Here is a 144,179-nt window from a genome sequence, read left to right on the forward strand (position 1 = left end):
TGAGTCATTCCTTAGTTTAATTCTCTGTCATATGTAGAATTGTCTTTAAAGTTGGGATTACACACAGGCTTTTGTCAATGATGTCCTTGACCCCTATCTGTGCACCCTGGATGTGCACATATTATATTTAGCTGCCTATGTTCCGCCCACAATGACTGCCAATCTCATACATTGTTGTTCTGCATCTGTAAATGCACTATCCTATTACGATAATGTGGATAGTTTTTATATGCCTCATCCATTGCTGGCAGCATAGTTTCTTGCACTGCACAAGGCAAAATATGCTCCAATCTACAACTGAATGAACTTATGTCCATGCCAGTCTCTATCAACTTTTCCTTTGCCCACGAAAGTTCACAGAAAACATTTAATGAGCCGTACCCTGACTGCTAAGGCTCTCCATTGAAGAAATCTCTTAAGTGAATCTTCCTGGAATTATCTAGACCTGTAATATGGCAAAAACTACTTCTGAAATGGCTCCACAGTTTTAGAGTTTGTGAAATTATTCACTCATGTAATGGCATCTTTTTGGAAGTATGCAACAATAAAAAATATTTGCTCTTTTATCTTTCAGGGTGTAGGTAAAACACTGTCAAATTTTGAATGAATAATTTTGGATGTACTTCTCCCTTAGCAATAAAGTAATCAAATTTTCTACACCTAATTAAGGCCATATCTTCTGATCAAGAAGCTGAACTATGCAAAATTATATGAGTCAACTTACTGGTCAAGATCTGAGATTTGTGGGTCTGCTATTTTATTAGGAGCAACCTGTGTGGCCTGAAACCATTTCTGTATGCCAAGCTCATGATTAGTTTATCTACATTGCTTCATTAATGATTTCTGCATCTTCTGTCAACACTTCGTTACTGAAAGTTACTAATTTATCCTCAACAGCTTGCTCATGGGCAACTTTTTCAGTTACAGTCATTTGCTGAAAGTCATCACATTCCTTTTTATGAGTTTTAAAATCTTTCAGCACTACTGATGTGGAATCTCTAAACAACTGTTTGCATTCATCAGAAACCAATTTTCTCTCCCCCCTTAATTCTTTACGCATTTGCAACAATTATGACTCACATTCTCTTTCAATTTGTTTAGAGTGCTCAACAAAACATTTAACTAATTTGACTCTTAATTTAGTCAATTCACCAGAAAGCTTACTCTTTACTTTTTCATATTGCTTCTTTAAGATTCTACTAGTCACTCTACATTTGAACTTACAGGTTCTACATTTAAATTAAATGTAAAGATTTTATTTTTGATTATACATTTGCATTACTACTATTTACAGCAATTAATTGAGCACTCAGTGTACTCAAAAATGACATATGCTGGTTATTTCCATCGCCAGCAAGTACTTGTTCAGAATGCTTATATTGTTCTTACTCTACCATGATCCTACTACTTTCAGTATAATAATTGCCTGAATCACCTATTCTCCACTCCTCAATTACTCCCTCCCTAGTCTATATACTGGGTCAACTACATACACACTCTCCATTCCATTGCTTGGAGTGCCCGCTGCACTATTACCAAGTACTGTCTCATCAGGAGGTGGAAACCTATCCTTGTATGCTTGCTCAACCATTTTTCTACTCATTGCTAAGACACTTCCTAGCAAACAAAACAGTTTACAATGACTTTAACTTTCTCTTGCAGCACCTCACAGTGATGCACTGATACAGCATGCTGATCAACATAGCTGCTGCATGTAACTCACCTCATTTGATGAATTTCACGACTCTGCTTGCTAGCTGCTCGACCTTACCTCCTCTCTGTTGATGATGGGTAAGTGATGAGTTACATTACATGTTGTTCTGTGCGGACTACTGTAACTCTCTGTTCTGTCTTCTGCTGGCTGCTAATGCACTCCACTCACAACATGCAATCAGTGCTTTTCTGGTGATGTCTGCTGCTCAGTGACTGATGCACTGTGGGATAATGATTTTGCACAGCAGATTACACTGAGGAAATGTGATATTTGTCTTTTCTAATACTCAGTAATTAATAATCACACTTTTTTGGCTAATGCAAAATTACCTTTTTTTGTATTTGCTTTTCGCCTACCAAGGGACTCTAAAGTAACACTTCTAATTCCAGGTATCACATTGAATATGTCACTACTGAAATTCTCCCACATGTATGCATCATGATTGTACTTTACTGGATGACTGCACCATGTAAGAACTGAGCAAGCACAGAAATATATTTATTGTGTATTAATTAATACTACAGAGTGACCAACCACCTTTGTAACTATAGTGGGTCATTTGCTACTACAAACTAGACACGTTTCTTGTTTTTTATAGAATTAAATCGTTAGTTAAAAAAGAGAGATGAAACATAAAAGAACACAAGATACATAAAACACAATTTGGGAAAGGAAGGAAAAAAACACAAATTTTACCATATTCTTAACAAGAAAATAATACATGACAGTAAGGATATGGGTAGCAAAAGAGGTACCTTTACCTAGCTATTTCAAGTAGGAGGCCTTTGGTAAACACTTCAAGCCTGTTTCACCAGCACTAGCGTATTCTGTTCTATGAGGTTCATTCAAATGAAACCTGGTCAGGGCATCTACCTTTGCCTTACACAGAAGGTGACACCACGTAACTGTGGGTATCGTGGCACCACGTATTGGTAGAGACACTGATGCTTGCACAGTGTTTGATGTTGCATAGCGCCAGTGTGGTTTCACGTCAAAGAGAATGTGGTCATGCAAGTTATCGTCCACTACCGAGTATGCAGGCAAGTGAGCAGGAACAACGAGGAATGATTTGATTTTTGGTGGTGGAGGGAGTTGGAGGCTGTGAAATGTATCAATGGGTGGATGCTGTGTATGGTGAGTAGAGTCTGAGGCACTGAAGTGTTGCAGAATGGCACAAATGATTCCTTGAGCAGAACAAGTCACTGGAAGATGATGCTCATCCTGAACTGGCTCATCGTGTCATCACACTGGAATGGTTGTGGAAGTGAATGCTTTAGTCTTGGAAAACTTCAGAATCACAGTGGGCAAGATCCATTGGTTACTGTGTATTAGTGTTGGCACTGCCCACATCATAATGCATCAACACTTGAACTTTTGAAAACTCTGTGTGCAGTGGTTTCCACCCCAACTGACTGCTGAACAGCACAATACTCGAATGGTGCTGTCTTTGAGTCATCTGCAATGTTATCATGAGGAGGAATATGGCTTTCTGTCATGTATTGTCACAGGTGATGGAACATGGTGTCACCATTTTGAACCAGAGCAAGCAGTGGGAACATTCAACTTCACCACCTCCAAAGAAATCAAAGGTCATGAACACCAGTTCCGGTAAGGTCATAATGTCCTCCTTTTTTGACCACAAGGTCCCACTGCTTGTTGAATTCCTGGAACAGCCAAAACGCCAAGGCATGTTGTCCAATGGTATCATCATCCTGCATGATAATGCGTGCCCACACATGGCCAATGCAGTGAACACAACACTGCAGCAGTTTTGGTGGGAAATGCTGGAATATCCTCCATACAGTTGTGATTTTTCACCATGTGACTTTCATGTGTTTGGACCTCTAAAACAAGCTATTCGCAGACATCAATTCACAATAGATGACATAGTGTGTGACTGACAAAGTGTGTGACTGGGTGTGACAGCAGTGTACTAGCCTCTTCATGGATGGAATCAAATGACTAGTGTCACAATGCGATAAATGAGCCAACAGCTTTAGCAACTATTTTTGAGTATGTGTACTATGTATAAATTTTTGAGTTAACAAAATCATTACCATTGCTTTACACTAGAGACTGGTATTCATTTGAATGCCCCTTGTACTACTGCTACTACTATATGTATGTAGATTAGATTAGATTAGTTTTTCGTTCCATAGATCCATGCTGAGGAGATCCTCGTGGATGTGGAACATGTCAACTTTTTTTTTTTTTTCTTAGCTGAAATAACAATACTAATAGTATGAACATATACAATACATCATTTGTTTCTATTAAAAAATTCGTCAATGGAGTAGAAGGAGTTGGCCACTAGTAAGTCTTTCCGGCTCCTTTTAAATTGATCTTTATTTGTAACTAAATTTTTTATGTTTGCTGGCAAATTATTGAAGACGAGTGTTCCTGAGTAGTGGACCCCTTTTTGAACTAAAGTAAGTGCTTTTAAGTCTTTGTGCAGATCATTTTTGTTGTGGTACGAACTTTTCGTTATCCTTGTATAAGGTGTGACAGTACTATTTGTTAATACAGTTGCTTCCCTACTTGGAGGTGACTTTGAGTCTCATCTCCCTGAATGGGGCTTGTCACCTGTGTTGCGTGCTTATGTTTGTGCATTTATGTCTTATTATACTGCATATGTACATTATGCATAATTTTATAAAGTTCACATGTTTTTTCAGTCTGCTTCTTATACATTTCATGAATTATACAATTACATGTTTGAAAATAATGATTCAAAGAACTAAATAATTCTTGTTTTACTTGTACAAACAGGAAAATTCATTATTTTATTTCTATTACTAGCTTACTTCTAAATTCAATGTACACTCCTGGAAATGGAAAAAAGAACACATTGACACCGGTGTGTCAGACCCACCATACTTGCTCCGGACACTGCGAGAGGGCTGTACAAGCAATGATCACACGCATGGCACAGCGGACACACCAGGAACCGCGGTGTTAGCTGTCGAATGGCGCTAGCTGCGCAGCATTTGTGCACCGCCGCCGTCAGTGTCAGCCAGTTTGCCGTGGCATACGGAGCTCCATCGCAGTCTTTAACACTGGTAGCATGCCGCGACAGCGTGGACGTGAACTGTATGTGCAGTTGACGGACTTTAAGCGAGGGCATATAGCGGGCATGCGGGAGGCCAGGTGGGCGTACCGCCGAATTGCTCAACACGTGGGGTGTGAGGTCTCCACAGTACATCGATGTTGTCGCCAGTGGTCGGCGGAAGGTGCACGTGCCCGTCGACCTGGGACCGGACCGCAGCGATGCACGGATGCACGCCAAGACCGTAGGATCCTACGCAGTGCCATAGGGGACCGCACCGCCACTTCCCAGCAAATTAGGGACACTGTTGCTCCTGAGGTATCGGCGAGGACCATTCGCAACCGTCTCCATGAAGCTGGGCTACGGTCCCGCACACCGTTAGGCCGTCTTCCGCTCACGCCCCAACATCGTGCAGCCCGCCTCCAGTGGTGTCGCGACAGTTGTGAATGGAGGGACGAATGGAGACGTGTCGTCTTCAGCGATGAGAGTCGCTTCTGCCTTGGTGCCAATGATGGTCGTATGCGTGTTTGGCGCCGTGCAGGTGAGCACCACAATCAGGACTGCATACGACCGAGGCACACAGGGCCAACACCCGGCATCATGGTGTGGGGAGCGATCTCCTACACTGGCCGTACACCACTGGTGATCGTCGAGGGGACACTGAATAGTGCACGGTACATCCAAACCGTCATCGAACCCATCGTTCTACCATTCCTAGACCGGCAAGGGAACTTGCTGTTCCAACAGGACAATGCACGTCCGCATGTATCCCGTGCCACCCAACGTGCTCTAGAAGGTGTAAGTCAACTACCCTGGCCAGCAAGATCTCCGGATCTGTCCCCCATTGAGCATGTTTGGGACTGGATGAAGCGTCGTCTCACGCAGTCTGCACGTCCAGCACGAACGCTGGTCCATCTGAGGCGCCAGGTGGAAATGGCATGGCAAGCCGTTCCACAGGACTACATCCAGCATCTCTACGATCGTCTCCATGGGAGAATAGCAGCCTGCATTGCTGCGAAAGGTGGATGTACACTGTACTAGTGCCGACATTGTGCATGCTCTGTTGCCTGTGTCTATGTGCCTGTGGTTCTGTCAGTGTGATCATGTGATGTATCTGACCCCAGGAATGTGTCAATAAAGTTTCCCCTTCCTGGGACAATGAATTCACGGTGTTCTTATTTCAATTTCCAGGAGTGTATATATTACTTGTAGTATTGATGCAATTGTGTGATCTGCTACTACGCTGTATGTGTATCTGATGGTATTGTACTATTTGTCTCATCGTCTATGGCTATATTTTCATCTGTGTATGAATCTCTTTTCCCCATGCATCATGTTAGGGTGCAGGGTATGTTTTGGGTCATGATCTTGCATTTGGTCATTGTTGCTTATAAGTCTTGTGTAGTGCACTTGACATTTCATCAGTGATGCAATTAAGGATGCTCCCGTTACCTGGGCCTCTTAAAGCTCTTTGATTTCTGATGTTAGCCTTACATGTTTGTGTGTGTGTGTGTGCACCACATTTTAGTGTTATGTGTTCAGGGGATCCATGCTGCCCACATTCACATACATCACACTGTGCAGGTATTTAGGGTAAGGGCCATGGCCTGTCAGGAAATGTACCATAGTGTGACTTCGATAAATATGTCTGAGCATCGACCATTCGCAAAGGAGAAAACCTGACTGCCCTTGTCAGATGTTTCCTGTTCTTTTTGCTATGTTTCAACCTTCCAAAGATTTAATTGACATTTTTCTGTAATATGCTCCCCTGTTATCTTACATATCTTATCCAGTCTTCCCCTTTTTAGCCATTATGCTGCTGCCCTGTGTCTGATGGTTATGTCAATAAGGTATGTTGCAAGTACAATGCATAGGGCTTCAATGGGCAGGGTGCCAAATGACCCTGACATTCTGAGCAATAGATCTCTTATTCCATGCCTCAGAATGGTTTTTCAATCAATGTGGCCATGCACTTGTTACGAAATACATTATATACTCAAAGAGGTCTGTATGATACATCCACAGTGTCTGCATAGGTAGTTTGTAGTGAGATGAGTTTAACTTGGCGAGTTTGTGCATTAATCTAGTTGCTTTTTCAGTTGTAATTCTTATGTGCTCATTTAATGTTGGTCATTCATTGAGGTGTATGCCTAGGTATTTTGTTGTTAGATTCCTCTTTTGCTTTTGTTGTTCAGCTTAATGGTGGGATTTTTTCTGCAAGACCCCTTCAATTAGAAAATATACCATATTGTTTGCCATAATTTTGAGCTTGTTATGGCTGCACTAGTTATTATTTTTGTAGGGAGTTGTGTAGCTGTGCTTCCGAGTTGTGGTCCCAAGTTTGCAGTTATTGCTGCCAGCAAGTTGTCAGAATTTGGTTACTATACCCTCCAACGTATCATCTTTGTCTAGATTGTTTAGGAGCTGCTCTATGCAATACCACGGAAAATTGGTCCATAGATTGAGCCCTGTGATTGAGCCATTTTGTTATTTTCTTGATAATATTTTGTGTTCCTGCCATATTTGCAATAGAGAGTAAAGCTGTTGTACAAGACAGGTGATGTCTGCATCTTGTAGTCTTGCAAACAAGGCAGGCCACCAGAGATTGTCAAAGGCACCTGATATACCTATTGCTATTGCTATTGCTACTGCATATTTTTCTTGTGTGTCCTGTATTATTTCCAGTATGCAGTTATTTGCATCATATATTGAGCTTTTTGATCTAAAACCATATTGATGTGGACTGTGTGGCTGTTGTTGATTACATAGGAGCCTCTCCTGGAATTAGCCAAACTGTTGAAAAGGCAGATGGGCCTGCAAGTCTTTGGGTCTTTTGGGTCCTGATCCTCTGATTTTTTAATGATTACTACATTTCTGTTTTCCACATGGCAGGGACCTTACCTTGCAGCTGTGCTTTATTCAGTAAATCTGCTAGAAAGGGGGTGATACTGTAAAAGTATTTTTTAGTGTTTCTGAATGTATTTCATCTGGACTGGGAGTTTTCTTATTCTTTAACTGTTTTATTGCCAGCACTACCTCTTCATGGGCAAATGCGACAGTAAATGGGGCCATTTGTGTAGGTGTCATCCATTTGTCTTTGTAAGTCTGTGCAATGTTGCTGGTCATTCACCTTTTCATCATCAGGGAGAAGCTTGTTTGGCAGGTACTCTGCTGAACATCTCCAGCTCCTTGTAGTAGTGCCATCTGCGCCCCAAAGAATTGACTGTACTGTTGGCGTCTTTGCCTTACTTTTTAGAAGTTCCAGTGGTCCCCCCCCCCCCCCCCCCCCCCATCCAGGTATTGTTTTGTAGCTCAATTTTGACAAAATTGTTTCAGTGATCCTGTCTGGTCTTATTTAATTTATTTTTATATTTTTGCTTTGTATCATGGTATATTTCCAATATTATCTCCCTCTATTGTGCTGTTTTTGCTTTTTTTGGTAATGGTTTATTTTCTCTCTAGCATCTGTTTTTAGCTTTTTTAACTCAGTGGATCAGGAGAATTTCTATTTTGGTGCATGGTCAGTCTTTGAGATAGTTAATAGTTGTGCTTTTTGAAGCAGGTCCATCAGAATGTGCGTCATATAGTCTATGCTACCATCAACTGTATGGAGGGAAAATTTTTCAACTACATCCCTTAATTTTTGCCAGTCAGCCTTGTTTAGAAGAAGTTGTCATTTTTGTTGATGTGAAGTTCATGTATTTGTGTTTGTGTATGTATTTGTGTGGATGAGTGTGGCATTGTGGTCACTGTGTGTGGAATTTTCTAGTGTTTTTCATTTGTTGACATATATTACGGACTTCACATTTACCAGTGAGATGTCAATACTGTTGGTTCCTCCTATGTTGTTCCAGCATGTAGGTGTTTGTCCTGCTTTGTTTAGAACAAAGAGGCTGCATTCATATACTGTGTCAACTACAATTTGTCCCCCATTGTCTGTTTTGTCTGCGTGCCATAGAGTCAACTGTGCACTGGTGTCACTAAGTATGAGTAGTCTTTTGTCCCTTGAAAACTATGCTGTATCTCTTATTTGGTCAGCAAAAGGCTCTATGTCATATGAATACTGTGCATACATGGATGCCGTAATCCAAGAGTCTTGTCTTTGTTCTGAACATGTAGCCACAGCTGAAATTATGCAAAGTTGTGTTATTTTTGTGATTTTGTAACTTTTTTTTTCCTATTACAATTGCAGCCTTGGCATTTTGGGTAATTGTTAAGAGATGTTTTTGAAGGCCTGAAAGTCTCCTGCCATGCATGTATAGCTCTTGGAGACAGATTATATCTGCCTGTACTTTGTGCAGAAATCTATCCAGTTCCAGTCCAACCAGAGTGCTACAATTGTAATTTAGTTGTAAGACCTTCACAGCACAGGGTATTTAGCAATGGTGTAGCACTTAGGTGCTGACTTTTTAAGGTCATAATATACACACCCATGTGCTCTGATGAAGTCCTCATAAACTTTACATATGTTTAAACCTTCACCTCTTCATGCGCATGCTTGTCTAAGAATCTGCAGAGCTCATGAAGGTCAGTTGGCAAGTACTCTATCCTAAGTATCTTCCTGTCAGTCTGCTCTGTTGTAGGGAAAGATAGTTTTTCCCCTTCTACATGACAAGTGTGAAACCAGATGTAGAGCAGTCTGGAAAATTTCGCTAATTTCTGACCTACTTACATGTAAGCTACACTCAAGATTATCATAACCAATTACATTATTATTGTGTTGTTTAGGTTTCCTGTGTGTGTGTGTGTGTGTGTGTGTGTGTCCTGTGAAAGATCCTGACATTTGTCTTCCTCTATTGATTTTGTGTACACTAGGAATTGCTTGTGGATGAAGTATTTTTAACTTACAGTAACATATTGGAAAATGTATTAATTAATCCCACCTTACTATCACTAACTGGAAGAAAGCTGTTATATCAACAAAATCTGAACCTGAATGGGCCAGAATTGTATCGATTGGATGTCAGTGGCCAGTTACTTGAGTGCATAGGTACTACGTTATTAATTAATCAGATGGATGATCTGCCAAGGAGCATCTCACATTTGTAAGAAACCGCAAGTGCCACAAACGCTGACATTTTACCATCTCATTGACCTGGCACCCTAGGCGAGTCATGATTTTCTGGTCTCATAAGTTCTCACTGTAGTTAATAAAGAGTTATCTTAATAAATTGAGGTGGCTTGGGAAATGGGAGTGCCTAGTGACAAATAAAGAGATAAGAACTGCAGTGAACCATCGAATATAACTAAGAAGCACTTTGTCCTCTTATAATCTGCGGTTTACATCACCACTGATAATTTTAATTGAATTTTGCACCTATAGTCTAAGATGTGAAGCATACAAAAGACAGCAGTATCAGGCTAATGTCTTCCCTTATGCACCATTAATGATATTTCCATCAGTCAAGTTAATAGTAATATTTAGCATGACTCAGAAACACACTACAGAGAGAGACTCTATATATGTTAGTCACTTAATAGGAAACCAAGAAGGTTACTTTGACCAGGTTACTTTTAGAACAGGTATGACTCTGAAAAACAGTATGTATTTAAATTTGCAGTGCTATGTTGTTCTTTCAGCAGTTGTTCTGAAATAAACAATAGCTTGTTGGGGCATAAAACTGAACAACAGATTGGGATGTAACACTGCAGACATGTGACCAGTCAACCATCTGTGTGATTAAACTTCACTTGAGAACGCAGTCCTGCTGCCATTCTAAAGATCTTCACAGCTATAAATAATACTTGGACAAACAGTTAAAGTAACTTCCTGTTTGTACACAGTACTCGCATGTAATAATTACAGAATAACCTGTCACTACTCAGAGCTGTTTCAGACACTTTGGAGCAGTGCCTACAAAACATTAGTACTCTGAAAGTACTAAATTGAGTAAAAAATAAATATTTTTGTAGAGTGTTCATATATGTGTCCTGCCCCTAAGTGGTCCACTAGCAGCTCACCATTTCAAATGTGGCAACACCTTAGCTGGCATCCCATCCACTGAACAATCCTTCTGCATCTGTGAGTCTCATTAGGTGTATTAATTTTACAAATGAATGTTAGATTATGAAATGTAATAGAGGACACTAACTCATTAGGAACTGTTGCCTATTACATTCTTCCTAATACTATTAAAAAATAGCTCTTAACCTGTATGTTTAAAAACTTATGGAACTATTTTATATCTTTTGCAACATCTCAAGATATGACATAGCAGACCAGTGTGGGAATTCCTATCTGACGTAGTTGTTCCATAAGCTTTTAAGCTGACAGAAAGGGCCTATCTATGTGAAGACTGTTCCAGAAGTTTTGAGATACTCTCTGCTTTACTATGCAAAAATGCCAAACCCAAATACTTCTAGCTGTGCTACTATCATACTTTGCAACTTGCAGTGACACACCATCTTCTACATGTAACATTTCGGCATTAACCAGCTTAATGTAATTTCAAGTGCTCCCTCTAATGTTTATTTGATTATAAAGTAAATAGGTTACATGCATTGCCTTGTGGGTGGCACAAATTCTCTTTGAATTTAGGTGAAGCCTTTAAGTTGTTGTTGTTATTATTATCAACCCAAAAATTACTTGAGACAAAGAAAGAAAAATGGATGAGGAGACATTTATTGTAGTTACTATGATACAAGCTCTTTAATACCCTTTAAAAATGAATTTATTTATTTGTGCATTCTGTGATTTCACTGTATAAACTGCAATGATGACCTCTAAGGTGAAGGAAAAGACTGCATGTGCCAACTGATAGCATGCCTATCATTGAATAAAGTATTGATTAGTCTGAATTTCTATTTCAAAAGGATCTTTCTACAGAACATGCCATCTGTCAATTCACAAATCAAAATTTAAATGGCAAAATATTACTAACTGGTATTTCCAGTGCCTTATCAAAAGCACTTGACTGTACAGTTTATAGCATTCTTCTACAGAAACTCAAATATTATGTTATCAGAGATCTTGTGGGTAACACATTTTCAACCTATTTGGCTAAAAATATTCAGCAAGTCATATTACGAAACCCAGAGAGTGTACAAAATAAAACATCATGTTCAGAATGGGCAATTATCACTGCAAGTGTACCATCAGCATTAGGTTTACACTTGTTCTTCTTATATATAAATGATCTGCCATTATGTATCCAAAAAGCAGAAATAATTCTCTTTGTTGATGCTGTGAATCAAATTTAATAGATAAGAGTCAACATTTGATAATGTAAATAAAATATGAAAATTTATAATTGATTCTCTGCAGATAAAGTGTAATTGAAGTCAGATAAAACACAATACGCACAGTTTAATACTGCACAATATCTGTTCATGCCTTTAGAAACAATGCATGAGGAAGAAACAACAAATTTTCATTGAAAATAATCTCAGCCAGAAGTCACATATTATAGATCTTGACATCGAAGCTCTCAAATTTTGCATTGTGAGTAATATAATGTAACTGAATAGATAAAAAAAACTACTCACCAAGTGGCAACAGGAGAAAACATATACAAAAATGTTTTTCGTGTGCAAGCTTTTGAATCAAGTGGCTCTTTCTTCTGACAGAAGGTTTGAAGGGAAAGGAAGAGGGGTGAAGCAAAGGGACTGGAGAGGTATAGGAAAAGTGGTATAGTTTGAGAAAGTCACCCAGAACCCTGGGTCAGGGGATACTTACTGGATGGGATAAGAAGAGGTACTGTAATTGTAAATTGACTTGTTCCTCTTCATAGCAAGAGATGGCAGTTATAACTTATGGAACATGCAAACAGCTAATTAATAACAATACCTTTTTTGATATCTAAAATTTACAGTCTTTAATATTTAACTGCTACTGTTTTTAATACTGTCTCTCTAGCCAAATGGTTAATTCAATTCAGTGCTCAGAAAACATAATTTTACGTGCATGTGCATTTTCAACTAAGTATACATTTTACATGTTTTTAGTTTACATTATTTCTTATTACATTTTAGTTCATGACAAATTCAAGTTATAAGGACATTTCTGGATAAGCCATAAGCCACTGCTTGACTTACTTTTTAAATGTATTCCCTGTCAAAATCTTAACTTTGTTTGATAACAGCTCCTTTGACATAGGGGATTTCTGCTGTTAAATTTAATCTCCTGTTAACTATATGACAATATTTTCTATGAAATGTTTCATAGTTGTAAATACCCATGTTTCTTTTTGTGATCTTAATGTCTTCTTTCACTAGCATTACAGTTTCTAGTATATACATGGCATAAACTCTGAAAATATTTTGTGTAATGAATAGGGTTTAAAAGAAGTTCCTGGTTTTACTTTTGCTATGATCTTCAAGGCTTGCTTCTGCAGTATGAAAACCCTTTTCATATCAGTTTGGCATGTCCCACCCCACAATACAATTCTATAATACAAGAAACAGTACACCAATCCATAATATACAGTCATTAGGATTCCAGAATTAATATATGGTGATAATCTTCTAAATACATATAGACTGAGTGTTTTTTTTTCAGAAATAATCAGCTTGCTGCTTCCATCTATGCATAAACCCAAGAATTTACAGTCTGTACAGGTTTTTGGTAGAATTTCATCAATCACGGAATTTTGTCTGTTTGGACTACTTAGAAAAAACTAATATTATTTATTTTAAGCTATGTTTACTTTTAAGTTCTCTCTTTCAAAGTGAGCTTTTGCCTTTTCAGTAAAGTTATGTACCTCTTGAACTAGGCTGGGCTCACTGTCTGCATAGCAGACACCAGATGTATTGTCTGCATACACAGTGATCAACTGCTTAGTGCCAAGAGAACTTGGGAATTCATTTACATAGCATATGAGTAGGACAGGGCCTAAAACGGAGCCCTGAGAAACACCAAAATGTATGTACTTGACCTTCTCTTCTCCAGTATTTCTTCATAGAGTACATAATCTCCGTGCACTGTTGTCTACCCTTTAAATATGTTCCTAGAAATTGCATGAGTTTTCCAGTGACACCACTCTTTGCAATTTTTGATAAGAGCATGTCATGATATTCTCTATCAAAAGCCCTTGTGAGGTCAAGGAATACTCCTGCTGCTTGGTATTTTTCATTAATTTTTTCGACAACATGAAGGCCAAATTACACTGCTGCTGACATGGTACTTTGACCTCTTCTGAAACCATGCTGGAAATTTCTTAATATGTCAGCATTGTTGTACTGTTCCAGGATTTTTTTAAATATTATTTTCTCCATCAGTTTGCTGAAAGTTGAGTTTAAGGCAGTGAGTCTGTGGTTCTGTACATGCTTTATTTCCCCCTTGTTGTGTATTGGTTTCACTACAGACAGTTTCAACTTGTCAGGGAACACACCGTCTTTGACAACACAGATTATTATATGAACTAGTGGTTTCATTAGTTCATGTTTGTATTTCTTCAATAGATATGGAGAAATTTCATCTAATCCTGTTGATTTTTTGATTCTGAAGTTATCAATAACCTGCAGAACGTCGTATGTGCTTACTGCTGGTAGTGTACTGCAGTTCTGTTTGTTACTGGACTCAAATGAGTACTGTATATCCTGTTTCATAAACACATCATTTTCAACAGTATCTGTGAAGTAATTAATAAAAATATTGCTGACTTGAAGAGGATCAGTGATAAATTCATTATTCACAGTTAATTGTAGATTATTAATTTTAGTGTCTGTTTCATTGTTTCTGATTTTATTTACAACTAACCAGCAAGTCTTTACAAGCAGTACAAATATAAGTACCACAAAGAAGTCAGGAGATTGAAACATTATCTGAACCTCATATCTGTTGGCCGATTCTTTCTGATTTTAGAGTTCTTTGTGTAACTCTGAGTTAGTCACTCTGTGTGAGCTATACATGTTTTCCATTTTTTCTTTCAGATCTTTTGGTTTAAAATCTAATGGCACAGGTTTCGATTTTGAAGGTTGATTTTTCTGGATACTCACATTTTTTTAATGGCTTGGCTCTACTTAAGTGCTCAGTCATAATTTCTGTGAACATGTTCCATTTATTGTTGACTCTAATGGGAGTCATAACTGATTCCCATGATTCCTGGCTTAAGCTATGTCTTAGTGTAGCAATATTGTTTGCAAATAATATTCACCCGTCCTTGTACATTTTTCTTGGTTTGAATTTGGTATCACATTTTAGCACTAATGTTTGGCCCAAATGATCTGAGAGGTATTTCCCTGCCTTCAGTGCAGAAAGATGCGATAACTTCTCAGATTCTTCTGAGGTAGGGAGATCTGGAACAGGGCTCGATCAACCACTTAAGCCCAGTTGAGGAGCTACTTGAATAAAGAAGCAGTGGGAACATCAGGACTCATCTACTAGCAATAATGAATGGAGGAATTAGCAATATGCTGATCACATGTCTGACAATCATAGCTTGCTTGTCATACTGCCTTGAAAGCAGCAGTTCATCAGAACAGATTTAAGGTGTTTGCAATTTTTATTAATGTAATAATGTAAAACACAACCTCTCCATGCACTACAGTATATGCAAATTTAAAAAGGAATTACTGTCACACACTGGCATTACTGATAAATATCAGTCCAAAGGCCAACTTAGCAGCCATATGGAGTATATGTATGGCAGATCTCCACCTTTCTGAACAAATCTAGAAAACAATGTTGGTCATGTTTATAACTAAGTTTCTCATAAGGAACATCCACAATATTTTAGTATTTAATGGCTAACTTTTTTAATATGAAAGATTGAATGTCTGTGTACTATTCAAATTTATCAATGAATGCACAGTCACATGGCAACAATATTTCTCAGTATCAAACTGCAAATCCAAAGGTTCATGGCTAAGTTAACAATTTGTATCAAGTTTTTTCTCTCTGCCGCATGTTTAATCATGATACATACAGATTTTTTACGAAACTGCATATCCCCTTGTAACTTGTGTACATGAGTTCACAATTCTGGGTGGTAGCACATTATAAATGATTGCATCTATTGTATAAGTGGTGTCACAAAAGATCCATTTCTTGCTTGCTTCATCAATCCTTCATCATGATATATACCAGCATTGCTATTATTGTTTTATCTTTAATTACAAGTGGTTTAACACAAGTTACAGATACATACATCCTTGTTTTTCATTGTCATAACTCCTGTTGTTTGTTATATGTGCTATAACAGTGTATATTTTATATTTTACAGAACGTAAATAAAGAGTTGTTAATTCTGTTCATTTTCACTGGTATTGTTTTCATTTCTTGGTAATTTACATAACAGTGCAATACTGAGTGGCACTGAGTGCACTTAGCTCTCTTTTGTAACTTCTATATTTATTTCCAATTCTGTTTTTTCATATCACCGATTACTGTTTGATTCAGCATGCTACTGCAAACTTGTTTTGCATATGCCATGTTAATGTAGAATGTTAATGAAAGACCTTTATTCTCTTCTACTCAAAATTCAAACAATCACAAATGACCATATCAACTTCTTAATGAACAGAAAAAAATTTCATTAGTCTGGTAAGAAAAATTGCTCATTGTCTAGCATAAAATCCACAGTTAAAACATCTTGGATGTACACTACTTCTAAATTTACTTTTATTCTTATGCTACAGTCTGATAATGTAACTGAAACTTTGCATTTGGTTTTGGAGATAAAGACACCACATATGCTATCTGAAGATGTGTTGCATTCCTTATGTTTGCCTTTAACATCTTCTAACTACACTATTCTTGAGACATATTTTAGTCACTTAATGACAAGAGCAGACATGGTTGTTTTATCTTGAATGATGTTGCATTTAATGTATCCCCATTTTGATTTTACATTAGTCTATTATAGTGAAACAGTTAGTATGTTCATCTGTTTCTTCCATACAGTTAATAATCCAGAAATGTACTTAGGAGTGCAATTACCACCAAAGTAGATTCATTTCCCAAATATGATTTTATGATCCACACAGTGCTAGATCTCGACTATTTGATAGAAAATTCAGTGGAATAATTTCTCTTATTTAGCTGCACCAAAACTCCATTAGTTAGGATAATGTAGTTTCTCTGAGAATTAATTTGACTTTAGTATGTGTAGCCACTTACTGTTAAATTACTTTATGGAACTGTGCACATGAGGGCATTTAGAGATATTTCCTTTATCAGTTTTTTTTCAACAGTAAACTATATTATTAAGGTAGAGTAGCATGATGTGACTTACAGAAGAACCTAGTTTCAGGACCAGCTGACATAAGTATACCAGTAGTGCTAGGTGACCATAAAAGGAAAAAGGTTATACAACTGAAATACAAACAAATACTTGAAACAATCAGTGGGCAGAATTTCTTTATAACAATATAGGACAATGTTCATCCAGAAGGTTCTCTCAGAAATCTTGTTTCATCTTATGTTTATGTTTAATATGCCTTCAGTTCAAAGTGCACTAGGAAGGTTGAAGATAATTGAAAATTTTGACCTCATAAAGTAGGAAATTCAGTAAGTGGTTATCTCCATTTTAATCAGAAAAATAAAACAACTGTAATGTAACTATGAACAATACTGTAAAATTCTGAACACTAGTCAGAAAAGAAAATTGCATTAAAGCAAAAATTTCCAAGTATAGAATAAAATTCATCTGAGCATTGATATTAAATCATAAATTAGTATAAATGTTGAAAGAAGTGAAAATGAAAAGAAGCAGATGCCTTATGGATACAAATTTCTCAGCAGCTGTTCAGCACCCATTACACATTTGTAGCATACTGAAACAAATACCAGTTACAAATTTTTTATTACTGTGACATCAAAAGGTGAGGATAAAATCCTGATAAAGATGATCAAAACCAAGTTAAGTAACTTGAATGTTAAATGCTCACAAATTAATTTATTACAAAAAATTATTTTGAATAAATATATTTTTTTTTACAAAGACACATTCTACATTATTCTACATTATCAATAATTTGCTCTGTTGTTGATTAAATATGTACCATATGTGAAGATGTGTAAGTATGTACCAATTGAGAAGATGTATAGGTTTTGGTCACATCAGCTTTTTCCTATTCATGGATATGAATACATTTATTCATGTGTTTTGCTTAACTTCTCAAATACCTGAGAGAGATAATTTCACACAGATGTATTTGTTAAAATTACATTATTAAAAAAGCTTTTCTGAAAAGTTCCTGTTAACTGATTTTAAATAAAAACCTAGCACACAAAATTTAAATGTTATTATCCAACAGGTATAAAAGGTTATCAGTGGATTCAGAAAGTTCTGAAAAATGGGAAGGCATTACAAATTTAAATTCATGTGTGAACTGCATATGTAAGTACCACATTCTGTTCTGCATGGGTGATGTATGCATAGTGGCAGAGTTCGTGGGAATCCTAAGTGATTACATTGGCTCAGGTCATTAAAATGCAGTCAAGGAGCTCATATTGCCACACACAAGCCACGTGATAGCTTATCAGCCAACTGTTGCATTAGTCTCCTTCCATTTGAGTGTCCTACAGAGATAGACTCCCTGAGCAAAGCTCAGATCAATACCTGACTGCCTGAAGCTGGAGTGGAGGTGGGGGGAGAATGCATGTGTGTGTCTGTGTGATGGCTCAGCAGAAGCTCCTATAAAACTCCTGATTAAGCTGAATAGGAGTCTGACTTGTGGAATTTGCTTATCAAGTATGCTGTTCAAGGAGAAGAGAAGGAACTGTATATGAGATAAAGCACAACTGGATGAATGTTGCCTAGTGTTTACTTTGTACAGAATTCTTTTCTGGGGTTAAACTTTGTGGTACAGCAGAGTAATTATTAAATAGTTTGAATATTTTTCAATAAAATTTTACAGTGGGGAACAGAATTAGTGTTTTGTGCAGAAATTTTTAAAACAACTCAGACTGTGAATAAACTGTTGCAAAATTTTATGTGTGAATAGAAACAACATTTTGTGAACACAGATTGTGAAAATCATGTTTCTCATATGGAACATTTTATCTTTCTTCTTCAACAAATACACTTTTGGTGTGGCCCTTTTGCTGCTTGTGCTAAAGCTGTACCTCAAATTTACAACTGGATATTGCAGAAGTGATGCTACTATCCATGGAAAGACAGTTCTTATCACAGGAGCTAATACAGGCAAGATTTGAAATACATATTTTGGCACATAGCTTGGCAACATTATTATGAATTTTTTCATTTTCCTTAAACTTTCAGTGCATTTATGCAAGTAATTGTAGTTCCAAAATGGTTTCATGATAAAAATGTGTTTTGCATGTAAAATTATGTAAACATTCTCTCTGACTGGAAGTATTTTCCTATTGTGAGGTGAATTTTGGCACTTGATTCTGAGTCAATGATTTAAAATACTGTGCTGAAGATTGTGATGTTCTGCATTGTTTCAACCTGGGTTTTAACTCTGCGTCTCACTTACAGTGGGATATTATAAGCCAATTCTGTTACTCAACAAAAGACAATCCTCATTGCAGGAAATAATTTATTACTTCAAAATTAAGATATAATAACTAGAGCACAGCAAAGGGAAAATATTCTCATTTCGAAATAAAAATAGTGAAGTGTAAACACACATAAGGAAAAAAGTAACCATTTAATATCTTAATGAACACACATTTTCTTAGTAAGTACACTATTACATTTAGGAAAGTGCATTTTTTCTTTTACTGAAATTTATAATTGGTATAAAAGCCATATTAAAGCTGTGATAGGACTGAAACACTACTATTTGAATGAAGCCACATGACATGGAAACTAAACACAACACTTAGGGCCTAACACACAATATTCACTTTGTGTTGTGTGAGTTCTTCATGGGCTCACTCTGTACAGTTGTAGATGTTGTAGAAATGAAGTTAAAATTCATGACAAATGTATTTCTTAACACAGAAGTCAACACAGCTAAGAAATGAAATACTCAGTTTAATAATTTACTCAGTTTTAATGCTCTGTGTGTATCATGTTTCGGTGTGTTGCTGTTTGTTACAAATACACCACAAATTTCTGTTAAATATTGGTAAATATTCCCTCTGTCTAAATTTTTTACATTATGTTGAGATAAATTTTAATGTTAGAATCTGATTTGGTGCCACTTTAAAAAAAAGAGTTATATTCTTATAATTGGTAATAGTTAACTAGCACTCACTGTTTAATACTTTCTTAGTAAAAACAATGCCTTTTTTTAAGGCAGTCCATTTTTACTCTTAACGTAATTTTGGGATTAGTATAAAAGTCTTGTTCAATCACTTATATATGGTACAGTTGCTAGGAGAACTGTATCACGTGCCATAGAAAAATAAATGGCTCACTTAGCAAACAGTGGAAAATCCAGGATGGAATGTAACAATATTATGAAAAGGATAGTTGCTGAGTCACAGATAGGTACAACAAGAAGACTATCACAAAATGAGCTTTCGGTATACAAGGTCTTTGTCAAAAATAGACAACAGACACATACACGCACACATATATATATACACGCACATTTTTGACAAAGGCCTTGTTGTCTAAAAACTCAGTTTGTGACAGTCTTTTTGTTGTGCTGTCTGTCTGTGATATGGTGAGTAGCAACTATCCTTCTCATAATATTGCCACTTAGCAAACAAGTATTACTGTAAAACATTAATTATTTTATTTTTGTCAGTTCATTTAACAAAAGTTAAAACTGGCATATAAAGCATATACACTGCTAGATATTGAGAAAACCTACTGGTTCCCCAAATAAAAAAAACTTAAAACAATAATTATTAGTTAAAGAATATGACTAAAATTAACAAAATGAAATATGCATTGTAATATTCCACAAGTCATATAAATGCCTCAAGCACCAGTACAGAAACTAAAAAACTGTGCAAAGATGTTAATGATGTTAGGATGACATATTCCATGAGAGTATCTGACAACTGCTATCTAAAAATTCAGCTCAAAAGACCAATGTAAATATTCAATGTGCTAAGCAGTCTGCTGTTGATTGTATTTACATATGAGATGAGTCCAAAGCTCTGAATATATTCCCATTAAGTTTCCAAATATTAGCAAAGTTATTCTTTCAAAAATACACAGCAGAAATTAATAAAATTAAAAAAATGAAAAGTCCAGGAATTTCAAATGTAGGAAAATATACAGGCAAAATTAATCAAATTATCAAGGTGATTAATCTTCAAACTCAGAGCAGACATTACTGAAATTGACAAAGCTATCAACTTTAGGAAACTGCTGATCAAAATTAATAAATAAAAAAACGTTATTGACCTTCAGAACACAGATCAGCCCTTAATCAAATCCAATATAAAAGGCCATTGTTGTAGCCAGTAACAAAGAAAAAAGGTATTGCCTCACAATTTTATAACACTATTAGAAACAATATTTAAATTAAATTGCACTGCCCTATCATCACAGAAGCTGGTGATAACTTAGCAACCAAATGAGTTTAGCCAAGGTTAGTTGCATTGGAACACCAGTCACTGTTTGAAGAACACCAAAACACTGGAAGCAAATGACTGAAATACTTCTCACTAATTCAGTTGTTGGTCAGTGATTACTGTCAGTGCATGGGGATGATGTCACCAATAGTAAGTTCCTTATCCCAGCTGATCTCAGTTTGACACTATCCTGAGCTCTAGGGCTACAACATGTCTCTCCAGAATGCAGTCCAGCCCACATGTTGTCTTTAACTCACTAGTCTGTACAGCGCACGGTCTACAGTACTTGACAGGTGGGCCCTCTCACATCTAAACTGACTCAGGGAAACTTCAATACAGAATGAGAATGAGCCAGTGTGGTGAGCCCTTTATAAGCTGGCCGGCAGACAGGACACATCGTCTGGTGGGTCACCAGCACACCACTTGCACATTTGCTGTCCCATTAGAAACTGACTGGTGTCCAATGGATGACAGACTCAGGCTTCTTGCCAAAGCAACAACAGTATCTACTGTTACTTTGCAAACTGGACCAGGATTTACCCATGAATAAAATGGTCCCACAATTGTAGCATGTGGAAACAATGGTGTGAAAACTGCAGACAGTTTCTTCTGTGACCAGCAGTGGGTAGTACACAGATGGCTGACTGCATGACATGCACTCCACATTCATGAAATCTTCTGCATATGCATTCAATTATATCATCTCTCTGGTATTCTGGTGGCAACAAATAACAGAGTTCAAAAACCTACTCTTTTGGGTGCATAACAGTAAATATCAATCCATACAACTCTTGGAATCTGACCACACTTGAACAAACCTTTTACATACCAGCCCTGTATTTAGAAACTTTTGCTATAGTTCACATACATTTGATCACTTATGTCCTACATCCTATCTATCAGTTCATGGTTCATCTGGTAAACATTACCTCAATAGCATTTGACTCAGTTAACAGTACTGTATACCAGCATTCCTCTGCCACACTGAAAGAATTAATTAATGTCTATCAGGTGTTATTGCTATTTTGTTTATGATTTCATAATTTTCTAGAGTGGTTTGTAATTTGAAATGTTCGATTGTACTATTTGTCATAAACACACAATTAAAAAGAGTGTTTAACAATTATGTATGCTAGGAACACCTACAAAATATTTGCAATGTCTACAATGAGGAAAGACTACAGAGTTGCACTATGAATTAATACACAATACATTTGCAATAAAAATATTTACATAGATGAACCACTAATCAAATTCCTTCCAATTTATTTATAATACATATAAAAATTGAAATGCACATAGATTTTATTCTGTCTTGACACCATCATATTTCTTTGAAACAATGTCATTGTGAGCTGTAGACTCTAAACTGTAGTTTATACGGTTCTCAATGTATTATACGGTTCTCAATGTAGACCAAGCGTCCTTTCCACACACTACGGTGTGACAATACTTTGAGAAAAAATTATTCTTTGTTATGTAGAATAAATAAACACCTTCTTCAGCAGTGAAAAAACGTAGATATTCACATATGTTTGTTCACTATCTCTGGGCACTAAGGCTTGATTTATACTGGCCTTAGTGCCTAGAGACAGTGGACTGGATTGTGAGTGTGTTATAGTGTCGATGACATCGGAAGTTCACTGAGGCTTTTTGCAGATGTTGCTGTGGTATATTGAGAGGTTGTAACAATGGAAAATTGTACTGAAATTCAGGAGGATCTGCAGTGAATTCACGCATGGTGCAAGGAATGGCAATTGAATCTCAATGTAGACAAGTGTAATGTGCTACAAATACATAGAGAGAAAGATCCCTTATCATTTAGCTACAATATAGCAGGTCAGCAACTGGAAGCAGTTAATTCCATAAATTTTCTGGGAGTACACACTAGGAGTGATTTAAAATAGAATGATCATATAAAGTTGATCGTCAGTAAAGCAGATACCAGACTGAGATTCATTGGTAGAATCCTAAGGAAATGCAATCTGAAAACAAAGGAAGTAGGTTACAGTACGCTTGTTTGCCCACTGCTTGAATACTGCTCAGCAGTGTGGGATCCATACCAGATAGGATTGATAGAAGAGATAGAGAAGATCCAATGGAGAGCAGTGCGCTTCGTTACAGGATCATTTAGTAATCACAAAAGTGTTACAGAGATGATAGATAAACTCCAGTGGAAGACTCTGCAGGAGAGATGCTCAGTAGCTTGGTACGGGCTTTTGTTGAAGTTTCGAGAACATACCGTCACCGAGGAGTCAAGCAGTATATTGCTCCTTCCTATGTATATCTCGCGAAGAGACCATGAGGATAAAATTGGAGAGATTAGAGCCCACACAGAGGCATACCAACAATCCTTCTTTCCACGAACAATATGAGACTGGAATAGAAGGGAGAACCGATAGAGGTACTCAATGTACCCTCTGCCACACACCGTCTGGCAGCTTGTGGAGTATGAATGTAGATGTAGAAATCATTTCTTAGTGACAGCCTTTCTTCCAGGATTCAGCAAAAGCAGAAGAGCTCCTGGGAAGTATGGAAAATAGGGTTCAAATACTGGTTCAACAAAAAATTCAAATTTGTCAGGAAGTTTCAGCTCTAAAGCATCTCTTATGATTTATTTTGATACCATATACACTCTAATGGCATATGATGCTGACAGTAATAACCACCTTATGGAGGTGGTGTTGAGTTGCAGACATGCACAATGAAAGAGAGTGTCTGAAAGCTGAAACATTTCTAGCAAACACCTTCTTCAGCAGTGAAAAAATGTAGATATTCACATATGTTTGTCCACTATCTCTGGGCACTAAGGCTTGATTTATACTGGCCTTAGCGCCTAGAGACAGTGGACTGGATTATGAGTGTGTTATAGTGTGAATGTGTGTGAATTTTCTACTTCTGAAGAAGGATTTTATCCAAAAGCTGAAATATTTCTAGTATTCCCCTTCATTGTTCCTGTCTGCAACTCTGTGCATCCTCTATGTAACAGTAATAATCAGTTGTAACATTAACAATCTGTTTCATCTAAAACCATAGTAGAAGATACGAAAACTGTTTCAACACAGATTTGGCAGACATATCTAATGGATAAAGGGTTGAGGTTTCATATTCCAATGTATAAGCTATTAACAAGCTACCACTATTAATAACCCGTGCAATTTGGACTATGCAAGTATTAAAAAATTCAAAACTTACTTTATTTACTGCTTCAGTAATTTTGCTGTGTATCATGACCCTAAAGTTACAAATCCTTGCACGTACAGTAGGTAATGATGGTCATGGTGACAAAGTGCCCAGTGTTATACAGATAGAGATCTTAAAAACTCAAGAAAAGAACAACTATCCTATGATGAGTGGATGCTACACACCAGTACTGGAGAAAGGCGTACAGTGCTGTCATTCCCACAAAATTAAAAAAAAAAAAAAAAATAGTGGTAAAATTGTGAACTTCCAGAGTTTTTTTAAAACACTAGTATCTTCATCATTATTGCACTTAATCTTTAACTAAGAGGCACATGTTATACAAAGTGATTAAGAAAATACATTGGAGTAACAATCCAAATGATGATAAAATGAAATGATTGGTCATTTAATCTCATGTGTCATCTTTATGATGGAAGAAAGCATAGGTCCTAAAACTGAGGAGTCAGATACAGAGGCAATGGGTCTACTTAGGTAGATACTGTAGTCACACTACACAGATGCCACTTATGAGGACACAATTAGAAAGTGACAAAAAAAGTCATTGAATCATTGAAAAATGGTAGTTCTTTTGGTTGAGAACTGAAATCTTAGACTTGCATGAGAAGTTGTAAATTGAGTGTCTTCACAAATCAATCAAAATCCTGAAGTGTAAGTACTGAAAATGTTAAATATACTACAACATCTATTTACAAAAATGAAGATGAGCAAGTAAACTTTACTTACAGCCCTATCTCATTTCTTCTAGGTTTTCAATAGCCTATGACAAAGTAGCTTATGATACAATTCAAACCCACTTCTGTGGCAGTAAATTGTTAATACTCTATCAGTCTGGCTTCTGCAAAGGAAGGTCTGTAAACAAATATTACAAATAAAGATTTGACAGATTTACACAAGATAAACTAATACTTGCTTATTTGGTAAACCAAATATCAGTTGAACCTGTATTCTTATGAAATTTTCATTCACCAAAATGACACTAAATTTTGTGTAATTCATTTAAAAAAGTGTTTTGCATAAATTGTTAAAAATGGCAGTAATACACACTTTGGTGTTTTCTCCACAGTGACCCTATGAAGAAACATGTGTTAAGTGAACAAAATTTTCAGATCTGCAGAAAAACTTATTAACTTTTAACTGACCAATAATTATTAAAATTATTAACTTATGTACTGAATGTAAAAACTGTAGGAAAAAAGGAGGCAACTTAGTGAATAGCAGAAGCATTGAGTCCTCAACAGGCACACAAGAGAGAATGAAAACTTTGCTCTCCTTTGAAAGAAATTCTTAACAAGCTAGAGTATAAATACATACATACACATATGCATGCACACTCACACACATGCATGCACACTCACACACATACACGCATGCATGCAAACACGCACGCATGCATGCAAAAATGCTTGCGCACTCGCACGCATGCATGCACACATGTGCACATATGCCGCCCGCTGCCCTCCCTGCCACACACACTTACATTGTATTAGCTGGACACACATCCAGCCAGTGCAGAGAGAGAGAGAGAGAGAGAGAGAGAGAGAGAGAGAGAGAGAGAGAGAGAGAGTGTGTGTGTGTGTGTGTGTGTGTGTGTGTGTGTTTGAACTCTAGTTCATTATAGGATTTCTTCCAAAAGCTAGCAAGGTTTTAATTCTGTTTTGTGTAGATGTTAATAACTCAAGGCTTCTGCTACTTGGTGAGTGCTCTCTTTTACTCCTAAAGTGTTTACTTTATGCATTGTTCATTTTTGTATGATGTATCAAGCAATATCACACTTCGACATATTTTCAAAAATGTCCCGAGCTATTTATGTATGTATGTGGCTAAATAGCATATGCTTATGACAAGATATACTTTTCTTAATAAAAATAAAAGGAGACTGGTTCCTTTCACAAGAAACATGGTGAAGTACAAAATTCTGGAATTCAGTAATTCATGTTTTACGAACCCTGCTAACAACAAAACTGAGAGCTGAGCGAGCTCTTGAATCCAAGACTTTACCTTCCTCAGGCAGTCTCAGCTTTCCAAGCATTCTTGACAGAGAAGGTATCAGTCTGCCAGTGCCTGTCAGCTGTCATTTGCTTCAGAGAAGAGGGTAAGAAGTGGAACCCTTTTCTCTCCGTCATTCTGTAGAAAATGATTGATTCATGGGGTGATCCACATATGTGGAACCACCTTTCTAAAACAAAAAACAGTTGGATAAACAGAAATTTAAAATCAAGTTGTATGAGATGGAAGGGGAGGCCTGGGAAGGAACCTTTGAGGCTATTTTACCATTATTGTGGCCATTTTAGAAGCCACCATCTTGAATACTACTAGTAATTTTCAAAAGGAAAGAGAGGGAGGGGGTTCATGTGAAATACCAAACAGATAGATAATTACACTAGAAAAACAACAGTTCTTTCATTTGAGCATAGTTAAACTGATTCTAAACTTTTGTTGCACTTTGTACAGAAAAGGCAAATGCTGGTGATAGCATATAAAGGCCAAAAGATGTGCTTGATGAGTTGTCCAGCATGTTGTTATGTTATTGTTAACTCTTCCACATGTTTGTCACGGACTTCAACCAGCATATGCACCAGAATATGAGCACAAGTATCAACCATCCATTCTCCGAAGTGTGCAAGGTTTCTGGTCTTGACTGTACACAATATTGTTTTCACGTCTTCACAGATAACAGTGTAAAGGACATAAATCTGGGGAATGTGGTGACCACTGCATCAGACCTTTACAGCTTATCCATCTCTGGGGAAACTAGATGTCCAGGGATGTCTGGACAGCTAGCCCATGCTGAGGTGGAGCATGATCATACTGAAAGAATGTTGGAAATGTCCTACCTTCAGCCAGCAGTTACGGCAGCACACATTCATCTAACAACAGATAACAGGTTGTTTTTGGCATACCCTGAATGAAGAAGACACACCAATAAGAAAACCATACCAAACTATGACTTTTACTGCAACAGTTACTATCAGAGGATCTGTCCAGTGAGGGTATCTAACTACCTCTGATTCTCCATTCATATATAATTAGCTTGATACATAAACAGTATGTCACATGGGTGATGACAATTTTTATCCAGTTTGTGTCTTACCTGTTCTGCTTACTGAAACCAAAAATCTGGATTATCTTTGGTGAGATGTTGTAGCAGTTGCATTTTGTAAGGGTGCCACTTACGTGTGGCCAAATTTATCATTATTGATGTGTGGTGGACCCCAGTCTCCTGTGAGAAGCAGTGACTACTGCACTCTGTCTCTTATTGAACAGTGCCAGAAAACTGGTTGATTTGCTTCATCCACAGTTGTTTTCAATTAGTCAGTTCTTGGTTAGTCTGTAGGAGAGCTAGTTTCATAGAATTTCACAAGAAGTTTTCCCAGTGGGTAAAGAGTGATCTGTATGAGTGGTGCTAGTTGAAATCTTTGCAATAACACGGGTTCTCCTCTCCTGATGTCAAGATGACCTCAATGTGTTCAACTTGTGTTAATGCTATCAGCTTTCATGTCACCTGTCAGGAAAAAATAATCAGTCATAATGCTAGGATGAGTAAAATTATATTCAAATGAAAGACACCATTGCTTTTCTTATGTAATTCTTTAACTGTTTCTCCTATCACATGATCCCCTTTTCATTTGAAAATTACCAGTTGCCTCCAGGATGGCAGCTTCCAAAATGGTTGCCAAATTGGTAACATAATAATAATAATGTCATGTGATGAGGGCCTTCCGTCGGGTAGACCGCTCGCCTGGTGCAAGTCTTTGGATTTGATGCCACTTCGGCGACTTGCGTGTCGATGGGGATGAAAATGATTATGATTAGGACAACACAACACCCAGCCCCTGAGCAGAGAAAATCTCCAACCCAGCCGGGAATCAAACCCATGCCCTTAGGATTGACAGTCCGTCACACTGACCACTCAGCTACCAGGCGCAGGGGGAGGGGGGGACCAAATTGGTAACATAGGCTCACAGGTTTTTGCTCTTTCCCATTTCATACTATGTGACTTTAAATTTCTGTGGATCCATGTTTTTTGTGATTCTGATTCAGTACACTATAGAAAGAAGGATCAAATGTGAACATTCATACATTTTTCCATATTAGAAATAAAGAGTTTTGCATTTTTCAACATATTTTATGTTCTCTTTTGGTACATTTTCCAGTGGGTATGATATTTCAGATGTAACAGCATCATAATTTCTGCTCTTAAAACACTTCCTGAAGTAGCCTGAATATTGGGGAAAGCACATTGCAGGCGATCTGGACTAATGAAAGGGTATTCAAGAGTAGCCCAATTCTGTTTCCTCTCCATTAAAATGCGTAACCTTGCATAGTTGTGCAGGAGTACCTTCAGTCAGATTTTGGAGTTTGTCTAGGGCAATTAGGGTGCCTGATCACTGTATGATAATGTGTAATATTAACTGGCCTTTATTTTTTTTTAGAAAGTTAAGATACTAAATATCTTTATAGTATTAAAAAGTCGTGCAGGAGTGGGACAAGAATTGTCAACCAAACATCAAGATTAGCAGAAATATCAAATTCAATTGCTTGGCCTTTGCTGATGATCTAGCACTGCTTGCAAATAGCATGGATGAGGCTAAACACCAAATTGAAGAACTAGAAAAAATAGCAGCAAAATGTTGGACTACGGATCTTGTTTGAAAAGACAGAAATGATGCCATCATTCAAGGCTGAAACACCAACCATTACACTGAATGATAACAAACAAATTAAAATTGTAAATAAATTCAAATATCTTGGGGAGGTTATAAGTTGGAATTAAAATGAGAAAATGTCAGTAGATAACAGAACAACTAAACTGAAACAAGCGCAAGACATCGCCTGCCCAACATACAAGAAGAAATGTCTTTCGATAAATGCAAAACTCAGACACTACCACTCTGCTGAACCTGAAGCTAGTCAAACACTGTTCAATATGAACTCCAAATCAACCAAAGGCAAACTAGAGAAAGCAAACAGAAGAATCCTTAGAACAATTATAAAGAAAAAATACCAAATTGAGGGACAGTGGCAACTATTACCTAACGAAGCTGTATACCAAGAAACTAAGTCAATAATTGACACAATGTGGAAAAGGAGGGTTGCTTTTTTCTGTCACATTTCCAGACTATCAGAAACCAGGCTACTGAAACAACTGTTCACCTACTTTTGGAAAAGTTCATGATGATTTAGATGAGTTAGGCTTGACAATGCAACAAATTGAAGGCAGAGAATAGAAGAATAACCTGAAACACAGTGACCCCAGATTTAAACTAAAGACATTAACAAACAAAAAATAAAACATTTCTGATGAAGAGAGGGTAGCCAGTTCAGAAAGGATGAAGAACTTTTGGTTAGAAGAAGAGGAAAGCCAAATCTACAACTAGTACTAAGACTTAAAAGTATATGGATTGAATAAAGTGCTCCAATGTGGACATAAATTATGTAAATAAATAAATAAAAAGCTTTAGCCAGGAATTCACATTATCTTTTATGCCAATATTTGACATAAGACTTCAATAGTGTTTATTTTTTGTATTGTCTGAACAGTCTCTGCCAGCAGTTTTTGATGTTGCTGAGTGACAGTCATACAATATTTTATAAAGGAACACACTGCACTTTGACTGTTTTATTGCTTATTTAATTACAACACTAGTTTTGGCCCTTTATGGCATTTTCAAGTATTTGGTATGTAAGCCCGTGTAAAATTTCAGAAGATGTAAAATGTCTTTACAATGATTGTAAACTGGTGTATAATTATGAAATATGTTCTTACACTTTATGTCTTTAACATATATTGCAGGACACTTAACATGTTGTCAAGATCCAAGTTGGTCATAAATTAAGAAAATATTGGCTCCCCATGAAATTACAGATGTAAAATCACCATGTTTTTACAGATCGGTAAATAATTGTGGGAGCACATCATATTCAGTAAAAACAGGATTACATTGGTAAATAAATATGAGTACGTGTTCCTAAACTGTAATGGTAGTGAAATCAAAGAATATGAGTAATCCACCTTGAATCCGGACCCCTTCCACACCCCTATCCCCTTCCAAATCACCCCCTCCTCCACGTCTTTTGGTCTCTCTGACATTCTCTCATCTCCTGCTCTCTGCCCTACCAGCATTACTATATCAACCTAATCTAATGGATCTAAAAACAAAGATGATGTGACTTACCAAACGAAAGTGCTGGCACGTCGATAGACACACAAACAAACACAAATATACACACAAAATTCTAGCTTTCGCTTTTGTTTGTGTGTCTATCGATGTGCCAGTGCTTTTGTTTGGTAAGTCACATCATCTTAGTTTTTAGATATATTTTTCCCACGTGGAATGTTTCCCTCTGTTATATTCATATCATTAATCTAATGGATCATTATCCTTCTCTGCCCAACCACTCCCCCATCCCCCCATTCCTTAATGATTTGTATTTAAGTTTCTTGCCCCCCTCCATCCACCACCATAACTTTCTCCCACCTCTACTTATACTAAATATGATGTGTTCCAATGATTAATTAATGATCTATGATTTTGCATCTGGCATTCTGTGGGACACCAATATTTTTCTTAATTTACAGCCAACTTTGAGTTTGACAACATGTTAGGTGTCTTGCAATATATGTTAAAGATATAAAATGTAAGTACCTATTTTATAATTATACACCACATTACATTCATTGATTAAGACATTTTACATCTTTTGAAATTTTATGTGGTCTTACTGTATGAAATTTTTCCTTTCAGCAAAAACTGAGAAAGGGCATACAAGGCCCAAACCTCAGTTGTACTTAAATAAACAATAAAAGAGTCAAATGGTGGTGTGTTCCTTTAAAAAAAGTATCTGTAAAATTTGATCAACTCACTATTTTCATTCACAAAATGTTTTGTCAATCCACACCACAAAATACTTCATTTGCATTTAAGCTGGAAGCTATTACCTAACTGTAGCTATGCATGCAATGGAACTATAGTGGCAGGTCTTACACTTATGTCATATTTGACTGCTCCCCTCACATGTAACTATGCATCTATGCGATCCATCCTGGTATGTAGCATTAGCTTTCATATTTTCTGGCATTTGAAGCTACTTTTATGTACTGAATGGAAATATTTATGCAGGTATTGGAAAAGAAACTGCTAAGGACCTGGCAAGAAGGGGTGGAAGGATTATTCTGGCATGCCGTGACCTCGAAAAGGCCAAAAAGGCAAGAGGTAATTTTGTATGAATTTTATGATTATTATGATACATTTTATACTGATATGACTTATCAATTTGTATAAATTATGTGATTCATGAAAAGTTTCATCTTTTCAGATGAGATAATTGCAAGTACAAAGAATGAAAATATCATAATCAAGAAACTGGATTTACTATCTTTGTCATCTGTAAGGGAGTTTGCAGCTGATATTAAAGCCAGTGAAGAGAGGCTAGATATCCTGATAAACAATGCAGGAGTTGGTGCCATGCCACAGAGGCACACAGAAGATAACTTGCTTCCAACAATGCAAGTTAATTATTTCTCTACATTCCTTCTCACACTTCTTTTGATTGGTAAGTGTTGTCTACAACATCAAAATAATTCTGTGTTGCCGTACCCATGATTAGATCCTTTGCACACCATGTGAAGGGAACTTCTTAATAGTGAAACCATTTATTTGTTCTTAAAACACTCATTCACATGCGCAATGAAAAAATACTGCTAAAATATCAAAGCTTTCGACAAAATCCTCCTTCTACTGTAGAAAATGCACATACATTCACACAAGCGCAACTCACACACACAGGGCCACTTCTCAGTGCACTGGAGCAGTCAGTAGACAGTAGCTTGTGTGTGTGTTTTCTATTGCATAAGAAGGACTTTGAAAGTTTTAATGTTGTGGTTGATTGGTTGGTTGGTTGGTTCATTGGGGTTGAAGGGACCAACAGCAAGGTCATCAGTCCCTTGTTTCAAAGGTGGTCCATTCAGACAGATTTACATCTCAGAAGAGTCATAATGATAAAAGGTAAAAGGCTAAAAACCTTAAAAGTGCAGTTGTGTTGTCAATGGTGAAAACAAAAGGAGGGAAGTCCACAAGTGGGCACCCGAAGACTATGCTAGAGGCAGGAAATATCCCACCTCTGACGCAGTACAGGCAAGACTACCTACTATTCAAAAGCATCCAACTGCTAAAAATGCAAAAGTGCGTATAGTAAAAGGAAACTAAACAAATCTAAAAAATGATAAAAACAGAGTAAAAGAGAGAGAAAAGAGGATCTTGGCCAGGAAGAGGAGTCAGAAATTCCAAACACAGGTTACAGTGGGAGACACCCCAACCCTCACTGTCCTGCCCTATGCCAGAGGGAGATTAAAAACCTTAGAACTGAAAATAAAAACCACTCTCATGGAGGAAACTGAGAACCGGTTCAACCATCCGGGAATCATCCACCAATATTAAAGGTAAAGTACGGGGAAGTCTTTACTTAGTACGCAGAGCCAAAAGAAGGGGGCATTCCACCAAAATATGGGCTACTGACCGGAAGGCTCCACAACCACAAAGTTACACAAAAGAAAACCATGGGTCAGCCTGGTATGGCCGATGTGGAGACAACACAGGGTGGTCGAGTCCTTTCAGGAGAGGTGGGAGGAAGAACGCCACGGGACAGGTGTCACCTTAGTTACACGAAGTTTATTAGAGAGGGAGGCAGCCTCCCAAGAGTTGGCCCACGATTGTACGAAGTGGGATTTGATATGAAGCCTTAAATCCGCTGCAGGAGGGGTTACAGAGAAGTGGGGGTAAGTGACTGCTCCCCTAGCCAAACGTTCAGCAAGCTAATTACCTGGGATACCAACATGACCAGGGACCCAGAGGAAGTCAAGCAGCATGGTGAAGATCAGTGAGAGGGACATCAATGGCCAAGACCAAGGGATGGCAGGAAAAACAATGATCAATAGCCTGAAGGCCACACATTGACTCCATACATAACAAAACACAATTGACTTGGGCGTGTTTAATAAAGGTAAGGGCCTGGGAAATTGCCATCAATTCCGCAGTAAACACCCCACATACAGTTGGCAGGAGATGATTTTCCATGCCAACAGAGGATGTGAAGGCATATCCCACACAATCAGCAGACTTAGAGCCATCAGTGTAAATAACAACAGCATCCTGAAACTCCCATAAAATTCGGCAGAAGAAACAACAGAACACCATCAGGGGAATGGAACCTTTTGGACCTTGGTGGGAGCCATCCGAATCTGGGGCCAAGGAACTAACGAAGGGAAGGGGGGTGTTGGGGAGGGAACATGGGAGACAGGACAAAGAAGGAAGCTGAAAATCACGGCGAAGAGACACAAAGGCGGAGCCCAACCAGTAAACCCGCCCAAGGGCGGGAATCAGGTGGGCGACGTCCTTGGACTGGGAACAGGATAGAATAGAAAGGATGAGTGGGAGAGGAATGGACAGTGATTGCATAAGAAACCAGAAGTTGGGACCACTGAACAGAAAGGTGGGGGGGGGATCCCAGCTTCAACCAGGAGACTATCAACAGGGCTAGTAGGGAAGGCACCAGTGGCCAAATGGATACCATGATGGTGGACTGAATCCAGGAGATGCAGTGTGGAAGGAGCAACCAAACCATAAACTTGACAACCATAGGCCAAGCAAGACAACACTAAAGCCCAATAAAGATGGAGAAGAGTGGAACGATCTGCACCCTAAGAGGTGTAGGCAAGGAAGCAAAGGACATTGAGTTTAAGGAAACATCCTATCTTCAGAAGTCTGATATGAGGCAGCCAAGTGAGCTTGTTGTTGAAAAGAAGACTGAGGAAACAAACCTGTGGGGCCACAGGTAATCATTGTGCATTGAGGTAGAGCTCCAGATCAGGGTGGACAATAGTATGGTGACAGAATTGGACCACCCGCAATTTTAAAAGAGAGAATTGAAACTTGCATGACAGGGTCCATGCAGAGGCATGCCATATAGCTCCCTGGAGCTGCTGCTCTGCAGAGGTCATCAAAGAGGAACTAACCCAAATGCAGAAATCATCCACATACAGAGCAGGGGTGACCAAAGGACCGACAGAGGCCGTAAGTCCATCTATAGGAATGAGGAAAAAAAGTACATTCAGTACAGAACCCTGTGGGATGCCGTTCTCCTGGGTCCATGGGGAACTAAAAACAGTGCCTACTCGAACCCTGAACAGCCAATGGAACAGGAACTGGTGGATAAAAATTTGAAGTTGGCCCCAAAGACCCCACTCATGAAGTGTAAGTAAGATATAATGGCACCAAGCCATGTCATAGGCCTCATGAAGGTCAAAAAATACTGCAACCAAATGGTGGTGCTGGGAAAAAGCCTGCTGAACTGCGGATTCCAAGCAAAGTAAATGATTGATCAGAGACCATCCCTCTTGGAAGCCACACTGGTAGGGGGACAATAAATCCCAAGATTCGAGGACCCAATTGAGCCAACGGGCTACCATCCATTCAAGTTACTTGCAACCAACGTTTGTCAGACTAATTGGTCGATAGCTTTTGGCAAACTGGGGGTTCCTACCAGGCGTAAGGATGGGAACCACGATGCTATCCCTCCATTGAGAAGGGAAGTCACCCTTTAGCCAAATACAGTTAAGCACCCAGAGAAGATGATGTCATTGTAGAGCACTGAGATGTTGAAGCCATTGGTTATGAATGGAGTCTGGGTCAGGAGCCGTATCATGAGAAGAAGAAAGTGTGGAAAGAAGTTTCCATTCAGTAATAGGTTTGTTTTAAGATTCCGACTCACAAGGGGTAAAACATAAGGTGGAAACTTTGGCCCACTATTTCTGGTGAAGGAAAACAGCAGGATAGGAGGTTGATGCTGTTGCAAAATGGGTTGCAAAATGTTCCGTGACAATCAGTGGGTCCATGCAAAGGCCATCTGGGAGGGCAAGGCCTGGGAGGGTAGACAGCCGATGGCAACCTTGGAGAGAGTGAAGTGTAGCCCACACCCATGACAGAGGGACAGTAGAACCAAGGGAAGAACCAAAGCATTCCCAACCCATCTGTTTCCTCCATTTCATTAAGTAATGGGCTTTGGCATGAAGGCGTTCAAAGGTAATAAGATTGACAGTGGATGGGTGCCTCTTAAGTTGTTGCAAAGCTCGGTGGTGATCACGGGTGGCAATGGCAATGGCTGTACTACATCAAGTGACTTGCCAGTGGTGAAATGGTGCATATGAGCATGGGATAGCAAGGCTAGCAGCACAAACAATCACATCAGACATGTCACGTAGGACGTCATCAATACAACCTGACAATAAGGGAGGAAAAATGACCTGTGCAGTATAGAGAGGCCAATTGGCATGTTGGAAAGACCACTGAGGTTACCTGTCCATTGGGGAGTGGGGAGGTAGTGAGAGAATCACTGGGAAATGGTCACTATCGCAAAGGTCATCGTGTGGTGACCAGCGTAATGAAGGGAGGAGGAGGGAGAAGAAAGAGAAAGGTCAATGGCAGAAAAGGTACCATGACTGGCACTGAAATGGGTAGGGGAGTCATCATTAAGATGGCACAAGTCGCACTCTGCAAGAAATTGGTCTATGAGAAGACCCTGACTGGATGGAAATGCACTAACCCACAAGGGATGATGAGCATTAAAATCCCCGAGAAGGAGGAAGGGAGGAGGAAGTTGCTGAAGAAGGGCAGTTTAGGCAGCCGGTGTAAGACTCCTGTCAGGAGGGAGATAAAGATTACGAACTGCGACCCCAGAGTCCAGGTAGACCCTAACAACAACCACTTCCAACGTAGTAGGAAGAAGAATCCATTTGTTAGCAACCTTCTTATGGACCAATGTACAAACACCACCAGAGGCCCACAGGGGGCCAGCCAGATTTTGGCAGAAAGCACGGAACCCACAGAGGGTTGGTGAGTGATCATCAGTAAAACGAAATTCCTGTAGAACCATACAAGCTGCAGAGTAAAAAGAAATAAGGGATTTCAACTCTGGAAGGTGACAGTAATATCCATTAAAATTCAATTGTATAACCACAGAACGATGATTCAAATGGGGCGTGAACAGGCTAAAGCCAGTCATGCCACTGGTTCACCATCCATACCAACAAGGAGGAGGTGACATCCATGAACAGCAGGTCAGAATCAGGTTGCGACACCAGAGGCTCATTGTCTCCTGGGACTTATGTTTCTTCTTCTTTTGTATTTGAGATCGAGGAGGGCTGCACTACAAAAGGGAGCCAGCTGCAGCAAGATCTGGATCAGAAAGTGAGCCAGTGACCTGGGGCCCACAGACTGTGGTTCTCGTGGTCATCGTGTGGCAGCAGACCTTTGAAGTGGGACACTTCTCCAGCTGGGGAGGGGGAACAGCACCCAGAGGGGAGGGTGTGGTAACCACAAGGGAGGGGGGGAGGAGAGGGGTGTGGGACTGGGGTAAGGAAGGGGGAGGAAGGGGGTGAAGATGTAACTAAAGCATAGCTAGACATCATTGACACAGGATGAAGATGTGCATACTTCTTATGGGCCTCAGTGTAGTTTAGATGATCAAGGGGTGTATTATACTCCTTTATCTTCTTTTTCTTCTTATAAGCCGGGCAATCCAGTGAACATGGAGAATGATTGCCATGACAATTACCACACACAGGAGGGGGGACAGGAACTCACCTCATGGACTGGACATCCAGACTCACCACAGAGAGGGGTCTGTGAATAGTGGAAAGACATGTGTCCAAAATGCAAACACTTAAAAGATCTCACAGGTGGTGGGATTTATGGCTTCACATCACATCGATAAACCATAATCTTAATCTTCTCAGGGAGGGTATCCCCTTCAAAGGCCAGGATAAATGCATTAGTAGCAATGCAATTGTCCTTCGGGCCCTTCTGAACATGCCAAAAAAGTGAACACCCTGCTGTCTTAGATTGTCCCTAAGTTCCTCATCAGTTTGAAGGATGAGATCCCTGTGAAAAATTACACCTTAAACCATATTCAAAGATTGGTGGGGGGTAATGGACACAGGAATTGTGCCAAGATGTTTACAGGCACGAAGGGACACAGACTGGGCAGCTGAAGCAGTTTCGATCAACAATGTACCCAACCGAATTTTGCTCAGAGAGTCCACTTCACCAAACTTGTCTTCAATGTGTTCCACAAAAAATAAAGTCCTGATGCAAACCAGATAGCAGGGGAAAGGTTTCGCCCCCAGCTGACGAGCCTGACCCTCCTCCCAGAGGGTAGCCATGGAAGGGAAGGCTGAAGGGGCAGAAGAAGCAGCACTAAAAAAAAAAATCAGTTCCATTCAAAGAGACAGCCATAGAAGAATGGTCATAGAACAGCCAGAATGCTGGACCCGTATGTGTTTCATTTGTATAGTGTCCACCCTGATACCACCCACTCCAATCATGGGCACCACCCAGCTACAGCAAGGGCCGTTTGGCTCCAGGATGACAAGCAACCACTCCTAGGCTTACATGAGGTGGTCACAGCTCAGGTATCAGAAGTTTGATCCCTGTGTTTTCAGGGGGCTCAACCAAAAGGGTACATACTGATCCCACCACATGGGCTGGCTATGTACCCTAGCATCAGATGATGACATGAAGGAAAAGATGGAAGAAATTAGGAGGGCACATGCTGGAGACACTAGGTAAGGTGCTCTTCCCCAAATGGCTCACACTAGGGAATAGAAATTTAGTAATGGATGTCAAACCCCAGAGGGGGACCAGAGGATGCCAAAAGGATTAGGTAATTGCTCAACAAAACCAAATCGCAAAGCCAACATTACCAGGAGGATAGTGGGGCCAACATAAACAAGGACACCAAGAGAGGTTGAGGAGAAGGTGGAGGGGAAGGAGCAAGACCAGGAAAGGAGGGGACGGGAAACGAAATGCAACCCAGGAAAGAAGGAAGGCTGCAATAGCCTGGGCCCCATGCTTGCCATGCACGTACTCACGAAAGGACTGTGAGCCCCCTGGGGGATTTAATGTTTTGGCAGTCTTTTTCATTGTGGCTGTCTGCAACTCAGTACCTCTGTGTGGTGAGTAACAATCTATGCTTTCCATATTGTTGTTACTCCAGCCCGGACTTTCCATTGTTGATTCATTTGCATCTCTTAGATATGCATTTATAATTATTATTTCTTTCCTTTCTCAGACGTTATGTCTGGTTAAAAATGGAAAGTGACACAGACCTTGATCAAGCATGACTTCCTTTTAACTGTACGGTATATGTTACATTGCATTTAGGAACTTTCGGGTAATTGAACATGTATCAATAATTACAGATTTCTGTAGTTGTAAATGTACGTTTGGATATAGCTGTATTGCATTGATGTACTGGTGGATACTGTGTGGTATGACTCCTGCAGTTGATAGTACAATTGGTATAATGTCAACTTTATCCTGATGCCACATGTCCTTGACTTCCTCAGCCAGTTGGATGTATTTTTTAATTTTTTCTCCTGTTTTCTTCTGTATATTTGTTGTACTCGGTATGGATATTTCGATTAATTGTGTTAATTTCTTCTTTTTATTGGTGAGTATGATGTCAGGTTTGTTATGTGGTGATGTTTTATCTGTTATATTGGTTCTGTTCCTGTATAATTTGTATACATCATTCTCCGGTACATTTTGTGGTGCATACTTGTATGTGGGAACGTGTTGTTTTATTAGTTTATGTTGTATGGCAAGTTGTTGATGTATTATTTTTGCTACATTATCATGTCTTCTGGGGTATTCTGTATTTGCTAGTATTGTACATCCGCTTGTGATGTGATCTACTGTTTCTATTTGTTGTTTGCAAAGTCTGCATTTATCTGTTGTGGTATTGGGATCTTTGATAATATGCTTGCTGTAATATCTGGTGTTTATTGTTTGATCCTGTTTTGCAATCATGAATCCTTCCATCTCACTGTATATATTGCCTTTTCTTAGCCCTGTGTTGGATGCGTCTTGATCAATGTGTGGCTGTGTTAGATGATACGGGTGCCTGCCATGTAGTGTTTTCTTTTTCCAATTTACTTTCTTCATATCTGTTGATGTTATGTGATCTAAATTGTTGCACAAGCAGTTATGAAATTGCAGTGGTGTAGCCGATGTACTTATATGAGTGATTGCTTTGTGTATTTTGCTACTTTCTGCTCATTCTATAAAGAATTTTCTTAAATTGTCTACCTGTCTGTAATGTAGGTTTTTTATGTTGATAAATCCCCTTGCTCCTTCCTTTCTGCTTAATGTGAATCTTTGTTGCTGAATGTGTGTGATGTATTTGATATTTGTGGCATTGTGATCGTGTAAGTGTATTGAGTGCTTGTAGGTCTGTGTTACTCCATTTCACTACTCCAAATGAGTAGGTCAATATTGATATAGCATTAGTATTTATAGCTTTTGCCTTGTTTCTTGCTGTCAATTCTGTTTTCAGTGTTTTTGTCAGTCTTTGTCTATATTTTTCTTTTAGTCCTTCTTTAATATTTGTATTATCTATTCCTATTTTTTGTCTGTATCCCACATATTTATAAGCATCTGTTTTTTCCATCACTCCTATGCAGTTGCTGTGGTTATCCAATATGCAATCTTCTTGTTTAATGTGTTTTCCCTTGACTATGCTATTGTTCTTACATTTGTCTGTTCCAAAAGCCATATTTATATCATTGCTGAATACTTCTGTTATCTTTAGTAATTAGTTGAGTTGTTGATTTGTTGCTGCCAGTAGTTTTAGATCATCCATGTATAGCAAATGTGTGATTTTGTGTTGGTATGTTCCAGTATTATTGTATCCATAATTTGTATTATTTAGCATGTTGGATAGTGGGTTCAGAGCAAGGCAGAACCAGAAAGGACTTAATGATTCTCCTTGGTATATTCCATGCTTAATCTGTATTGGCTGTGATGTGACATTATTTGAATTTGTTTGGATATTAAGAGTGGTTTTCCAATTTTTCATTACTATGTTTAGGAACTGTATCAATTTAGGATCTACTTTGTATACTTCCAATATTTGTAGTAACCATGAGTGGGGTACACTATCAAAAGCTTTTCGGTAATCAATGTATGCGTAGTGTAGCGACCTTTGTTTAGTTTTAGCTTAATATGTCACCTCTGCATCTATTATCAGTTGCTCTTTACATCCTCGTGCTCCTTTGCAGCAGCCTTTTTGTTCTTCATTTGTAATTTTGTTCTGTGTTGTATATGTCATTAATTTCTGTGTAATGACTGAAGTTAATATTTTGTATATTGTTGGTAGGCATGTTATGGGGCAATATTTCGCTGGGTTTGCTGTGTCTGCTTGATCTTTAGGTTTCAGATAAGCTATTCCTTGTGTAAGTGTATCAGGGACTGTGTATGGGTCTGCAATTTAACTGTTAAATAATTTAGTTAGATGTGAATGTGTTGAGGTGATCTTCTTTAGCCAGAAATTTGCTATTTTATCTTTTCCAGGGGCTTTCCAATTGTGAGTAGAATTAATTGCTCAGGTGACTTCATGTTGCAAAATTATCACTTCAGGCATTTGTGGTATCATCTTGTATGTGTCTGTTTCTGCTTGTATCCACCATGCATGCCTGTTATGTTGTACCAGGTTTGACCATATGTTGCTCCAGAAGTGTTCCATGTCTGTTATGTTTGGTGGGTTGTCTATTTTAATTTGTGTGTTATCTATTGTGTGGTAAAATTTCTTTTGGTTTGTGTTGAATGTTTGGTTTTGTTTCCTTCTATTTTCACTTTTTTTTGTATCTTCTAAGTCATTTGGCCAATGCTTGTAATTTCTGCTTCTTTTCATCTAATTGCTCTATCGCTTCTTGTTGTGAGATTTTACCTAACCTTTTTCGTTTTTTGTCTGATATTTCATTTCTTATAAATTGTGTTAGTTGTCTGATGTCTTTTCTCAGTTTTTTTATTCTGATCTGTGGCCTGTGTTGCCATGCTGGTTTAGTGAGTTTCTTCTGTGTGTTGGTTGGTTCTGATCTCTGCCTAGTGTGTATATTTAGTGTAGTGAGTGCTCATATATAAACAAGTAGTTGTAACTCTTCCATAGTTGTTTTTTCATTTATTTTGTTGTGTATGATTGTGTTGATAGTTGTTATTGTTGTTTCAACAAGTGGGGTATTTGGTGGTCTATGCAAGAATGGTCTAATGTCTGTATTTGTGTCTTTATATTCTATATATGTCAGCTGAAATTTTTCTTCTATATCTAACATGTGTGTCACTTCGTGTTCTATTTGTGCTTGTTCTGGTGGCTGTCTTAAGATTTTGTTTTCCTCTGATTGTTTAATTGATGCATGGTGTTCTTTGTTTGTTTGTGCTGGGATGTTTGAGTCCATTACTGTATTTTCTTCTTCTTCTGATTGCACATTATTTTGTTCCAGCATTTGTTGTACTTGTTCTTTGATGTTTTATAATTCTGACTGGGGTATCCTGTTATTTTTGATTATTACATAGATCTGATCAGCTAGTCGTTGTTCTGTTAAAAATTTTAATTCTGGGTATCTGGTAATAAATGTTGTGTATACTTGTGATCTGTATCCAGTTGTGTTGGTTCCTAAGTTTGTTGCTTGGTAATAACAGAACATGAGGTGTCGGTTAACTTCATCTGACCATCTCATCCTCTGTCTTTGTTTTCCTTCTAGAGTGGTTGCAGGAAGCATATCCTGCAAAACACCTCTATTTGGATTTAAATCATTTTCCGTGTGGCTAGCAGTGTCGTTACCATTGTGGACGGGCATAGGGTTCAAGCGTCATCCCCGACCATGACAGCGCTTGTCCGAGGGTTCATTAGTTCTGTCCTGAACCAACTAATCACACTAAAAGGGGGGTTAGCCCTATTAGTGGTTTGTTCCTTTCATCGCCTTGTATGACTGGCAGAACATACCGGAGGCCTATTCTTTTCCCAGGCCTTCACGGGATTTATTATTATTATTATTATTATTATTACCATTACACATTTTTACCCTTATACAGTGTTCAAACTTGAATGTTGCCTTATATTCAAATTTTCCTTGCTTCCTTATTGTTTTCCTCTTCCCAAATTTCTTCATTCTTTGACTATGTTCCTGTTTCCTATGTTCTGTCCATTTTTTCCCTGTTTATTTCTTTCTTTTTACTTCAAATTTTGCATTCATAATTTTGTTTCTGAATTTGTCTCTTTCCTGTATCATTTACCTATTGATCCCTGATTGTGTTAGGTCTTCTTCTATTTCTCAAAGACAGTTGTTGTTTTGATTGAGCTGTTTATTGCGCTAAAATCCTCTTTGTGAGTCTGTTGTTGTTCATTCTATGTATACGTCCATAGATGTTAGTCAGCATTTTCTGATCATGTCTGTGAGTCTCTCTGTGTTTGTATAATTCTTTGGATAGTCAGTTCACCACTATATCATCACTGTGTGTTGCTAAGGAAAATTTTCTGAGGATTTTATATTCTGTTTACTCTGTCTCACCAAGCTGGAAGCAAAATGGTATAGTTATATGTGTGTCTTCAGTCTTTCTAAAATGGCTGTAAGAAGATGAAAATGGACTAAAATTGTTACAAAAGCCAGCAGTGGACTGAATAAGTACATCTTGACTGGGAGAAAAAGTGGAGATGGGAGTAGTTATCACCCAGGGCAGCATTGTGCACTTGACACCATTTTTGAGAAAGTCAAGTTGGAAGCAATATGTATTACGGGCAACTGATGTGGATTTACATCTCAGTAGATCAGTGGGAAAAATAAATTGTTTTAACTCACAAAACAATCACTCTCCTTCACACTGCCATGTTATCAATGTACATGTCACCTACTGACACTATTTTGTCATATTAATATTTCTGATGTCAAGTGAATCATAGTTGCATATAAGTCAATCCAATGACATATGTTTCTGATGTGACATGTGCCTTCATTAGTTTTGTGTTGGAATTATTAGGGCCAAACAGGCAACTTCTGGTTTAGCATATATTAACTGGTGGCTCTGTCACTATGTACATTAACTGTGACCCATAATTTTAATTGACTACAATGAATGCATTTGGTTCTTTTCTTAGTCCTACATATGCATTTACAATGACATTACATTCAAAGCTTATCCCTCCAACCCACTTCATCCTCATCCTTGAGGAAGCTTTATTCACCATACATAACATTTATCATGATGAAACATAACTGTACATGTATAAAAACTCTTATAATAATGAAACACTGTTTCCTTGAATGCAATGCAGAACCAGGCAGGTGTCTAGATGCTGCTATCAGTAACTAGATGATAGATATCCTCCCTACCACTGAATTTGAGAATATTTCAAATAGAAAATAGTTTTCTGGTACAGCTTGGCTCAAATTCCCTCCCCCTCCCCCTTACTATTTCCCGCTCCTGCGTGACCCCACTCACATAATCATCTCTCTCACTCCTCTCTTTTATGTTGCAAACAAAAACTTTTCTTTCTGAACCAACTACCTTCATTGTCTATCACTATTCACACAGTACTTGCATTTCCTCACCACCTCTGAACCCAATGTTGCTAATGTAAGACTATGTCATGGTGCTTGCCTCAGATCTAAGCCAGTTTGAATTTTGGCGGTGGATTAAATTTTTGCTGCCAATATATGACCAGTAAGGGGAGGAAAGATGGTGGCATCAAGTTCATGATAATCAGTCTTTGCATCAGTGTCCAGGATTATATTCCAAATAGCTCCACAATGTCTCATGCAGTGAGGGCATGTGACACTGTTGATGGTTAACCATTTGTCGGATGTGGATGCTGATCTTGACGCACACTGGTGCTATTCAAGAGGGGCAGGTTATGTGCCAGCAGCAGTTTTCCCTCTCCCCCTTCTATCATCATCATCATCATCATCATCACCACCACCACCACCACCACCACCGTCAATATCATCACCATCAATATCATCACCATCAATATCATCACCACCACCATCATCATCATCATCATCATCATCATCATAAGTATCATCACCATCATCATAAATATCATCATCAACATCATCACCACACGTATCCATTACACTCACCTATGCTGCACAAACATGCAACATATCTTCAAAGGAACCATTTCTGACTAGGCAGCTGAACGCACCTCACGGTATATCTCAGGCAACAAGGCCATTTGACATTTAATTTGTAGTGCTCCTGTCACTACCTCACAACACTGACTCTCTCTCTCTCTCTCTCTCTCTCTCTCTCTCTCTCTCTCTCTCTGTGTGTGTGTGTGTGTGTGGTTTTTTTTTTCTCACTTGGATGGTTGTTAGTTGGACTGCAGTAACGTGCTTGCTGAGCTGGCTACATGAAAATTACTTCACAATTCCCTCCAGTATTCATGATTCATGATAACACCACAAACATGTCACATATTTGAAAAAAGCATCTACACAAACAGGGCAAAAGTGAGGCTGCATTTATCTGTACCCTGATCAGGTTAGTAACTAGATCTGTGAATTTCTGTCATTACTTATGAAATTGTTCCTGCTTCCCTAGAACATGGCTCTAGATACTCCACCCTCAGAAGGTGGTAATCAGTTCTGCCACACCCCTATTTTGACACTGCCTGACTAGTCTCAATTAGACCAGCTCTAGCTAGATCCGTACAATTTCTGAGTACTGAAGGAGAAATATGATACCAAACATGAAAACACTCCAAAGACAACACAGATATTGATGAAGTTACTCATTAAGAGAGAAAATTGAAAATAAAAAGTCAGAGAAAGTTAGAAAAGAGGGGCCTTTGTATGAGGAGGAAGGAAGGAAGGCAAAATGTTTGCACAGGATAATGGATATAAGAATTTTTCGTCTTCTTAAATAATTCTTTGAAACAATTCTCAGCCATGATTTGTATTTCAGGTTAAAAAATACTAGAAATAACATGGAAAAGCAACGTAATTAAATGTATGACTAAGTTACTCATTCTTGATGTTGTTGGCCACTAAAACTGTGGTGTGAATAGTGTATGATTTTGACAGATGCAGAAATTGGTCATGATTCATTTTCTTTGTATGGTTTTCTATTCATACTGTTAATTGAACATAACCTACTTGTAGGCAGTGTGTAATATATTTCCCAGTTATTTTTAATAACTTTACTCTGAGTCAGTGAACTTGTCTTCCTTTCTGAATATTGTCCTGAGCCTCACTTGTTAGTGCATCATTCTTATTTTACTTTTTTAATCTGTTAGTAGCATTTACAGCTAATATATCAGTCAATAACTGACAGCATTTTTGGTTTGCTTCTAATTATCAAAGAACATTGGGGATGCACAATCTTTTCTAGAGGAATGATGAGTTATCACTCAGGATTATCAAACTCACATCCTAATACAGTAAAAGGTGTGAATAATGTTGCTATACCTAACAAAAATGAAAACAATGGCCAAAAAAGTGGTGAATGATGCTTACTTGCATTATTTAGATCCAAGAGGAACATCTACTTACTTCCCATTGAAAATAAGTGGCTAAAGTGATGATAGACATCTGCAAGGGAGAGGTAAGAAGGGGCACTGGCCCCTCTGGAATCTAGAATACAGAGCTTTCATTCATTACAGAAATCTCTTACACTTCTAGAAATGAATGGATAATCATAATTTCTCTGGGAAATTACAAATTTTTTGAGCTTCTTATAATATTTTGTTCTTGTAGTTTGATATGTCTCAAAACTGACCAACTCAGTAATATAAAAAAGTGCTGTTTCATGATCTGACCTGTGCAGATGCCTATGGAAGTGATACATAAAGGAATGTATGATACTCTTTTCATGTATCTTGCATTGCAATTGATTGTCAGATCATATCCCCGGTGAGTTTTACTTCTCCACCTTCTTTATCACTTTCCTCCTATACTTTCTTCTTCACTGTTTTGATAGATATGGATTGTTATGGACTGATACATATGGATTGATATGGGTTGATAGATATGGAATGTTCCAAAACAGCACATACGAAAATGCAATTTCTTTAGGGGGTCATACCTCAGGTTCTGTTTGTCACAGAGGTAAGTTGTTAAATGTTTTTGATAGCCCTTGGCCTAGCAACCATTTATATACCTATGTGGGCATACTGTATCTTCCCTGCACTACAGGGACAAATTATAAACATTATATCCTGTTCCAACCCACGTAAATTGTGGAAATTGTTGGTTCTTTGCATTAGGTGTGGTCTAGGGTGGAGATTAGAAAGCTATGATTTTTTGGCAGGTAAAGCACCATCTGTGCCACTTTTGTAATTTCTGTTCATGCAGATTGTTGAAATTTTTACCATGCGTTCTTAAGGTGAAGCTCTCAGGGAACATCAAAACCTTTTCTAATATGATTAACCATTATCAAAAGACAGAGATTCAGAGGTACCCTAATTATGCGGAAAACCACAAAAACCATTTCTTAGCCATTTTTACACCCTGGGCAGCAATTATCATAATAATTAAGCATAGTAAATGGCTCAAATACTAACTTAAATTATTTACATATTCATCTAGAAATATCATTTTCTCATTTTTGAAAATCAGTATCCATTATCAAGATATTTATACACACTCAAAGCATGGTTTTTGGTTACCAAAAGTATCAGTTGTGGAGATGGTCACTTCTATAATTTTTATTCTTGGCAAATCATCAAAATTTTTCTATATGTTCTTAAGATGGTATTTTGGAGGAGCCTTGAAACTTTATTTGGTATCGTTATCTGTTACCGAGACCCAGAGGTTAGAAGTTACCATACATATGCATGTAAAACTGGTCTAAGGCATAAATGTAGTTTTAAATGACATTGTGACCACATGGCAAAGGGTTCTAGGGTCATTGCAAAGGTTTTGAGGTTGCCATACTGTCTCTAGTCAGCATTTTTTCACCAATGGAACATTAGAATGCACTGTCTCTGTATAATGAGCACTTCATGCATATTCAGCTATCCCCAAAATGGTACTGTAGTGAAAAAAAATTGATTAAGAAGTGCCTTAACATGCCTAGAAAGAACTTAAAATGACTTCCAAATTCAGTTTAATATTTCCAACACCATGTTTACTTGCTTCAAATACAAATCATAAATGCATGTATGCAGACTGATGTGATGAATGAGAATTTGTACCAAGGCCAGGATTCAAACCTGTATGTCCTCACTAGGCAGATGAGCTCACTACAACACACCCTGGCTGACACAATGGCTTTGCACAACTGCATAGTCTACCCTAGTACATCTCTGTCCTCAATGCAAATTCCTATGCACACTTCAGCTCGCTTGGTATTCCCCCTAAACTTGAACAGCATTGCAGAGGCTCTCCAGCTGTATTGGAATAGCACCATAGCATCAGATGAAATAGGGGATCCTGCCTGAAACCCAGGCATTGGTGCTTTAATCAAACAAAACTATGTAGTTCCAGACACTATCTGAAATCTCAAACATCTATGACGTATGCATGCAAACTGAAGGGACGAATGAAAGTTTGTGCCAAGGCCAAGCAGATCTGCTCACTTGGAACATGTGCAATCCACTATGCCACCCTGCCACAATGGCATTGTATAACTACTCTGACTACCCTAGTATACCTCCCTCCTCAAAGCAAATTCCTATTTACACCTCAGCTCACTTGATATTGCCCATACTTTTGAACAGCACTGCAGAGGCTCTTCAAGTGTACTGGAATAGCTCACAGTTTCGAATGAAGTGAGGGATCCTCTGTAAAAGCCAGGCATACGCGCTTTAATCAAATGAAACCATATGGTTCATTTGATGCTGAGGTGCTACTCCAATACAGTTGGCGAGCCTCTGCAATACTGTTCAAGTTCAGTAGGAGTACCAAGTATGCTGTGACAAGAATTGGAATTGGGATTGAGGAGTGAGGCATGCTAGGGCTGTTTGTGCAGTTGTGCAAAGCCACTGTGCCAGGGAGGTGTAGTGGTTAGTACATCTGTCTAGTGAGCAGGAGACCCCCCCCCCCCCCCCCCTCCCCCCTGGCACACATTTTCACTTGTCACTTCATTCATCACAGATGTCTGTGATCCTCTCTGGAACCACATAGTTTGATTTGACAACTCATAAACAGGGTATTTTTCATGAATTGAACTTGATGAGCAAAGTACCCAGAAAAAATGTAAAGCAAACAATTTTGTGTTAACCTTATTTCATGTGTACTTATTTGTTGTTTATAAGTTTCAAAATATATAAATGTGCTGAAGTATATAATAAACTGTCAAAGCTTTACTGACCTATAGAATTCATTTTATATAAGCAGCACACCATGCTGGAACCAGTGGAAAAATGCTCCTGTCAGAGCACAAAAAAGACAAATATGTTCCTCTTTAAAAGATTCTAACAGAAAGAGGAGAACTAGCTCCCTCAATCTTCATTCCACATTACTCACCAAAACATTTATCCACGCAAAACATATTTATGCTTTTATGAGCTGAAAGAGAGCAGCAGAGAGACAGAGAGAGGAGACTGTGCCAATGGGCCAAAGAGAAAGGAGATATTGAGATCAGTGAGAGACAGTGACAGTGAAAGAGGAAGAGATGTGGGTAGAGATAGATTCACTGCATACAAAATAGAGAGGGGACAGTGTAAATAAAAAATAGAGATAAGTAAAGGCCATACAAAGGCTTGGGGTGGTCTGGACCTCCACACAGATGAACTTTAACATGGCAGTATAGGAGCAGTCACATTTTAGACCAAAATTTTATACACATGGTTAAAGTGTAAAAAGTAAGTTGAACCCCCCCCCCAAAAGGAGTTTTGACTTTCTGAGGTATGGTGGAGACAGCGCCACTGGGAAGGAAAGATGAAAGGAAGTAGTGGGAGAGAGACATATATACAAACAGTGGCAGTGAGATGGAGATGCTGAGTATAAAGGCTCAACTACAAAGAGAGACTGGGTAAAAGGATTTAGAAAGTTCTTTGTTAAGAGAGTGCAGATATGTTTACATGCCAAAATTTTTGATGCTACGCTGAACTACTCTTTGCATCTCTAATGTGACGTTCTGTTGATATAGTGTGATAAATTTATATGAAATTGAAGTAATGTTTCCCAATGATTTCAGATTTACTGAAAAAGTCAGCACCCAGCAGAATAATAATGGTCTCTTCAGTAGCTCACAAATATGCAAAACTAGATTTGAGCACCATCAATGTACGTAAGGCATGTGGTCCTCAGAGGCTGTACAACAACAGTAAACTGTGCCTCATGTTGTTTTCCAATGAGTTGGCTCGAAAACTTTCAAAAACAGGTATGTTCTGCAACAGTTTTAATAGAGTCTCTTCTACTTATAATAATAATAATAATAATAATAATAATAATAATAATGCTGCCTGATCTGACCATGAAGATAATATACACTATGTGATCGAAAGTATCCAGACATCTGATTGAAGATCACTTACAAGTTTGTGGCACCCTCCATCGGTAATACTGGAATTCAATATGGTGTTGGCCCAACCTTAGCCTTGATGGCAGCTTCCACTCTCACAGGCTTATGTTCAGTCAGGTTCTGGAAGATTTCTTGGGGTATAGCAATCCATTATTTATGGATTGCTGCACTGAGGAGAGGTATCGATGTTGGTCAGTGAGGCCTCGCATTAAGTTGGTGTTCCAAAATATCCCAAAGGTGTTCTATAGGATTCTGGTTAGGACTCTGTGCTGGCCAGCCCATTACAGGGATGTTATTGTCATGTAACCACTCTGCCACAGGTGGTGCAGTCTGAACAGGTGTTTGATTGCGTTGAAAGATGGAATAGCCATCCCCGAATTGCTCTTCAACAGTGGGAAGCAAGAAGGTGCTTGAAACATCAGTGTAGGCCTGTGCTGTAATAGTGCCATGCATAACAACAAGGGGTGCAAGCCCCCTCCATGAAAAACACGACCACACCATAACACCACTGCCTCCAAATTTTACTGTTGGCACTACACACACTGGCAGATGACTTTCACTGGGCATTTGCCATAACCACACCCTGACATCGGATTGCCACATTCTGTACTGTGATTTATCACTCCACACAACATTTTTCCACTGTTCAATCATCCAATGTTTACGCTCCTTACACCAAGCAGACCGTCGTTTGGCGTTTACTGGCATGATGTGTGGCTTATGAGCAGCCGCTTGACCATGAAATCAAAGTTTTCTCACCTCCCACCTAACTGTCATAGTACTTGCAGTGGATCATGATACAGTTTTGAATTCCTGTGTGATGGTCTGGATAGATGTCTACCTATTACATATTATGACCCTCTTCAACTGTCGGCAGTCTCTGTCAGTCAACAGGCGAGGTCAGCCTGTATGCTTTTGTGCTGTCATGTCCCTTCACATTTCCACTTCACTATCACATCGGAAACAGTGGACCTAGGGATGTTTAGGAGTGTGGAAATCTCACATGCAAATATACGACACAAGTGACACTTAGTCACCTGACCATGAGGAAGTCCGTGAGTTCCACAGTTTTCCCCATTCTGCTCTCTCATGATGTCTAATGATGGAGGTCGCTGATATGGAGTATGTGGTAGTAGGTGGCAGCACAATGCACCTAATATGAAAAATGTATGTTTTTGGTGGTTTCCAGATACTTTTGATCACATAGTGTAAATATCTGAGAAAATTAATAAGACACTGAGCTAAAAATCAGCAGAGATGCTGAATTCATTTCACTTGTAGAATTTAGTTTATTCTGATAGCAGACATAATTTATGCTAGTTGTGAATTCAGACAGACAATATGCTTACATTTCAAGGAAACATTCAGCCTCTGTCCTCATAATGGGGTCCATTTTATTGCATCAAAAGATTCGTCTGTGATTTGCTAGGTTTTCCAGATAACTGCAGGTATTCGCTTTTCCATTCAACATAAAAGTGATTGACTATATGGGCACTCTAAGCTGTTGTAAATAAAATCATCATCTGTGAAATACCATCACTTTCTTATGTAACTGTTTCTAATTTTTTTGTTGTCTTCAAAATTATCTGTATTTCACTTGCAGCAGGCTGGGGTTGCAAGGATGGCTACTGGGGGTTGGGAGATGTCTTTTCATTTGTCAGGAGACATTCAGCTCCCATATAGAGTGTCCTAGGTTCATAGGAGTGATACGGTGAACCTAATACGAATATTGAAAGAAATCAGAGACACAAGAGTGTGAAGGTTATTCAAGAGTGTTTACTCTGAACTTGTGTAGGAAAATATAAAATGTAAAAAAGAAAAAAAAAAGAACCTGTAATGTATTAGTGCTTTTGTTGCAGCTAGTTATTCAAACAGTAATACAGTCAAATAATTGGTAAACAGAACAGTTCTTTATCATTCCATTAAACTTGCACCATAACACATATTTGACCTCATCCCAGGCACACAAGCACAGCTTGACATTGTCCTGGTGCCAGTGGAGCAGCTGTGATCCTCGTCCTTGCAGGATACTTACATGTTTAATGATGACACACCACACATTTAAGGTGTAATGGAAGATTCAGCACTCGGTTTGATTTAGCAGCCAGCTGGAGCCAAGTGAAGACTTCTAAGTTGTGGCCTGGTGTCTCAGTGATGTGACAGTTGATGAAGTTGCCCAAGAGATGAACCTGGGATCTTTAACTGCAGCACTGCAAAAGGTAATTTGGACTCCAGCAGCTGGGAGCTTGGCAGACCTCTGTTCATGCCTCAGACCATGAGCTGGCTGCAAATGGAGGTGGCTTGATGGAGAGGCAGTCAGGCAATGGTCATAGGTTTGCATGCTAGCTGAGATGAGGGGGAGGTGGTGTGCATGGTCCTGCTGGGCTGACCATCATATCTACTGGGTAGGGGTTGTATATATGGCCAAAGTGGGCTTTTCAATGATGCAGACAAGCACTGACACATTTTTCAGGGATTTTGACACTGCCTGAAGACTGGTAAGTGCATAAAGAACTGCATTTAAAATAAGGAAGTGCCCATTATGTTGATATTCTGCATTGGCTGGATGCAGCTAACATCCTGGATATGACACTGCCTCCTTGCTTTCACCTGTGTTGCTACATTTCCTCCCTCACAGGAAAAATCCAGCTCACTGCATTCCTGTATGAACAAGTAGCTGCAACAGAAGCTCTAATATATTACAGGTTTCTTTTTTTATTTTTTTCTCCTGCACAAGTCCAGAGTGACTAACTTAAATAACCTTTACACTCTAGTGTGTCTGATTTCTTTCAATATTCACACTAAGTTCACTGTATCACACCTATGAAAGACAAACATGGAGTCTGTACATTCTATTTGCAATATTTTACAACTCTTTCTTTTAAGTCTGGTGAGCAAGTGTCATTCCACCTCATGAGTGGAAGTGGGTATCAGGGTGGTTTCCTAGCAATACAAACTTATTTGTGTTTGTCTACTCCTTCTGGTATCATTGGTTCGTAGTTCATTTTAACAATTTACATTCTGTCTCTTCCAGTTATCATGCAGAATACACATACTGTGGGCTATGCCCTTGGGGAACAAAATTAACTACGTGAATTGAATGACGCATGTGCTGCCCTGTTGTTTGGTGATACTGGCTTATTGTTGCACACTATCCTATTGTACAATATTTTATATCATAGCTTTTAGGAAAAATTTATCAATAACATTAAGAAATTGCTTTAGTCATGTTCTCAAGACACTGGGAATGGGGAATCTATCCAAACTTCCATGCACTAACTTAATTCTCTTTCTACTCTTTATTAATTCCTCTTATTCCAAGAGATTTATCCAAATTCTCTGCTACAAGAGCTGTATGATACCACTGACCCAACTGCAGGTGCTACATCAGCTGCACCTATGCTGTCCAAATGCCAGAATTCTCCTTAATTCTTCCCTGGCCACAGGCACCTTACCTGTCCCATGTGTTTCGTATATAAAAATCCCTTTACTTCCACATATCTTCCTAATATTTGATTTATTTTCCTGCAGAGTGGCATCTTTCGCTAGATTGGCTCTTGTAGCTGTATCTACTGCTCTCATGAAACTTGCTTCTCGAGGAATCTGGAGCAGTTCAGTTGATGATCATCTCACTTCTATGTGGTATCTCAGTGCTTTTACTGTTTTTAGACAATGCTGTAAGATGTAACTTATATTACTGAACTAAGTGGTACCTATTACCTACTTCTGTAAGCTAATATTTTCAAGATTATATGTTCCAACATCCCTGATTTATGCTCAATAGCTATGACCTTAAATCCTGTGCGATTCCTATCCTCAGTTACTGATATTGGTATGGTGCTCATATCATTCATAATCATCCTAAAATATTCACTCTATTCTTTAAAATTCCTACTAAAAGGAAAACACTATGGCTGTTCTGACCTATGCCTAAGCTTTTTGGGAACCCAAGATTCCCCACGCTTGAGTCAGGTGTACTCATGGCAATGGTTGGCACACAGCTCGTTTCATTGCAATATCCAACGTACTACTGCATATGACTTGATGCATAAAGTGGAGTATCCAGGTAAATTGCACAGGGTGCATGTTACAAGACTTAATGGATCTAGTTCTGGCTCTTTACCTAATACCCTGACACTATCTAATCCTCATATCAAGGGGAAAATAGTGAGAGGTACTGCCCAAGGATGTAGGGAAACTCATGAGTGAAGATTAAAATCCAAGCTGTTTTTACAGATGTGGCTGCTGTCCATACTGATTCTTCAGCACTATTGTCTCCATCTATTCCATCCAATTTCTGTCACCAGAATGTACCAGATCGCTAGTGGAAGGCTCGCTACTGGGCACTGGGAGCCATCATGCATTGGTCAGGAGGTGTTCTTTCAACTCCCACCTGGGGCATCTTGGGTTTGTATCCTGATGCTGCAGACAAGAGTATGTAGTGGACGACTGTAGCAAAACAATGAAAATAACAATTCTTTAATATTCCATTAATCTCAACAATAACATGTATGTGCCCTCATCCCAGACTGGCCTGGTGTTGTCCCCATGTCAGCACAGCAGACACTGTGGTCATCCTCATGGGATGCTTACACAGTGATTTCTGACATGCCGGATGAAGATTCAGTAGCAGTGATCACAACACTTAGCTCTATTTTGCAGCTTGAAGGAGCCAAGTGCAGACTTCTAACATGATGGTGCAGGGTCTCAGCAATGCAACCGTCAATAGTTGAACAGGGAATGAAGGTGGGACAATTGACAGAAGTGCTGCAGCAGATCCCAGTGGCAGAAAGCTGAGGGGACACCCATTCATGCCTTGGAGCATGAGCCTGCTGCAGAATGAAGGCAGCCTCATGACAGAGCTGTCAGGCTGCAGTATTAGGGTTGCAGCCTAAAGGCCCCATTGTGCTTGTCACCTGCTCTGCTAGCAAGGTCAGAGTAGCCTTGCCAGTGTGGCAGACAAACACTGAAACAAATTTCAGGCATATTGACTCTTCCTGAAGTCTGTTCAGAGCCTGGAGATCTGTGACACAAACAAGGAAGTGGCTGGTATGTTGGAATGCTGGCTTTAATAGCTGCAGCTAACTGCCAGAGATGGAACTGGACCTTTGCTTTGCTTTGCTTCACCATTTACAAGTTTGCTTCTCTAACATACTCATATCATATCCTTTATCTATGGCTTATTATGAGCAGGTCTTAAAGATTGAAAATTCAATTTCATATTGTTTGGGATCTTTGGATTTGGTTAGGTTGCTTCTGGTTCATTTTTTATGTTTACTAAAATTTTGATGTTTTTGCCTCAAAACTTTTTGCTTTGAGTAGTACTTTCATCCTCTTAGATGTCTCATGTTGCAGTTGCCTGTTTTTGATGATGATGGTCCGCTACTGGAATATATGGAGAATGTGTATTATTGTACTGAGCAGCAGAGATTTACTTACGGCTACATTTTCTATTTCATCTTCTGTATGACTGCATCATAGACTGTATGTGACAACTCATTCCCCTTTCGTATTCCAAGATGTGTTCATCCACATAAATGTCCCATTTTATATTTGCATTTTCAAAGAAGGATTAGGAATATTTTTAACTATTAAAATGCATTTTGCAAACTTTTCAACCAGAATAGCTTTTGAGATCCAACTAATTTGTTTTTTCGTGCAGTTTGTGTTATCAATGTATCCATTACTTGTGGACATGCTATATTTTCAAGGAAATTACCCATTACTGCATTAGCTACCACAGCCATTTCCATTACACAAGTATTAAATAAGATTAGATAAATTACATATATTATTATATGTTTGTCTCATAGATCCACAGTGAGGAGATCCTGCCCCAACACCATTAACCAAAAATACACAATACATACTGAGAGAGTTCTAGGTGGCAAGTTCAGCATAAAATTAGTTACCAACATGTTTACTCATTTATAGATGGTGATAATACAGAAAACTTCAGATTTCTGATGCTTTATGGGAAAATTCCCAGTTTTAAACAATCAAAAATTCTGTACCCCCACAAAAGCTGCTATATATAAATGAATAAGTGTGTTACAATTTTCTACATAATCTAATATGAGCATTATATATTACAGCAAGAATAATTTTTCATTTTTATACAATAAATATTGGACATAATTCTTGTTTTTCTTTCTTTTTCATTAATTAATTATTCTTCTACTAAAGCATTTATACCATTCTTGGTTTTTACCTTAGAAAGCATCAGAAAAATGCAGACAATTTGGTGGTATTGTTATTCATCATTATTATTTTTATTTTCTTTAAAAGTCAAATAACCATATGGATTTTAATAAAAGCAGTTCTATTAATTATCAATTTTGTTAATGACATAATATTTATGTACTTATTCAATATTATCCTTTTTGTGAGCTGCATTTTACTTATTGTAATCTTTTATACTTATTACAGTATTCTACTTATTGTAACAGTAGAGTCTATTGCAACCCCCCCCCCCCCCCCTGCCCCCCTCCATTTTGCTCTAAAATGCCTACCTTAAGAGCTATGAGCATGTGCTCATTTTTGCTAATTGGAAACACGACTCTTCTAATGAACAATTGCTCATAACTTTTAAGGTATGCATTTTAGAGCAAATGCTTACTGGACATTTTTTCTTGTTTTGGTCTATGCTACTACTTCCCAAAATGTGAAAAGCAAAGAGCTTGCAGTAGAAGAGTTTGCTTCACAGTATTTAAGATGAAAAATTGTTCGTAGCTCTTAAGCTATGCATTTTTGACCCTACATTTACTGAGACTTTCTAGTATTGTGTACTTTCAACTGTATGCATTTACGCCATTAATTATGATACACCCAGATTAATCTATGACCATTCACCATAGCAAGTGCCACCACCTAAGTAGGGCACTAAAGGATCTCAGATCACAACACATTATACTCATAAATATTGTTGTAACTATGTAGTACACAAGAATGGTCCAAAGTAACCAAAATATGACTTTATTCACAACACACAACTACAATGGAGAACAGACTCCTGTGAATCCACATGTAACACAACACCGTACACTGAAGTGATGCCTTCCACAGGTGACCTCATCCAAAATAGTCACCCAGGCACTGGAGTAGATGCCGTGAGCCTGAAGAGAGATGCATGCAACAGGTCCAGAGTGGTGGTAGCCAGTGCTGGCGGAGGGGGTGGAATGATATGACAGCTGGCCACTGGAGCAAAGGGCGAGAATGTGAAGGGGTACAGGTTCTCCCAAGGGCGGTGGTTCCATGAGGTGCCTGATGACTGCACAAGAGGGGAGGGTGCTGGAATCACCATCTTGATGTAATCTCTGCAGGCAGATCCCAGTGTGGGGGCAGCAGGGCTGGACCCACTATCAAGGATTGCTGATGTGATGATGGAGGAGGAGCCAGCAAAGGTGGCCTGACTGTAGAAGCAGGCTGCAGCAACAGAACTAAGCCAGACACCAACTGGCACCTGGCACCAGGAAGCTAGAACCCCAGGGTGCCACACATGGAGGAGACACCCAATGGGACAGGGGTGCATCCACAGCAGGCGATGACAGGCTCAAGACAGAAGGCAGCAGCATGGATTGTGGTGATGTGGGCTGCACCCATGAACCATAAGCTTCTGGCAGCAAGCAAGGGCCCAGTTGATCAATATGGCATGCTACCAGCTCGTTGACCAAATGGATGTCACACAGACAGCACCACTGGCTGCGGACAACAGTTGCCAGAATCCACTTGGGCCGGTAACCAAATATTTGCTCCCACACTGGTGATCCCAGCACAAAGCAGCAGCACCAACCTGACCACGGCAGGTGTGATGCTGGCTGCAGAAGGTGGAGGAGCATGTGTGGGTGCCAACTGTGAAGCAACTCACACTTAAAATATACAAACTTTGAGCTCAGTCAACATTGATGGACACCGGAGAATGTAATGAAACTGGGAAAATGCATCCACAACCAAGAGCCAATAGGAATTCAAGAAGGGATATGCAAAGTCTACATAATGCACTCCCATGGCTGGTGTGGTGTGGGACAGGGGGAGATGCCCTGGGAGCTGCATATTGTTGCGCACATTGCTCACAACCCATGGCAAAACGGACAATGTTGCATTAATCCCTGCCCAAGAAACATCTCTCCTTGCTAATAATTTAGTGTGTGAAACTCCCCAATGACCCTATTGGAGGGGGCTGCTTATTGTTGGGCACACTGCTTACAAGCCGTGACAAAATGGACGATGTTGCATCAATCCCTGGCCAAAAACATGTCTCCTAGCTAATAATTTAGTGTGTAAAACTCCCCAGTGGCTCTCATGGAGATGGTGTACAATATTGCAACATAATATAGTGGGAACGACTACTCTTGGAGAGAGGTCTTCCATTGATAACTGCAAAACACTGTCAAAAACAGAGAGGTGATGACATAAGGAAAAATAGTTTGCACAAAGGGTCCCAGCATCTGATATGGCCAGCCCTCTTGAACAAACCAAACCATCTCGCAAAGAACTGGATCAGTGGCAATTGCATCTGCCATGTGCAAGCTCGTTATTGGGAAACCCTCAACCACAGCCTGTGTTTCAGTGCCAAGATGGAAAAAAGCAATTCTTCACTCCAAAGTCAGGATCAGGATCCAGAGGAAGGTTGGACGTTGGCATGTTTAGATGTGGGTCGAAAATGGATTTCATAATTGTATCAAGACAAGAACAGTGCCCAGTTTTGGAGATGGTGTGTTGCCTTGTCAGACAAGGAAGTTGGAGGGTTAAACAAGGAAACCAAGGGTTCATGGTCAGTAATAAGGTGAAACTTGGAGCCATATAAAAAATAAAAATAAAAATAAAGAAGAAGAAATGTGAAATATCTTGAGAGCATAAATGATGGAAAGAGCCTCTTTTTCCACCTGAGAGTAATGCTGCTGGGCTGTAGTGAGAGATTAATAGGCAAAAGCAATAGGCACTGAAAGAGCCATTGGCATACCAATGAGTGGGGACTGTGCCATGGCCACACTGTGAGGTGTCAGTCACCAAAACTGTGTGTTTGTCTGGAGAGGACGCAGCTAAACAAGGAGCTGAGATTAGTTTGGATTTCAACATTCGAAAAGTGCATTTGAAATCTGGGCTCCAGCTAAAAGGTATATTGTTGCACAACAAGACATGCAACAGGTGGGTCAAGGTGGCCACTTTTGGCAGGAATTTATGGTAGTAGGCTATCTGTCCTACGAAGGCCTGTAGCTCCTGATGGATAAGGGGCAAGGCATATAGATGACAACAGAGATGTAGTCTGATAGAGGGTGGACCCCATCGTTTGATCCCTCAAACCCAAAATAAACAATGGAAGGTTGAAAAGAACTGAGATTTTGCAAGGTTACACCATACGCCCATGGACTGTAAGGCAGAAAACAAAGTGTGCAAATTTTGCAATTGAACAGCTGTGAAGGAGTCCATGTCAATAACATCACCCAGATAATTAATGCAACTTGTTGGAAAATAGCAGGGGCGCTAGCCACATGAAAAGGAAGGTGCAAGTATTGACAGAGAACAAAAGGAGTATTCAAAACCTGTAGATACACTTTAGACAGATCAGTTTTATAAAAAATATTGGAAAACAGATAATATCAACAACAGGTCCTCCTGGCATGGGAAAGGATAAATATCCACAACTGAATGCATGTTGACAGTAGTACCGAAGTTGCCACAGAGGCATAGCTTCCCCAACAGTTTCCGAACGACAACTGGCGGAGATTACCATTCAGTAGCCATTAAAAGATTGCACCACCCTTAGAGATTGGAGTCTAGCCAATTCTCCTCAAACAGTGTTTCCAGCAGAGAATTCGGCACCTGATGCAACACAACGAGGTGAACTGCATCAGTGATAGAAAATCCAAATGTCTGAAATGAATCCATGCCAAACAAGTTCTTACCACCGGCATCAGCAACCACCAAAAATATAATAGGGTGAACCACCGACTTGTAAGAGGCAGATGCCACAAATTGTCCCAACAATACAGTGTTTTGTTCATTATAACGGACTACTTCTGCATGATCAGTATCAATGGCAGTGAGCCTGAATTCACATAGGTTTGAGACTTCAATAATGTCACTGCAGCACCTGTATCAACCCATAGCTGTTCACTTGGCAAAAAACACTTAACTCGATAAACAACTTGGGAGAAGTCACAAGGATTGAAGTTACGCAGTTTATTTCATTTCCATATCCTGAACAACCATCAGTGAATAACACATGGAGGCAATGTGGCCTTTCTTCTGGCAAGCATTTACAAGCAGCCAAGTGCTCAGGGCATGCTGAACATACATGCTGCACAAAACAGAAAGGACAAGACGGAAACAGAGAACGCTAACACTGGTGCTGTGGAGGTTGTGATTGTGGCTGCTTTGCCCAGCCTTGGTTTGCTTGGCACTGGGCATGCATGTTTCCTGCCAACACTGTCATATCCTCCTGCAAGCTATCTGTGCTCTAGTGGGCACACGGTCTGACACTACCGCCACATCACCTCATGTTTCAGTTTCAACACTCACTGCCTGAGAAACTTCATAAGATTGTGAAAAACCTCTGTTGGATGGAGTTTTGCAAATACCACAGAGTAATGCCTTCTGGCACAGTGCCTTGTCCAGAGCTAAGCATATAATTGCATTGTGCACCATATAGTCTGAAAGAGTCATTATGGGCATTAGTAACACATGGGGCTAAGGCTAAGGTCGGCCGCCCAGGCCCTGTATGAGGGGTTTGGTTTCCTGTGTGATCAGTAGAGTTCAATTTGTGCTGCTATGACATGTGGTCATTTGAAATAGTAATTGGACAATAAACTGCACATGTAATCAAAAGTAAGAGCTGCCAGTTCTTGTAAAGGGCAAGTTGCCAAGTAATTGATACACTGTATGTGAAATCCATGAGAGGAAGAATGCTTTGTACAAATTCAAGTCTTTCACACCAAAAGCCAACAAATGCTATTTGAGTTTTTTTTTGGTAAGATTCCTAATCCTCAGCTGAATCATTATATGGAGGGAACATGGCTGGATGGACTGGTACCTTGTTTAATAATGGAAGCTGATAAGGTGGCCACAGCCAAAGTAACTGTTCAATCAGTGCCAGTAGCACAGCATCCATAATGAATAAACCTGATGAAACTGCACATGAAGACTGCACTTGTGGAAACCATCCCAACCTTGCTGCCAATTGTTTTGCAATTTTGTAGGACATGAGACCTGTCCAAAGTATCCCAAATATTTGTTAAGGCCTCAACTACATCAGAAAACAGTGTCCTGTAAATCCACATGTAATGTGACAGTTCACTAAGTGAATGGCACATTGGAAAGACACAGAAGAGGGCCATTAGTGCTGCTCTGTATATATATATATATATATATATATATATATATATATATATATATATATATATATATATATATATATATATATATATATAAAAAAGTGAGTTGCTGGTAGACAGCACAGTGGACACAGTGGAGACCTGGTTGGTTGTACACCTCCAACAGATGGCCTCCAGCATCAGCCTGTACTGATACAGTTGACGGCCAATTCAAATGTGCACATGTGGTGACACCACACACTGTGCATATGCACTAGTTGCAAGATATAACATGTCAATACATTTACATAAAACAAATTTGAAACCAAGTGCATTGGTCACTTGGTAAACATTTCTTAATAATTGTTGCATTCTGAAATTACGTATGATCAGCAATTCTCTGTCATATTCAGTTATAGTTCTTGTCACTCAGTGTGAGTCAGTTACACACTGTATGAATCCCATTTCTCCGCAGCCATGAGGCAGTAGACCAACTTGGTATTATTAAGTATAAAATACAATATACACTTGTAATAACTACACTCACTTTCTAACATGCACTATTAGTTCTCACTAAATTATTTACAATATTAAACTTAATTTTAAAATAATACTATTTTGTCATGTGAAGCATGCACTTCTTGTGTCCAAAATATAAATTATCTAACTCTATACTCAGCTCATGTTTGACATAGTCAATTTGAAGTCTGTTTTAATATTTAAATCAGATATATTAGATCTGTTGTCATTAAAGCTATATAATAAAATTCCAACCTCGACTTTTACAGCAGTGGCTTAAGATATTATTGATAGCAGAAGGTAGAAAATTTTCAGTAGTAACTTTTCAGTACCAACTGTAGTCAGTATTTTGCTGTTACTATTTATAAATCATAATTGTTTTTTTACTAACAGAAAATGGTAAATTTCAATTACTAAACGAAGCAACTTTTTTTGTAGTACCAACAAGTAGTAAGATCTTAATAGTAAATGATGATTACAAAATCTCAATAGTGACAGGAGCTAGTATATTCTTAATAGTAACAAAAGGTATTACATCCTCAGTAGTAACAGCTGATAGTACTCTGATAGTAGTAACTAGAATTATTAACTTGTTAGTAATAACATAAGATAGTGACTTATCTTCTATCAAATCTGTATTACCGCCATTTCCTACACTATCAAAAGATACCACACTACCATGTAATTCCTCAAATTGTAGTTCCATTTTATTTCTAATTAATGTACAAGTTTGACTTACCAAATGAAAATGCTGGCAGGTCGACAGACACACAAACAAACACACAAAATTCAAGCTTTCGCAACAAACTGTTGCCTCATCAGGAAAGAGGGAAGGAGGGGGAAAGACGAAAGGAAGTGGGTTTTAAGGGAGAGGGTAAGGAGTCATTCCAATCCCGGGAGCGGAAAGACTTGCCTTAGGGGGAAAAAAGGACGGGTATACAAAGATGATGTGACTTACCAAATGAAAGAAATACGTCTGCTTGTGTCTGTATATGTGTGGATGGATATGTGTGTGTGTGTGTGTGTGTGTGCGAGTGTATACCCGTCCTTTTTTCCTTTTTTTCCCCCCTAAGGTAAGTCTTTCCGCTCCCGGGATTGGAATGACTCTTTACCCTGTCCCTTAAAACCCACTTCCTTTCGTCTTTCCCTCTCCTTCCCTCTTTGCTGAAGAGGCAACAGTTTGTTGCGAAAGCTTGAATTTTGTGTGTATGTTTGTGTTTGTTTGTGTGTCTGTCGACCTGCCAGCACTTTCATTTGGTAAGTCTCATCATCTTTGTTTTTGGATATATTTTTCCTACGTGGAATGTTTCCCTTTATTATAACCACACATATATATATATATATATATATATATATATATATATATATATATATATATATATAAAAAAAACAAAGATGAGGTGACTTACCGAACAAAAGCGCTGGCAGGTCGATAGACACACAAACAAACACAAACACACACACAAAATTCAAGCTTTCGCAACAAACTGTTGCCTCATCAGGAAAGAGGTAAGGAGAGGGGAAGACGAAAGGAAGTGGGTTTTAAAGGAGAGGGTAAGGAGTCATTCCAATCCCGGGAGCGGAAAGACTTACCTTAGGGGGAAAAAAGGACAGGTATACACTCGCACACACGCACATATCCATCCACACATACAGACACAAGCAGACATATTTAAAGACAAAGAGTTTGGGCAGAGATGTCAGTCGAGGCAGAAGTGTAGAGGCAAAGAAGTTGTTGAAAGACAGGTGAGGTATGAGTGGCGGCAACTTGAAATTAGCGGAGATTGAGGCCTGGCGGATGACGAGAAGAGAGGATATACTGAAGGGCAAGTTCCCATCTCCGGAGTTCGGATAGGTTGGTGTTGGTGGGAAGTATCCAGATAACCCGGACGGTGTAACACTGTGCCAAGATGTGCTGGCTGTGCACCAAGGCATGTTTAGCCACAGGGTGATCCTCATTACCAACAAACACTGTCTGCCTGTGTCTGAATGGACACAGGCAGACAGTGTTTGTTGGTAATGAGGATCACCCTGTGGCTAAACATGCCTTGGTGCACAGCCAGCACATCTTGGCACAGTGTTACACCGTCCGGGTTATCTGGATACTTCCCACCAACACCAACCTATCCGAACTCCGGAGATGGGAACTTGCCCTTCAGTATATCCTCTCTTCTCGTCATCCGCCAGGCCTCAATCTCCGCTAATTTCAAGTTGCCGCCACTCATACCTCACCTGTCTTTCAACAACCTCTTTGCCTCTACACTTCTGCCTCGACTGACATCTCTGCCCAAACTCTTTGTCTTTAAATATGTCTGCTTGTGTCTGTATGTGTGGATGGATATGTGCGTGTGTGCGAGTGTATACCTGTCCTTTTTTCCCCCTAAGGTAAGTCTTTCCGCTCCCGGGATTGGAATGACTCCTTACCCTCTCCTTTAAAACCCACTTCCTTTCGTCTTCCCCTCTCCTTACCTCTTTCCTGATGAGGCAACAGTTTGTTGCGAAAGCTTGAATTTTGTGTGTGTGTTTGTGTTTGTTTGTGTGTCTATCGGCCTGCCAGCGCTTTTGTTCGGTAAGTCACCTCATCTTTGTTTTTATATATAATTTTTCCCACGTGTAATGTTTCCTTCCATTATATATATATATATATATATATATATATATATATATATATATATATATATATATATATATATATATATATATATATAGAGGGAAACATTCCACATGGGAAAAATATGTCTAAAAACAGGGATGATGTGACGTACCGGGAGAGGGCGCTGGCACGTCGATGGACACACGGACGGGCACGGCCATGCACACAAAGTTCAGGCTTTCGCGGCGGGCTGTTGTCTCGTCGGGAGGGAGGGGGGGAGGGGGGGGGGGGGGACGGGGGGAGGTGGGTTTTGGGGGGGAGGGTGGGGGGTCGTTCCAGTCCCGGGAGCGGGGGAACTTGCCTTGGGGGGGGGGGGGGGGGGGGAAGGGACGGGTGTACGCTCGCACACACACACATATCCATCCACACATGTGCAGACGCAGGCAGACGTATTTAGGGACAAAGAGTTTGGGCCCAAAGTCATGCAAAGCTTTAGAAATTTGTTCATGTTGGCCCAAACTCTTTGTCTTTAAATGTGTCTGCTTGTGTCTGTATATGTGTCGATGGATGTGTGTGTGTGTGTGTGTGCGAGTGTATACCCGTCCTTTTTTCCCCCTAAGGCAAGTCTTTCCGCTCCCAGGATTGGAATGACTCCTTACCCTCTCCCTTAAAACCCACTTCCTTTCGTCTTTCCCTCTCCTTCCCTCTTTCCTGATGAGGCAACAGTTTGTTGCGAAAGCTTGAATTTTGTGTTTGTTTGTGTGTCTGTCGACCTGCCAGCATTTTCATTTGGTAAGTCACATCATCTTTGTTTTTAGATATAATGTACAAGTTTTTCATTCTTGATTATAACTTGTTCCAAAGTACCTGATGTAATTCTTTTTATAACATTTGCTCTTCATGTACTGGAACAGCCTCTTTTGAAATAACATAAAAATAATCTTCAACATTGCAAACTAGTGTTTCTTCCTGATAGTGTAACAATCATCTAAATTGTGTATCTCTTTAAGATCTACATTAGCTAGTCCTCCCTTCACGTCAGAAAACATAATATCCATTTGAGAAAATCTTTTGTCCTGCTGAGTAAGGGACTGCATAATTGATGTGAATGCTTCATTTCCTCAATGAGAGGCACTTTTGTCAGTCTCTTAACAATTATGAATGTACTAGGGTAAGTCAATTATTATCTGCAAAGTAGTTATAAAATTTTATTGTAATCGACTAGGAATCTTACAAGAACATCATTTTTCAACATAGTCTCCATGCGTTTCAATGCACTTGGTCCATCATTGTACAAGCTTCCTGATGCCCTCATAAAAGAAGGTTCTCGGTTGAGCTGCGAGCCAGGAATGCACCACTTCTTTCACTGTTTCGTCTGAGGCAAATTGACAGCCCCTCAATGCCTGTTTGAGTGGACCAAACAAGTTGTAGTCAGAAGGGGCAAGATTGGGACTATATGGACGATGATCCAGTACTTCAAATTTGAGTTTCTGGAATGTTTCAGCAGTGTTGGCAGCAGTATGCAGACAGTCACTGTCGGGCAACAACACACATTTTGACAGCAATCCTTGGTGTTTGCTTCGAATTGCATGCTTTAGCCTGGCAATAAGCATCTCACTGTAATGTACACTGTTTATTGGTGTGCTCCTTTCCCCATAATGTTCCAGTACTGAACCTTGTGCGTCCCAATAAACCATAAGCATCAGTTTTCCTGTGGATGGTTGGGTATTGAACTTTTTCTTGCATGGTGAGTTTGGATATTTCCAATCCATAATCTGCCATTTACTCTCCAGCTTGTAATGATGGATCCATGTCACCAGTAATGATTCTAAGAAGTTGTCCCCTTCGTTACCATAGTGATCTAAGTGTTTTTTGCAGATGCCCAAGCGTGTTTGTTTATGCAACTGTGTGAGTTGTTTTGGAACCCCTCTTGCAAAAACTTTATGAAACCCAAGTCTGTTGTGGATGATTTCATGGGCAGAGCCATGACTAATTTGCAGATAATGTGCCACTTTGTCAATAATTAATCATCTGTCTAAGAGAATCATTTCACGTGAATGCTCAGTGGTTTCTTTGTTTGTGACTGTAAACCATCATCTGGGACCTTCATTGGGCATAACACTTGTGCGACCATTTCAGAATTTTTCAATCCACTCGTAGACACTCCATTGTGGAAAAACACTGTTCCCATACTGTACTGAAAGTCTGCTATGAATTTTGTCCCCTTATATAACTTATGACCACAAAAAACAGATCACTGAAGATTGCTCTTCTTTGGTGCAAATAGACAGTGGAGCAGCCATGATTAACAGCATGGCAGTGATTACAAAACTAACCTAGCAGCTTGAAAATTGCAAAGATAACAATGAATAAACAAAGCATGCGTCATCAGTGTAAAATGACATTCCTACCAAAATAAACAAAAATATAACTAAACTGCAGATAATAATTGACATACCTTGTACATAGTTAATTTCAGTTCCAGTCCTGTGACTAAGACGGTACTAATAGTAAAGAATATTTTTTATTATATCCCTACCATTTACTAACTAATGAAATGTCCCTAACAAGTTTTCTGTTATAACTGGATACTGTCTAACAAATAGACTTTGTAATTTGGTATTCACCTAAAAAAATTAACTTATTATCAGTGTCAGTACATAAGTTGCAATTTAGAACACACTCCACAATAAATTTTATCTTAAAGAAACAGAACCCACTGGACTTTGATGGACTGAAGCTATCTGAAGGTTCATATTTAAAGTGTCAACTGCAACTCATTGTCTGCTGTTGTTACACTCATTTGGATGCTCATGTTGGATGATGCCTGCATCTGCTAGCCACACCATGTAGAAACTATTGACTGTGAACTGCAGGCTGTGTTTGAGTTGACCAAGGCACCACTTAGAATGACAGAGCTGGTCCTATTAGCATATATTAAGGTCACTAACTTGTGGTTGGAAAATGGAAACACTGTTACATCACATTGATCTTGGGCACATTTAAAATTAACAAAGATTTTGTCAATGCATGCTAGTTCCCTAGTAGGTTTATTGTTAACTCACTGTATATTGAACTGTTGTAATAAGGTTTTCAGATCACTAACACTGTGCTAATCAGTTGACATGTCAAAATCAGAATTAAGATCAACACCTCTTACAATATCATAGTTGATAAATCTGTTCTCAGTGACATCTGATTTTCCTAAGAATACACTAATAATACTACTGGGAGACTTGTACTCTGAAAGAGGAAACTGCCTGGCAGAATTCTGGATAGAGCATAATTTAATCAACACTAACACTTGATTTAAGAATCATCAAAGGAAGTTGTATAAGTAGAAGAGACCTAGAGTTGCTGGAATGTTTCAGATTGATTATACGGGGTGGGGAATAATTTGGGATAGAGCTGAGATACAGCAGGATGTTTTAGATAAAACTTGTAGGTGGCAAAGAAGGTCATGCATTGCTACTAATGGCCCCGACCTTGAACGTGATTTTCAATGGGATTTGGAGGTTAAAGTGATTTTTTAAAATTTCGAACCTAGTATTTGATTTAAGATTTAAATAAAAAGCAAATTTTACATAAAAATGATACATTATTCAACAGTGCAGCAAGATTCAGCAAAGGTCAAATAAGCAAAATGCTAATAAGATTATAATATTCCTGTACATAGCCATGAAGAGAAATGTATACACACTTTGTCAAGTATCAGAGATATGTGAGAATAAGATTAACATACCAAGACCAAAGGAACTTCAGATTGTCAATTGTAAATAGCATCCAGAACCAAGTTAAGTTATTTTTATGCTTGTTATTATTTTAATAAATGTGTGTAAAAATTAATCAAGTTCTGTTTAAAGTTGGTCACCATCAATCTGCTACTCTAATCGTGCAAGTGGCATTTCTATCGTCTGACCTAACGGCAGAAGACAAACGTGCCACAATAAGACCACGAGACATATTGCTGACACTCGCCTACTTCGCTAGAGTGATAAGTCAAATAATCAGATGGTGTGTGTACCAAAGGTCTTACAGTACGCACACCACACAGAACAAACATAAATTTTATTTATTTATGTTTTTTCTGTCTTGCAAATGTCAAAATAACATTTATTTGTTGTGATGTATTTATTTTTGCCCATAAATGCATTAATTAAAACTTAACATTCAAATCTCTCTTCACTCTTTCCAAACCAGACATCACAAATAGAGGTTTCCAGAAACAAAACTCAACCTTATATTGACCTTTGATAATTACCTTTAGATAATGGTTATTGGTAATGAGAAGTGATTCATTATCCCCCTTCCAACTTGTATCCAATATTTACTAGAACCAACAACATATTTCCTTATTTGACCTTGACTGAATCTTGCCATGACCTTGCATAGTGTATTACTGTATATGTACAATTTGCTGCTCTTTTCAAATCTTAAAATCAAATATTAGGGTTCCAATTTTAAAAAATCACTTTAACCTTCCAATCACCTAGAAAATCAGGTTCAATGTCACAGCCATTAGTAGCAATGTGTGTCCCTCTTTGCCACCTACACTTTTATCTGAAATATTTTCCTGTATCTCATCTCTCTCTGGAGTTATTCCCCATTATGAATTAAAATGGTCCACCCTTTATAATGGTAAGGCAGAAATTTCAAAACTAGATTTTAAACTGTCAGACATTTCCATGGGCAGATAGATGTGGACTCCCATCACAATTTGTTGCTTATAAACTGAAGATTAAAACTAAAGAAGCTGAAAAGGAAAATTAAGGAGATGGGAGTTGGATAAGTTGTTGGAAGTAGTGGTTGTTAAGAGTTTCAGAAAGAACATTGAACAACTACTGACTAACACAGAGGAAAGGAATACAGTAGAAAGCAAACAGTTTGCTTTGAGAGATATAGTGAAGACACCAGGGGATCAAACAGGTAAAAAGGCAAGGTCTTGTAGTAATCCTTGGCTATAACAGGAGAAACTGAATTTGATTGAAGAAAGGAGGATATACCAGCCATGACTAAACTATTCCACCTTGTGTCCATAGTGTATGAGACAGGTAAAAATACCCCCAGACTTCAAAAAAAAAATATTGCAGTTAAATTCCAAAGAAATGAGGTGCTGAAATATGTGAATATTACCGAACTATCAGTTCAATAGGTCATGGTTGCAAAATACTGACACAAATTATTTACAGAAGAATGGTGAAACTGATAGAAGCCAAACTCAGGGAAGAACAGTTTGTGTTATAGAAAAATGTAGAAATATTTGAGGCAGAACTGACCATACGATTTCTCCTAGAAGATAGGTCAAGGAAAGTGAACCTATGTTCATAACATATGTAGGTTTACAAAGAAGGCTTTTGACAGTGGTGACTGGATTACACTTTTGAAAGTCTGAAGATAGCAGGGATAAAGTACAGGGAAAAGAATGTTATTTACAACTTGCACGGAAACCAAATGGCAGTTATAAGAGGTGAAGGGCATGAAAGGGAGGCATTGGTTGAGAAAGGAATAAGACAGGGCTGTAGCTTATACCCAATGTTATTCAATGTGTGCACTGAGTAAGCAGCAAACAAAACTGAAGAAAAATTTGCAGAAGGAATTAAAGTTCGGGGAGAAGAAATAAAAACTTTGAGGTTTGTGGATGACACTGTAGCTCTGTCAGAGCAGTGAAGGACTTGGAAGACCTGTTGAGTAGAATGGATACTATTTTGAAAGTAAGATATAAGATGAGGACCAGCCTGAGGAAAACAAGGGTAATGAAATGTAGTCAAATTAAATTAGGCGGTGCTGAGGGAATTAGATTAAGAAACGAGACATTAATTGTAGTAGATTATTTTTGATACTTGGGCAGTAAAATAACTGATGATGGGCAAAGAAGAGATAATATAAAATGTACACTAACAATGGCGAGAAAAGCATTTCTGGAGAAGAGAATTTTTTTAACATTGAATATAAATTGAACTATTAAGAAGTCTTTTCTAAAGTATTTGTCTTGAGTGTCCCCTTGCATGGAAGTGAAATGTGAACAATAAGCAGTTCAGACAAGAAGAGGACGGAAATATGGTGCAACAGATGAATGCTGAAGATTAGTTGGGTAGATCACATAACTAATTAGGAGATACAGAGTAAGACTGGGATGAGAAAATTGTGGCATAGCTTGACTAAATGTGGGAAGGGTAAAATTTGTAGAGGGGAACCAAGAGATGAGTACAGTAAGCAGGTTCCAATGGATGTTGGTTGCAGTATTTATTTGGAGATGGAGAGGCTTGTGCAGGATACAGTAGCATGAAGAGCTGCACCTAATCAATCATTGGACTGAAGATCTCAACATCTATGGTAGGCATTTCTTTGAGTCTTGCTCCAAAACTTTAGGGTCTCCAACAGCAGCTATCATTATCATGAATGGATGGAGTGTCATGAGGGAGAAGGGGTGGGAGAACCCATTTGTGTGCATGTGACACACAGTCCAGTACCTTAGTTCTGAAAAGGAGATAAGACACACAATAGAAGATGGAACATGAGGTACATTTGGCACCTCTGATATGAAACTCCCTGTAATTCATCCACAACAACTCTTTGTAGAAGCTTCCAATTACTTGACAGCTGTCATGGTGATATTGAGCTGCTTGATTTCAGAGTAACCTAATGCACTAGGGCAAATGTCGAAAAGGATTATGAAATTGCAGCTATAAAAATTACTCAGTTCAACCTGGTTATTGCTACAGTTTACCGATTACCGTCCGGGAATTTTGAACTTTTCTTAAACAAAATGGAGTCATTGCTAAATAAAGTAAATAAAATAGGTTGTGAATTGATAATCTGTGGTGACTTCAATATTGACTTCCTCATGAATAGTGGAAATAGGGAGACCATTTTGAACCTTGCAACGTCCTACAATTTAAAGGCTGAGGTAAAAGCAGCTACCTGAGTATCAGAAACTTGTCAAACAGCTCTTGATCAGTTTCTAGTAAAGAAGAGTTTACACAACACCTCACTAAAAATTTTCAATGCAGGTTTTAGTGATCATCTTGCTCAAATATTAAGCATAAAAGAACAAGGCAGTATTATTAACAACATGTCTCTTAGAACAGCATATCGAAGCTATAATCAGCCTAATGTGAACTACTTCAACAACTTATTACAGAAAGAAAAATGGTTAGGAGTGTACAAAATGAATGATATAAATGAAAAATTCGACACTTTCATTGATACATTAACCCATTTCTTTGAACTTGCATTCCCACTGAAAACATTAACCATACGGGGAAACTCTAGAACAAACAGCTGGATCACAAAGGGAATAAGGGTTTCATGCCAGAAGAAAAGACTACTTCATGAAATATGTAACTCAAAAAATTCCTCACCTGTAGTACGCGCATACTATAAAAAATACTCCAAAATATTAAGAAAAGTAATAAAAGCAGCAAAAATAATGCATAATGATGAAATCATTTATAATTCAGCTAATAAATCAAAGGCTATGTGGAGTGTTATAAAAAAAGAATGTGGAGAATACAGACAACCTTGGAAAAATATAACACTATCACATAAAAATAAAAAAGTAACAAACCCCTTAGAAGTAGCTAACACATTTAACAACTTTTTCACAGGTGTTGCTGAAAATATGTTACAATCAAACTTTAAGAGCATCCAGGCAAATGAATATAAAATAAGTACATGTAGAGGATCAATGTACATCAGTTCTGTTTCACAAGATGAAGTAGCTAAAGCAATAAAAGGACTAAAAAATTCCAAATCGGCAGGTATTGATGGTATACCTGCAACAATGTTAAAGAAGAGCGCATCAAACCTAATTGAAGTACTCACACATTTATGCGACTGCTCACTTCAGGCAGGCACTTTCCCTGATGTGTTAAAAACATCAAAGTTATTCCTGTATATAAAAAAGGGGATAAAGACAATGTAAATAACTACAGACCCATCACAATTTCCTCCTGCATCTCTAAAGTACTGGAAAAAGTTATGTATGAGAAACTTATGAAATTTATAAATAAAAACAGCATCCTATGTAATGAACAACATGGATTCAGAAATAAGAGGTCAACGACAACTGCTGTCTATGAGTGCATCAATTCCATCCCAAACCTGATGGACAAAAAACAGGAAACAATAGGAGTCTTTATTGACTTGTCAAAAGCATTTGACATGGTGGACCATAAAATTCTGCTATCAAAGCTAGAAAGATATGGTATTCGAGGTCTGTCCAACAAGTGGATCAGTTCCTTCCTGACAAATCGTATGCAGGCAGTGTGCGTCAAGCACACAGATATTGAACTAAAAACTGTATCTAATCACTTATCTGACTATAAACAAATAAAATGTGGTGTACCCCAAGGATCCGTATTGGGACCCCTTCTGTTTCTTCTGTACATAAATGATCTAAGCTTAAATATTGATGCACACAAATCAATCATATTTGCAGATGACACCACGATTCTATTAAAAGGAGACGACGATGAACAGTTACAGCAGACAGTAAACACGGTCACGAAACAACTTAGCAGCTGGGCACAGAGTAACCAGCTTGTAATAAACAGTAAGAAAACCGTTGCTCTAAAATTCCACAGTGTTCCTAACAAGGACAAGTTTATCCCATCAGTCTCTATCAATGAGGAACCAGTTGGTAACAGTACTGAAACCAAATTCTTAGGACTTTGGCTGCAGAGTAACATCAGATGGAATAAGCATATTGAATGTCTCAATACAGAACTGAGCAAAACATGTTATCTTCTTTGTTCATTAAAATCATGCTGTAGTGAGAAAACAGTAATGAATGCATATCATGCGTACTTTCATTCTCGTCTTAGATATGGGGTCACCTTCTGGGGAAACTCTAAAATAGCTAATAGCACTTTTAAACTACAAAAAAGGGCCATTAGAATCTTGTTTGGGTGCAAGCCTAGAGACTCTTGTAAGCCCCTGTTTAAGAAATCTGGTATTCCCCCATTATCGTGTGTATACATTATGGAAACCCTTTTGTTCTTTAAATTAAATGTAATAGGCAAGGATCAGAGGCTACAAAAAAACTGTGATATACATGAGCACTTTACCAGACAAAACAGGAACTTACATATGACTCAAATCAGCACAGCACTGTGCCAAAAAGGTACTTTTCACATGGGAGTTAAGCTTTATAACAAACTTCCTGAAAACATAAAAGCTATCACTGAGGTCAATACATTTGGAAAATCTCTAAAGTCATATTTACAGCATCACTGCTTTTATTCCATTGAAGAATATTTAAATTTATGAAATGTGTTATATAAATACTTGTGTGTAAAGTGTATTATTGTAAGCTTAAATATGTATGCCTTGAAATTACTTTCAGCCTGTATATTTATAACTTGACTTGTCCAATGTCTTATGCATAAGCTGCTATGTAGACAACAGGACCAATAAAATACAATCTACAATCTACAATCCACCAATATCCCATGAGTCGCTTACCTTCTGCCTCATTGTCAGTCTGACAGTCATAAGGTCAGAGGGCTGGACAGCCATCAGGCATATCATGAAAAAATAATCTGTGCATGTGTACAACTGTGTGTTCTAAGCTTTATATGAAGAACTATGAAATTCTTGTGTATCAAGGAAACTACATATAGTGTAAAACTTAAATCATGACCTGTTTTTTTTTTCTCATATGTGTTTGACATGATATCTTACATTTATACAAACATCATATGTTCAGATAAATCATGCATTTATATATACAGTATGATTACAAAAGTAATAAACAGATGAAAAATAACTAATAAATAAAAAAATACTAAACTGTTGCATAATGAGGAACATGAGAAGAATGGTAGCTGTCAATAATTCATGAGTGCATCTGGATGGATTATACCTTGGATGCAGGTTCAGCTGCATTTCTGGAGGAGCACTTTATGTTTACACTTAGCTTACAATGTTAACATGATTCATTTCTATAATCATTTTGGCCATTTTGGCAGATGTGTTTAGTAATCAATAATCAGACGGTTTTGAAATCATCCCCTGGTAACTAAGAACAGTGATAAAGGGAATAAGCTTGTTTCAAATTATTTTTTCTCTTTCAGGTGTTACTGTGAATAGTGTTCACCCTGGTGCAGTATTAACTGATATATTTAAGGGAATACCGAAGTTTTATTACCGTATATTCCTTGTTATTGCAAAAGCCTATTTTAAGGTAAGCTAGCAAACACATTAATGAAGATTTATTGTTTCTTTGCTTGCCCAGATATGGGTTACCTTTTCATGCTGCTTTGTTTTTATTCTCTTGTGTGAAAATCATAATTATAACTAATCATAATCATAGCAATAACTTTTTAGTATGTCTTTGTGAAACAAGCAAGAATCATCACAAAGATTTATAATAAGGTTGCTGCTTGATATATCTACCCTGTGTCTTCAAAAGTAACTGGTATCTCAATTTTTCCTTTTTTGATTACACACAAATGTGTGAAAAGTGCAAGCTATTCTGCAGCATTTCTAATAGATTTTCTATTGTGTCATGTAATTTGATCACAAAGGCACAACTGCAACCTGCAATTACATATGTAGCCCTCCCAAACATAGTCTCCTAGTATAATCCTGTCATCAAAGAGAGGAGAGAACCATTTACAAATTCCAAAAATATTGCTTGCTGGAAACTTGAGTGTTGTAAGTGTAAACAAGTAACTTGGCTGAGAATTACAGTAATGTGAGCATATTTAGTTCCCCTAACTTTCATCATTCCAAAATCTCCCCCTGGTTCCTTAAAGAGCTGCAAAATCATTTATTTATGTTCATCCTCTTGGAGTTTTGCTCATTCTTAATATGTTTTGCTGTGCACATAGAAAATGGTTTGGAAATAAAAATGATCATGAGTTACAGATTCATGTATGTCTTCAACTTTTGTAGTCCTGGAAAATTCATAGTTAAGATTTTGTCAAGACACTTATCCCCATTTTCAAGAAATGAAATCAAGATTTTTGTGCCAGACACCGCATATTTTTAAATGAAAATTATTCACTCATAAATGTTGACTTTTTTTCCTCCCCTTCCACAGCAAAGAGTGTAACCAACAGGGATTAATAAGCATGATGTCATAATAGTGAGTAGAGTAGGTTACAAAAGTAAATAAATCAGTCATTAAGGCTAGGAGTGTGTTTTTGCTAATAAGAACAGATAAAGGGTTGTTAGCATGTAACTTAGAGAATGAATTGACATCATTTAGTTCATATTTGATGGACACAGAGTACTTGGGACAATATTTAAACAGATTGTAAATCATGCGCTATACAATTATGTGCCCAGTTAGTGGATTAAGGATGGACCAACCATGGTTTAACAGCAAAATTCAGATGATGATGAGGAAGGCTGTTGCACTCTTGGTTCAGAAGGGTATGTACAAATGATTACTGGCAAAGGCTGGTAGAGCTTTGTGCATCTGTGAAAAGATCTATGCGTGACGTATACAACAAATGTCACCATCATACCTTAGTAAAAGATCTGTCTGAGAATATTATGGTCCTATGTAAAATCACTAAGTGAATCTAAGCCTTCCGTCCAGTCTCTCATTGGGCAGTCTGATGAGGTAGAAGAAGACAGCAAAAGTAAAGCCAAAGTCTTAAATTTCACATGCAAGTAATCATTCACTTGAGGGGGATCACACAAACATACCGTCAAATTGTCCATTGCACAGACTCACATATGGAGGATATAGTAATTAGCTTAGCTGACAAAGAGAAACAGCTGAAAGAGTGGAAAGCAAATAAGTCTCCTGCTCCTGATGTAATCCCAGTTAAGTTTTGCATAGAGAACCCTACAGCAGTGGCCCCTTACTCAGGTTGCATTTATCACAAATTTCTCGCCCAGCACAAAGTCACAAGTAACTGGAAAAACATACAGGTGACTCATGTATATAAGAAAGATAAAAGAATGTACCCACAAAATTACAGACCAATATCTTTAATATGGGCTTGCTGCAGAATCCTTGAACATATTCTCAGTTTGAATATGATAAATTTTCTAAGGGAGGGAAAAACTTCTGGCCACATATAAGACGTTTTAGAAAGCATTGCTCATGTGAAACTCAGCTTGCCCTTTTCTCTTATGAGATCCTGATGATGGATGATAGGCAATAAATTCCATATTTCTAGATTTCTGTAAAGTATTTGACACAGTGCCACACTGCTGACTATTAATGAAGATAGAAGCACACAGAATAGGTTCCTAGGTGTGTGAGTGGCTTGAAGACTTCTTAAGTGCTCATTAGAGACAAGTGCATCATCAGGAATACCCTAGTGAACTGTGGTAGTACTACCATGATTTTCTGTATTCATAAATGATCTGGTGGACAGGTGGGCAGCAGTCAATGGTTGTGTGCTGATGATGCTGTGGTTTGCAGGAAGCCAAAGTTGAATGACTGTAGCAGGATAAAAGGTTATTTAGAAAAAATGTCTTGTTGGTGAGATGAATGGCAGCTAGCTCTAAATTTAGAAAAATGTATGTTAATATGGATGAGTAGGAAAAAACAAATCGATGATATTCAGTTAAAGCATTAGTAGTGTGCTGTTTGACACAGTCACATCATTTAAACATCTTGATGTAATGTTACAAGCAATATTAAATGGAATGAGCATGAGAGAATTGTGGTAGGGAGGGCGAATGGTCGACTTTGGTGTATTAAGAGAATTTAGGAAAGTGTTGTTCATCTGTAAAGGAGACCACATATAGGATGCTGCTTCAGTCTGTTATTGAGTACTGCTAGAGGTTTTGGGATCCATACCCGGTCACATTGAAGGAAGACATCAAAGCAATTCAGAGGCAGCTTGCTAGATTTGTTATCGGTAGATTCAAGCAACACATAAGCATTACAGGATGCTTCGGGGACTCAAATGGGAATCCCTGGAGGGAAGACTATTGAGAAAATGTGTGAGTGGAGCAGGAAAGAAAATGGCTGGTAGTGATAAAGGTACCATCCACCATTCACTATATGGTGGCTTGTGGTGTATGTACCTAGATGTTTTGGTTATGTGTTTAAAAGTTTACTTCAGCTGTTTCTTATGTAGGAATACAAATTTAATATTTGGCATAATCCATGCTTGGCGAGACTACTCTACATGAATATTCATTCAGTAACTTATAAAAATTACAAAAGTAATGCTGTGGTCCTCCAGACTGGTGAATGTTTCAAGAAATGCTATCAGTGGACTTTTTTCCCACATCCAAATTTTTCTCTTTATAAGTTATGTGTAATTCACTTACTTTGTCACTGGCAACATACATCACGTCATGAAATATTTCGTGTTATTGATCAGACACATCCTGAATATTGCTTGACCTGTGGAACAGAGAAAAAGAAAGTAGCAAGTCGAAGCTCTGAGGGTCTTTGCTCAGAAGCCAATTTTTTTGTGACCTTTAGATAATTATTAGCAGTTCCACATATGTTTTTAGTATTACAGCTAAACCCATTCTAAACCATTTCTCCCCCTCTCCCCCTACAAAAATCTTCCACCACATATCTGTACAATGTTGTTCCCAGTTTGAAGGGTTAGAAGGGTTTAGTTCTAAGAAATACCTTATTTTTCACAAATTTTCATTCTTACATCTACATGACTTCTCTGCAGTTCACTCTTAAGTGCCCTGCAATGGGTTGACTGAATCATATTCACTCTATTTCTCTACCACTTTCACTCTCAAACAAAGTCTGGGAAAAATTAACACTTAAATCTTTCCATGCAACCTCTGATTTCTCTTATTTTATTACAATGTTCATTTCTTCCTATGTAGGTGCATGTCAATAAAATATTTTTATGTTCAGAGGAGAACACTGGACACTGAAATTTCCTGAAAAGATTATGCCCCAATGAAAAATGTCTTTGTGTAATGATTGCCACTGCAACTGATGTATCATCTCCATGGCACTCTGTCTGTCGATCCTATCTGCTAAGTACCCCATACCTCATTGCAGTATTGCTACTCTAGCAGAGGACAAACAAGAATAGTGCAGTTAGTCTCTTTAGTAGACCCATTGCATCTTCAAAGTGTTCCCCCAATGAAACACAGTGTTCAGCTTGCCTTTGCAACAAAATTGTCGAAGTGATCATTCAAATTTGGACTGTTCATAAATGTAGTCCCTAGTTATTTAGTTGAATTGATAACTTTGAGATTTTTGTGATTTGTCTTGGATCAAAATTTAATTTATTTCTTTTAATATTGATGTGGATGATCTCAGAGTTTCCATTATTTAGGGTCAATTACCACTTTGTACATTATACAGATATGTCTAAATCATTTTGTAATTGGTTTTGATGTTCTGGTGAATTTACTAGGCAGTAAATGTCATGTGCAAACAATTGAAGATGGCGACTCTGATTGTCTCCTAAACCATTTACATAGATTAGAAAAAGCAGAGGACCTATAAGACTTCCTTGGGGAACTCCAGATTTCACTTTTATTTTACTCATTGACTTTCCATCAGTTACTATGAACTGTGACCTTCCTGACAGGAAATTCTCTCTTCATCTTTATTGAAACATTCCACTTGGGATCTTTAAATATGTCTGCTTGTGAGATGTCTGCTTGTGTCTGTATATGTGTGGATGGATATGTTTGTGTGTGTGTGCGAGTGTATACCCGTCATTTTTTCCCCCTAAGGTAAGTCTTTCCGCTCCCGGGATTGGAATGACTCCTTACCCTCTCCCTTAAAACCCACATCCTTTCGTCTTTCCCTCTCCTTCCCTCTTTCCTGATGAGGCAACAGTTTGTTGCGCAAGCTTGAATTTTGTGTGTGTGTTTGTGTTTGTTTGTGTGTCTATCAACCTGCCAGCGCTTTCGTATGGTAAGTCACATCATCTTTGTTTTTAAATATATTTTTCTCGCGTGGAACAAACTGTTGCCTCATCAGGAAAAAGGGAAGGAGAGGGAAAGACAAAAGGAAGTGGGTTTTAAGGGAGAGGGTAAGGAGTCATTCCAATCCCGGAAGCAGAAAGACTTACCTTAGGGGGAAAAAATGACGGGTATACACTCGCACACACACACATATCCATCCACACATATACAGACACAAGCAGACATGTTTAAAGACAAAGAGTTTGGGCAGAGATGTCAGTCGAGGTGGAAGTGCAGAGGCAAAGATGATGTTGAATGACAGGTGAGGCATGAGCGGCGGCAACCCAAAATCAGCGGAGATTGAGGCCTGGTGGGTAACAGGAAGAGAGGATATATTGAAGAGCAAGTTCCCATCTCCGGAGTTCGGATAGGTTGGTGTTGGTGGGAAGTATCCAGATAACCCGGACGGTGTAACGCTGTGCCAAGATGTGCTGGCCGTGCACCAAGGCATGTTTAGCCACAGGGTGATCCTCATTACCAACAAACACTGTCTGCCTGTGTCCATTCATGCGAATGGACAGTTTGTTGCTGGTCATTCCCACATAGAATGCATCACAGTGTAGGCAGGTCAGTTGGTAAATCACGTGGGTGCTTTCACATGTGGCTCAGCCTTTGATCGTGTACACCTTCCGGGTTACAGGACTGGAGTAGGTGGTGGTGGGAGGGTGCATGGGACAGGTTTTACACCGAGGGTGGTTACAAGGATAGGAGCCAGAGGGTAGGGAAAGTGGTTTGGGGATTTCATAGGGATGAACTAACAGGTTACGAAGGTTAGGTGGACGGCGGAAAGACACTCTTGGTGGAGTGGGGAGGATTTCATGAAGGATGGACCTCATTTCAGGGCAGGATTTGAGGAAGTCATATCCCTGCTGGAGAGCCACATTCAGAGTCTGGTCCAGTCCTGGAAAGTATCCTGTCACAAGTGGGGCACTTTTGTGGTTCTTCTGTGGGGGATTCTGGGTTTGAGGGGATGAGGAAGTGGCACTGGTTATTTGCTTCTGTACCAGGTCGGGAGGGTAGTTGCGGGATGCGAAAGCTGTTGTCAGGTTGTTGGTGTAATGGTTCAGGGATTCCGGACTGGAGCAGATTCGTTTGCCACAATGACCTAGGCTGTAGGGAAGGGACCGTTTGATGTGGAATGGGTGGCAGCTGTCATAATGTTGCTTGTTGGTGGGTTTGATGTGGATGGACATGTGAAGCTGGCCATTGGACAGGTGGAGGTCAACGTCAAGGAAAGTGGCATGGGATTTGGAGTAGGACCAGGTGAATCTGATGGAACCAAAGGAGTTGAGGTTGGAGAGGAAATTCTGGAGTTCTTCTTCACTGTGAGTCCAGATCATGAAGATGTCATCAATAAATCTGTACCAAACTTTGGGTTGGCAGGCCTGGGTAACCAAGAAGGCTTCCTCTAAGTGACCCATGAATAGGTTGGTGTACGAGGGGGCCCCATTACATGCAGTCTCCCATCCTTCATCAAAGACACCAACCACTTTCTCGAATGCCTGGAATCCTTACCCAATGTTTTACCCCCGGAAACCATCCTTGTAACCATTGATGCCACTTCCTGATACACAAATATTCCAGGATTGGAATGCTCCTTACCCTCTCCCTTAAAACCTACTTCCTTTCGTCTTTCCCTCTCCTTCCCTCTTTCCTGATGAGGCTACAGTTTGTTGCGAAAGCTTGAATTTTGTGTGTATGTATGTGTCTGTTTGTGTTTCTATTGACCTGCCAGCGCTTTCGTATGGCAAGTCACATCATCTTTGTTTTTAAATATATTTTTCCCGCGTGGAATGTTTCCCTCTATTATATTGATATCTATAATTTGAGCCCAACAATTACGTTTGTTATTGTCAGTGTTGCATTTCGAAATCTTTTCTGTCGTCTTATTTTGTCTTTCTGTTTTTGCCAGTAGTTTCACTTTGTATTCACCATCTCCTTTTTACCGTAATCTGCTATACAATTTTATCCCGCCTATATATACTCAATAATACGTAACCCACTTCCAATCCATAACCAAAAAAATTTTTTTCCCGCTTTCAACACTACCGCCGCTATAAAATCCACCATTTCTAGTTCACAAACAGTTCCTTTCACCTTTTAAACAACCATTTCGGCTAGTTCTAATAACTTTCGCTTTATTTCCATTTCTGTTTTTCCCACATCACTGATAATTTTTAGCCGCTTCACCCAGGTTTTAACGTCATTATTTCTTCGTCAGATAATTGTTAGCCTCATTTTCATAATTTGCCACCACAAAACCACTCCTTTTAATATATTACACGCAGTTTTTTCGAAATTTTCCCGAATTTCTCCGTCCTCTAACGTGTTTTGGCGGCAACACAACCACCTAACCTTTGTGCACATCGTTGTCTACCAACCCAAGTCCAACATAGCCCAGCTGTAACCAACACCTTTTCGCCTTTTTTCACACCAGATCTCCAGTTACTTTCCAGTCCACCTTTATCCCTCCCCATATATTTTTATTTTCATTTTCATTTCAGCCTCATATTACACCTTCCACCTTCTAATACCATGTCACCCTCACAACACCCTCACAACGACCCCATTAAGTTTTATTTACATTCCCTCCGCAAACATGCCTTCGCCCTAGCCAGATTACGCTCCCATATTCTATTTTCTCAGGCTTGTCTGACATTTGGCATTACCCCCAAAGGCCTCACACTTAAAGTTCCCATCTCTGGCTGCAACCCTTCTTTCCATCAGTCCCTATACCAGTTCCAAACTGAACAATCCATTGCCCTCACCCACCTAATCCTTCATCTACACATCAACTCAGCCAATGAACACACCCGTCAACTCCTATCCTTAATAAAAGTCTTTCATCTTTCCTCTCCCACATCTACACCGGCTGTTCAGAGAATCCTCCTACAGGCCAACCGTAAATTAGACCAGTATGCCACCCTCCACCTCAAAAAACTATCCAATCTCCTGGTTTCCCACCTCCGGAAAGGCAACTCACTCACCCTTCACAACCTTTCCAACAAACATCAACCTCCTCTCATTGCACACAAACCCAGTCTCTCCCATCTACTCAATCTCCCACTTCCAGCTCCACTCCCTCCAAAACCTCAAAATTCCAATCAACACAATCAGGAACCAAAACACCCTAATTCAGTAGTTAACCTTTCCTCCAAACCTCTCTCCCAATCCGAAACCTCTGTCCTATCCAAAGGCCTCACCTTCAGCCCCACTCCCAGATTCAACCAAACAGCCCTCATCAAAGATTTACTGTCCTACACTCGTACTCTCTGCTGGAAATATCACTTTGCCACGAAGAAAAATGATACTAATCCTACTCCTAATGCTCCAGCTCCCCAAGACACTATCCAAATTGAACCCTGCCTGGAACAGTTCCGTCCTCCGTCACAGCGGGACCCACCTCCTCTTCCTCAAAATCACCCTCTCCAAACCTTCCAGGAATTTCTGACTTCCAGCTTTGCATCTCAATCCTTCTTAAAAAACCTTAATCCTACTCCCAACATCACCACTGCTGAAGCCCAGGCTATCCGTGATCTGAAGGCTGACCGATCCATCGTCATTCTTCCGGCGGACAAGGGTTCCACGACCGTGGTACTTGATCGTCGGGAGTATGTAGCTGAGGGACTGCGTCAGCTTTCAGACAACACCACATACAAAGTTTGCCAAGGTAACCCCATTCCCGATGTCCAGGCGGAGCTTCAAGGGATCCTCAGTACCTTAGGCCCCCTGCAAAACCTTTCACCTGACTCCATCAACCTCCTGACCCCACTGACACCCCGCACCCCTACCTTCTACCTTCTTCCTAAAATCCACAAACCCAATCATCCCGGCCGCCCCATTGTAGCTGGTTACCAAGCCCCCACAGAATGTATCTCTGCCTACGTAGATCAACACCTTCAACCCATTACATGCAGTCTCCCATCCTTCATCAAAGACACCAATCACTTTCTTGAACGCCTGGAATCCTTACCCAATGTGTTACCCCCGGAAACCATCCTTGTAACCATTGATGCCACTTCCTTATACACAAATATTCCGCACGTCCAGGGCCTTGCTGCGATGGAGCATTTCCTTTCATGCCGATCACCTGCCACCCTACCTAAAACCTCTTTCCTCATCACCTTAGCCAGCTTCATCCTGACCCACAACTTCTTCACTTTTGAAGGCCAGACATACCAACAATTAAAGGGAACAGCCATGGGTACCAGGATGGCCCCCTCGTACACCAACCTATTCATGGGTCGCTTAGAGGAAGCCTTCTTGGTTACCCAGGGAACAATTAAAGGGAACAGCCATGGGTACCAGGATGGCCCCCTCGTACACCAACCTATTCATGGGTCACTTAGAGGAAGCCTTCTTGGTTACCCAGGCCTGCCAACCCAAAGTTTGGTACAGATTTATTGATGACATCTTCATGATCTGGAATCAAAGTGAACAAGAACTCCAGAATTTCCTCTCCAACCTCAACTCCTTTGGTTCCATCAGATTCACCTGGTCCTACTCCAAATCGCACACCACTTTCCTTGACGTTGACCTCAATCTGTCCAATGGCCAGCTTCACACGTTCATCCACATCAAACCCACCAACAAGCAACAATACCTCCATTATGACAGCTGCCACCCATTCCACATCAAACGGTCCCTTCCCTACAGCCTAGGTCTTTGTGGCAAACGAATCTGCTCCAGTCCGGAATCCCTGAACCATTACACCAACAACCTGACAACAGCTTTCGCATCCCGCAACTACCCTCCCGACCTGGTACAGAAGCAAATAACCAGAGCCACTTCCTCATCCCCGACCTGGTACAGAAGCAAATAACCAGTGCCACTTCCTCATCCCCTCAAACCCAGAATCCCCCACAGAAGAACCACAAAAGTGCCCCACTTGTGACAGGATACTTTCCGGAACTGGACCAGACTCTGAATGTGGCTCTCCAGCAGGGATACGACTTCCTCAAATCCTGCCCTGAAATGAGATCCATCCTTCATGAAATCCTCCCCACTCCACCAAGAGTGTCTTTCCGCCGTCCACCTAACCTTCGTAACCTGTTAGTTCATCCCTATGAAATACCCAAACCTTCTTCTCTACCCTCTAGCTCCTACCCTTGTAACCACCCCCGGTGTAAAACCTGTCCCATGCACCCTCCCACCACCACCTACTCCAGTCCTGTAACCCGGAAGGTATACACGATCAAAGGCAGAGCCACATGTGAAAGCACCCATGTGATTTACCAACTGACCTGCCTACACTGTGACACATTCTATGTGGGAATGACCAGCAACAAACTGTCCATTCGCATGAATGGACACAGGCAGACAGTGTTTGTTGGTAATGAGGATCACTCTGTGGCTAAACATGCCTTGGTGCACGGCCAGGACATCTTGGCACAGTGTTACACCGTCCGGGTTATCTGGATACTTCCCACTAACACCAACCTATCCGAACTCCGGAGATGGGAACTTGCTCTTCAATATATCCTCTCTTCCCGTTATCCACCAGGCCTCAATCTCCGCTAATTTCAAGTTGCTGCCACTCGTACCTCACCTGTCATTCAGCAACCTCTTTGCCTCTGCACTTCTGCCTCGACTGACATCTCTGCCCAAACTCTTTGCCTTTTAATATGTCTGCTTGTTGCTGTATATGTGTGGATGGATATGTGTGTGTGTGTGTGTGTGTGTGTGTGTGTGTGTGTGTGTGTGTGTGTGTGTGTGTGTGTGCTTGTGTGTGTGTGTGTGTGTGTGTGTGCGTGTGCGTGTGCGCAAGTGTATACCCGTCCTTTTTTCCCCCTAAGGTAAGTCTTTCCGCTCCCGGGATTGGATTGACTCCTTACCCTCTCCTTTAAAACCCACATCCTTTCGTCTTTCCCTCTCTTTCCCTCTTTCCTGACGAAGCAACCGTTGCTTGCGAAAGCTAGAATTTTGTGTGTATATTTGTGTTTGTTTGTGTGTTTATCGACATGCCAGTGCTTTTGTTTGGTAAGTCATATCATCTTTGTTTTTATATATATATATGTATATATATATATATATATATATATATATATATATATATATATATATATATATATATATGGGGGGGGGGGGGGGGGAAGAATTACTGAAGCATCCGATTCCACCCGTCTGCTTTGACCCATGACGTCACAAATATGGCGGAAATGACCATACACTATGACTCCAAATGGCGCCTATGATGTCATTACGTAAACATGACCACAAACACAAAAATACATTGAAAAACTAACACACACACACACACACACACACACACACACACACACACACACACATTCCACAAAACGTGGAAAATTGAGGATTTTTGGGTGGGGACAAAGTAAATATAAGCAAATTTAGACACACACCACCATACCGAACAACACAAAATGACAAAAAAAACAGACTACACAAAACTCCCCAAATTCCACTAAACACAAATCCTCTGGTATCGAACACTTCCCTTGACTTATATAGCTCAACAGCAGCTCCCAATCCCACAAATTGGAATCAGACACTTCCCTTGACTTATATAGCTCAACAGCAGCTCCCAATCCCACAAATTGGAATCGAACACTTCCCTTGACCTATATAGCTCAACAGCAACTCCCGATACCGGAACACCCACACCCACAGCCACAGCTGCAACCACAACCACAACCACACACTGGAATTGAACACTTACCTTGACCTGTTATCCTTATGACATCGCCACATATAGCCGTCCCTGGTCTGAGACACCAGAACTTAAGTAAGTCTCATTTCTTCATGACACACTGAACACTTCACGACTTCATCCAAAAATCCGAATAGTTGAAGAAATTTTATTAAAGGCAACGCTCTGTCCCCCATCATCGCTGACAACCGAAAACTGTTGACCTTGCCAGTCATATCCATACCTACCAAAGACATAAAAAAAGCAATTTACCAAAATTCACACACAATGAACAGAAAAAAACTACAATAACATCGACATAACAAAACCAAAATCGTTAACTCACTGAAAGATATTCCACTGGAAGCACAGTCACTACTGATACCATACACATTCCCTGCTACCATGCAAATGAACCCCCTACGCCACGTAACACGATACCCATAAACATACCACCAGAGAGAACCACCGACCATAACAATATGCCACCTATAAACACGCCACACACGCAAACTAAACCAAAAACATCACCTAACACACAACACATAAACACACCATCAGAGAGCACTACCAACCACTTAAAAACAACACCTACAAACACGCCACTCTCACAAACTAAATTCCATGCTGTCATGACGTCACACACCATAATAGCCTTACGTCACAGGTCAAAGCCAACAGGTGCGATTCCTCTCTATATAGTTCAGGTAAGTTCTTGCAACACGTCCTCTATTACTAGAATCCTTCCGGGCTCAATCTACACTACCCTCTGCTACTTACCTTCCTACACCATGTCCCAGGATCCTACCTTCACTCATCCCGCACCCACACCCTCTTCCCTACACTCTCCCTTCCTATGTTCCTTAATCCCTCTCAATCCATTCCTCCATGTTATCAAGTCATCATCATCATCCACTGCACAGACTCACTGGTACCACAATGTGTTCCTGTCCCATGTGCCTACTCCATGAGGTACTCCTATCCAATGCACTAGCTGCCTCCCTCTCAGCCATCCTATCCCAAACCTCCTTCCTGTTCCACGAGTACTTTTTCCCCTCATCCATTCAACCTGGTACAGTCCCTCATCTCAGTCAAGCTGCAGAACTACAGTTCTGACACAGTGCATAGTTGTTACCTTTACCATTAAATTACTTATGGTCCACCAGAACTATCTATTAACATGGTAACATAACTGTTCATTCTCTGTCTTAGTTTTTAGTATTGTTTGATACATCATAAGACTATGTATAATCTCATGGAGATAGTAGTGAGACCTGCAGTTGTGCACTTTAGAATACTGAATTACAAGTTAAAACTGAATACACATAGTTTGCATTAAGACTGCATTCTTCATGGGCGTCATCCATTTACCAAGAGATGAACAGAATTACAGACCTATAATTTTCCAGATAACTTCTTGTTAAACAGCAATATTTATTTATTAAAATGCCTAACAAATATAACAATCCTGTTCTGAAATAAATCTACTATGGATTAATCCACTCAAATTTCCAATATGGGATTTAAATCTGGGAGGGATGGGAGAGGAGGTGACAACCACAGACCATATGGATAGGGTATTCAGTTTCAGAAGAGAACAGTTACAACAATAATTGCTAATATAAGCAAACATCAATCTGTAGGGACTATTTTATCAAGTATGTCTACTTTTGTTTTTAAGACAATTATTTTTCTAAAAGAGAATGCAGAAACAAGTGTAATGAATAGAGCCTTGTTTTGTTACAATAAATGAATTAGACATGATTGTCACTAGATACTGACTGGTAAAGGAGGTACAGATCACATCTTACTAGAAGATAGTTCTATAAGCGGTTGCTAAAAATATAAAACAACTCCATGGATATATTTTAAAGGGCAAACTGAAACAGTTATTAAATTTTATACTCAGTCAGTTATTTCTGACTCCATTATCTGTAGTACTGTTTTATGTCTTCAATTGCAGTACATTAGTATGATCAAATATTTATATGATAGTGTCTGACACACACATTCATTACATTTAAAGCATTTATATTGTTTTAGGTACAAAGATTATTTTGATTATTAACGATCAGTCAAAATTTGTAACTGATACTAAGACTTTTATAAATACTTGAGAAAAATTGATTTTTAACCTGTATTTTAAGATAAAGATTTATATTTTTTGTAGACTCCTTATGAGGGGGCACAGACTTTGGTGCACCTGGCAGTCACTCCAGGTCTAGAGAAGATTACTGGAAAATATTTTGTGGATTGTGCGGTAAGAATAACTTTTTAAAAATCAGTTTGTTCAAAATATGCATGACTTTAAATGTAAATTCTGAATAGTGAGCATAAAATACCCTTTTTCATCAGAGCTAGTTACAATTTTAGCAAAATGGTGATGTGCAATTGTTTTATTTTTGTGTCAGTTTCTCTAACAGTTTTTTTATATATATACACACACACTGTATTGTAAGACCTACAAAAATAATAAATTTTAAAGTAGGTAATTACATTTTTTGTTTTATAACTTTTGCTTTTCCCTATATATCCTCTGCATAATAATTTAAAAATAGACTCTTTTACATAGTAGTCATCAACAGGGAGTAAATCCCCTACCATTGAAAATTAGTTGCTGTACTGAAGTGCCACACTTCCACATTTGTAATTAATCTTGTCACAATGCTATTGTAACTAAAAACAAATAATGTTTACCGGCAAGATGGCACAGTTGTCAGCACCCTGGACTTGCCCGCGTGGCTAGCCGCGCAGTCTAATGCTCTGCTTCCCAAGCAGGAAGGCATGCCGGTCCCCAGCATGAATCCGCCCAGTGGATTAGTGTTGAGGTCTGGTATGCCAGCCAGGCTGTGAATGGTTTATAAGGCAGTTTTCCATCTGCCTCAGTGAATACGGGCTGGTTCTCCTTATTCGCCTCAGTTACACTATGTCGGCGATTGCTGCACAAACACTGTCTCCATGTACATGTACACCATAATTACTCTACCACGCAGACATTTGGGGTTACACTCATCTGGTATGAGATGTTCCTGAGGGGGGGGGGGGGGAGGGGGGTCTACTGGGGGCCAAACTACACGATAATCCTGGGTTCGGTGTGGGGCGGCGGTGGGCTGGGGTGGGTGGACTGCTGTGGCCTGTTGTCGGGTTGTGAACCACTGAGGGCTATGATGGGACAAAGTGTCTCCATCATTTCTAGGTTCCTGGTTCAATACATATACACATACACATACACCATGGACTTTAGGAGGATGATGGTTCAAATCCAGTCGAGCCAGCTGTGTCCTGCTACTAGTGCACATGAGTGCAAGTGTGCCTAGTGTAGTGTCGCCATGCTTGTGTACTTAAATCAAGCACCAACTGTACCAGCAAGGGCCGGCCACTGGGGACAGTGTGTAGGAAGGGTGCACAAGCCACAGTCTCTGTCGCAATGTCTATCAGTGACTCGCACCTATATACACGTGGAGCAGTGCTGACTTATTCTCACCATGTTCTTTCATTTTGTACCATTTGCATCAGTTGTTCTGTGTATCTCTTATGTTGCAACTTCTGTATGATTCTTTTGTCTTGTTACATGTAGAGTCACAAGAGGCTTATTTCTGTTATTGTTTGGAGGTTTATGAATAAAGCTCTATTTGTATTACTTGGTTACTAAATGATTGGTAATGAGTTTGGAATAGTTTCTGCATGTGCAGCGTTAAAGTGCTGTTTCATCTTGTTTAGTCATTATGGACACTGTAGTGTTGGCCATGACTGAATAGCTTACTTTGGCAGTGACCACTTTGTTGGCTTCCTTTAACAGTCAGGGTACCATTCCACCAATCTGTCCACCCAGTTTTCCTCCATACGATGATTCATCAACCGAGTGTTTGAAAGCTTACAAGAAAAGACTCATTTTTTGGCTGTCAGTGTGAATGTGCAGGTTCAGTCCAACTACTATTGCAGACCAATGCATGCCATTGCAGAGCAAGTTGAATTCTACTTATGCTGCAAGAAACCAAACTAGTCATAAGGCCCTGGGCAGCTGAATGTCACAGCATTATTGTTGCCTGTAATGACTTATGTAGACTGTTTGGTGCTCTCCGCAATTATGGCTTAACTTTGTGAAAACCTCCTTTGGCAGAAGCTCTGCAAATAGCACAACATTTTGAAGTTTTACAGACAGCTTGTGACCATATTGAAGCATGGAGCAATGTGGCGGTAGTGCCACAAGATGTGCCCACTAGGATGAAAGATAGCTTGCACGAAGAAGCAGCAGTGGTGGTGGTAAACATGCAGGCCCAGTGCCAGGCAGATCGAGGCCAGCCCAAGAAGCTGTGACCACCACAGCGCAAGTGTCAGTGTTCTCTGTTTCCATCTTGTCTTTTATGTTTTGTCCAGAATTGACATTAGCATGCTGTAAGAGCTCGGCTGCTTGTAATGCTTGCCAAAAGAAAGGCCACATTGCCTGCGTGTGTCATTCACTGAAGGTTGCTCAGCATATGGACATAGATGTAAAACTGTGTGTCTCCAATGCTTGTGACTTCTCCCAAGTTGTTCATCAAGGTAAGTGTTTTTTGCCATGTGCTCTAGCTACAGGTCAACCCAAGTGCTGCAGTGGCATTATTGAATTCTCAAGCCCATGTGTGTTTAGGCTACCTGCCATTGACACCAGTCATGCAGTAGCATTTCAGTTATAAAAAACAGACCATTGCACTGTTTGACAATTTATGGCATCTGGCTCTTGCAAGTCAGTGGTTCATTCCATTACATTTTTGATTGTTGCTAATGCCAGTGTTGAGAACTTACTCAGGATGGATGTATTTCAGGTATTTCGAGCTTCTGTCACGGTGCAAGCTGTTATGTCTAGTGCATGGTTGTCTCCACTGGTTGTAGTTCAGGAGCTGTTGGGGAAACTATGCCTTTGTGATGACTTCAGTACTACTGTCAACACACATTGATTACAGATACGTTTCACCTCACACGCCAGAAGGAACTGTTGGTGAAATTATTGAGTGGCCAGTACTTTTCTAAAATTGATTTGTCTGAAGTGTATCTACAGGTTCATATGGACAAAGAGTCTTGGCAAGTCCTGGTTTTCAATACTCCTTTTGGTCTCTATCAATATTTGCACCTGCCTTTTGGTTGGCTAGCACCCCTGCTATTTTACAATGATTTTTAGAGCAACTGACTATGCCTGTCCTGGATTGCATTAATTATCTGAATGATATTGTTGTCACAGGCTCCTCCATGGCCAATCACTTTAAATATATGTGGACTTCGTTTTCTGTCTTACAGTCAGCAGGCTTATGGTGTAGCCTCAGGAAATCTCAGTTTTTGCAGCCTTCTATTGTTTATTTGTGTTTCAAAGTCTCATGGGATAGGGTTTGCACTTTGCCAGATCACAGCTAGGTGATTATGTTTAGGCCTCTCCCCTTGTCCATGAAGGAGCTTTAGGCCTTCCTAGGGAAAATAATCTACTACCATAAAGTCCTGCTGGGGATAGAATCATTGGTCCACCCATTGCATGCCTTGTTATGCAAGAATGTACCTTTTTGCTGGGCCCTACATTGCAAATGTGCTTTTCAAATTTTGAAACCCAAATTACTCTCAGCCCCTTGTTTAGCTAGGTTCTCTCCAGACCAGCACATACTCTTGATGACTGAAACCTCACAGTGTATCCTCAGCATGATCCTAGTGCACCAATATGCCAATGGCTTTGAATGAACTGTTGCTTTTACACCTAAAACTCTCACTCTGGCCCTGCAGCATTACCCTCAGGTGAAAAAGAGAGACTCTTACCATAGTTTATGCTCTTCAGAAATTTCATACTTTTTTGTTCCCAAGATGGCAGTCATGTTATGGCTCCACCATTCCACCCTCAATCAATTAGAAAGGTGGAACCATTAGTGAGTATGTTCAAGTCCCAAATGAAAAAGTTTTCTGTGGATTCTTTGCCATGTGATGCCCTTCTCCATTTTCTGAGCACCTGTTGCTTCACACCTACATGCTTCACTGCCTTCTGCAGTCTGTGCTGCACCTGCCATGGTTGGGTCTGTCTGGCCGCTTCATGCCGGCATTGCTGGTGTGGGCACCAGGGTTTGGTTGCTGGCCCAAGTGGATACCAGCCACTGTTTTACACCATCAGAGATGCTATCTTTGTGACATCCTTACAGCCAATGTGCTGGTGGCATGCTAGTTTGATCAGATGCATCCCTGATCATTGCCTGCACTCCCAATCACCGCCAGGAGATACCAGTTCACAGGTGTGGCCCCTGTCACTGCAGCCCACCCTACCACCCTCTGCCTTGGGACCATCATCACATGCTGTGGAGGCATCCCCATCATACTGGCTGCCTCCTCCACATGTGGGGCCCTGGTGTTCCAGCTTCCCGGACTAGGCGCTGGCCTGTCTCTGACCTAGGCTATGCCGACACAGCCTGCTGTTTTGGTTGGGCTGCCTCCACCATCCCCTCACCATCACCTCAGCCATCATCGATCATCGTCGGAGGGTATAGCACGATTTCTTCCACGCTGAGACCTGCCTGCTGATAACAATGCTGAACTGGCAATAGCACCAGCCTCCCTAATGCAGTTGTTGGGGGCTGCATGAGCCCATCACCCTCGGGCATGCCTGCATTTCCATGCATTCCTGCCCTGTGCTCTAGTGCTCAACCGGCTCATTGTACCACCCTAGCTTTGGAACCAGCGGCCATTTCTCCAAATTCGACATGTGTGTGTCTCGTCAGGCAGCCGGCAGCTCCTACATGGCCTGGGCACCCTTGTCGCATGAGGGAGAGATGTGCTGTATCCAGCTACAGGTGCATGTGTGTGCGAGTTTGCTGAGAATAGTGTTGCTGCATGTATGTACTTAAATCAAACACAAATGATCAGCATGGGTGGCCACTAGATGCTGTCTGTAGGAAGCACGCATGTGGCACAGTCTCCATTGCACTTTCTACTGGTGACTCATGTCTATAAACATGTGGAGCAGTACTGACTCTCACTACAAACTTTTAGTTTGTACCACTAACAACAGTTGTTACTGTGTCACTGATTTTGCACCTTCTGTAGGATTCTTTTGTACTGTTACATGTGGAGTCATGAGAGGCTTATTTCCATTATTTATTTTATTTGAATTTTTCTTGCATTACTTCCTTGCCATAGAGCCATCCTGATTAGGTTGACCATAATTTGCTTCAGGTAAATGCTGGGATTGTTCCTTTGGAAGGCATGGCCAATTTTGTACCCCATACTTTTAACAATCTGAGCTGGTCATCTATCTCTAATGGCCTGAATGTCAATAGGATGCAGTAGTATACCGACCCAATACTGGTTACATAGTGACTTACGACCCAATACTGGTTACACAGTGACTTGTCCATGGAATGGACATTTCATTATTCTACATTACTTGCATTGAATGGTATACTCACTTTACCTTAATGTAGTTCTTACTTAGATGACTGTTGAGAAGCTGGCTTTGTTGTCTTCTTACAGAGGTATGCATGAATAATGAATTTTTGTGGATATAGTTTTATACAAGTATGTAAACTGATAAAACAAAATTTCCAATACTGTACAGTATCAGATAATTCTGATTATATCTCAAGCTTGATTATGCCCTCAGAATTCCACAGGTAAGTATTTACCAGATGGAGGGTGGGAATCCCTCGGAACAGTGATGCAACAACCCAATGTTAATAAAAAATTTCACCTTTTCAGTATAAAACAATGGAAAATCCAGGATGGAAAGTATCAGTATTATGGAAAAGAAAGTTACTACTCACCATATAGGGGAGATGCTGTCAGAGACAGGCACAACAAAAAGACTGTCACAAATAAAGCTTTCGGCCAGTAAGGCCTTCATCAAAAAAAAATACAGATGACACACACACACACACACACACACACACACACACACACACACACACACACACACACACACACACAAACAAACAAACAAACAAACAAACAGAGTCTCATGCGAGCAGCAGCACCAGTGCATGATGGGAGCAGTGACTGAGTGGGGTTAAGGAGGAGGCTGGGGCAGAAAGGGGAAGGGATGATAGAGTAGGGGTGGCAGACAGTGAAGTGCAGCTGGGGAGTGTGCAGGGATGACATTAAGAGTGGGTAGGCTGCTATGTGCAGTTGGGAGGTTAAATGGAGGACAGGGGAGAGGTGGTGGGGGTTCATAAAAGGAGAGAAGTAAAAGACTGGGTGTGATGGTGGAATGAGGTCTGTGTAGTGCTGAAATGGGGAAAAAGGGAGGGGCTGGATGGGTGAGGACAATGACTAATGAAGGTTGAGGCCAGGAGGGTTATGGGAACATAGGAAATGTTGCAGGGAAAGTTCCCACCTACACAATTCAGGAAAGCTGGAGTTGGTGGGAAGGATCTATATGGAACAGACTGTGAAGTAGTCATTGAAATGAAGGATGTCATGTTTGGTGGTGTGTTCAGCAACAGTTGTTTCTTGGTCACAGTTTGTTGGTGGCCATTCATGTGGACAGACAGCTTGTTGGTTGTCATGTCCATACAGAATACAGCAGTGGTTGCCACTTAGGCTGTACATCATGTGACTGATTTCACAGGTAGCCCTGCCTTTGATGGGATAGGTGATGTTAGTGACTGGACTGGAGTAGGTGATGATGGGAGGATGTATGGGGTCTTGCATCTAGGTCTATTACAGGGGTATGAGCAGTGAGGTATAGGGTTGGGAGCAGGGGTTATGTAGGGATGGATGAGTATATTGTGTGGTTTGATGGACAGCAGAATGCCACTGTGGGAGGGGTGGGAAGGATAGTGGGAGGACATTTCTCATTTCACCCTGGCAGAGAATGCAATTCAGTTGCTCCAGTCCTGGGTGGTACTGAGTTACAAGGGGAATGGTTCTCTGTGGCCGGACAGTGGGACTTTGGGAGGTGGTGGGAGACTGGAAAGATTTGTTTTTGTACAGGAGATTTGTTTTTGTACAAGGTTGGGAGGATGATTATGGTCTGTGAAGGCTTCAGTGAGAACCTCAGTATATTTTGAGAGGGTCCTCTGTCACTGCAGTTACAATGAGCTTGGATGGAAATTGGCAATTTGTGTTTAGTTCCTATGGGACCAAACTTCTGAGGTCATCGGTCCCTAGGCTTACACACTACTTAACAGAACTTAAACTAATTTATACTAAAGACAACACACAAACCCATGCCCAAGGGAGGACTTGAACCTCTGATGGGGTGAGTTGCACAAACTGTGACAAGGTACCTCAGACCGCGTGGCAACCCTGTGTAGCTAGGCTGTATGGAAGGGACTTCTTGGCAATGAGTGGGTGGCAGCTGTCATAGTGGAGGTATTGCTGGTGGTTTAGTAGGTCTGATATGGACAGAGGTAATGATGTAGCCATCTTTGAGGTGGAGGTCAACATCTAGGAAGGTGGCTTGTTGGGTCAAGTAGGACCAGTTGAAGCAAATTGGGGAGAAATTGTTGAGGTTCTGGAGGATTGTGGATAGGGTGTCCACACCCTTGATCCAGATTGCAAAGATGTCATCAACAAATCTGAACCAGGTGTGGAGGTTAGGATTGTGAGTGTTTAGGAAGAATTCCTCTAGATGGCCCTTGAATAAGTTGGCATATGATGGTGCCATGCAGGTGCCCATAGCCATGCCCAGGATTTGTTTGTAGCTAATGCCTTCAAAGGAGAAGTAATTGTGGGTGAGGATATAGTTGATCATGGCGACTAGCAAGGAGGTTGTTGGTTTGGAATGCGTCGGGCATTTGGAAAGGTAGTGTTCAATAGCAGTAAGGCCATGGGCATTAGGAATGTTAGTGAATAGGGACATGGCATCAACAGTGATGAGCAGGGCACCATGTGGTAAATGAGACAGGAACTGTGGAGTGTCAGTGGAGGAAATGGTTGGTATCTTTTATATAGGAGGATAGGTTCTGAGTAATAAGTTGAAGGTGTTGGTTTACAAGAGCAGGGATTCTCTCAGTGGAGTCACAGCAATCGGCCACAATGGTGTGTCCTGAGTGGTTGGGTTTATGGAATTAAGGAAGCATGTAGAAGGTAGGAGTGTGGGGAGTGGTAGGGGTGAGCAGAGAGGTGGACTTGAGGGAGAGGTCCTGGGATGGGCATAAGATTTGGGGAGTGACTGGGTATCCTGCTGGATTTCTAGAATGGGGATGTATCTGATAGCTGGTTGATTCCTTCTGCCATGTATCACAAGGATGATCTTGTCCTCTGGTATTGATCTGCAATCAATTCCTCTACCATGCTTTTATCAGCAGTTATGGTTCTTACTCTGGTGTCCATTACTTCAATACCACTTCCTCATAGCATCCATTTGCTCAAGTACATAGGCACTAATCTTTCACTTTATTGTTTCACTATCAATTTGGCCTATAAACATAATCTTTACTCTAGTTCAATTGGCAATATATACACATGCTAAAACAAATAACTCATTTGGAAGGAACGGAATTAGAAGACTGACCAGTCAAAGAAAGCAAGGTAAAATTTTCTAACACGTACCATTCAATCAACAACAAAGCAAACGTCATCATTAGCAGTTATTACATTGAAACTGTTTTCATGTGGGCTGTTAGGTGATCAGTAGCATGTTCTAATGACAATTAAACAATTTTAATTGTACATAAATTTTATACACAAGAAAATACAGGGTGATTCAAAAAGAATACCACAACTTTAGGAATTTAAAACTCTACAACGACAAAAGGCAGAGCTAAGCACTATCTGTTGGCGAATTAAGGGAGCTATAAAGTTTCATTTAGTTGTACATTTGTTCGCCATGTCAGCCAATAAAGTTTTTGGTCCCTTTTTCTTCGAAGGTGCTACTGTAACTGGACTACAGTATCTGGAGATGTTAGAGAATTGGCCGTTCCCTCAGCTCGAACAAGAAGCACAATAATTCATATTTCAGCAGGATGGAGCGCCACCACATTGGCACTAATCTGTCCGTAACTACCTGAACGTCAACTACCCGAGGCGATGGATCGGCCGCCAGGCAGCCCGTGACAGAGCACTTCATCACTGGCCTCCAAGAAGCCCTGATCTTACCCTCTGAGATTTTTTATTATGGGGGCATGTTAAGGATATGGTGTTTTGGCCACCTCTCCCAGCCACCATTGATGATTTGAAACGAGAAATAACAGCAGGTATCCAAACTGTTACGCCTGATATGCTACAGAGAGTGTGGAGCGAGTTGGAGTATCGGGTTGATATTGCTCGTGTGTCTGGAGGGGGCCATATTGAACATCTTTGAACTTGTTTTTGAGTGAAAAAAAACATTTTTAAATACTCTTTGTAATGATGTATAACAGAAGGTTATATTATGTTTCTTTCATTAAATACACATTTTTAAAGTTGTGGTATTCTTTTTGAATCACCCTGTATAATCATTAAATGTTCTTACATTAGTGTGTACACCAACAGATAAATGGACAATCATACTAGCATACTGAAACAGGTCAGGATATGACAGTGTGTTTCACAACATGTCTGCAACTTGATCAAGTGAAATAAATTGAACTTAGCAAAGCTTTTCATATATACCTGTCCAGCAATAATGAGCTCTCCCCCCTCCCCACCACACCCAACATTCTTTGCTATATTGTTCATAGTAGGTTGGTTGGTTGGTTGTTTTGGGGAAGGAGACCAGACAGCGAGGTCATCGGTCTCATCGGATTAGGGAAGGATGGGGAAGGAAGTCGGCCGTGCCCTTTCAAAGGAACCATCCCGGCATTTGCCTGGAGCGATTTAGGGAAATCACGGAAAACCTAAATCAGGATGGCCGGACGCGGGATTGAACCGTCGTCCTCCCGAATGCGAGTCCATGTTCATAGTAAATTTAATGAAATGCACATAAGTAAACAAATCCTAAGTCTGTGCCCAAATGCACTGCCATGGTACCCAGAATAATTTATAATACAAAATGGTTGTCAACTGACACAGGTAACACAATAAAAAAGCTGTGCATAAATAAATAACATCTGAAAATATTTTATAATGCTAATTGAACTGATGTGTCTCATTCTGTATCTATGATCAGTATTTTCACTGTGAAATTTATTTCATGAAGAAACAGACAAGATGCCTCCAAATAATGATAAAAGTGTAATATGAGGGGAGTCAAGAAGTTTCTAGCCTAACAAATAGATGATAGGTATTATATTGAAAAATAAATTGGTGTTATGAAATTTCTGTGTACACTAATACACTTGTGTACACACTCAGATAACTTCTGTAAACCATTAAAATAAAATATCTTCAATTTCAATTCCAACCAAGCATTCACTGCATCATCATTGTCAAATGGTTGTCCTTTGAGGTCTTTTTTTAGGTTTGGGAAAATAAAAAAGTCTGATGGAGCCAAAGCTGGAGAATATGACAGATGATTCAAGCCCACAGCCATGCAGACTTCCCAGTGTTATGAGGGCTTTGTGTGCCTGTGTGTTGTCCTGATGCAAAAGAACTACGTGAGCCAATTTTCTGTGCCTTTTCTTCTTTATCACTTCTCTCAAATGGTGCAGGAGGGTGCAATAGTATGATGCATTGACAGCTACACCATTTTGCAATTAATCAATCATAATTACCCCTTCTGCATCCTAGAAGACTGATGCCATCACCTTACTAGCTGATTTTTGAACATGGAATTTTTTTGTAAGGGGGATGAAGGATGTTTCCAATTTTGTGACTGCTGTTTTGTCTCGCTCAAAGCGGTGAACCTACATTTTGTCCATTGTCATATACTTTGCAAGAAAACGTGCTTCATCCACTTCAAATTGGCGAATTATTTCTTTACAACACTGTACATGCTCCTGTCACTGATCTGCATTCAAGTCTTTTGAGACCCACTGAGATAAAACTTTCCATACTCCCAAAAAATCCACAACAATGCCATGAGCACACCCATGGGAAATTCCAAACATGGTTTCAATGTGCTGAAACATTGATTGTCAATCCTGTAAGCTCATACTGTAAATTGCAGTCATTGTTTCATCAGTGGCAATGGTGGCAGGCTTTCTGCTCCTTGGCACATCTTCCACACTAGTTATTCCATGTTAGGAGTCAGATAATCAGTTTTTCACTGTTGCATAAGATGGGACACTGTCCTTAAGTGTATTACGCATGTCCTCCACAATTCCATTGAGCGTCATTGCTTTCAAATGAAGATATTCAGTCACAGCACAGTTCATGGTTCTCTTTATATTTGCCATTTTGCTTACACTACGGTATGCAATGCATCCTAGCACCAAAGTTAATGAATCTGGAGTCACAAAATTTGACTTGCATACCCACTGGGTCACCATAAAAGTAGGTGGTGTTCGTGTGAGACATTATTGTAACTATCTCGGACAAGACACTTTTTGACTGCCTTTGTATTTCATGAAAAAATTAGTAATGCCTCCAAAGGTAATGGCAATCAGTGTATATCATGTAACTAAATGCACTGACAAATCATATCAGCACATCATAAAATACTGAAGATTGTAAGTAAATCAAAGGAAAATGTAAATATCCTTAACCAGTCACATAAGTGATAACATTCAGTCAATGTTCATTCATAAGTATTGGTTTTCTGAATGCCATTCAAAGTCAAAGTAATGTATGTGTTTGTCAGTGAAAGTAACATGTGTCTGTGACTTTACACAGCAGTGTCAAAATACTGTAATCATGTAGCAGAAAGACTAAATCATGTAGCATGACAAATCCAGTTTATCAGCCTTTTACATTACACAGACAAATATTGAAAATTCATTTGTTCAAGAATGATAAGTGTCATCACATTTTGTTAATAGTATATATTAGCATTTGAAGTTGTTTTTATGAAAAAATAACTGTAATTAACACATGAAAAAAATATTTGGAAAACAATAAAATTTGCAAAATTAATTTATGTCAAATTCTCTGAATACATGGTTTTAGTTCAGTAAGATTCTTCAGTCCAAATGATTTTCTTAATTTCAGATAGGTCAGCCCATAAGTATTGGGGTATGGGTTTGCCAATACCTCAAAGGGACCCCATGTACATATCAAGAATTTTTTAAAACTCAGCTGTCATCAGTTTTGATTTCTCATGTGTCTCAACTAAAAACAAGTCTACTACATTCACCTGTGTTATTTTACCCCTAATATCATGTCTGTTTTAATGGTGTCTCTCTCCTGTGCTGAGATAGGTTTACACTCTGGAAATTCAATGAGTTTATCAATAAGATTAGGTGTTTTTTTTTATCAATTAGTGTTTCATGTGGTAAAAGCCTGTGGACATGTCTTGCTAACTGTTCATCACGTCTTCACTGTTAACTAAAGGTTCAACCCAGGATGGGTGTCTGACTGCAATAAGTACTGCACAGCATATTGATTTCTCTCACATACCTCCCTGCAAGACTACTGGCTGGATGATAAACTGATATTAAAATGTGTTTTATTTCTGACCTCTCAATGCATGCCTATCATGAATTTGAGACAAACTGTGACCTGTTATCAGACATCATTGCTCCAAGCATGCCTATCTGTGTAAAACAGTCCTCTATTTTTGAAATCAATGCTTCACTTGCTGTTTTTCTAATAGAATATAGTTTGATATATTTTAAAAATAAATCTATTATGACAAATATAAAACCATATCTCCCTTGTTTGTGGTAATGGACAGTAGAAATAGGCTTTTCTGGAATGTTTTTTTCTGTGCCTTTGATAAGCTATGTTACTTATCTTCACTCACTGGTGTCTGATCACGAATTGAGATTTGTTTTCATACCTTATCCACCATATTCTAAAAGAACACATTCTTCTGTAACTTATGAATATGTATATTTTGGTGCTCAAAAATACTTGAATGAGTGTTCATAATAAATTTGTCAGTATACTGTTGTGGCCAACACAATCTCCAATAATCTGAGTCTAAATTTGTTGTTCTTAATAGAATTCCTTTCTATATTCTGTAATATTTGTCAGATTTCTCAAAATTCTTTTTACCAAAGCAACTCTGCACTAGTTTCCAATTATCATCACGATTATGGTTTTTGCAAATGTCATTACAGATGGTCTTAGTTACCTCTTCATCTCTAATTCCTTTCAAAGACATAATCTTCAAATCTTTGTCTTTCTCCTCCCACTTAGTATTACTTTCACCTCCTGCTACTCACAACTGAGACACTGCATCTGCAACTACTTTTCAGGCCCCTTCACATATAGTACTTAATTTCATAGTCAAATTATTATAGAAAAATGGTCCATCTTGTTAACCTGCTGAAATACAGCTTGCACTCCTGAATCTGGTAAATGCCTAGAGTGTAGCTTGCGGCTCTTTCTCAGTTACAGTGAAGTTTCTTTCATATTTTTGGAGTCCGTAAAAAACAGCATCAAAACAGATAAAAAAATGAGGATAACTCTGGTCTTTACAGAATGTTGCAGTTACACACAGCACTTTTTATAGAACACAAATCTTCTTTACATTCTGTGTCTCATACCAAAACAGATATATTTTACAAGTTACACAGACATGCTGCATTCATACACCAACTACTAATTTACTTTCTATAATATCCATACATTCCAAAGGAAAGGACTTCAGTTTTTTCTTATTTTTGAGTACTGGAAACTCAAGAACAGCTTTAATTTAGTTAAAATCTGGCAATGAACTTTTCTCAGTAATGAAATGTTTCAAAATTTTCATTTCACTCATCAGAAATTTACATTTTTCCAATTTTAATGTCATTCTTCATGATATCAGTTTGTCAAATACCACTTTTAAAAACAAACAAGGCTCATTCCTACTCCAAGTGCAAAGCAAAATGTCAGCATATGTGGTTAATTTAGAAGGCAATTCCTGAGCTAATACAAGGTCAGTTACAGAAACATTTAACCCAAAGGACACAACCCAGTACTGGTGACATTTACCACTGTACAAAAATGCTGTGTATTTTCGAGATTCTGTGGCAAGTGGATACCTATGAAACCCAAATGTTAAATCTAGGTTATTGTCAGTTTGATACAATTGAATATATGCAATAATTCATTTATGTCCTCAGGATGGGCATTTTATCTATGTATAAATTTTTTCACATGTTTGGAATTAAAACATACTTGACACCTCCATCACATTTAGCTACAAACAACTACCAAAGGATTATTATAACCATTGCTACTTCTCTCAATTATACCACACTTTTCAATCTTTTGCATCTTCTTTCCAACTTCTGGTTTTCTTGCATTTGGTACATTGTACAGTTTTATAAAAATGGTAAATGAGGTTTCAATTTTAATACACATTCATAATCCTTTACGCTTCCTGGTACATCACTGAACAAGTCCCCATATTCCCATAACAAATCATTTAGCTCATTCTCTTCTTCGTTATGCAGCCCCACAGCTTCAGATACTTTTTCCTAAATTGTTTCATCAATTCCTCTTCAGCTTACAGTACTGTATCATCCTCTACTACATGACCTCCCTCATGTTTTTATGAGTTTTTTCCTTTACCTCCATTATACATTTTGGTTGGCTTACGTTTCACTTCTTGTCTGTCATATATAATGTTTCATCATTCCAACCAACAGCTGCATTAAGTCTGTGTAACCAATCTGATCTGGAAATGAGATCTTCACTTAGGTATTGAATTATTAAACAACTACAGCCTCAGTTTCGGATGTCAGTAAAGTTTGATTTCTTACCACTTTGCTGTGTCTTCCAGTAGCCCCTGTAAATCTGACTGCTATTACTGGCATTTCAGTATAATTCTCATTTTGTCTAATGACATCACATAAGGCTTCTGATGTTACAGAAACTGCTACCTGAATCAAGTAATTTTTTTCTTTTCTAGATACCTATTTTAATGTAAGCGTAAGTGCTTCCAGCATCTGGCTTTGTATCAATATTTTAACATAACAAATCTTATTCAACTTCACTGAATTCTATATCCTCACTGTTTTGAATGCTTTTGTTCTTGTTTCTAGTTAAGTCAGTTATCTTCTTCACCCATTCAATATTTAAACCAAAAATGTCACTGCTACTTATATTATCCTGGTCATACATAATCACAAATATAGTGTACAGTATCTCCATTACTCCACAACTTCCTACCAAGTGTTCACAAAGAAAGTGTTCCATAGAAAACATTTGAATGAAAGAGCTTTACATCATGTTCAAAGATATTAAATGTTATAAAAACTTAATAGATTTTAATGTACAGATTTTTATGATAAAGCTTTGAAATATACTCTAAATATACAAGACATAAGTAGTTATGTTTGACATAATTTTTTTTGTGGGTATAGATTTATACAGACATATAAATTTATAAAGTGAAATTACCAACAATATTGGATGGTACTGAAGAATTCTGAATGTGTCTCAGTCTTGACTACATCACAACATTAAACCCTAATCTTTCTGTTAGCACACTGAACTTGCATTCAGGAGGATGACAGTTCAATCCCGCGTCCAGCCATTCTCATTTAGGTTTTCCATGATTTCCATAAATTGCTTCAGGAAAATGCCAGGATGGTTCCCTTGAAAGGGTATGGCCGACTTCCTTCACCACCCTTCCCTAATCTGATGAGACCGATGACCCCTCTGTTTGGTCTCTTCCACCTAATCAACCCCCACCCCCTAATCTTCCTACCTTCCACAAATAATGTTGGGAGCCATATTTAAAAGATTTAAAAGAAGAAAAAAAAGAAAAAGAAAAAAGTTAACTACTAATATACCATACAAGAAAAATACTCATCTTTAGTCTGATGATTAACAGGTGTGGCAAAAGGTATGATCTCAGTGATGACTTACTAATCTAATATTTCAGTATGGACTGCTGTTAGCCAGCTTGTAGCTCAGGTATAGTTTAGAATAAACTCTTTGACACTTGGTGTTAACTGCATGCTAATCACTCATTGATAGCTGCTAGGCAACTGAAGACTGATGACAACTGTCACAACAATTGGTGGGTAACTTCATCTGGACATCAATTGCCTGAGTGAGGACATGTGGCTGCTTTTATCCACAATCCGTGGATGAATTATCATCTGCACTCTATTTGTAGGATGTAGGAAATAGTCTCTGGCATCAGCAACCTCTGCAGCATCTGACAACTACTGGTGTACAGATAGGATACGTTGATGTTTTGTGATGGAAGTAGATGAAGGTCCCTGTTATGTGCACTATTTATGTGGCGACTGATCATAAATGAAGTGGCACAACTCTGTGAAGTACTTGGCTGGTGTAACCCTCTGAGGATACAGCTTTGTACTTTGAGAGACAGTGACCAGCAGACTCCGTACTTTACAGTTAATTTTCATTTTAATATAACTGATAATTGAAATAATGATACATGTTTCCAGAATGAGATTTTCACTCTGCAGCGGAGTGTGTGCTGATATGAAACTTCCTGGCAGATTAAAACTGTGTGCCCGACCGAGACTCGAACTCGGGACCTTTGCCTTTCGCAGGCAAGTGCTCTACCATCTGAGCTACCGAAGCACGACTCACGCCCGGTACTCACAGCTTTACTTTTGTCAGTATCTCGTCTCCTACCTTCCAAACTTTACAGAAGCTCTCCTGTGAACCTTGCAGAACTAGCACTCCTGAAAGAAAGGATATAGCGGAGACATGGCTTAGCCACAGCCTGGGGGATGTTTCCAGAATGAGATTTTCACTCTGCAAGTTTCATATCAGCGCACACTCTGCTGCAGAGTGAAAATCTCATTCTGGAAACATCCCCCAGGCTGTGGCTAAGCCATGTCTCCGCTATATCCTTTCTTTCAGGAGTGCTAGTTCTGCAAGGTTCACAGGAGAGCTTCTGTAAAGTTTGGAAGGTAGGAGACGAGATACTGACAGAAGTAAAGCTGTGAGTACCGGGCATGAGTCGTGCTTCGGTAGCTCAGATGGTAGAGCACTTGCCCGCGAAAGGCAAAGGTCCCGAGTTCGAGTCTCGGTTGGGCACACAGTTTTAATCTGCCAGGAAGTTTCATGATACATGTTGCCTATGTAAACTGCCCTATAACAGTGTGAATTCAGAACTACACTCAGTTTTATTTCAGAAAATTATGAGCTATTTATGAGGCACTAACAGAAACAAAAACACAACAGGTAAAAAATCATTAGCTCTCTGGGAACATAAGTTCTTATGTTCAGTTAGAAAGAGGAAAGAGTTGGAGAAAATATAGTTATTCAGGGACCAATTGAGAGAGTTTACTGAGAATCGCAAGTTCTAAGACACACAATAAGGCAGGTTGACAGGAATATCAGCACTGAAATGCTAGAAATGGGTCTCTCACAAAAACCTGAGAAATGAGTGTAATACAAAATAACTGTAAAACACTTCCAATTTTATAACATCACAAATCTTGGTGACTCATTTAAAGTTTGTCACAATTGCTTTCTACTACATTGATACTATGTGTTCCACAAATTCTTTTTGTTGTGAGTGGGCTGGCTCATTCTTAATGGTTGAAATTTCTTTTAGACAACTACAGTGAAGTCAGATATTAACAAATGTTTGGTTGATGTTTCCAGTTCATCAATGATAAACACACTTAAATTACAAGCACATGTCTTAAAACTACAATTTATTTATGAGAAATTACAAATTAAATAAAACTTTAGACTTGAGAAGATTGAACTATATTAGCAACCTTTCTGACATCAATAATTTAAAGCCAACATTTTTAATCATTTTTGTCTCTTGAGATATCTGTTATGCAAATATAAAATTAATATAGTTTTCCACCTAAGTTCACTTTCAGATTTATTTTAACAAGTTTCTAGCTTTGAACATCTTCATAGCAGCTGTACATAAGTTATAGTAGTTCAAAAGAAAAATACCTTTTGCATACTACACACCAAGTTTTTCTTTTTAATTCTCTTGTGCACCCAGACACATCTTGCCTTAGTTACAAGGCACCTTCAGTGGGTGTCATTAAATATTACATAATGTTTTTGTTTGCATATATAGGTCATAGATTTAGATTTATAGGTCATAGATTTAAAATATTTCTTTGAAGTTTCTGTAATAAAATGGAACAGTACTTACAGGTCAGTATCTATTTCATTATTTTTAAGCCAAACAGCTTTCTCTCATGGGAAAAACTGGCTGAAAGTTTGCAGTTTTCCTTTTGGTCACTGTTTTCAACACGGGCAGAAAACTGTTGTTAAAGATCTATATGTTGAAAATAGTGACCAAAAGGAAAATGCAGAAAATGGCAATTAAAGTGCTATATATTGAAAACAATGATCAAGTGGAGAACTTCAGACTTTCAGCCAATTCATTACATGAGAGAAAACTGGTTTCAAAATAATGCATTAGATGCTGATCTGTAAGTACTTTTCCATTTTATTATAAAAATCTCAAAGAACTGTTTTAAAGGTATAACATATACATGCAAATGATAACTTATATTGAAAACAAAAATACACCCACTGTAGATGCCCTGTGACTAAGGTAAACACGTCCAGGTGCACAAGATGATTATATATATGTATGTGGCTGAGGGACTGCATCAGCTTTCAGACAACACTACATACAAAGTTCGCCAAGGTAATCCCATTCCTGATGTCCAGGTGGAGCTTCACGGAATCCCCAGAACCTTAGGCTCCCTACAAAACCTTTCACCTGACTCCATCAACCTCCTGACCCCAGCGACATCCCACCCCTACCTTCTACCTACTTCCTAAAATTCACAAACCCAATCATCCCGGCTGCCCCATTGTAGCTGGTTACCAAGCCCCCACAGAACGTATCTCTGCCTACGTAGATCAACACCTTCAACCCATTACATGATGTCTCCCATCCTTCATCAAAGACACCAACCACTTTCTCGAACGCCTGGAATCCTTACCCAGTGTGTTACCTGCGGAAACCATCCTTGTAACCACTGATGCCACTTCCTTATACACAAATAGCCCGCACGTCAACCCAAAGTTTGGTACAGATTTATTGATGACATCTTCATGATCTGGACTCTCAGTGAAGAAGAACTCCAGAATTTACTCTCCAACCTCAACTCCTTTGGTTCCATCAGATTCACCTGGTCCTACTCCAAATCCCATGCCACTTTCCTCGATGTTGACCTCCATCTGTCCAATGGCCAGCTTCACACATCCGTCCACATCAAACCCACCAACAAGGAACAGTACCTCCATTTTGACAGCTGCCACCTATTCCATATTAAACGGTCACTTCCCTACAGCTTAGGTCTTCATGGCAAACAAATCTGATCCAGTCCTGAATCCCTGAACCATTACACCAATAACCTGAAAACAGCTTTCGCATCCCGCAACTATCCTTCCGACCTGGTACAGAAGCAAATAGCTAGAGCCACTTCCTCATCCCCTCAAACCCAGAACCTCCCACAGAAGAACCCCAAAAGATCCCCACTTGCGACAGGATACTTTCCGGGACTGGATCAGACTCTAAATGTGGCTCTCCAGCAGGGATACGACTTCCTCAAATCCTGCCCTGAAATGAGATCCATCCTTCATGAAATCCTCCCCACTCCACCAAGAGTGTCTTTCCGCCCAAATGTAACCTATGATTTTCAGCTTTCACCTCCCAGCATTGATCTGTCAGGTGATTGCAACTCTTAATATTAATCTTGGTTATTAATTTTGATAACTTGTCTCCATTTTACATATATTAATTTTTTCTGCTATTTTTGGAATTTTACTGTCTTCCAACTTCTTATTGCTGGCAGACTTTTTTTTTCTTTTTGTTCTTTATTTTCATTCTTATTAAGTGAGGAAGAATAATAAATAGCAGATGAATGGAATCCAGCAACAGAATTAAATATGGTGCTGTTAAACACACTTGATACGGACTTATTTGTGAATGTGAATGCCACCAGTGAGAACACTTTACACTGAGGTTTAATTCTGTTGACAATGTGCTGAAATGAATTAACAATAACAGTGGAAAGTCCAGGTTAGAACAATTAGTTTGGCCCCTGTGTCCAGAGATGACAGTGGCCATGTGTATGTATGAATGTGTGCACGTGTTTTTCTAAATATAATGAGGGACTTGGTCCAGTAGCTTATTCTACTTTTAAATGTGCTTGTTTGCTGCTCTCTGCCTCCTGTATTTAGTGTTTACACTTACCAGTCATAACTGGACATAGAAGCAAATCCCCTGTTGGCTTTTATAATTGATTAAATTGTTTTATTTTCAATATGTGATTGTTTTAACCTACAATTATCTGCATGACAAGTTAGTTTCCTCTACAAACAGTTTAATCTCACACACAATATTTCATGACATCAGATTCCAACAAAGTTCAACATGTTTGTATTCTTGAAAATCAATGTATCACATAGTGCAAAACAAAGTCAATAATCATTTAATGTTAACTCCAGATTCAAAATTTGTACTCCATATCACCAAAACTGCCATGCTTTGTCACACATATTTTGTATAAAATTACTGTTTTCACATTATGGGAACGGGATGCATGTAGAGGTATACTGAACAAACTGTCCTACAAATATCTGCACATAAATATTTATTTCCACAGTAGACTTACACATGTACACAGCACGAGGCTTAAATGCAGACTGCTAGAATAACATGGCGGCTTGAATGTGCAATCTCTGTCTAAGATCATGTTGTTCATGGTCAATATGACCTATCGATGCCACATCATCATCAGTGTAAACAAAATTTCCATGTCCATAACTATACACCTTTCATCCACCATTTCTTACCTGACATTTATAGGAGAGAGAGGGAGAGAGAGAGAGAGAGAGAGAGAGAGAGAGAGAGAGAGAGAGAGAGAGAGAGAGAGAGAGAGAGAGAGAGAGAGAGAGTGTCTCAAGTCTTATGTTAACTTAACCTTATTTATTTATCATTACAGGAAGACAAGCCATTACCTCTGGCAACAGATGAGGGTATGGCAAAGAAGCTCTGGGAGATCACTGAACAATTTGTGGGTCTCAAACCAGAAGAGAAATTCTGGTGATTAATATATGCCTTGGTTGTAAAAGGCTACTGTTACTAATATTTCTGTGAATCTACTAAGATATTTTGATATTTTAATAAAATATTATCTTCATGTTGAATTATGCTTTGAAATGTCATTCCTTCTAATCCATTTTCCAATGTATTTTCTGTGTTATCGGGGATCAGTTCCTGACATGGTAGTTTGTTGTTATGTATTTATTATTTGGTAGAATTTACATTAACATGCAACAAACAGGAAAAACATGGAGTAGAGGCCCAAATATAAAGAAAACATCAAATATATTGTTTTCATCTCAATTAGCATATTATGATACTCGTTTATACTATAAGTAATAGATGTATTAATCTGCTGTATGTATGGTTTGGGTTAGTTTAATCCATAGATCATATTTTGCAATGATATTAGGCACATTGAGAGGGTATGAGATTTTCCGTGGTTTTTCCATTAATAATTCTTATTAAAGTCAGTGGGCTAATCAGAATCTTCCATACCATAGTAGTATGTAGATGAACCAGTTTGACAAATTTTACGTTACAGGGATGAGGGATAATATTGTCTTCTCAAGCACTAGAGTTACCTCTATTTGGAATTGTTGTTTCTTTGGAATACATGCTGTTGCTGTTCTGTTTGTGTGTCTGAGGTATTCCTTTTGGGCTGTGTGTGGAGCTGAGTTTGGTTGAACTGCACCTAATATCAATCCACAAGTGCAACAAAGAGATGTATGTGCTGTACATTGCCTCAAGTAACACTAATAACCCAAATATCTGACAAACAAGAATGACGACAACATTAACCATTCTTTGTATGTTCATATTATGAGCTCATGTGTATAGTACAAAGAGTGAGTCATCATATAACAAGAGGAAATTAAATAGTGTTTTATCCACGAGTTGTTGAGCTGATCTTTCAGCAGAGTTACTAAAAATTACTGTAACAAGTAACTAAGAAGAATCTGTTGGGAGTCCATTAACTTTCACTGCATCAGAAGAGTTTGACAGTCCTGGACTATCGCACGATGTCACATTCCAAGTTTTATACCAATTAAACAATATTGCTTAAAATTTTTGATTGATACAAAATGACAAAAAATTAATTAATAATAATGATGAAAGATAACCAACAGTAACCAACTATTGTAGGTATCATCAAAAACAATGAGAAATTAAATTTGTTGCAGTATAATGTAACAATGATGAACACTAATAGTCTGTATTAATTTACAAGCAGTCTTGCAGGCATAATGAGAGTATATAAATTTATGGACATATACCATACTGCTGAAAAATACTGAGTCATTTATACAAATTGAAAAACTAGTTTCTAGTCATATTTGCATCTTTACACATCATCATAAACACAGTTTTCCACTTAATCTATATATTCTCTTATTCCATATTTTTAGCATTACACTTGGTTTTCACATGAAGAAGATTCCTTTACCAATTTTAAATTTATCTTTGTTTTATATATATATGCCTGCAGGTATTCCTTCACCGTATACCAATGTCCAGAGATGAGATACTTTTTAGTTTTCATTCGAATGTGCTCATTGCCTTTTTGTTTTTTATGTAAAGTTTCAGTTTGTTATAAAATAAGCTTCCTGCTTTTGTGGGGCTCCTATGTGTCATTTTCAGCCTTTCGCTGCAGATATGGCAATTTTCTCTAGTTCCTGGGTTGTGGTGATGAAAATGTGTCTCTGAGGTGCTGTACAATTTACCATTACAAAAAATATTGTCTCGTATATGTACAGACTTGGTACAGTTAATATTTTAAATTCTTTAATTTTTTTATGCAGCGTTCTTGTGGTCTCCATTTTGCTGTGCATCTGATGGCTATCTTTTTAAGTTTTAAAATTCTCTAATATGTACTCCTTCCCATATTGGTGTATCTGCTGCATGTCCCCATATTTGTATTCAGTATAATATGTGTGGGCAGATAAGTCCATAGCACATTTTAGCAAGGTGTATCCACTGTATAGGACATTTTCTTTCCTAAGAAAAAATTTTATACTTATTTTTTAACGGGTCTTCTCAATGTGATTTTTCCATTTGGCCATCTCTATTCATAGAAACCTTGCATTTCCTCACTGGCTATCTTTTCTAAGTTCTTTACTAAAATAATATCTGCCAGCAGCATTGCATCATTATCATACACACTTTTCATTTACTGCACTGCATTGCACAGGGTGATTCATGAAATATTTTAATGTGTTATTCTACAAGTAAAACTAAAGAAAAAAGTTCATATAACAATACGTCCGCAAATGTTTAGTTTTGGAGTTACATGTAATAAAAGATTTTGCTTGAAATTTAGCAACTTCACTAATATGAAGTCATCGCAAAACTGTGTGAGGTTAAAGTAAAGCACTATTTCCATTTATTTTGTTGTTACTGGTCTGGCGAACCTAATAAAATGCAACCCATGTGTGTATCTGCAGTAGTTTTCCAGAACATCCAGAGAAGCAAAGAAGTAATTTCATAAAATTTTTAATTTATTTATTACTTGGACCAATTTTTTTTTTAAATCCAGCCAATTGCACTCAGTTTTCAACAGAAGTTTTAGAGAATTTAATTTTGGAAAAATGATGGTAATAACGTTAACTGAAACTGTATGAATGTGTCAGATAATCTGCTTTTATTAATACCATAGCACACTTGACTTCATGTTAAGCTGGAAAAAACAAAGCTCAGTGTTAAGGAAGTTGTACAGTGAACATGCAATTTCACAATACATTCACAATAAATGTTCAAAAATGCCACCACCAAGTGCAATGCATATAACTACACATGTACGAACAGGTTTTGTAGCTTGTTTCAGTTTCACAGGTTTGTTTTTAATTTTGTCTATTGCACTCAATGTGAGCAAGTGACGCCTCACATGTATTGACTTTGTACTCATAAACTATGTCTTTCATCCATTCCCATACACAAAAATCCATTGGTGTTAAATTGGGTGATCTGGATGGCCATAGATGTGCAGAGCCACAACCAATCCATTTCTGGGGAAAATGTTCATTTAAATGTGTAGTAACAGTGTCAGTGAAATGTGGAGGTGTGCTGTCATGTTGAAAAACTAACTTGTTTCAAGGTTTGTAAATGACTGAAACAACTCACTAATAGTTGCCAATAAACATTTCTACATTCTTAATGGAAAGTAAACAAATTTACTTGTATAATAAGCTTTGCTTCTCTGGGTGTTCTGTAAAACTACCCCAAATAGACACCTGGGACATCATATACACAGAAACATCTTTATATGGAGTTTTCACTGTAGACAGATTTTCCACTAGGTTACTGATCTGTCCATCAACCACTGTTGTGGCACATGTTAGAGATGGTCAACTAGATTAAACTTCTATGTTAACCATTAAATTTTGTTCGCCACCTTCTTTAAACTAGAAAACAGTGATGCTGAAAATGAAGAAGACCACCTTCACAATACTGCCACATGGTAAGTAACAAAATACTGGATCTGCAGTAACAGAGACAGAACATGAAACAATATTCTTTAATCTATTTTTATTGGGAAAAACCAATAAACAACAACATTGCTGATGTTGACAAAGTAGTCACACCAAAACACAATGCAAGCAAGAAACAAAAGTATGTATCTCACTTCAGATCTTATAACAGAATAACAAAATAAAATGTTTTCCTTACAAGTCTCTCACTCAAGAAAGTCCACCAAAGAAAAGACAAACAAAACTACTAGAGAGTGGTCAGACAGCAATACAACAAAGCTGTCCAGGGAGGCCAGATCACTGTTACAGGATGCTCTTGAATCACAGCCTGAAGCTGCCACTCCTGAAAATCAGGGACTACCAGCAGACAATGTGCGTGGATGCTGCGGCTGAGATGACAGATCCCTACAACTCTGGGTGGCTTGTTGAACTGTCTTCTGGCTGGCACTGTGCTGGCTTATAAGGCCAGTTGGTAGATGGATCACCTGAGATTATTTCTGATCATGTGAGTGGTGCAGGAAAATTATTTGCTTGTTGATCATGACCTTTGGTGCTGCTGTCAATATGCATTGCTTGGGTAGTGGCCCCTGGTGGCCATTGGCCAAGACACGAGGCTGTGTTTTCATCACAGGCAGTGGCCTCGGCCGTAGTTCGAACATCTGCTTTAGTTTCACTCACTGTGATAAAGGCATTCCGCATCTCTGTTCTGTCATGTGGAATGTGGATGTTGCAGGCAGATGGAATGGACACTTTACAAAGAGCTCCCAAATATGGCCTGATGTGCATTTACATTAAAGAACTAACAACATTTACCTCAGACTGCACAGCAGGAAGAAAAACACTCTTGTGATGCTAACTCCGCAAACTTCTTAAATGAATCAGATCTCACACCTGTAATAAATGATTTGTCCAATTGCAATGGTCAACCACTAAGTTCAGTGAAATATGGCCAAAAACAGGAAAAACATTATTTAGCAGAATGCAGTGATTTTTAATAAATCAGATCTCACACCCGTAATTAATAATTTGTCTGATTGTAATGCTGCAACATTAACTGAGAAACAGCTAGTTCAGTTAAAAGAAGATAAAACAGCATTGTTCCCAAATAAGGAGACATAATGGGAATGCCTACATAGAGTGGAAACTTGGGATACAGACAGGTGTATAATATTGAATACACTATCTGTACATAGAGAAATACCACTTTTTATTGATTATGATTACCTGAGACATCAAGCACAAGGGATACTAAATAGTCAGAGAGAGTCCACAGGCACTCTCTTTGGTCAGTGATGTTGTTGTTGTTGTTGTTGTTGTTGTTGTTGTGGTTTGTATCCACCGTGTAATCACCCCCCTCCATCCCCCCCTCCCCACAGGCAGTGCAGAGCACGGGGAAGGAAAAGAAGGAATGGCACCTAGATAAAGGAGTCACTGTGGCAGTCAATCAGCATCAAGTGTCTTGTGTGGCAAGTTTGCCTGACCAGCAACATCATGGTTGGCCTACAAAGGGGAGGGGGGCATCACTGGAACATTTCTTGCAGGTGTGAATCTCTTCTGACTAACTGTGTCATGGCTGGGATAGGAACGAAGCACAGTAGGAATGCTTCTCATAGGTGATGACCAGTTGTGCTATGGATGGCCCTTTCACAAGACACCATTGTGCTGTTTTTTGAATTCATAGTGCATATCATAAATATGCTGAACAGGTGGTATGTCTGTGGCTGATGTGGGAAACATCCAAAGTGTCTATACAGGATGCCACTCGTGCAACTGAAGAGAGGATGGGGGAGGGGGGAGGGGGGGGGGGGAGTGTTAGTGGTGAGGATGTCAGCATGTGGAGGCCATGCACACCAAAAGGGCTCTCATCCAATTAAAGTGATAGTGTTTGTTGAGAAGTTGGTGTGACCGATATGAGTCTTTCATTTATTAACCAGTGTGAGCTTCAGTGGCCATAGCCTGTATGGTGACTGTCCATGGTGGGCTGGAGGCTGAGAGGAGGCAGAAATGCTGGCCATCTAACCATCTTGGGGTCATGCTTGAAATCAGTGCAGGCTGAAATGGAGTCAGAGTGCCCAGCATTGTTACGTTGAACTCGGGTCAGGAAGAGGAATTGAAGTTGCCGGCGACAGTTGCAGGTGAATAATGCAACGCACTGGTGTCATGTTGCGTTTGATTTCTCTGGTGTGTCCTGAATGTGGTGTAGTAGAGGATCATCAACCTGTTGTAGATGTGCAGTAATTGAAGGGGGAACTAGTTGAATGTAGTCAGAGGTGTTGGTGATGTCGTTTGAAGATGGGCAGTGGACAGTGATCGAGCTACATTCCAAGGAGTCTTGCACAAGAGATGGCAACAGTGTGCTGTCCAGCTGAAGGGGCATGCCAGAACATGCCAGCAGCAGAGGAGCCAGATGGTGGAGAGAGACATGGTTTACCATTAGATGTGGTTTGTTTCACATCCAAGATTGTTGACAGCCAGATGCAGATGCTGGGTGGAGCAAGGAATGGGCATGGTTGAACATCGAGTACGCACAACTGGTTGACAGGCTGAGGTCATGCATGTGCTGCCACACTCAGCATCAAGATGGCTTTGTGTAAGACAGTGAGCTGCTCACACACCATGGTGAGGGCAGTGGATGTGTCAGTACTACATTGCAGGAGCAATGCAATCTCCGTATGGAGTACGTCCAATGATGCATGGCTGTCAGTGTAATGTTGGTGACTCACCAACAACACTGCTGAGGAAGCACACTGCTTGAGTGTGTTAATGGCTGTACAATTTACTTCCTGCTGTTTGGCTTGAATGATCCATGCACAATGTAGTGGTTGAGGTGCCTTGGCAAAAGGTCCTGCGATGTAGTGGCTCATGTCAAAGTACAGAGTGCGGCATGATGCACTAACAAGTAGAGAGAGAACTGATGTAAAAAGCCCATTGCTAAGTCTAGTTTTATGATGTCCTTACAAGACCCTGCAAGTGCCATCATCTCACCAGTTCACATGTACACAATGAAATCAATGAGCTGGCAGCTTCACGCAGTTCCAATGCCATAAGTTCATCCATTGTTGATGAGTGGTAGTGAGTTGATGTCAGAGGTGACCTCCGCTGGAAGGTGGTCCATCAGAAGTGGGACAGTCAGAGTTGGTAGCCAGACAGGATACTCATTAGAGTCTGAATCAGTGAAAAGTTTATGTTCATGGTGCAATCAGAGATTTGAAAGCTGGTATCAGTCGTCATGGAGTGAGAGGAGATTCACTGTCATGCGCAACATTGAGATGATTAGGATAATCTCCTTGAACAGATGAGACAATGAACAGAAAGAGATCTTATTAGAATCAAAGGAAAATACAGAATTACGCGCACAAAGGTATCCATTAGGAAACTGCGATTAAGAAGGGATTACACAAGTTGCAAGAGGTATGAGATAAAACTGACCAATATGATAATAAAATAGGTAAGCATTACCGCATTCACAAATGAATTCTGTTTTGGAGAAGAGGGGAGAATGATTGAGATTGGAAGATTTGTTGGCAATGGAAGTTTACTGATAAACTTATTATGCCCTTGTCAACCATGGTTATTTTGGAATGCAAAAATATTAAGAAAAGTTGAGAGGAACCATTATTTTCAAGATTATGGAAAGGAGAACAAAGCAGTGCATCAGTTCTTGTGATAGATGCCAAAATGAGTAACACATGAATAAAGCAATTCAAGGGAAGTCGCAGAATATTCTAGCACATGAGGTGTTGGAGTTAGGAATATTTATCCAGAGCAAAAGACCACGTAAAACAAATAGTTGGAAGGGCATATCTTGCATATTATTCATCAATGTAGGAACCTTACCAGGTAAGATTGACAGGAAATAAATAGATAGATAGAGAGAGAGAGAGAGAGAGAGAGAGAGAGAGAGAGAGAGAGAGAGAGAGACTCCAGTGGCAGGTGCTACAAAGAGTGGCATTGTGCATCACAGAGAGGTTTACTCTTGAAATTCAGAGAGAGTATTTCCAGGAAGAGATGGAAAATATGTTGCTTTCTCCCAATATATGTCTCATGAAATGACCACAATGAGAAGATTTGAGAAATTAGAGCTAATACAGAAGCTTAATGACAGTCATTCTTCCCGTGTGCCATTCGTTCATGACTGGAATTGAAGGAGGGGGGGGGGGGGGGGGGGGGACAGTTAGTGGTACCAGAAGCACCCACGACACACCATCAGGTGGTTTGTGGAGTGTTGATTCAGATGTACTAGGAGTCTATTTCTTTGATCCATTGGCTACACCTCTCAGTGGGGGCCAATATATTTTACTCATGTTTGATGTAATTAATAACTTTAGAAAACTATCAAATGATCAGAGTAATAGGAGAAGAGTAAGGAAATAGCTGACTGATATGTGGAAGAAGCGGGTGCACTTAAAGTCACACTATCATACAATGGCCCACAATTCATGCCCAGGGACTGGAGGAATAAATTAACAGTTCTTGGCAGAAAAATATTAGGTGTAGGCAACACCCTATCATCCAGCAAATAACTCATCAGTACGTTATGGGAGAGAAATATTGCAGCTATCCAAAACCTACTGTTTAGATAAGCACACTGACTGGGGTGTTGAGTGTGTTAAAGAAATGGAGAAACACAATGTTTTCGATATTGTTTTGTAAATATAGGCAATCAGTTCAAATGGTTCAAATGGCTCTGAGCACTATGGGACTTAACATCTCTGGTCATCAGTCCCCTAGAACTTTCACTACTTAAACCTAACTAACCTAAGGACATCACACACATCCATGTCCGAGGCAGGATTTGAACCTGCGACCGTAGCAGTCGCGCGGTTCCGGACTGAGCGCCTGAACCGCTAGACCACCGCGGCCGGCTTAGGCAATCAGTAATAAGAAAAAGTGAAGTATCAGAGTGTGTGTGTATGTACTGGCCAAGTCTGTGGTCCATTGTACAAATAGAGCAATACAATAACTTATACAGTTTATTACGGTTGCCTTTCCTTTATTTCATATATTGTTTTAAATATACATGCAACTTCTATATTAAGTAATCAAGGACTTAGATTAGGTTAATACTAATAAGAAAGGAGCTCTTTTTGCGCATATTGTACCTACATTTGTATATATTTAGTAATTTACACTCATTATTGTCTTTGAAAATATTTAAGCAAAAATTCAGGTAAGGAAAATGGACAAAGAGCCAAGAAAGAACAAAGGAAATGAGAAACACTAAAAAATTTTCTGTATCAATGTACACACACAATGCAGGCAGCTACTCAAATTAGGTTTGTTAGAAAAGACAATTTAAGCATTTACTCTTTACAGAGGCACCTATAACAAACCAATCCCTACACTGATTCAGTTTGGTCTGTGTCATTGTAACTTTAACTTCTAAATTTTTCTTTCTTTGTGTGTCTCATGCATATTCTGGCCAAATCTCATGAATAAATTAATGCAAGAAATTCTTGCTGTGTGTAACTTAATAGATCAAGATTACATACTGCATTACACAATATAGATGATTAATGAAGAGTCTGATACACTGTATTGTATTGTTTGTATAATTGCTGTATGCCTATATTTCTATTTATTATTCCTTATTTAAGGCTGTGTGAAAAATCTGTGAATTGAGCACCTATTTATGATAAATACAACATAAAATTACAAAATTTTAGTAATTTGAAATAGAATATTTACAAGTTTGTGTTTGGTTGAAGCAAGGTTGAAAATTTTGGAGCAGTTTGTGGTGCAGGCATTCTCATACAAAATTAAAAAACAGAAAATGAAATAAAAACACTATACAGTGTTGTGACTATTATCTACCTGTACTAAACAGTTCACAATTTCAGTAATTAATGTTAAACATGACTGATAATATAGATAGATGTACAAAGTAATGTAACTTTAGTACTGAAGCCTCTGTAAGTGGTAGTGATCAAAACAATTAAGAACTTTAGCATGAACTTTTGACTGTTTGACATACGTCTTCATTCTCTGCTGACCTTGAAGTAACATTTGAAATGACCTGTATTGATCTTTTTTATTATAATTAGCATATAACATAAATGTTTATAGTACCTAATGTTTTTTTTTTTTACATTGTCATAATATTACATGTGAGACCACTGCTGTGACTGCACAAAGAGCCCAGATTCAATCAAAATTTTCGTCAGTTCAAAACAGTTGTGCGTCAGTGTTTGTAAATGAAAATTTATGAAGTTACATTGCATTCTTGTGGCTTAATAAATGACTTCCCCACAACCATAGGTCTTTCTCAACATTTATGATGTATTTGTATTTCCAAAACATACCCACAAATACCTTCTGCAGCAAATGAACACAATGAGTTAACTTTTTCAGTTGAAGGTGTCTCATCAGTATCATCATAAATTTTTCAAATGATAGCATCCTTTCCCCTGAATCACTCGTCTCAAAATAGTTTATGGGTGAACGGCTGTATTCCAATGCCCAATGGCCACAGCCAGGCACATGTGCTAGTGGTATCTCTGCTCTTGCTCTATCTACCCCTTTAAGTCAGTTTGTTGTTGGATACCTCTACCCCTTCCTTAATCAGACTACTTGCATTTTCCCAGGCCTTAAATACACAGAGTGATTCAGGAAGAATGTTGAATAATTAGTGAGGTGAGTCTACATGTGAAAATAAATGGAAAAATTCCTATGAATGTGTGTTCAATTTTCAATTGTTATGGAACTGGAGTGGGTTGAACACTACACAGATCCATGAATGAATATGAAGACCTGTGAAAATATTACTTATCAGAATGCTGTATAGGCACTGTGACAGAGAGAATAATGGTGGTACAGATGACTGATCCATTCTACAAAAGGTTTGGGGGTTTTGCAACAGATGGCTGCACAGTGATGCTGCACCGAGCCAACAGCTGCAATCGTATCCTGTGTGCAATCATGGGTTGGATCAGTGAGCAGTCATTAAGCCGTGTGTGTGTGTGTGTGTGTGTGTGTGTGTGTGTGTGTGTGTGTGTGTGTGTGTGTGTGTCACCATTGAATGTTGTTTAATTGAGCAAGTCCATTGTGTCCGTGAATACCAACATGCTGCATATGTTCACACATGCAGAATATGAAACATGTTCCTGTACTGGTAATGTAATGGCAGTGCCTGCCTGTGGTAAAATATGCAGACATGTTGTTTATACAGGTCCTATAATGGCAGTACCTATGCGGCTGTACAGAATGTCAGATGTTTCTCTGATCAGTGACCCCTGTGCAAGGGCATTTCCCAAGATTTTCAGACATTATGTGAATCTGGAACACTACCTATTATACAGGTTGAGCCGTGGAAAAAAATGGCTGTTTTGAAGAGTGCGCCGCAGCGCATTGTGTGAAGCAGTTGCTCTCTGTTTCTGGCGGTGGTACTGCTGTGGCAATCACAGCTTTGGTGTCTCCCTCTGGTGTAAAAGGGGAAATGTTGCCTGTTCACGTGCATTTGAGGAGTGCAATAAGCTCGCCAATGGGGGTCAGTTGGTCAGTCGGAGTGAGTCTGGGTCAGTCACTCGTCACCAGTTGCTGGTCTGTCTCGTTTGCATTTGTGCAGCAGTTAGTGTCTGTCTGTCATGCAGAGTGGTAGTATGTCTGTCATTTGGATCAAACTTTAAAGCCGGCAAAATGAGAGTCTTGCCGCTCCATCAGTAACAGAACTCTGCTAGTGGTCCCCCGGTTGGGGCCGAGTTCCTGCATATGAGTCTGCGTGTTAGGCCACCAGTCTGCTTGAGTTGCTCAGGCAACAGTCATTGGTGGTTGGCTCGATCAGTTGGTTGGTCGCGCACTGAGAGACAAGATTACTTGTCCACCTTGACCGTCGGCACCTGTGAGGTTGCCACGTGAGTCCTGTATAGCGAGGGGTAATGGCTTTGCGGCCGATACGAGAGCAACAGGAGTCAACCCACAACAGTGGTCTGGCCGGTGCGAGCTGCGACGCCGTGAGACAGGAGATCGGCATGCCTTCCTGCGTCCATTGAAGCAGCTGGCAGCAGTCAGTTCAGGAGAGCGTTTTGGGGGTGCTGCGCCAGGTCTTCACCAGAAATCGCAGTTTATTAGAAGTTAAGAGATTGGATGTATATTGGTATTTATTTGTTAAACTCTACTTGTTTTCTTGGTGAGGTCACCAGCTGCTTTGTTTTTGGGCGATCCCACCATTCTTCTCTGTTTGCTCACCCACAGGAAGGTGGTTATTTATAAATTGGGTGGTCCATTTTTCCCTTGTGGAGTAGGGGTGGGTTACAGCAACTTGTGGTTCGGGTTGTTCAGTAATCTCCCTGTCAATCTGCCAGATGTTAATATCTGCCTCTGTCATGTTTGTCGGATTCGGTGGTAACGAATTTATTGCTTGAAGTGTAACGGCCGAATTACTGAAATATCTTTTTATCTTGTCTGTCATCTTGAGAGGTGGTATATGTGTAATGTAGAGCATGTTTGGCGAACCTTGTGTATTTCATGTAAGACTGCATTTCATGGATTTTTATTTAAATGGTCATTTTAGTATATAAAGTTGCCACCCTTCCACCGTAAGAGTTTCTTTTTAAAATCAAGTTGCACCTTCGGTGGCAACAATCTTTTAATCTTAGTGTTTTGTACCATTTCCATCCCTAATACGGGGTGCACAGTTTATGTGCTTGTGTGAGTTGTTAAAATTTTTAGTTTAAAGTAATCTGGTGTGTTGCAGATTTGTGACAGGCTTTTAGGAATAAAATTTTCATTTGTTGAAAGAAATTTGATTTGTTTTCATCAGTTACCCACTGGCAACTACTTCCACGCTCACAGTGTGATTAAATGCGTTAATGTTCTTGATGAATTGCTAGCAAATAAAGCAAATGTAACAATATTACGAAAAAGAAAGTTGCTACTCATCGTGTAGTGGAGATGCCAAGTGGCAGATAGGCACAACAAAAAGACTGTTGCAATATAAGCTTTCAGCCAATAAGGCCTTTGTTGAAAATAGAACACACGAGCACATGCTCACAGAGCATGAAAGTGACTCAGTAAGCACACAACAATTTTATGAATGGTTGGCTGTATACAGAGTTTTGTGCAATACCTTTTATTTACAGATGAGGCTACATTTACATGCATTGGTATTGTGAACACCCGCAGTTTTCATACATGGGGGATGGAGAAGCCACAGGACACTAAGGAGACAAGATTCCATGTTAGGTTCTCAGTGAATGTCTGGTGTGGTATGGTATGGTATGGTATGGTATGGTATGATATGATATACAACCTGGTGATTGGGCCTGTGTTCTTGTCAAATTACATGACAGTTGTAGCATATGCACAGTTTCTAATATAAGATCTCCCTGCACTTTTGGGAGACATGACATTAGAGCAATGATGGCAAATGCATCTGAAACCTGATGGATCACTGATTGACTGTACCAGGCAAGTATCCCATAACACATTTCTGCAACAGTGGATTGTCCCTGGTGGACCCATTAACTAAACTGCCAGATCACCCAACCTAACCCCATTAGGTACCTGTTTACAGAGCTGGTTAAAGGGTTTTATGCTCTGAATGTGGATGCACCTGAAGAGCTGGTTGCTCGCATCACCAACACTGTTGCCTTCATTAAGGCCCACCAAGATGATGATTGATGTACAGCACAACACACCCTCCAATGCATTGATATGGGTGAGGGACTTTTTGAACATTTCTTGTAGGATGGATTAGTCATCTGTCTCACCATTATTCTGTTCACCACAGCACCTACACAGCATTTTGGTATGTAATAGCCACACTTGGCTTCATCATCAATCATGAATGTGTGTAGTCTTCAAACTGCTCCTGTTCCCTAAGGATCAAAAATCGAGAACATGTTCATAGGACTTCTTTTAGTTTATTTAAACATGTAGAATCACCTCACAAGTTATATGACATTCCTCCTGAATCACCCTGAGTCTCAGTTCCATACACCAAAACAATTATATCATTGAAGTTGAAGTGCTTCTCTCTGAAAGTCCCGGTAAAAAAAAAAAGAACCACTGCATGTACCGAAAGAAGATTCAAACTAACCTACACTCTTATGCAAACAGCTGCTGCCATTACCTGGCACAGAGGAATGGTATGCTTAAAATACTGGTACATAGGTATCTCAACTTATCTGACTATGAAAATCTCAACCAAGAACTATAACATATAAGCACAGTGTTCCAGAAGAACAGCTACATGGAGCAGCAAATTTGGAGAGCCCTACAACCCTAGACTCTCTGTGCAACTGATGGAAACAGAAGAGGAACCTCAGGAGGATGTAGCCATTGTGTTTGTTCCATTTTGTGGTGCATTATCCAGAAATATAGGGCAAATTCCCCCAAAATGTCAAGTGAAGATAGTATTCCTCCCTTCAGCTAAAACAAATGCACTGCTTGTTGGTGCCAGATGTGGCCTTGGACTATGGAAATCCAGGATCTATCAGATGACCTGCCACTATGGAACCAATTTATAGGTCGTAAGCCCCCCCATCCGGTAAGCCGGCCGCCCCCCGCCGCCAGTCCGGTAAGCCGCCGCCAGTCCGGTAAGCCGCCGCCAGTCCGGTAAGCCGCCGCCAGTCCGGTAAGCCGCCGCCAGTCCGGTAAGCCGCCAGTCACAGAACATTGCCTACTGGAATTATATAGAATGGGTTATGACTGTACTAAGGTTCTTGCAAAGACATCCAGCTTCTGGTACTGTGTCATTAAAGAACTCTTCAGATTAAGGGAACTGCTGATCAGTCATGATAGTGGCTGCCTCCTTAGGAAGGCTTGGAATCCAGCATGTAGTCTGTTTAAAAACTGGAAGGAAATATCCTACAATGAACTAACTTTGCTAGTAGCTGTTGCTCTGCCTACCACCACTCATCCCTCGGTGCAACATGTCAATGGAAAGACCATGGACAGAGTGGATGGTCAGAAAGGGGGGGGGGGGGGGGGAGAAAAGAGCCATGCCAGCTGCTAAATGGTCATTTCATCAGTGGATCTGATGATGGCTCATTTATACATTTAACTCAACTGCCATAATGTGCAGATTATTCCCTGAAACCATCTGTATCTCAGCGTCACAAACATATAACTGGTGGATACCACTCTTAGTGAGAATACTGCACTGGTGCTGCATCACACATATTTATGAAATGCAAAAACACAGGTGATGATCAGTATCTTAGTCTCACATTTAACTTGAAACTAAAACCACAAAATTTTTATATTATGACGGTCTGTAAATAGTTAACACTATGTTAAGAAAATGGTTTCTCACCTTACCTATCTATCCCTTCTGCCTTGTTTGGTCATGTTTTCCAAACCTCCATCAAACTCTGACTCCAATTTTGGATCACCTGTGCCTTCCAGACTGACTCCAGTCTCTTCTTCTATCAGGAGTGCTGCAGGCATGGACAGCTGGACAATTATTCTTTGTGTTGATTGCTGTCAGTTCTGACATAAAGACTCCTATTGCGAAACTGCTCACAGTATTTTGTTCTTGTCCCACCTTCCATCTCATAATAAATACTACCACCATTTTTCCTGCTGTTGATGTTACCCTATATTAACTGAACCCACAATCCTCCTTTCAACTTCACATCGCAGACTTATATTTTATTTAGATTGATGTTCACTTTTTCCTTTTCAGGTTTCCTAGCTTCCCTACCACTTTTAAAATATTTTGTTGGTTTTTCAGAAGGTGGAAATTCACAACTCTAAGAGAGAATCTTTATTTCATGGTCATTTACCCCTTGGCAGTCTCTTTCCAGAGGTACAAATGGGGCACTAATTCAGAAACTTCTGCCAGTGGAGAGATCATCATGACACTTTTTCCAACTACTGTATTCCCTGTGCATATATATACAGTGGTTCTCATTGCCTTGTATACCTCCATACTGCTGATCATTGCTCATTCTTCAAATTTTAAAAGCATTTTCTCAATCCAAGCACAGAGCAATATACCCCTTTGTCATATTTCACAAGTTTGTTGACAGAACAGGAATGACCACTTGTAACAGATGTCCTCAGCCACAACTGTTGACAATTTTTATCCAAAATCTAAACAGCAGCTGGAATCAAACATTGGACCCAGGAACTTTTGATTAATAGTCTTAAGCAATATGAATGAATTTTAGAAACAAAGTTTTAAGCAAATGAGAAGATTTTAAGTGCAGCTCTTAAGATATTGATGTATGGAAGAGGCTTGTATGTCAGATTAATAGTGATTTCCAATTATATTTTACTGCCAATGTCTTCAACTGAGCCGGCCGGGGCGGCCGAGTGGTTCTAGGCGCTGGAACCGCACGACTGCTACGGTCACAGGTTTGAATCCTGCCTCAGGCTGGATGTGTGTGATGTCCTTAGTTAGGTTTAAGTATTTCTAAGTTCTAGGGGACTGATGACCACAGCGGTTAAGTCTCATAGTGCTCAGAGACATTTGAACCATTTTTTCTTCAACTGAAAGACTTTAATTTCACTCACAGGAACCATTAAAGGGTATTAAAGAATGTGTAAACTTGTGAAGCAATGATTTGGAAGTTAGCAGAAGAATATTTGTAGTAAAAGCATTTACATTATGATGAATTTGTTGTTGTCCATAAAATTTTGATTAGTTTAATAATTTGTGGTGATACAAGTAAGCAACATGGGACAGTTACTTCACCAATTTTGTAAGATGTTCCCTAATGCAGTGTTACTAGTGCTACTCCATTTTATAAAATCTGTCAACATATACATTATAAATAAAACTGAACACTTTCAGCCTTTCAAATACAACTTTATTTTGGAGTTAACTAACAGGCACACAATTTGTTGAGCAGAACAGCAGTGCAAATTTCAAGCATTATGATATGTGGTTCATAAAAAGTTTTTGATTGAGTTTCATCTTCCATCAGTAGCAATTTCGATGGAAATTGTTTCTCATACAAGAATCTGACAAGTCTGATTAATACAAAAAATATTAATTGAAGCAAATATATTCTGTGAATATCCTAAAATATCTCCACAATTCTTGAAGAGTTGTCATACTGTCAGCTGTGTTGTCAAGGTTCAGTCAGTATCATTTATTCCCTTGAATCTGATAGAGCATGTTGAATAAAGTGTAAGATCCATTCAGGAGCTGCAAAAAAAGAAAATAAAATAGTCATCGATATGAAATTATTAAGTGTCCGCACATATTAAGAATTAACAAAATAGTGAGTAGCATTAATTCCTTTATGTTTATTACGGTTTTTTCCTAGCAAAACATTCACATGTTTACATGTCATTTTGTGAATATAGCTTTCTGGAATGCTTGAAAACTCTTATTGTTAATACTTTCAATCACCTAAATGTGTTATAAATCTCTGGGTATCTCATTAGTTGACATAAATAAGTATAATTTGTTGAAATCACCACCTCAGCCATCGCAAATATATATGAACTATAAAGTACGCAATTTTTAAAAATATTAAAATACTTTATAAGATTATGTTAAGTACAACAAAAATAGAAGTGTTACTTTGTTAAACAGTTTTAGTAAATAAATAAATCCTTTCATGATTTTCCACAAGATTTTCATAGGAGAATTTTATTTATTGGCCAATAGATGATAAATAAAAACAGTAAAGTATAGCTGTGGCACTTTTATTTTTCAAAAACTACTTTAAGTTACTGATATTTCATTCTTTACAACTAGTTTTGAAGTTCCAGCCATATTCTCAGGCACTCATTCCTGTAATGAGTCCTGTAATTTGGTATCATAACTGGCTACAGATGGTCTCAATGAATAATGCAAAGTTATAAAATAAATACCTTACTCAAACAATGAAAAACCCAGGATGGAATTTAACAATATTATGAAAAAGAAAGTTTTCAGGATTTCCCGGCAAGGTGTTGTCGTGTTGATTAATTGGGTTTCTGCCAGTTATTCGCATCTTTCCTGAACGATATTCCATCTGTGTGACTTGCACTCTTCTTCAGGTGCTGTCCAATACTGATTCCAGTGTGGTGAGAGTCCGGTATTTATGCCTGCGTTGTGCTAGGCATTTCCTCTGCAATCCGTGTCGTGTCATTCTGTCTGTGGAGTGCGCCGACCAATAGCAATGGCTGTAGAGTTTCCTTCTGGCAGTGGCTGTTCCGAACACTGAACACATACTTTGTGGCTATTATCCATTGTCATTATAGTTGAATTAAGTTGTGAATTGTGTCCAGGCTGTGCTAGACATTTTATCTGCCGACTGTCGTCATTTGAGTCGTCCTGTGAATTGAGATGTTTTGTTACTGCAGTGTGTCATTGCAGCCGCTCCTGGGGGACGGAACTTTGGACAGAATGCCTGACATGTCATTTCAGGCCGATTATGTTCAAATTTTTGCTTGAGAATTAGAAGAACGCCCTCAGACATTGTGTCTGTTGTCCGAGGTACCACTTCACATATCTCCTTTGTTACATGTACTGGGCTGTTATCCCTAATTTCACCTTTGTACTTGTATCCCCTGGGGTCTGGATGTTGCCTACATTATGTCTTCAGAAGCTTGAGTGCTGGGTTCCAAGCTGAGCTCAGCTGGAAACTGGTGTCCCGGTTAACGAGATTCTCCGCAACCTTAATCTCAATAGATTCTTTGATGATGCTGTACCAGTATCTCTCTGTTTGTGTTAATCATTCTATGAAGTGTAAAGAAGCCAAGATTTTGAGTTCTAAACAATGCTCGGCAATCACTGACTTTATCGCCTGTCTCAGCCTGGTGGGCCTTTGGTGCTCTTTGCAGCTCACGTCAACGGTCCTGCTGTCTGGCCAATGTATGCCATCCCACGTTCACATGGTACGTGGTAAATTCCCAGTTTCTGAAGGTGCAGGACATCCTCCACACTCCCTAGCTGAGAATCTTGGTAGGTGGATGGAACACACATTCCTTGAGGAGAATTCCAGCTCTTCTTGTATCTCTTCAGGAACCTCTGGTGGCGAAACAGGGTGCAGCACCTTTTGAACATCTCGAGAAGAGTATCCATTTTTGTAGAATACAGATTGTAGTTGTTCTATCTCCATCATCAAATTATGCAGATCTCACACAGCTTGTGCCAAGTGAACCAGTGTTCTGAGTACACAGTTTTTCTGTGCCGGGTGGTGGCAACTGCTGGCTTGCAAGTACAAGTCGGTGTGAGTGGGTTTGCAGTACACACTGAGATGGACTACTCCCTTTCGTAGCTGTAGTAGTTAAGAGGGAGGGAGATGGTGCCTTTAGTCAGTCTCCAATTCCATGGTGAATTTAATGTTAGGGTGGTGTGAGTTTAGGTGGTCCAAGAAAACAAATTTGCTGCTCACCATACTCACAAATAAAGCTTTCAGACCATAAAACCTTCATCAAAAAGTTAAATGTGCCATGTTCATAACACCTGTGAGGCTTACCACACAAATCTCAAATTTTTCCACGTTATAAAACATTTTCTTATGAAGAATGTATTAAGAGTCAAATATGACACCCAGAATAAGCTGCAATGAAATGGTGCAACACTTTGTGAACACTGGAGACAAGCATACTGGCCTCATATTCAGAAGGAGATGGTATCAATCCCATCTTGACACACTAATATTAGTTTCTTTTACTCACTGATAACTCACAGTCTGTACATCCCATCATGAAGAAGAGCTTTCATGGATGTGGAATGAACCAACTTATACATTACCAGGCAGGAGCAACCATTCTGGTACAGTGGCTTTTTGTGAACATTGTGCTTCTGTAGAAGATTATTCCATTATTTCCTGTTTAGTGGTGGATCCCACCCAATTCCTTCAGGCACTGCACTGAATATCTTATTAATAATTCTGCTGTTAGCTCTCAGTACATGTCCTGCCAATTTGAGCCTTTTAATGTCTATGCAACTAACAATGTCTTGTAAATTACACAGTTTACACAATTCCTAGCTTAATCTCCTCCTCCACACAGCATTTTCTTCGAATGATAAGATATTTCCTTCATATATCCAAGCTGCTTTTTATCAAGTTTTGTTATTGTCCTGGTTTTGGGACCATATATTAGCAAACTGCCTCACTAAAACGTTACACATCATAAATTTAGTTTTCCTGAACAGCGGCTTAGATTTTAGATGTTTTCTGAGGTCACTCGTTAGTGGAAAATATTCATTTGTGGATTTCAGTTCTGAAATTGTTCCTGCAGTTTACTTGCGATCCAAGGTAAGTGGAACTATGACCACCATCAAACTTACTTGAAGCAATTTTTGTGAAGGAGGTTTTATTAGGATAATATTTCTAAGTTAGAGGTAGTTACTTAGTTTTCCTTTCATTTATCTGTACGTTCATCATTCTAGCAGCTCATTTAAGATGTGTAAAGACTTCGTCCATTGCTCTCTATGTTCCTGCAACTATGTCCTGTACAAATCAGTTCAGGTGCTGGCATATACAGATGATATTTACAGATGATATTTACAGACTCCATTCTATTGATGGCCACACCTCCTACAACCATTTACAAGGTTTCAGTTTGCTGCAGGTAGCCAGACACACTTTCTACTCTGGCCCAGTGAGAAAAACATGGTTTACAATTGAAATGACTCAACCTTCCTGCAATAAAGGCAGTATCAGCCAGGGTACACTGTAGATATACAGCAAATGACCACCTGCCTTTTGGTACAATTTTTGGCCAAATGGGTTGTCATTCTCATCTTCACCAAAATGGTTATCATTTGATCACGTGGCTAGGTCGTTGCAGTCATGCATTCTAAATTCTCTTATTGTCTGCGGAATGTAGGTACTTCAGTTTAATTTCACCTGCCCTTGAGACTGTTTAACCTCATGTCCTAGAATAAATACGTCATCCCTTTCTTTAATGTTAATGAGAGATTTCAAAGTATTCTTGAATGTTAAAATCCTATCTTTCTTCCCTATTATAACAACATTGTCAACATGAACCCCAATGACCTAATTACCAGAGAGGAATACACAAGGGTCTTTTCACACCATTTCAAACCTAACTTTACCATCACAGAGGAAAAAACCATTCCAATCCTTTCCTGCCTGGTAAAACCCACAAAAACTCTTATCCAATAAACACATTTTATTCCTCACCCTAAACAGTTTTGGTTGCTCCTTGGAAACAGTGCTACTTATGGGGGGCTATTAAGATAAGCAGTTCAGTCATTTTGGTTTTTCATTCACTTAGTACTGCAATTGTTATCAGAACTCTCAAGCTATTTCATCTCATCACTGGGTTGTGGCTTTCCCAATAATCTACTCCAAATATCTGGCTATAACCAAAAGCTACTTACAACGGTTTAAATTTAGTGAATAGGAAATAGGAATAAAACTTCTGAGTGTTAAGGCGACTGCATAAACTAGATACTGAACATCTCATTTTCCCAAGAAGTGGATTATTGTCATGTAAAACACTTTTTCACGCCAATGGATTATTCAAATCAAGCGTTTTCACTTTAAACAATTGTCACTGTACTAACTTCAAAACACGGTCTCTTGGGGTGCAATAAAACTGCCAACGTAATTTCTACAATGCAACAATGCTTCACAAAGAAACAAGTTTCTTTTATTTGGCTGTAATTAATCAACACTAATTTGAGAAAAGTTTGCATAAATGAAACCTACAAGGCAAACAGAAACAGATTCAATGATCGACTATCTAACACAAAGAGAGGGGGAAAGAAATGGTGTGAAAAAATTTACGAAAATTTACAAATTTTCTCTGTTATTGCAGTTGATATGAAGAAAGAGAAGAGCATCAACATTGTCTGGGTCCAAAAAGCGACAGTTGTGCACTTAGAATGAAAACTCCAGAACTACAATTTGTCCGATGCAAAGCCAGATGACTGTAAACACAAAATTTCGGGCGATCATTTGGACAGTTGTAAACATTTCTCTGTTTTCTTTGCAGTAAGAGGCCACATATTCGACCAATTTACAATTCAAAATACAGAATGTCGAATAAAACACCTTTCAACTGTCTACATTCCCAATTGTTATTTTATTTTGGCAACCACTTTCCGCACAGCTTTATGCCATCTTCAGACCCACATGTCCAACCGGCAAGAAGATTTACTTACACCTGTGGCGAACGAGTGAGGTGTCGCAGTGGTTAGCACACTCGACACTCTTTCGGGAGGATAATGGTTGAAACCTGCGTCCGGCCATCGAGATTTAGGTTTTCCGTGATTTCCCTAAATAGCTTCAGGGAAATGCCGAGATGGTTCCTTTGAAAGGGCACTGCCGATTTCCTTCCCCGTCCCTCCTTAATCCGAGCTTGTGCTCTGTCTCTAATGACCTCGTTGTCGACGGGACGCTGAACATAAATCTCCTCCTCCTGCTGCTCCTCCTCCTCCTCCTCCTCCTCCTCCTCCTCCTCCTCCTCTGGCAGAGTCAAAATAGGGGCCAGCGTGCGGTGGCTGGTGTCTGTAGATAATAACTGGATCAGAGGTGGGAATCTTCCCAGACGTCGGTGAGGGGGGTCGAAGGTGGCGTCGTAACTGGTTGCTAAAATAAAATAACAATTGGAAATTTAGATGAATAAAAGGTATTTTCATTCAACATAAGGTATTGAACAGGCGAAGTTGCATAACAGTGTATAAAGATGGGCTTACAGAGAATTTACATTTACAATTCCAATTTACGTACCTATCTAACATATCTGTGGGACTCAGATAGACTCAACATATGCCTACAGAGCAAACTTCATGTATGTTCATGGTTGTAAAGTGAAGACTTTTGATGTACCGTCTGGCAAATCACCAGAATGTAAAAGTACTACTGAAAACTAAATCCATTCTTAAAAATACTTTAATTATTTTCCGGTGTTTCAGGACTTCACCAAAGTTGCTCTCAGATTCTACTTGGGCAGCTGACAAACATTTTACGTATATTTGGCTGTTCTTCAGGTGAGAATACATCTGAGATATTCGTGTTTTCTGTGGCCAAATTTAGTTTTGTTTACTGGATGGCATTTCACGAGAGAGCGTCCTTTTGTGACTGGTCGCTCGATATTATTGATGCAGTAGCTAGTGAATTGTACGCTTTACCTCTCCCATGACTCCACGCCTCTAAGATTCAGACATTTTCATATGGCTAAACAGTTCCCACATTCCACGGGAAAGTAGCTATCTCATGGTGCCTTTCCCTCTACATAAATTTACAGGCTGATTCGCAATTCTTATTATTCAAGAGTCTTCTCCACCCCGAAGTTCTATATTATGTTTATCAGGAGTGTCATCTTCCTTGGCACAGAAGGTGCAGTGTAGGCGACCTTCCCGTTTCCAGTTCTTTTGATGTCTCCTTGAAGGGATGAAAGAAAAATCATTCCTTTACAGTTCCTGAAATAATTTGCTTGGTAATATATACCAGTTTAATACAAAAACACAACAGCATACATACGGGCAGAATAGAAATCAGTTCGTCCATCAACATGATGTCAATTTCTTTTAATCTGTTTCTCATTTCTCAGAGTGCTTTTCACACAATATCCAGTTCTTCCTTATGATCGATTCAAGCATGGTCAATGGGTGTTCCAGCGAATATCGTTAGACTGCTCCAGCGTTCTCTCTAGGCTACTGTTTTGCAAATGTCGCAGTCAGAAAAAAATGAAGTTGCCGGCAATTTGATGACATGTATTGCATATTAAACGCTTTTTTAGCACTGTGTTCAGCATGTGACAGGAACAGTTTAGTCTGTCTACGAACAGCAGCAATAATGGTGGCACCTTGGTCAGTCATCTTTGAGATTATTCTAGTGAATACCAAATTAGGTAAATCATCTCAGCAATTCCTTTCTAATATTTTCTGCTATTTTAGGCTCATCTGGAAATGGGGTCATGAACAAGAAGACGTGATTTGAGGTACAAATTAACAAAAGAGGAGACTGTATGTGTCAGGTAATGATCTCTCCTTGTGCTGCATGTCCACATACCTGCGGTCGCCGGTCATTCACGTCAGCTCACATAATAAATTCTTTCAGACATTGTCTTTCTTAGGTTTTTAGCTTTTTCTGTGGTGTGTCGTGAGGTAGTTCTGGAGTGAGGCATATAGGTTTTGCGGATACTTCTCCGTAAGTCACTACGGTGTCGACTCATCCCCGAGCCAGATCCAAAAAGTCCTTCGCTCCCAATAGCGTCATAAGATTTCAAATCTCTTGCACACACAGCCACGCATTGGTCAGTAATTTCTCCCTGAGCAGATCTGGGAAGACGTTTTTGGTCAAGAGAGGCCGCTTTTTTGTCAGACACACACAAATGACGTGAAGTATGCGAGGTGCCAAATGACCCTTTAGCATTCAAGAGCAGTTCATTGCACTCCACACAACAAACATAGTTAACATTGTTTACATCACCACCTGCTGTAGGCTTAAACACTGACCAAATTAAACTTTTGGGATTTGTATCTGTCTCTATGGTTCTACACTTACCAACCATTAGGTTTTCTTTTATTTCCCATGTTCTTGGCATAACTTGCCTTTCTTTTTGAATCGTTTGCTGTTTCAAATCTTATCTTCTGTATAGTAAGGAAAACCATGGAAGTCTGTCTTATTATTCATCAAATAGAAGTGATGGTATAATAAAGTGTCTTTGAGAAAGATTAAATACGAATTTTTATAAACCATATTCTGGAATTCATTAACGATTCGGGCCTTGTTTGTTTCCTCCATCTCAATACGGCTGCTACTAATTGTGTTGGTGCAGCTGTGGTACAAAGCATGTATTTTAGAAGTATGAAGACGCCAAAATGTTGTATAACTGCCGCCATCCTGGTTTTAAAAATTAATAAAGCTTAAACCGTGTGCATGAAAATGGCGGTGGCGATTCGTGTCATTTGGGAAGGCAATAATGTAACCGAAGTGAGGAAAGATGTTGCAAAATATGGAATGGTAGTTTTTCTACAAGTGCTTCTGCAAATATTAATGAAAGAAAGTCCTATGCCCCTCTGGATTAAACTCTAAAGGGAGACGACAAGATTTCAGACGTAATACGTATGTTTGTGAGTAAGGACACAAAGATCGCAACACATTGAGAAAGGAAGACAGACTGTCTGATAACGATCTGAACCGCACACTAGATACTATTAATATATATTGGAGCTTTGATGAAACAATGGTGTCATTTGGTACATGTTAGGAAATTAAGAACTGTACTGTAGCACCTGCAAACTAATGGTGGAACAGTCTATGTGCATCGCTCTATTGGCAGGATGATGAGGTAGTATGCAAACTTTCACCATAATGACTGGGATTCATACACATCAATTGTCATGTTTTCCACCATCTGCTGTGACCAGACCAAAAATTGTTAAGGTTGGGAAGCCAGTTCACATTTTGTCAAGCCACTAAACAAGGTACGGAGGCATGTGCAGAAAGCAAATACCAAAGCCCTCAAACTGCAAGAGGTAGGGGGGGGGGGGGCACTACATATTCACTGCCACTACAATCACCATGCACAGCAAATAAAAAGGAGGAAAGCAGTAAGGAGAAGAGTTGGCGCGAAGATGTTGTGCAACCTGTGCAGGAAATGCCACACTGGATACGGCCGAGTAAATACGGAGTGATATTGTGTACATTTTGTGTTATGTTGTAGTGTAATTACGAAAGTTGTTAACATCAGGATTATCTGAACCTCTTAGGTTGTGGAAAGAGAGCAGTGAATGAGTTTTTTGCGTCAGTTATCGTAATTTATGTCTAGGGATTTTGATCAGTATATGAGTAAGGGGTATGTGAGGTGACAGCAGATCTCTCTGAAAGTGTGTAAAAAGAGTAATTTTAGTTTCCTATTCCCAGATTGCTGTACGCCAGAATTAAGGATGGAGGGAAACAATCATGGAGGTGCTTCATCTCTTCATCAAAGGTGGAATGGGAACGCTGTAACATCAAGAACTGGAAAGTGCTTTTATTAGGCAGCAGCATGTGGTTCTTAACAAGCCTCCAATGGATGTTGAGATTAAACTTCTAATGTCTGGCAGATGAAAAACAATGAAGAGCTTGGAGGATGGGTTCTCAGTGTTGCAGCAAGAAGATGAGGAGCAAAGGGATACTCAGGGAAGTGCGTGGAGAATACGAGAAATCACATACATCTTATAAACAACTATGGGGCAAATCCAGCAAGCAATAGACATGGTGCTGCTTACCATTGGATAATGCAAAAGGTGTTGGTTAGGTGCAGGGGAGATTACTGAAAACTGTATTTGGAACTGCAGATGACATTGACATTACGGAGTTTAACTGAATGTTGGGAAGTGTGAGGGAGATGGCAAGAGGTAACAACGCAGTGGTTGAGTGGCTTACGCTGCAACTGACCAGTTTGAGAAGGGAGGTGTTGAACAGTATGTGCACGTTATGAACATTGACCACTGAGGTAATGGAGAACTTAAAGTCATGAGTTGGTAGCATGAATCGAAATCTAGGAATCATACAAACTCGAGTAGATGTGCTGGACACAAGAGTAAAATTCATGGGGCTAATTAGCCAACAGCATATTGGAGGCACACGGAAATAACAGTGAAAAAAAAAAAAAACTCCAGCACTGTCAGAGGGAAAGGATTACTATATGGCCAAACCGAGTGATCCAGACTTGCACAGACACGTGCGAGCTTCAGTTATTCTTAGGCAGAACAGATGACCAGGGCTGTCCGTGTCACATGCTAAAGCCTCAACCACATTCCAAACAAACAGCCCTACACTGGATCTACTTTGCGTACAACACCGTCGTGGTGGTAGCAAATTGCTAGAAGATGTGGAGCTTTTCAGGGACAAAGCAATGGAGACTGCACAACAGTGGGCTATTAATTAATTGCCCGCGAAAGTAAAATATCCCGAGTTAGAGTCTTGGTCCGGCACACAGTTTTGTCAGGAAGTATCATATCAGCACACACTCCGCTGTGGACTGAAAATCTCAAAATGCAGATCCCAATGGAATGGATCACCGATCAAGCATGAAGTGGGGATGGAAGGTGAGAAATGTTTGTAGACATGTACATAGTTATGTAAGTAATGATACGAACATGCTGCAGCCAGCATTTTGTAACAGAAAGCAACTGCATACTTGGTACACTACCAGCACCTAAGTGTGAAACCAAAGCCATGGCCAACAACCTAAATGGGCCCAGGCCACCATTAAAGAGACAAATACCTGCAATACCTTTGCCCATAACGGAGATAGCTTCTCATGCCATCATCACCATTTCAACCCCTGTCCCAGGTGACACACTATTCCTTTGAAGCAAAACAGTCTTCAGCTTGGTCCATAGGCCATGTGACTGCCACCTCAACATCACCCTCTGCCACGTAATCAATGCTCACACAGTAGTAAATTCGGGATGCCAGTGGAACGATCCCCAGTGTTGTCTTCAGTGAAGTGGTGGGCTCTCAGCTTCCACTCGTTTCCAGTGCAGCCAGTCCTGTATTGAACCAGCAGCATTTGGGATGACATCACAAAACCAGTGTGTGTCGCTCAACCAGCTGACACCACTGATGTCAGGATGCCAAAAACCAGCAACTTCCCGCCCTGCGAGATGCAGTGAGCAAAAATTGGGGTGCTTGCACTAATGTATGTTGTCACAGTGGATGGGAGGGGGGGGGGGGGGGTTTCAGGATGCTATAACTGACAGTGAAATGGACACCAGTCAGGAAGAGGTCACCTGTCTACTAACACTTGGGAAGTGCACGAACTGGGAAGCTCATCACAGGAACATTTCTGCATGTGATAGACCCATCCCTAGCCACTATGTCATATCATGGAGTGTGAACCTGTGGCTTCTCTGGGGATACGAAGGAATAGGGCACTAAGACAGGGAAAGGATTCCATATGTATGCGTGCACTACATGTCCAGCTCAACTAACAGCCATTCTTACGATGATAAACCTAGCAATGGACTTGATATAGCTGTTGCATTCACTTCAATGGTTTTTTTGTTACTTTGGCCACTTGTGGCATCATAGCACAGAAATAAAACTACAGAAATGTTGAAATTTTTTGAACTGACCCCTTGTATGGTATGACTCTCAGCTCCATCACCATAGTACACATGGTACAAGCAACCCTGTGCAAATGTCCATCATGGTGAATGCGGCTGTAACTTGGAGAATTTAAGGAACAATGCACCTACTTTCCCTTTTACAGAGAAAATTGGTGAGGCCATTATTTCTTAAGGTATATTAGTATTCACTTTTCTACCACTTAATAGGTTTAAAATACAGGTGTCCTGTGTGTCAGCTCATTGAGGCAATAACAAAAGACTTAGGCCATTTGCTGAATGTAAGTCTGGTATGTAGGGTCTAGTTCTTTCTGCAGGATGTGTTCGTAATATGGCAGCATGTGCTTTGCTGCTGTCAAGCATCCTATAAGTTCGAGTCTCGGTCGGGCACACAGTTTTAATCTGCCAGGAAGTTTCATATCAGCGCACACTCCTCTGCAGAGTGAAAATCTCCTTCTCATCCTATAAGGATCGTGACATTCTGACCAGGATCTTTGTTATTGGGAATTTTTTCAGTCTAAAATTTATAATTTACACTGGGATAAGGTGCTGGTTATGTCCCGGAAGAAATGAGATTTTTTTTTTTTTTTTTTTAAAAAGAAAAACTCAAACACCACTTTCATTGAAATTTAGTTCAAATGCACTTAGCAGTTCTCGTATTATTCCCATTGACATTGTATACAAGGATTCCAGTGTTGTTGATACATAATAACTGGAACTCTACAAAAGAAATACTATTTGAAGTCATTCTCTCAACAGCTTGGGCGGTTTTGAAAGTACCAAAACACTTTCATTAAAGGTTTCATTATATACATGGGTACAACAAGAAGTTATGTAGTGCCATGTTTGGATTGTAAGGTGGTTGGGAAACTGTTGGAATGTTCTTCATAGTAAAACACACTCTCAATTTTAAATATAGTGTTGTCTGTTGATGTAGGCTCCAGATGTACTGGAATTCTGGGCAAACACACACGACCCCTTTTCTCAAATGACCCTGTAACTGAATGCAGCATTCTAAATTTGTAGTTTCTGGGTTTGGTACATACTGTCTGTGGACATCTCCAATAAAATCAGACAGGCACAATTCTTTGGTTGTTTGATGAGAACCAATATTATTCATGAATTCGATATTAGAGAAAGGGAACAGATAGCTTGTGTGAAATAGAAGACAGATGAAGATCATAATCCAGTTCAAGGTAAATTGTTGATGCGGAGCAGAAGAGACATTTTTAATTTAAAGTAGAGTGTCTGATTCTTTGAAATACTGGTCATTTTCCCATACAAGCGGCTCTTTTATTTTAAAATAAGCATTTTATTTCATTATTTATCAGTTAGGTAATTTCAATCCCTTAAGCTTTTCGTAATTAGTGTTATGTTTATAACATGCTGTTGCCATTCGGGAGGACGATGGTTCAATCCCGCGTCCAGCCATCCTGATTTAGGTTTTCCATGATTTCCCTAAATCGCCCTTTGAAAGGGCATGGCCGACTTCCTTCCCCATCCTTCCCTAATCCGATGGGACTGATGACTTCGCTGTCTGGTCTCCTTCCCCAAACAACCCAACCCAACATGCTGTTGCTGCCTATACTGATGTGTTGAATTCAAAGAGTTATTACATCCCTACTAGCAGTTTCAAACAAGTGTATTAAGTACAGACACATCTATTCCAGAGGTGAAGTTCATGTGAAAAATGGAGAAAATTGTAACCCATGCAAAAATGACTTCAAATGATTCATCAGTATTATTTCATAAACAAATTTGCTAACGTATTATGAGCCACATGTCACTTATTGAGTCATATCTTGGAAATACTATGTGTAATATGTGTGGTGAAATAGACAATTGGTAATGTTCCCGTGGAGAGCTGAGCCACATAGATTTTTTACCACTCAAAGGTGCTACCTCTGAGCATCAACTACAACTTTGACAGGGATGAATTCCTGTAGATATACAAACTTGCAAAATATGTTAAGAATCACACAAAGCACACACGCTGTACATCAGTAGAAGCTATTGAATTTAGTGGGAATTGCAAGCACTTGCACTTTAGAATGTCGTAATAGCTGCCCACAGTAGTAGTCGTCGTCGTCGTCGTCGTCGCCGTCGCAGTCGCAGTCGCCGTCGCCGTCGCCGTCGCCGTCGCCGTCGCCGTCGCAGTCGCCGTCGCCGTCGCCGTCGCAGTCGTCGTATGGTGGTGACAATTTATGTAAGAAGATCTTGCTTTCTTGCTGAGGATGACGAGTTAGCTATCATATTTGTGGGTGCTCTGGTCTGTGTGTAGTTAGCTGGAGAAGTGGGACACAAGCAGACACAACCTGCTTTATCGTCACTTTTCACTGAGGTTGTAGCTTTAAAATAGATGCTTTAAGATGTGTGCAATTTGTACAAAATCTCAAAATTCACAGTGCTGAATAACGAGTCATATCAATAATTATCAAGTATGTGCTAATATGGAGCTCTTTATTTCCTGTTGGACTAATAAGGTTTTAAATTGAATTATTGCCCTTGCATATCTAGCAACAGGTAAATTAATCACTCAAACAACTGACTAGCGGTTAGCGTTGTGTTTACTATGTTAAAATTTCAGAAAGCAAATATCAAGTAATATCACTTCAATGCTAATCACTGTCCGTGTTCTTTATCTGTTAATAATCTCAGTCAATTTAGTCAGTCCCTAAAACACGTCTTTCTATTTATTTAACTGATTTATCAGACTTTTGCAATAAATCAGATAAACCACAATTTTAATAATACTGATATGGTGTTTCAACTTCCAGTTCAAAACTGGACATCACATAAAACCGATAGTGCAAATGGACAAGATGCTTACAGAACTGATATGAACACACAGAGAGCAACAATCAATGTTTCGGGCTTATACAACCCTATAATGCCCAACACCATTGCCCATAGTTCTAAAAAAATTTATTTCACCAAAATTTCTTATTATTGCCTCTTTTTAGTATTTCATACATAATTCTAACTCTTTTATCATTTTCCGCCCCAAAATTCTAATGTGACATATTTGTCGCACCAGGCAACAGACAGTATAAAATATTGAGTATCAGATCATATTGTTAAGATTTTAATTTAATTTAAAGGTTCTAGCCGCAAAATCTCACTTATTCTTATTTTTACAGAAAAATCTATGTTGAAGAATGAATATGTTAATACTTTTAAATGCAGTTATTTATAATTAAGACATATATAATGAAGTAAATGATTGATTATCATCATATAGCAGCAAGTCATTCTGCACAGTCACATTGTTACATGCTACAAAACAGCAGCTGGCTCACTAAAGAGAACATTATGCAAAATTGTTAATTCCTTTTTACAATAATACAGAAATAAAACCAACTGAAATTAGCACCCAACTCAGTTTTTCAGTTTTTATATGTGAAATCTTCTCAAACAATTTCTGTCTTATTTAAGCACAAAAATACAGCAGATTTTTCATAGCACACGTATGACACCATATTCATACACATCTTGCATCTTCCTCGTTTCCTTCCATATGGGCCAAAGATACTTCTCCTTTTTGCAGGCTATAACTGGCAGAACTGTTGTGGCAACCCTCTCACTCTGACATGTCCTCTTTACTTGGGTGGCCTCACTTTGATGTGTCTTTCCCTGTCCACCTGCTTAGCTGAGTCGTTGCATGCTTGCCTCCCATGCAGCAGGCCCAGGTTCAATTCCCAGCCGGGTTGGAGATTTTCTCTGCTTGTGGACTGGGTGTTTTGTTATCACCACCACCACCACCACCACCACCACCACCACCACCGGCACGTGAGTCGCCCAGTGTGGTGTCGATTGCAATAAGACTCTCACTCAGCGGCAGAACTTCCCCGAATGGGGCCTCCCAGCCAGCAGTTCCATACGATCATTTCATTTCATTGTCTTTCCCTGCCAATACTAGTCCACCCCCAATTTCTGCTTGGAATTTATTCACTGAAATGTATCTTTCTTAAAGAAACTTGCAGCCCTTACAGTATTTGAACCAACTATTGACTATTGCAACTTTAATTGGGTGCCAGGAGATGGATAAATACCACATCCTCGATTTTATGTGGTATTTTTATAGTAGTGATAGCATGTCCATCACATCCCAGCTTGCATCACCTTTGTGGGTGGTATTGATAACAACTGTTCTTGGAACTTACACACATTCTCTTAGTGATATCCCACACACATTTTGCTTATCCTGTAACTCAACACCAATGTAAGATGGCAGCAGAGTGACAACTTTGATGTCGAATCATCTCACTGCAATGAATTGCCCTATGTAGCCTACTACGCTTGCTACAGCTCCTCGTCATTTGGCCTTCATGTCTTTTTCATTTGGTGGACCACAGTCTTTCAGTATACTTGTTCTTATTGTTCCAATGAAACAGATACCTGTATTCATCAGATACTGAACAAGTATACTGCTCGTAAAGAAGTTGTCAGCACATACCTTGAAACTGCAGTTTTCTGGCAATGTGTGCGTTAATTTTATGACAAATTCAGAGGCAACCCCTTTCCCTGCCACTCTCTTCCTTTTTATATTTTTACCTGGTGCATCCTGACAAAATTTCAAAGTAATATGAATAGCCAAAAGCTCCTGCCCTACCCCACATTTTGAATCCCCACCTTACAGGACTGTTTTGCATTAACTGTTTTAAGATGCTTCTGCCTGAGAATCAATCATTACTTCATTGACACTGTGGTGGTGTTCTTGAACTTCATTCAAACAATTTTTTCTTGACTGATTCAGCCACGGTTGGATTTTCCAGAGCCTATCACTAGTTTTAGTTTCATCAGTTGCTAATAAATTAATTTTGATGTGGAAGGCACTCAATTTTTCAAATCTGTTTAGTCCCATAACATTACAAACCAATGGTTGAGCCTGTGGGTCTCCTAGGAGTAGTGAATGCTAGGCTTTGAGCAAATGCCATTCTCAGGTATATTCCTAACATTCGTTTCAGTTGTGCCTTGCTTATTTCACTGTTATTCTGGTTTTTTGTACATTGTACTGATTTTATTGGTGTACGAAGTTGTGAAACGTATTATAAGTCACCAAAACAGTCTGAAATATTTAAGAGGACTCATTAATACAGCAGGAGCTGATACAGTAACAAATGGCTGAACGACTGGAGCAAAACTTCCCTTCTTCCACTGCAGTTAATCAGACTTTTCTGCAACATTGTCGCCTTCTGTATGGACTCTTCAGTTTCCATGCAAACAACCTTAAGCACCATTTTCACACACAAAAAAATTTTATAGAATAGAAAGTACAGTGTTTTCCAGAAAGGACTTTTCAACTTCTAAAATTCTTATAAATTAATTCATAGTACCTGCAAAGGTGACTGTAGTGTCAGTTCACAGGAAAATATATCAAGTTTTGCCTCGCATAGTCGCTAGTGCCGAATCGCACTGTAAGAAGCGCTTTCGGCAGTTGCATTAAAGATGGCTGTCTTCACTGGACCCGAGAGTGCTAGCTGTGTGTTTTGGTTTGAAGAATCGACGTCTGCGACAACATTTCAGCTAATTTCCATACCAAGTATGCTAAAGATCCTTCTAGTAGTCCTACAATTTATGAGTGGCATAAATTTTTTGTAGAAACAATGTGCTCGGCAAGACATGGGAAATCATCAGGTCGTCCAAGTATATCTGACGGGTTAGTTGATTGGGTTGATTTGCAGTGAAGAAACCAAACAGCGAGGTCATCGGTCTCATCGGATTAGGGAAGGAAGTCGGCCGTGCCCTATCAAAGGAACCATCCCAGTATTTGCCTAAAGCGATTTAGGGAATCACGGAAAACCTAAATCAGGATGGCCGGACGTGGGATTGAACCGTCGTCCTCCCGAATGCGAGTCCAGTGTGCTAACCACTGCGCCACCTCGCTTGGTGACGGGTTAGTGTAACTGGATATGTTACAACAATTTTTGATACCACAGATCGATACTACAGATCGATGAGGATGTCGAAGAACGAAATGTTTACGTCATGCATGATGGTGCACCACGCCACTACCTGGCTGACGTCTGGGATTTTCTCAGTGACCTCTTTCCAGTTCAATGGATTTGCCATGATGCACCAACTGCATGGCCCCCACATTCCCCAGACTTGACACCACTCCATTTTTTAAATGGAGATTCATCAAGGATATCGTGTTTGTACCTCCTGTGCCGACTTTTCTACCTGAACTTAGAGCAAGAATTTACGCTGCCACTGGGCAAGTTACACCTGCAATGCTACAGCGAGTTTGGAGAAGGAATTGACTTCTGAGGGGGATGTGTGCAGGATAACCACCGGAGGCCACATACAGTTTTTTTTTTACCTTAAACTAAAGTGGTTGTGTTTTCCTACAAAGTAACACTAAATCCAGCTCTATATCTTCTTTTCAATAGATTTATACGAATTTTTAAAGTTGTAAAGTCCTTTTTGAAACCCCCTGTACTACTTAAGTGGATAGCATTTCCAACCCCTATTACAGCACAGTATAGGAAAGTTATTCCGTTCCCAAACAATATCAGCTATTTGCGGTATGACCACATAAAATAATATACCAAAATATTCCAACGAACTGCGATAATACGAAGGCAATGAAGGCACAATATTGCCTGGCATGAGATCGCTGTCCATAGCAGTGGTCAGATGACGAAACTACCTCAGAACGCTTTGACCGCACCCCTGATTCATTTGAATGCCACAGGAGATCGCTATGGAGGCGTTAACAGATGTGTCACACCAGGCATTAAGCAGAAAGGAAGCATTTCGAACCCAGTGTGACATACATTTCATGCAGGGCGCTTGATGGTTAAAGTCAAACAAGCTTTGGCGTCGAGCTTTAATTTCTTATAGAAACTTTACTCTTAGTTACCATCCTTCTCCTTTTAAATACTTTTTACAGAAATATTATTGAAATACTTTTCCGAAATGGTTTGTCGGAACAAGGAATGAATTAAAACTATCTGCTAATAATCCACCAAAATGAGCGAATGGTTACATTAGTTACCTGCAGAAACGTGTGCCTGGAGAGAGTGTACATTTGGCCGACGGTGAGCTGGAGAGGCTGGGATGCTCTCAGCATGAAGACGAGCAGCACCCGCCGGAAACGAACCCCGCATTCGGGCCAACCGCTGCTGAAGGCCGACGTCGCCAGCCGCTCGCCCTGGAAAGTTTACCTGCTTTACTAATGGCTACCAGTCGGTAAGTAATAGCTCTTTCGTGATGTGCAAGTAAAGACCTGATTGGTGTCGGATAAAAGAAAAGGCAAAGGAATGCGGAGGACTGTGTGTCGCAAATTGCTTCACTTATGGCGTGTTCCAGAATCACTGAAGTAAAAGTGTACATATCGAGATTAGTATCAAAATGCGGGAAAAAGGATCAAATTTTTTATGAGATGGTTTGTCTAAAAACAAAAAATAAAACAGATTAGAGACACATCTGATGCGAAACACTGCACAACAAATCGACTGCACTGTCTACATAATCCACCAGGCAAAACACCCTGCACTACTCCTTAAAATTCTAAGATTTTGAGTTAAATATTGAACTTTAAACCACCATCTCACTTGCAGTACATTACGTCGAACATCATTCAAACGCGTATCAAATACACTGAAGAGCCAAAGAAACAGGTACGCCTACCCAGTATCGTATAGAGCCCAAGTGAGCATGCAGAAGTGCCACAACAAGACGTGGCATGGACTCTACTGTCTAAAATAGTGTTGGAGGAAACTGACACCATGAATCTTGCAGGAATGTACATAAATTCGTAACAGTAGAATGTGGTGGAGAACCCTCCTGAACAGCACGTTGCAAGGCATCCCACATACACTCAATAATATTCAAGTCTGCGGAGTTTCGTGGCTAGTGGAAGTGTTTAAACTCAGAAGGGAGACATTCCATAGCAGTTGTGGACGTATAGGGTGTTGCATTGTCCTGCTGGAATTGCCCAAGTCCGTCGGAAAGCACAATGGACATGAATGCATGCAGGTGATCAGACAGATTCTTATGTGCGTGTCACTTGTCAGAGTCGTATCTAGACCTATTAGCGGCCCCATTTCGCTCCAACTGCACACGCCCCACACCATAACAGAGCCTCCACCAGCTTGAACATCCCCTGCTGACATGCAGGGTCCATGGATTCGTAAATTTATACGTCCATCCGCTCGATACCATTTGAAACGAGACTCGTCAGACCAGGCAACATGTTTCCAGTCATCAGCCATCCAATGTCGGTCTGTTGGTTGGAGAAGGGACCAAACTACGCCATCATCAG

General features: G+C 39.5%; 1 protein-coding gene across 1 annotated transcript; it reads left to right on the top strand.

Moving 5' to 3' along the window:
- The first annotated feature begins 18,207 nt into the window (after positions 1-18,207).
- LOC124605596 (retinol dehydrogenase 14-like) lies at positions 18,208-108,621 on the top strand. Its single transcript, XM_047137384.1, has 7 exons — positions 18,208-18,847; positions 31,470-31,562; positions 31,666-31,902; positions 49,320-49,505; positions 74,147-74,256; positions 87,764-87,853; positions 108,417-108,621. Exons 1-7 carry the CDS (start codon positions 18,682-18,684, stop codon positions 108,519-108,521), a joined length of 987 nt encoding a protein of 328 aa, XP_046993340.1. The 5' UTR covers positions 18,208-18,681; the 3' UTR covers positions 108,522-108,621.
- The last annotated feature ends 35,558 nt before the right edge of the window (positions 108,622-144,179 follow it).

This window comes from Schistocerca americana, chromosome 3, assembly GCF_021461395.2.
Source record: "Schistocerca americana isolate TAMUIC-IGC-003095 chromosome 3, iqSchAmer2.1, whole genome shotgun sequence".
Taxonomy (NCBI): Eukaryota; Metazoa; Arthropoda; class Insecta; order Orthoptera; family Acrididae; genus Schistocerca; species Schistocerca americana.

Bases quoted from the DNA above. Each gene is read 5' to 3' on its own strand.
- LOC124605596 (XM_047137384.1), top strand. From the start codon at position 18,682: ATGTTTCTCATATGGAACATTTTATCTTTCTTCTTCAACAAATACACT. The intron at 31,903-49,319 runs GTAAGTGTTGTC...CAATGATTTCAG, and splicing joins TCTCACACTTCTTTTGATTG to ATTTACTGAAAAAGTCAGCA. The intron at 74,257-87,763 runs GTAAGCTAGCAA...TATTTTTTGTAG, and splicing joins TTGCAAAAGCCTATTTTAAG to ACTCCTTATGAGGGGGCACA.